Source organism: Peromyscus eremicus, chromosome 20, assembly GCF_949786415.1.
Source record: "Peromyscus eremicus chromosome 20, PerEre_H2_v1, whole genome shotgun sequence".
Classification (NCBI taxonomy): Eukaryota; Metazoa; Chordata; class Mammalia; order Rodentia; family Cricetidae; genus Peromyscus; species Peromyscus eremicus.
In genome coordinates, this window is record NC_081436.1 from 59,552,265 (window position 1) to 59,664,645 (window position 112,381).

At 42.1% G+C, this 112,381-nt stretch overlaps 1 protein-coding gene across 1 annotated transcript; it reads left to right on the forward strand.

Annotated features, from left to right (window-relative positions):
• The first annotated feature begins 27,271 nt into the window (after positions 1-27,271).
• Positions 27,272-100,399, forward strand: Lrp12 (LDL receptor related protein 12). The gene is made up of 7 exons (XM_059247206.1): positions 27,272-27,402; positions 65,321-65,377; positions 89,858-89,993; positions 92,102-92,304; positions 93,706-94,810; positions 96,482-96,614; positions 99,419-100,399. The coding sequence occupies exons 1-7, from the start codon at positions 27,324-27,326 to the stop codon at positions 100,307-100,309; spliced, it is 2,604 nt and encodes an 867-aa protein (XP_059103189.1). The 5' UTR covers positions 27,272-27,323; the 3' UTR covers positions 100,310-100,399.
• Positions 100,400-112,381: the final 11,982 nt, after the last annotated feature.

The following is a 112,381-nucleotide window of genomic DNA, read 5'->3' on the forward strand; positions in this document are numbered from 1 at the left end:
CCTTCAACGTAAGTAGTTCTTCTTTTAATACAGAGAAACGACAGAGACTATTTCAGTAAAACAGAATGTGTTAAGAGAACATGGCATGTCCTGGGAAAAGGAAGTGCTTCAGTAGAAGCACTATATTGGCTTTGAGTTGATTCTGGGTCACCTGGGAAGGTGGTTCAAAGTAGAATTTCAATTATAAACAAATGTGGGAAAGAGAAATACAGTGTAGGGAGCCAAGTCTCAAAAAGTGAAGTCAGAGCCGGAGTGTGAAATTCCTGCAAGGCTGTGGTCTCTGTGTTGTCAACAAGGGTCCTACTGAGTTCTCCAGGAACTGTGTGACACAACCCGGTCCTTCCTGACTCTTGCTGGTGTTGTGTCATTAAAATTAAGTGCTTTTAAAAGGTAATGCTGAGAGATGCATAAAAAGCTGATGAAAAAAGACCAAGATTGTGACAACAGTGTCACAAGTCAAGCAGGAACCGGTGGGGAACTGAGAGAAGAAACTGGCACCAGCATATTGCTTAATAGGATGGTTTGCACATAAAACAGGGAGAGGTCTGTGGGCCTTGGTGAGGAACCCAGGATCGTTTTGCAGTTCCTAGTTTGACTCATTCAGGATGATTTCCAGGGTTGGCTATATTGGCTTTGAGTTGATTCTGGGTCACCTGGGAAGGTGGTTCAAAGAGGAAACGTGCCTGTTGTTTAAAGCAAGATATGGGTTTGAGATATGGGTATAGAGAATTTCCGAATTTGCCCATCATTGGTCTTTCATTCTAATCATACTCTTTTGCTAACCTGTATGCTCAAAGGTCTGATCACATTACAGCCATCCTACATCCAGACCTCAGAGTCCTCAGACTAGAAGGCAGCTGAAGAATGCCTGTCACCTGATGGCATTACAATATTGTGATGTAGTACAGGGCAGTCATCATGGGATTGTGATGCAGCTGGAAGCAAACCTATTGTTCTACCAGTTGCATGAATTATGTACCCTACACAATGCTTGAGAATCATTGTTACTCTTTATTTTACTGATTTATGCATTAATTATACTCAACTGTTTAATCACTTATTTAGAGTATACTCCTACCCATTTGCAAAGAGTTGACCTTTTGTGGCATTTACCACAAAGGCTTGTATAAATTGTGTCCACACAATGAAATTACCTAATGATACATTTCTCAGAATGCACCCTATTGTTAAGGATTGTATGACTGTACCTGATTTGCTATCATCAGCTCTTATTATAGTCTAATTTGCTTGAGTCATTCATAAAATTTAGTACTGAGCCAGGATGCAGTGAAAGGGTTATGATCTCATCAGGACTACTCACTGTAGTCAGAATAAAGATGGTAAATGTTGCCATGTCAAAAGCTCTTGTGACTATGACCTCAACAGCACAAACATGTTTCCATACTTCTGATATATGTCTGATTGTGATACTTGAAAAGACAAATGAACTTGCAGCGAGAGGGTATATAGGATCAGTCAGCACTCCAGCATGGCTTCCATTGCCATGGCTCAATAGAAATCAATTTTGTTGGGGTCTCCAACACTCGTGTTGCAGGGGCAGTGGACATTTTCTGCCCTCCTCTTAAGCAACCACTCCTAGACTTACACAGAGACATGCTTCTCTTTCTTGGCACGTTTTTCTTGCATGGCCTGGCTTAGCTTTCTGTCTCACTGGATACTCCATTTTAGTCTCCGTGGCCAGCTCCTTCTCTAGTTTGGCCTCCAGACAATGTATTTCTTCAGACCTAAGTTTCGAAGCGTATTTTCTCTTATCATAGTGCATTTTCCTCGGAGCCATCCATGTGATTTCAAGTACTTTTAATTCTTTATAACATTCGAATTTACATCTAAAGGACCCGGGCACCAGGCATACATATCCGTCTGCTTACCTGACATCTCCATTTGGCCACACCTTAGATACCTCAGTTCTAACATATCCAATACCAATCTTTTGCCCCTTCATCCCCAGCTCCCTACGTTGGCCTTCCATGGAGTACTGACATGGTAAGGGGAACTCAGTCATACAAGCCAGAAATCTTCCAGTCTCACACTTTTCCTCACCCGCTGCCTTAGTTACCTTTTTATCACAATGAAGAGACACCATGACCAATTTGGAAGGAATAATTTATTGGGGCGTCACAGTTTTCAAAGTGAGTCCATGGCCATCTTGATGGGAGCATGGCAGCAGACAGGTAGGTGGGCATGGTGCTGGAACAGTAGCTAAGAGTTTACCTCTGGTCTGCAAGCAGGAGGCAGATAGAACTAGAGAGAGTCAAAGAGAGAGAAGAGATGAACTGGGGATGGCCTAGGCTTTTCAACCTCAGATCCTACCCCCAGTGACACACCTCCTCTAATAAATTCAAATACATGAGCCTACAGGGGGCCTTTCTCGTTCACTCTACCACTCCCACAGCTACAGCTGTTCTGTGCTCAGTCCATCCATTAAATCTTCCTCGAAAATGTGCAGTACTTCAAATGTCTTCTTCCTCCATCTTCCCTGCCATCGTTACTTCTAAACCCCACCATTTCTGGCCAATTCTTCTGTTTTTCAACACGGTTCTTTCCAATCATCCCGGCAGTTAAGTATTCTTTAAATGCATACACAGATGAATGGAGTCTCTCCATCATGTGAGGACACATTCAGTGTAAAGAATGCTCTCTGCAAGACAAGAAGAGGGTCTTCTCAAGAACTCAGCTGTTTAGAGACACACAGAGAGAGAGAAAGAAAGACATAAACATATTATGTTACTGCCTATACTAAAAAAGAAAACACAAAGAAACAAATAAAACCTTTACTTTTCAGAGCCTTTGGATTGAATCCAGACTCTCTGAATCTCAACATGACCTGACCCCCATCTTTTCTCTTAGCCCCTCAGCGCTGGTCTACAGTCATATTAGCTTTCCTGTTATTCCTAGACCCTGGCACGTTCCCTTGTTCCCTATTGTGAAAACAGTCCTATTGTGGAGAGTAAACATAACTTCTTTAAAGAGGCATTTTCCTAGATGCCTTATTTGAAAGAACCCTTGCCTTTACACACACCTCACTTTATCACATGCCGTATTTATTTTATGGCACTTTGTAACAGTATAATCATTGTGTTTGTGTGTGTGTTTCCATGTTGGCTCTCCATCTCCTACTTTCGATTCTAAGTTCCTCTAGGATAACGATCATGTCTGATTGTCCTTTGCCGTGGGTTTAGCACCAAACACAGAGCCTGGCATGTGGTGACAACAATGAAATACCACTGGAGAGGCAGAAAGTCAGGAAAGGAGGGAGGGAGGGAGGGAGGGAGGGAGGGAGGGAGGGAGGGAGGGGTGGGAGAGAGCATGGTTGTTACAAACTTTAGAGCCCATTACTAAGGACAGTAACTTCAGCTTTTGTTGTTTAAACACATTACCAGCAGAGCTTCTGTAAGCAGACATTTGGGATTTGCCTTGTGATACCAACACTCATACAACCGAGAGAATTAAAGCTGGTAATTAAGGCTGGCAATCAGGGTTTTTCAGCTCTTCTGGATTTAATAACCCTTAATTTGCAAACGCTTGTGCCAGAAAGATGGCATCTTCAAAAAAAAAAAAAACAGAAAACATGAAAACATAACTAATAAACAAGCACCCTCTGTTTGATTAAATATCAGAGGAAGAAGAAAACCCTGAAGAAAACATTCAAATGTTCAGCACATCTTAGTATAACATGAAGGGAAACATGAGCCAGAATGCGATCAAGAAGGCTTGTATGTTTGGAGGCCTGTGGTTCCCATCCCCCCCCCCCCCCATGTCTCAAAGGAAGAAGCACGCTTCTTTCTCCAGGCTAACCTCTCCACCACAGTCCGTTCTTTATCTCCTCTGGTGCCCTGCTACAAAGGCAATGTTCTCCATTCCCTGTATGCCAACATCAGGATCTCTTCACAGGTTCCTTCTCTGAAGCCTAAACTAATTCAGCTTCCTACTCAAAGTACAATTGGTCCTCCACACCAGTGGGTTCCTCATCCTCAATTCAACAAACCTCTGAAAGGGAATATTTGGGGACAAATGCTTTTTTCCCTCTCCATTGTTTCCTGAATAACATAATGTGAGCATGGCACACATAGCATTAACTCTGTTTTGGCTGTTACAGGTGACCTCGGGTAGAGTTGGTATGTGGGAGGGTGTGTGCAGGTTATATGGGCACACTCTGCCTGGAGCCTTCTAATGTTTGTAGATGTTCCTGGAGCCAGTCTCCCTGTGGATACTGAGGGAAAACAGTATACAGTTTTTAGTTCTCCATAAGCAGTCTCTGTTCCTTTCTAGCAAGTTCCTCTGCTAAGTCTCTCCTTCTGTAATGAATTACAGTAAAGATCCTGCTCTTACTATCTCCTTGACACTGTGCTGGTCAGGTCAGCTTTGACATCCTGACTCTCTGGTCTTCCTTCAATCAGCATCTTGACCCCTCTGCATCATCTGACCATACTGGCACCTCTCTGCTTAGAACAATTCTTCCTTTGGTTAACTCATGCTGATATTACCAGTCCTTCTAGACTTATTGGCTATATCCTTTTCCTCTCTGGTCATTCATTAGGAATGGACTGGAATCAGACCTGGATTCTTTCTGTTCGTAATGTTCCCCTAACTGATCTTATCCATTCCTGCAGCTTTAGTTAACACCTGTTTAACACCCAAACCATGTAACTAGGCCACACAACTCTTCTGTGATCTGTAAAGGCCAGTTCTACTACTTGCATTATTTGCCATCTCCAATCTCTATGTTCAAGTTTTTTCTAAACGTTCCATAGTTTAGCTGATGGGCTGCCACTTCATCCGTCATCTGAGACAAGATTCTACGAATCAGCCAGACTCGCCCCCTTCTTGATTCCAATGCACAACCAAGTCCTGTTTTCAAATCATTTTTCCAATGTGTCTCCTTGTCAGCCTTGTGAAGACCACCTTCGAAAGCTTTCCCTCCCTTCAAATTTAACATCCATCTACCATGTCATGGCCAAGTGCTTTTTTTTTTCTTACATTTAAGTTCTTTCTCTGTGTCCTATTTCTCACCCTTCTGTATCTGCTCACCCCCATCCTTGGTCTAGAGTTTCTTAGCCTTCATTTTACTCACAGAGCATTTGCTGGATGTTCAGTTACATTTCAAGGTTAAACTCTGTGGAGACTTCTTAAGCCTCCCAACCCCATAAAATGGATGAGTCACCCCTAGTCTCTCATTACTTTGCACACAGACATCTGTCATGCCACCCCAAACACTTTGTGGTGCATAAAAATAGTTCCACTATATTCTGGGTTTCCTTTGCTCTATTTTCACTTCCTTGATTTTGAGAACTGAGACTTACTAGTCTTTCTACTCTGCACAAGCGCAGTGGGGAGCTCCCTGTTGACACTCTCAGAAGCTTGCTGAACGAGTCAGGATGCCTTTACAGTGCCAAAGGGACAGAAAAAAATGCCACCGCGAAAGGCGGTCCCTCTTGTCTGGGAGCAGTCATACAGCACATTAAAAATTTATTGTACCAACATTCACCTCAAAATCTGGTTTTGCCTTTAAACGACAATCTTAACTGTAGCCCTGATGGAATATTAAATATTTATTGAGTAATATTTTCTGTAACAGAAGAAAGCATAGATTTTTAGGATTGCCTAAGGGTTTGATGATAATCTAGATCTTTCATTTACCATCCGCTGCAGGGCCTCTGCCCCTACCCATTGTAGAGCCACGTGCCTTGCTGACTTCTCTTTGTTTCCCATACTACAGTTACATACCTCAGCCCTGAGCCATCTCTGTGCTCCACGTCCTTAAAGTGCTGTGAGAAAAGATCAGTAGCCATGCTTTATTTCAAGGATCTGTGCTTTACATAAGATCCACGTCTGGGCCATGCCTATGCTGGCATCCTACTGAAGTTGATACCCAACACTCCTGACCTTACCTTACTTAACTTTGTCTTGCTTCCTGAATTCACTTGACCATCTGAACCTGACCTATGACTTAATCTTATCTTTAGTTCTTTATCAGAATTAGTTCCTGGATAACACAGACTATGTCCTAGAAGTAAAGGGAGACGCTGACGAGGTATTAAACATTCACTGAAAGTTGGCAGAAATGAAAAGAACAGAGACCAAACGAGGGTCCCCAGTACTAGAGGTCAGAGACCAAGATTTATAAGAAACTGATTGCAGATACAGCCCAGAGTTGTATCTGGCCCTTTGAAATCAATGATTACCGTATCCAACAGGGAACACACTGGGTAGAAACTGAGAAGTGGAGATAAGGAAAACAGATCTGTTCAAATCAAAGATGGAGCACATCAGAAGCTGGCCTGGTTCCCGAGAACAGACAGTAGTGGAGTCACAGCAAGAATTTGACTGTGATTGTCAGCCTTCAAAGCCTGCGCTGACACACTGAAGCACCCTGAGCCTTCAGAATGCTAGTGGTGGTCATTGAAAAATATAAAACACCTGCCTTCGCACCTGGTGCATAGACTGTGGTCACCACTCACAATGGTGTCGTCTTATACCCACAAGGTCATCGGCCACTTTTTTAAAACTATGACTTATTCTGTTTCACTGTCTGAAGAAGCTTTGTGTACACTTCAAATTCAACAGCTCCATTATGCTTGCTTTTCATGGGAATTTTTAAAAGATGCTTATTGATTACCGTCGTGACTTTTTCTTAGGCCAGTCCATTGTGAGTCTTTCTCTGTACAAAGAACTTCATTGTGGTGAAATGCTTTCTCTGTGATTTCACCTGTGGACTTCATTCTGTGTTGATTCTGTTTTGATTTGTTTTAATAGTAAATTCCTCTTCTAGTTGTACTTATCCAATGTCCTTAACAGGCTTCTTTTCTTCATTCGATCATCAGCTCTTAGAATTCCAACTCATCTTCTTTACACTTGAAGTTGGGGTAAATATAATTAATGTCTCATCAGAAGCTTGATGAACTCCCTAAATATTATTATTCCTCCAATAGAAACATCTAGCAGTTTTCCCAGTAACACACTGGTGTAATAAAAGGTATGTTGTGTCCCCTCTACATGTACACAAACAGAACACATTCAATGTATTGTATGAGATGAAGAGGTGGCTCAGCAGCTATGAGAACTGGCTGCTACTACAGTAGACCTGGGTTCAATTCCTTGCATCTACATGGTCACTCATAACTGTTCCAGCTATGGAGATCAAGTTCCAGGGAACCCAACACCTACTTCTGGCCTCTACAAATACAAGGTACACACAAAGTACACGTACATCCATGCGCAAGCTTACAAAATGAAAATAAATAAATCTTTAAATATATTTATTAGTGCATTCAGTAAAACAAATAAGTAGATTTACAGGATAAATTATTTTTACAAAAACAAAAGTCTTATAAGAAGGCACACACGGTACAAAGCCTACTTTAAAATGTGATCCCACTCACACCAGGGAAAACAATGCACATCTCAAAGAAGTTTAGAAGAGATCCACACGAGGAACTTCCTTCATTTTTGCCATGTTTGTATTTTTTAATTTTAACTAATTGATTCCATGTAGAAGTAGAAAGATCAACAATCTTTAAAATATGCTCCATGGAATACAGAGCTGTTCAGCAATACTCAATATAAATTTAACAACACAGGTTCCTTTAGATGGGAAACTATTATTAGAACACTATCAGACCAATAGTGTTCCCTTTTGAAAAAATAATAGAGTTTTAAATTTGAAATTCAATTTTCCATAAGAACATAAACTTAATTTCTTTGCCATTTCTCCTTTGTCTCAAAGTCTACTGTTCGATGTGGCATGAACATGAAAAAGTAGAACTTCTGCCAGACGAGACGATGGTTACTAGTGACGGCAGCACATGACCTGGACTCAAGGCCACTGCCACCTTCTGATTGAATAATAAAAACACTTATTGTTGCTTGTAAATACTTATACTCATTTCTAAAAAGGAAAGAGTCAGGAATAATTTCAAATTTGGAAACAGAGTTTCTTAGGTTCTTAATCTTTAGATTAGAAAGCCATGGTATTATATTGATAAGGTCATGGTTGCTTGCATTTAAAATGATAGGAAAAGTGACCAAAGAGATTTGGCCATTACACATGGAGGAAAAGAAATAGAATATATGTCAACTTAAATGGGTGCACTTACTGCACAGATTAAATAATACCTTTACAATTGCCCGTGGCATTTGTCTCCAAAGAGCAATCCAATTTCTGATTTCTGCATGCTTGGTTGAGTTGTCTTTTAGTGCAGTTTCTCAGTGCTCCACAGTTATTCTTCATGGTCTGAAATGGTTAGTGTTCTTAATATGTGTCTTCTGCATCCCCTGTATTCACCTTAAGTTTCACACGCAGTAAATGCTGCTTAGAGCTATTATTACACATCTCTTGCATCCTTCAAGAGTCATTAGTAACTGCACATTTAAAAAATAATTTTATGCTACTCTTGTTAAGGCCATGAACTTTGCCATCAGAAGCCCAGAGAGACCTGGTTCTGACTCGTAAGCCACTCACTGTAGAAACATCACCAAATCACTGATCTCTGGGAATCTTGCCTCTTCATCTACAAAATAGAAATCATAGTAACTTCCCCTTATGGATCCAGTCTCATGGGTTGTTTAACTTGGCTACATTTCTGAACTCTCTATGCCTCTGTTTTCCTCTTTTACAAAATAAAGTACCAGTAGGGTCTGCTTTGTAAGGGTATTTAAGGATTGAATGAGATAGTCTGTGTTAAACGTGTAAAAGAAGCACACTTCTCAAACATCGTCGGTTGTTATTGCTAAAAGGACAAGATGAGCTGTAATGAGCATGATAGAGTAGAAATAGCCCAGCATTTAATAATTTGGGTTCATATTATGCTCTGCCATTTATGGGCTAGGATATCTTATATAAGTTGCTCAACTTCTCTGAGCCTTAGTCACTTAAACTGTATTAAAGTCAAAATTATCAATATTAAAAATAGCATGTACAAAGAACAGAGTAGGAATCCAATATATGGTGGTAATTTTTAGTATCATGCAAAAGTCACTCCAAAAACCTCATCTCCCAGTAGCTTCTGGCTCAGACTTTGTTAGGAAAAGCAGGAAGAAGGCATACGCTAGACAAATAAGAAAAATAGCAGAACAATAATGAAGCAGAACAGCTACAATACTATAGCAAAATATTTTAAGAAATACACCAGGAATTTCACAAAATAAAAAGAAAGTTCGTTGGCTTCACAGTTGTATTTTCTGCTTGGTAGATGGTCAAAGACCAGCTGTTAGTAAGAAACACACAGATCTCCTCTTAAGAAAACCAGGTCTTGCCCATAATTGGCCTTGGTAACTATCATGCCAAATGTATTAACTATGTAGAGTTGAAAAAGTAAAAGGAAATATGTATGTGTGTGTGTATATATATATATATATATATATATATATATATATATATATATATAATGTAACTTCCAAATCAGGAGGGCAGTAGGGTAACTTCTTGCTGACCTTCTTTGACATGCCAGGCCATTACAGAGATTATATTGTGAGAAGTACTCTTCCACATGCCATAGCAGAATTGGCAAGCATTGGATCTCACTTTAGAAATCACATGTCACAGTCAGTCTGGATGGTATTCATGGCTACATCAAAAGACAGCTTCATCATGGCTACTGTTCACCAAGCTGGACAACTTGAAATTGATCCCTAGAACCCATATGGTAGGCAATACCTAACTCCTGCAGACGGCCCATTGATCTCCATACACATGCCATTGTATGCACCAGTCCTTCATACACACACACACACACACACACACACACACACACACACACACAGAGGCACACAGACACACATAAATGAAAATATTTTTAAAAAAAGGTTTAAAAAGTATCAACAGTCTCATGACATTTTTCTGAAGTTGTTTATAACTTCAGAAAGTAAGAAATGGCACAAATATATGTTGAATAATCATAGGCATATAAAATACATATTCACTGACCTGAGAAGAAATGGGTGTTTTAACCAGTAAACAAGCCTAGTCACCATTCAGTATCTGAGGAAATTGATTCATGGACTTCTCACAGAGTGCAAACCCCACAAATGCACAAGTATTTTTCCATAAAATGGATTAAAATTTCCATATAACCTAGCACATTCTCCCATATACTTCAAATCATTTTTAGATTGTTTGTAATACCTAATATAATTAGATGCTATATAAATAGCCATTATACAATGTTGCTTAGGGACTAACAACAATGAAAAGGTCTATCTCTCCAGGATAGATTGTGGTGGTATTGTGCACCCTAATAAACTTTTCTGGGGTCAGAGAACAGAACAGGCACTAGATACAGAGGCTAGAAAATGGTGGCACTCACACCTTTAATCCTAGCATTCCAGAGGCAGAGATCTACCTGGATTTCTGTGTGTTATCCCTGCTTCCTGCTTCCCGAGAAAGAAGTTCCTACCAGCATTAGGTGAGGCTAGCCATGAGGAGAGGCTTCCTCCCTCTTCATTGTTATTTCTCCATTATTCTTTTCTCCTTTATTCCATTTTCTCTTTGTCCTGATGCTCCTTTCTTCAAACTATGGCACCTTGATTATTAACTTTATGTGTTAACTTTTTGAGAACATGGTATCTAGTTATTTGGTCAATTATCTGTTTAGATGTTGCTTTTAAGGTGTTTCTTGGATGTGGTTAACATTTAAATAAGTAGACTTGATTTAAAGCAGAATATCCAGTATAGTATGGGGAAGTCTTATCCAATCAATTGAAAGCTTTAAAAGCAAAACAAACTCTCTCTTGGGGAGGAAGAGTTCCATCTTCAAGTTGCCATTTTAGACTCAACTCTTCCTTGGTGTCTAGCCTGGTAACCTATCCTGCAGAAGTCACAGGAATTGATCTGGTACACAGTTAGGAACTAGGTGGGCCTAACATTGTCTCCCGGCTGTTAGGCTGAAATACCTGCTCTTCTCTGGTCTTTATCCTCCAGCCTGCCCTGCAGGTCTCAGACTTGCCAGCCCCACAACTGCAGAAATCAATTCTTCAAAAGTCCCAGTTTTTTCTTTTACACACACACACACACACACACACACACACACACGAACAGAAACACGCTAAGAGAATAAGAGCTGCGGATAAGGCTAAGGTGGTAACCAGTTGGAATAGAAGTAAGCACAGATCAAGGAGCTCCTCACGTAACTCGAGAGAGCTCTCAGAGTGAGTTCAGAAGCGCTTGGACAGTTTTGAGTAGGTATGACGACACAACTTGACATGTTTTTAAAAACGTCAGTCTGCCCACTGACTGAAACCAGCACTGGAAATCATTTCATTTTTCTATACCGTATTTGCAAAACTTATAAGCTCGATTAGAGATCCTAATACAGCTCTTAAAAATCATAAAAGTGTGAGTAGAAAAGATTTTTAAGCCTCTAGTTTAATTAAATGTCTTATAGTTTATGAAAAATCAATTGCTTGACTTTAAAAAAAAATGAATGTGCTTGATGATATTTGCTTTGTGAGGTACTACTCATTGACGTGCCCTTCAGATGCTCAGATACTGCTAGTTGCCATGGCCCCTTACTTTCTACACACTCTCACTAAAACTTAACTTGAAGACCTTCTGAAAGGAAAAATGATAGGAATTCAGCAGAGGCAAGTTTTATTGTGATTCAAATTTAAGCAAAACTAATCAAGCCCTGGTATGAGAAGTTAAGTACAGTGTGCTGAGACATGTTTTCCTGATAGCACTCACAAAAGAAATCCAAACACTACTGGTCTACCTAGGCCAAACTGCTTAAAATAATAAAGGTATTTCTGCATTGGACTGGTGCTCAGAGTGAAATTAGGGTATATGTATTGTCAGGGTTCTTCAGAACTAAAAAGATAGATAAACGATGACGGTAGATGATAGATAATGGGGGGTAATAGACGACAGAAATTCATTTAAGGAATTATCTCTTGTGGCTGTGATTGTGTGTCTAGCAAGTCTGAAAATTTGCAGGACAAATCAGCGACCTGGAAATTTAGGCTTTTGCCATCTTGATTACAAATTCCACGAGGCAGGGGATGGAAACTTAAGCAGAGGTTCCTACCTATGCTACTCGGATACCTCCTTTGGGACAAGGCTCATCATGTTATGTAGGTCCACCGCCTTCAGCTCCACTGAAAGTTCCTTCCTTTAAGTGTTCCTTTCACACACACACACACACACACACACACACACACACACACACACTCATCTATACTGGTCTTCATCCAAGCATACAGGCACAATAATCTGATCAAGTTCACCTAGAACATTATTCATCACATCACATTCACCATCCTTTCAAAGGTGTTTTTAATGGTTTCACTACATGCCAAATTGATTAATATTAATTCCTGAACAATTCCCAAATTATCTCACTTTTTTGAAAATTCATGTTCTATTCCAATCATATTTTCATTGTTCTTCACTTTTCTTCCTAGAAATAAAGCCAAGATCCATGATTCAAAGACCTCCGATTAGATTCATGCATTGTAATGCATAAGAACTCATGAGAACACTAATGTGGAAAGAAAGAGCAAATTTCTTCTATTTCTTTCTCTATCCCCTGTTGACAATGCAAGCGATATTTAAGAATTGTTAGGAAATCCCTAGATTCAGTTCAGCTATTGCTATAGACGAAATGCTTCCGTATTCTCAAAAATCACACTGATGCACGTGGGATTCTATTTGAAGGTGGGGCTTTGGGGGATGGGGTGGTTAATACTGCCAATCAACTGGACAGGATCTAGAGCCACCTGTGAGAAAATCTCTGGTCACGTCTACCAGGGAGTCTCTGATTGGGTTAACTGAAGGAGGGGGATGACCTACCTGTGGGTGGCACTATTCCTTGGCTTGGGAGTCCCAGACTGAGTAAAAAGACTTAGCAAGCTGAGCATCATCGGTGTCTACCTCCTCACTTCCTGACTGTGGATACAATGTGATGGACTAACGTGAGCTCAGGATTCCGTGAATTTCCCCCAGCAATGGACTGTAAGCTCAGACCGAGAGGCAAAAGAACCCGTCGTTCCTTACACTGCTTTTGTCACAGGAATGAGAAAAGTAGTTAATACAGGAGGTCATTTCATTATAAAGAATTAATGCCCACATAAAAAGGGACCCCAGGAATCATATGAGGTTATAGTAAAAAGATGGCTGTCTTCAAATTTGCCAAGCACTGAATCTGCCAGCCACTTGGCCTTGGGTTTTCCAAGCCTCTGTAACTTTGAAAAATAAATTGATTATAAGTTTTTTTCTATAGAATGTTTATTATAGCACCTCAAGTAGACTAAGATATCTGTTACATGAGACATTACTTGATAAGACACAGAAACGTTTTATAGCAAGTGAGTCTAGGATGTTAGAAATGACTTAAACCAGTTAACTTTTCGAGTAACGGAGTTGCTCAGAAGAATCCTTCCCTTCAGAGGAATGAGGGTGTTCTAGCCCATCAGACAACGTTTCTGCTGCTGTTTTGCCCTGATCAGCTCTGACTGTGCTGGGCGGCAACCGTGTCCTTCCCTCTAAGGCTGCAATATCTACCTCAAACACTTGCTCTAACTTGGCGTTCATTATCTAGTTTTCACTAATGAGCATTCCAGTCTCTCCAGGGTTAGAGCCCTGTGTGGCTTTTGTTAGAGTTCCATTCTTGTTAAGGACAGAATATTGGTCACTGGAGTGAAGATAAGTAACTATTTCTCCCTCAGGACTCACTGCATGCTTAGATTGTCCCAGCTCCCTGGTCTACTACTGTCTTATGCCATTTGCACCTCTTTTGGATAACTCTTGCCAGCCACCTTAACCCTTTACATACCATGCTTTCCCATGAGTTCCCATGAAGCCATGCAAGGCCCACTGTCTCCTCTGGCATCTGCGGGTCTAGTTCTAAGTGTCCATTTCTGTCAGAATACCTGCCCTGCACCAGAATCCACACAGTACTGTTAGCTTGTTTTAATGGGCCAGAATTTGTCCCTCGTAAAATTAGGAGGTTGGACTAGAGATGACCTCTTCTGCTCTGACAGTCTTATTCTATGAATGCCTCTTCTACTTAATGGGCCTTGACAGTACCTCGGCGAAAATGAAATCATACCAGGCCCGGAGTAGACAATTTCAACTCCACCATTTCTGTGCCTAGCTCTTTTCTGTTAGGTTTCCATCCTGATTTTGAAGTAATGCTTCTGCTTCATGGAGGAGGCTTTCCTGCGAACACCATAGTTATTGTCGGTTCACTTCATTTTTCTAGTCAGATCATTTCAGAGATGTGCTAAGGATTCTTCTTCCACATTTATTATATCTTGAACTTGAAAAGGACAACACAACTTGACCTTAAATGGAAAGCTTTGCTAACCAATTGCTTCCTGTCTTCAGGACCTTGTCAGTGAGGTTTTTGGCCAGGACCCAAGCAGACCTCTGGCCCTGGGTCTCTGCTGTTAGGATATCTTGGGGCTGACACACTTCCTCCTCTCTCTTGGCGAAAGGATCTTTTTTCACAATGCATTTATTAGGAAACTTGCTCCCTGAGGCTTATATGTAAATAGAGGATTATGAGCATAACTAATTTACATGAGATACAAAACATATTCATAAAGCATAACATATTATAAATGATACAGTGAACAAAAATTAATATGGTTTCCAGTTGCATATCAGAATAGACAAATCCCCTTGTCATTTACTTTTGCTTTTAGAACTATAGTTCATAACAGTTTTTGTTTTTTTGTTTTTTTTAGCCAATGAGTCTGTCTTTCTTTTTAAGTCAGAGAATGTCAGCATAGAATGTTTCAGGAAATAAAATATCTTTACTACATACAGAAAGTGGATCTTAAAAAATGATTAATGAGATTGTTTTCCTAAGCTGAATTAAATCAAAAGCATGATCAAACCACTTGGCCGCACAAAAGTCCGTCATTAATATTGCTTAAAAATTTAATAGGAAACAGCTGATTCAGTAGGCATGGAGATATACGGCCTCTGTAGAGTTGACCTGGTCTGTCCTGAACCATATTTGAAGGTATTCCAATAGCTCCAGACAAAATAGTGACAGAATAATTGGCATTAAACAAGATAGAGGATATGTGCTCTTTGGCTATTGTGTTAGCAACTAAGTACATTGAAATCCACCAAAAATATGATTTCCAAAAAGAACATTACCAATGTAATAAATGCTTGTGACCTTTAAGTCTTCCAAGGGCTTAGTATGGTTATAGGAGGAAAAACCAGACATTTTTACATTGACTTAGCCTCTTCCTCGGGCAAGGATTGCCTCACAGCAAGAAGGCATCTTAGAGGAGAAGTGGGGAAACCTTCCATGATCCCACGTCTTCCTCACACTGGCTAAAATTCCACCCTGCACCTTTCCCTAAGCACCTGCTCATTGATGAACCCTTGAGGAAAGAGACATTTGCTTCCAAAATGGATTCACTTAGAAGATTCTTTCCTCCTGAGAATCATTGCTGAGGAAGGAAAGCTGGAAGTGAGAAAAATACAAACTGCACTCGGAGAGAGGAGATGTGAGCAAGGCTGAGGGCAGGTCTTAGAGCGACTACCGGGATGGGGGAGGAAGTTTATATACTTCAGTGTTATACCTGGGGTCCATCCCCCAAAACTTAGAAATTCAGAAGCTTAATTCATAATAGACAATGCTATAGCATGAGAGGGAAGAGATGGGAGAGAGAGAGAATGTGACAAAGTAGAAATGATACGTAGATCACTCAGAATTCCACACTGTTCTGAACTAGAGGCCAAGCAGATCTCTGCGGCAGCTTTTAGATAGACACACACATCCGATTTCCTTGTAAACTGCTATTGGTTCCCACAATATGTGAGTTGTGCCCCTTTGCCACCACCCTCTCATTCTCCCCGGGTCCCTCCTGCATCCCCTTCTTTTCCCTCTTGTAATTTTAGATCCATCCTTCTTCCCTTCCTTTGTTCTTCCTCTTGATTTTCTGTTCCTTCAAGTAATGATCAATCACTGTATTCACTCTTCCTTCCCATTGCTGTAAGCGCTCCTCGGCCTGTCTCTGCAATACCGCTCGCCACTCCGGGTCTCGTCACAGACAGGACAGGACTCCTCTGCTGAGTCTTACAAGGCCCTCAGTCACTTGCACAGTACAAAAGAAAACAACACAAAGTTGCAGGTCAATGCTGGTCTGCTGCGATATATTATATATCAGTACACACACACACACAATTTGAATCCTCAATCCCAAACCACTTTATGTTCTCAGAGTAATTCTGTTCTCCTTTCCCATCTCCACTTGGTATTCCTGAGGCTGAAATGTTTTTCCATCTCCTATGCGTATCCCTTTTTCTACTGGCAATGTCCCATTCAGTTCCCAAATGGAGCTTTTACTCTTTTAGGACTTCTTTAATTTTTTCCAATAGTTCTAGCATATCACCTGTATCTACATCTACCATGGCACTTAATTTGTTCACTAAGCAGTCACAGCCACAGAGCACTCACTCCCACATAGCAATTGCTCCGTAAACACTGTTTGCATGAACGAGTATTGTACATATGTACTGGTGGGTCTCTCTGACGGTAAGCTTCTCTGTACTCACAGTAACTTGCCTGACAGAATAGAACTTCTGTTGCTGCGTGATTCTGCCAGGAAAAGTCTCCAACGGCTACAGTCTCCACCACCTCTAACCTATTTCCATATTCAAAAATAAAATCTCAAAACCGTAGCTAGTTTTTAGAGGACTAATTTTATTCGGCTTAACAATCAACTTCAGTAACTCTACATTCATGGAAAGAGAAAAAACAATATTGATGACAGAACATGGTGACTTATAAAGATAATTTGCTGAGTGTTTTCATACTGGAAACTACTTTGTATATTTAGCATTTGTGATAGTGCTAAAGATGCAGAGATTTATGATGTATTGAGCATAACTTGAATATGTCCTGCAGGGGGCTACCCACCTGGCATGCCCTCTGGGCTCCTTGGTCCTTACCTCATTCTGGACACGAGTTTCACAACCTCTGAAACTGGCACAAACAACAGCATTGTGCCATAGACAAGAGGGGTGGAATCGCTCCCCACAAGTGAAACAAGGTACTGGTTCACTGTGTGCTGAAGGAGGATGCTCCGAAGTCCTCTGTTGAAGAGTCTCTGCTCGGTTAGAGAACAATGGTCGGATTTATTTTAACAGTCAATAAAATGATGCACAACTCATAGATCTTATAGAACTAATTGAGGCTATAAAACATGCATTTTACTTAGTATAGTGGAAATACTAAATATTGATAATAAAATTATAGAAGTCTGTCTTCAATGCTAGAATGAATGATTTTTTTTTTTAATCTTGACTAAGCAACATCTTGAATATCATACAAGGCTATGTGGACTTTGCCTTGAGGTTATGTTCATTGGCTCTTCCTAAGACCAAACTGAAAGATCCCTCTCTCCCTCCCTCCTCTCCCTCTCTTCCCTCTCCCTCTCCCTCCCTCCCTTTCTCTCTCTCTCTCTCTCTCTCTCTCTCTCTCTCTCTCTCTCTCTCTCTCTCTCTCCTTCTCTTTTCCATTTATCCTGCCTAACAACTTTGTTTCCCATTTTCCCCAGGGGAACATTTCATTGCTCAGATCCTTAGCTCATCATTCACCACTGGTTTCCTGAACATCCACCTGTCTGCAAACACTTATCTAGGAAGATTCAGTACTAAATAAAACAGATTAAAGTCCTTGTTCACCTGGAACTTTCTTTACTTTATTGTACTTTCTTAATTGAAAATGGGAGAATCCAAAAAACGTAGATTCCATTCTCTAGGCCAGGGAAAGGCACCAGTCACAGGCTACAGAGGCCTGCTCTGGTTTGAGAGTGAACTAGAGCCCAATTCTTAGTACTCTCCTTTCTGAGTGACACCCACCAAGGGGCTGGTCAGAACAGGTCTGAAGCCTTCCCTAGAAGGAAGTTCCTTGGGCAATGATTAACCATCCTACAGAGGATGAATAATAACTAAAAAGGGATTTCTTCAAAGTCATCATTCACTGTGTGGTAGTTTGAACGTAATTGGTCCTCATAATCTCATAGGGAGTGGCACTATTAGGAGGTATGGCTTTGTTGGAGTGGGTATGGCCTTGTTGGAGGAAGTGTGTCACTGTGGAGGTGGGTTTTGAGGTTTCCTGTACTTGGAAATACCACCCAGTGAGTCGGATGACTTCCTGTTGCCTGCAAGATACAGCACTCTCAGCTGGAGCACCACATCAGCCTGCATACCACCATGGTTCCCATCATGATGATAATGATTGAACCTCTGAAACTGTAAGCAAGCCACCCCAATTAAATGTTTTCATTTTTTAGAGTTGCCATGGTCTTGATATCTCTTCACAGCATTAAGAAACATAACTAAGACAGAAGTTGGTACAAGGAGTAGAGTATTGCTGTGGTAGGCCTGACCATGTGTTTGTTTGGAGGAACTGGGACTTTGGTACTTTAGGTTATGAAAGCAGTGGAATGTTTTGTTGTTGTTGTTGTTGTTGTTGTTGTTTGTTTGTTTTTTGTTTTGTTTTTCGAGACAGGGTTTCTCTGTGTAGCTTTGCGCCTTTCCTGGAACTCACTCTGTCACCCAGGCAGGCCTCGAACTCATAGAGATCCGTCTGCCTCTGCCTCCCGAGTGCTGGGATTAAAGGCGTGCGCCAAAACCGCCCTGCGCAGTAGAATGTTTTAAGCAATGCTTTGTAGCTAGAGTTTTCCTGCCTGGCCCACAGTCAGGACAAATCTTTGTCACCCGCCAGTCCCACAGCCGCTCAGACCTGACCAAGTAAACACAGAGACTTACATTGCTTACAAACTGTATGGTCGTGGCAGGTTTCTTGCTAACTGTTCTTACAGCTTAAATTAATCCATTTCTATAAATCTATACCTTGCCATGTGGCTGGCTCATGGCTTACTGGCATCTTCACATGCTGTTTGTCATCGTGGCGGCTGGCAGTGTCTCTCTGACTCAGCCTTCCACTTCCCAGCTTTATTCTCTTCCTTGTCCCGCCTATACTTCCTGCCTGGCCACTGGCCAATCAGTGATTTATTTATTGACAAATCAGCAACACATTTGCCATACAGACCATCCCACAGCGCTGCTTAGTAGGCCACACTAGTGTAGGAGCATGGAAGACAATGGTGATGCTGAATGTGATTTGATGAATGATGGGGGCTTGCTCAAGAGGTTACAGAGAAGAAGAATTTTACGATGTTGTGTAGAGCTCGTTCCTGTGATTTTTTTTGGGTGAAGAAAGTGGCTGCCTTTTGCCCTTGTCTGAAGAGTCTGCCTGAGGCTAAAGTGAAGAGTTTTGGATTAATTACATTGGTAGAGGAGATCTCAAAACAGCCTAGTATATATTCTGTTTTGTGGTTACTAAGGTTAACTCTAATGAAGCTATATAATGAAAAGGAGCAAGCTGAGCAAGGAAAAACATTTGAGGAGATAAAGGGCACCAGAAAGAGGAATGGAGTTAAATCCTGTGCTCAAGGAGATAAACAGATTAAGAAATGGAATGAAAGGAGTGGGGACCTCAGGGCAAGATCCCATCCAGCTAAATTTCCAACTTGTGAAAAGGAATTAGAGCAAAGTTTAGAGTCAGGTGTGGTGGTGCACGCCTTTAATCCCAGCACGGGGAAGGCAAACGCTGGTGAATCTCTGAATTCTAGGCCAACCTGGTCTACAGAGCATTGCCGAGGACAATTTCAAGAGCCATGCCATATTGCCTGCCTGAGTTAAGTTTCTGTTGTCCAGTATTGAGCCACTAACCAGAAACTTTTGACACGCCTGGACAAGTCTTGAGTTATTAGAAAATAACTTAACATTTCCTTATCTTTCTGCTACAGTGACCATTAGTAACAATGTTTTGTGGTTAGGTTGCTTGGTTGGGTTGCTTGGCAACTCAACAGTCCCCTGATCTTTTCCCAAAGAAAGTTTCCTGGTCTGCTTACTATAAAACCTACCTGAGAAAAATAAAATTTTGCAGCTTGATCAGAATACTGTCTTGCTGTCAATTCTTTGTGTCTCTTGTCCCTTTCATTCGCCATTCCCCCTCCTAGGGTCTCTGCTGAAGATCCCGCTGGCCAGGACAGAGCATGTTTCAGGACAGCCAAGCGTAGGCAGTAAAGGATGGAAAGCTGCTGAAGATGTAATTGAACATGGGGCCATGTTCCAGCCCCGGTAAGCAGCAGAACTTGGCAGCTTCAGCCATAGGGTTCTGGCTTTAACGTTAAGGATAGAAGAAACGTATTATGGAATTCGTCTTCATGTCTAAAGAAAGCCACTGAGGCCAGGCATGTGTCAGGAGTGTCCCTGAATGGATGCCTAGTAGAGAGGCCATTGTGTGAAGCTATGAAGTTGAAGTCTGGATTGCCTTGGAGAACCCAAGATATTAGAGATGCCAGAGCCATGGGATACCTGCTGATGTTAGCTCTGCTAACACGAAGTAGAAACAGACCAAGAGAAAGAAGTGTCTTGCAGTCAACAAAGCTGAAGGGAATTGGAGATCTGAAGAGCGATTTGACATCAAACATGGATCTGCAGAGTTTGGAGCTTGTCCAGCTGGTTTTCGGTCTTGCTTTGGTCCAGCATTTCCTCACTATGCTCCTTTCCTTGTGTTTTAGAATGGTAATGTATAATCCCATGCCGTTATATGTTGGTAGTATATGATCTGCTTTTTGATTTTGATGTTTACAGGTGATTGCAGTTAACAGACTGCATGAATCTCAGAAGAAGCTTTGAACGTTAGACTTTAAAACATTGAGACTGTGATAGACTACGAGGACTTCTGAAGTTGGACTGAATGAATTCTGCCTTATGATATTGATTGTTACAATCTTATGGGGGGCAGGGAATGGAATGTGGTGGTTTGAATGTAATTGGCCCCCATGACCGTTTTAGGAGTGGGTATGGCCTTGTTGGAGGAAGTGGGGTGGGCTTTGGGGTTTCCTGTGCTTGAAATATCACACAGTGAGTCAATTGACTTCCTGGTGCCTGCAGGATGTAGCACTCTCAGCTCCATCACCACATTGGCCAGCACACCACCATACTCCCCGTCATGATGATAATGGATTGAACCTCTGAAACTTCAAGCGAGCCACCCCTATTAAGAGTTGCCATGGTCATGGTGTCTCCTCACAGCATTAAGAAACCTAAGACACACTGAATAGGAAAAGTAAACAGGAGTGGAGAAGCGTGTATATGGTGGGCAGCCCAGCTCTTTGCCTGTGTGAGGCTATGAAGAATGGCGAACGTGCCCAGGAGCCTCCCTCATTCCCTGAGGTCTGGCCCGAGAGAACAGAAGTCAGAGCTGGTGGGACTCAAATCCCAGAAGACTGCCAAAGCAGCTGTCCTTTTCTCCCAGTCACATGTCAGCTGATGAAGCCTCTGTGGTGTCTTCCTACTAATTACCACTGATTGCCGTAAACCATGCATTTCAAGGGAAAATGTATTTTATGCAGTTTTGTGTTTATGAGTTTATAAATTGGAGTTACCATGTTAGGAGTGTTTGGACTTCAGCAGGGCTAGTAACAACACAGGGCAGGACGTAGGGTGACTAGATTGAAGTGCCCTGGTGGCTAGAGTCATTGGAACTAATGCTCCAAAGTGCTTAACATTCTTTTTCAGTTACTTAATCCATTTCACTGAATATAAGAATGAAATTTTTATGCTGAAATACTTGTGATACAATTTCTTCCCATTCCCTGCTGTGTGAGCAAGGCCGGCAGACTACGGGAATCCAAAGGCTTAGGCTGTTCCTTTCCATCACAGCTGGTGTATATTCAAAATGCAAACCCGCCTGGGTATTTCCAAGGAGAATATTCTTTTCGTGATGAAGCCGGAGTAATCTATTCTTCAGTAGAAAATGACCTCTGTTTTCATGGCCTCATAACTGAGCAGTTTCATATGAGTTGATGTATTCTTTTGAGATCAGAAATATCCGTCATAGATTTTTTTTTTCCTGAAGATTAGGGCAATAAGCAACCTAGGTTTCTCTGATCTTCAAAGGGAGCTATAAATGACTCCAAGGTCACCAGGAAGAAATTAGCACAAGCAGCAAAAAAAGCCAGATGGATGCTTCATCTGATTGATTCTCGCTGCTTTCCAAAATGGAAGAAAATAAAAAAAGTTTTAAAAAGTGACTTTTCTTTTTCACAATAAATCTAAAAAGGCAGATGTCTATCTAACTTAAACTGAACACAAGGTAACGTTGTTCACTTGGGTGAAACAAAAGGTAGAAAAATAATCGTAGAGCTTTTATTTTAAATTGCATATTAGAGAATAAGGACTGATCTGATCATATCATTTCTATGTTAAATAACAGTAGCTGTCATTTACTGCCTAAGTGCCCGGCTTTCCATACAACGAGTTAGGCTGATGGCATGTGCAGACTCCAGCGGCTGAGTTTAAATGCCCACCATTTACCATCTGTGTGATCCCAACAAACCACAGAACCTTTCTGCCTGTTCATTCATTTGAACACTGAGGATAAGAATAGTATTGACATCAGAGAATTGTTTGAAGATTAAATGAAAACCATGGCATAAATGCTCACTCATGTGCACCCACCCACCCACCCACCCACACCCACACCCACACATGAAATAGTATTATTTCACTGATGGCATGTAATCAAAGAATCCACATTTCACTTCCATTTTAACAAGGAGAATATAAAATACAAGACTTTAGGGTTTTATCAAGGCTAACCACCTAGATCAAATCAGCCTTGTAAAACTCTTCAGATCTCTGCTTTTATCTGCTACAGCATACCACATTGGTTAAATACACTGATAACCTCGAATTCTATTTGATTTGGGCAGAATACAAATAAGTTATATGTGCCTGAAATTAGCAATATGTCCCAATAAAGAATCATTCATTTGACATCATAGTTTCCAGGTTCACTGCTAATGGGCTCATGGGGACTTGCGATGAGCTCCCATCCAACAAGAATTTCCAGATCATATTCTCAATCAGTCATGAGAAGAATTTAAATATGAAGACAAAGACATGTGTTTAGAAACTTGCAGTTCAACAACAAAAGCCTGAGGGTGTTCCTAATAGTGTGTATAACTTATTTTCCTTGATAGAGGCAATGGTTTAAAGTGTCTACAACAGAAAAAAAAATGTTATTGTTATTACAAGTTTGTGTAGGTGCAACGGCCTGGCTTGACAATCAAGAAGTTGAAGTTGTGAAGACAAAACCAGATGTGCAAAGATTTGGACTATGTGATGTAGAACCAGTATTATGCTTTGACTAGTAAGTACAATGGTAGGCTGTTAGACACCGGGCATGATGGGAGTGTCTTTTTGTATGCTGTGAAAATGTTGCTCTGATTGGTTAATACATAAAGCTGTTTGACCAATGGTGAGGCAGAATAGGGTTAGGTGGGACATTCTAACTAGAGAGGAGGAAGGAGAAAGGCAGAGCTGAGGAGATGCCAGCAGCCCATCCAGGGAGCAGCATGTAATGGCACACAGGTAAATCCATGGAACATGTGGTAACATATAGATTAACAGAAATGGGCTGAGTTTAAGTGTAGGAGCTAGTCAGTAGTAGGCCTGAGCTAATGGCCAAGAAATTTTAATTAATATAAACCTCTGTGTGTTTAGTTGGGTCTGAGTGGCTGAGGACCAGGTGGGATACAGGAAAACTTTAGCTACATGGGCATAGTAAATAACCTCGATAAATGTACTGGGGAACTAGTATTCAAACTGCCTAGATTGATAGCTCTCATTTGCAACCCTGTATTATTCAACTCCAACAAAACAATTTTCTTAGGATGAGTTCTCATTTATTTAATTACCACCTTTAATATTTTCCTTGTATTTATATGTATTATCCAAGTTTGTTTTTCTTTTGGAAAATAATAATCCAGTGAAGGAGAGATGATTCGTCTTTGTTTGGAAGTGTGCCAAGAAGAAATCCACTATCATCAATTTTTTTTCTAGGAAAGATGATGCTCAGAGTCCTACATTTAAATTCGCAGAGGAACCTCAGTCTTGAAGAGATCCTCAAATGCCACCAAATAGAACACCAAATCAATTCAGTTTACAATGAATTTTATTCATGACCAAAGTAAAAATTAAACCATATTATGATGATAAACAAAGGAGAAGAGGATCTTTTAAAGGATTTTTATTATTTAAGGGCATATTCCCATAAATTGTGGAATTTTGTGGTCCTTTCCAAAATACACTAAGGGCAAAAGAAGTCCACATACATCTCCACTCATTATTTGTTCTTGAGAAGTATGAGACTCAGTTGGGAAAGCATTAAGAAGCAACTCAGAATTGCTTTAATAACATTTTCTAAACTTTTAATGGTTGGCAGAGTTCTTAAAGACTCCGTGGAAATAATCTCCCTATGAAAAGTACATGAACACAAAAGCTTCAAACAATCTCAGAAGGCATAACAGATCACTTGAAGCCTATTTATGGATATAAGGACCCAGAAGAAGATGTTTCTTCGGGGCATGATTTATGCTTTATAGGATGCAAATCTGAACAGTCCAAGCATAATAAGTATTCCACTCAATGGAATGGTTACCAAAACAAACCTCTTCATAGCCAAAGTTTTAATGGATTTCAAAGTGCTTCTTCATATGAACAATATAACCTAGAGAGCTAAGAAGGTAGGCTAGGCAACACAAAGGGTGTTTATCCTGCCCTGTGCCTGATAAAGTGCCTACTCTACATGTTGCTTAACAACACCAGAGATTCCGGAGATTCTACCAGAATTATTTTGTATAAGGAAAATGTTCCCTCAAACCTATCCTTCCTTACAGGTCCTTTTCTTTGAATCCTCTAAGATAGACAGCTAGAGTGATAGTTTTTAAAGTTTCACAAGTTGTGTGTTCTTTTATCTGAAATGTTTGGGACCTCACATTCTTGGGAGTTTTGTTGTCACGTGTTTGCTTTTTGTTTGTTTGTTTTTGAGTTTCATTGCTCATTGCTTTGGGTCACTCCAGATTTTCAGATTGGAGATGCACAGCCTGTATTTGGTGGGAGGTGCCCTTGAGACTATTTCAAGGAAGTATATGAGATCCTTTCTTTGCCAATATGTAGACCTCTGTCTGACTTTCTTAATGTACTTCAACCAAAACAACATATTGCAACAGTACGCTGCAAAAGCAGATATGAGAATCCAGATGTTTTCAGCCAGCCACAAAGGATGTATGCATAGATAGACATGACGACATTTTCTATTTGCTTTGAGGATGCTAATACAGACTTGTATGTTTTATTTTAAAAGAATTAAAGATAGTTAAAACTTTTGTTTTAATTTCTAAGTAGAAGCTCTTTGGAGTCCTCATTAAAATTTAAGAACGTTAAAGGGGTTTGGATAACAAAAAGCTTGATCATTTGACAAGAGACAGCTCAGTAGATGAGCAAGTGGAGGTGGAGGGGTGCAGATGAAAAGATAGTCAAGGTCCTATGTGGGCACCACGTGCCTTCTCTTGAGACAGAGTTCCTTGAGTGGAACTAAAAGTGATGGGGTGGGAAATGGACCCAATCCAGTGTACTCTTTTCTCTTTGCTTGTGGCCTGACCCAAACACAGCTGCTGTGGCAACTCAATTAACAGAAAGAACTCCGAGAAAATAAACCATCAGAGTGTAGTATCATAAAACAAGGAATGATATCTGCAGATTGCAGAATCAAGAGCACCAAAACGGCTGCAGTCTTAACAAAGACAATGGAACAAAATCTCCAGAGTTCAGGATTCTTGTGTTGCCACTTTGTAAAAGATTCGTAATAGAGATTTTATCAATAGAGTTTTTATCTTCTGTAATACAATTTTGGGGAGTTATTAAAGGGTCAAGTCGGCAAGAGATTCAGGAAAAAGCCTAGTGTACTCCCCCAAAGCATATATTAAAATTTAACAATAACCAACAGGCACCAAACATTTTACTTGAGTTTCTTGTTACTGCGGAAGTGTCTTGACTCTGGAATGAGGAAACAAAAAGTTTTTTGGCGATTTACTTGATACCTCGTTCGGGATAATTTAACTTCTTCAAGTCTCATTAACTTATCTAAAACATAGATAATATTTATCTCACAAGGTTGTCAGGGATCAAAGATATATACCTGTGCCAACAGTACAGTATAGGGCATTGCAGGTCTTCAAGCGAATAGCGGACAGTGCTTGTAAAGGGCAGGGATAGCAGATAAGAACATGCAGACACGTTAAAAGGTGCAAGGGCTAGTGGGCCAGTGTCACGATAGACAGAAGCGCCACGGGTCATACTTGTTAGGAGGTGAGAAGAGGCTTGGGAGAAGTCTGGGATATCCCTCTTTCCACTTCCCGACCCCAGGTCCACTCCAGCCAGGCATACTTGTCCAGCGGCCACCCCACCACACTGGTGTCGAAAGGGCCCCCGCGGCTTCCCCGCCAGATTAGAAGTGCAGGACCCTGCAGCCGGGCGGGATGCACACCCAGAGCCTCTAGCACAGGATCCGGCGGTCCACGCGGACCCGTGACCCCCACCCCTCCGCTTTCCCAGGGCAGATTCCAAGGGGAGCTTGCAGGGTCGGGGGTCACAGTAAGGAACTTCCAAGTTCACAGCCTCCGACCACCCACACTCTCGAGGATCTCCCGGGTGGGCCCCAACACCAAGATCGGGGACTGCGGAGCTGCATCGGAGCACCTCCACCCCCTCCACCCCCACTCCACCCGAGCTCGGGAGCCGGTGGCGGGGGGGGGGGGGGGGGGGGGGGGGGGGGGAAACACTCCAGCGGCCGGAGTTCGTGCGCTCGCACATCGATTGGCGCTGCCTCGCGGCTCGGGCTCCAGGCGCGCGGGGTGGGCGGGCGGGGGGCGGAGAATCGGCGCGAGCTCGGCCGAGTCCAGCCGAGCGCGGGGGGCGGGAACCAAGGCAGGCAGGCAGGCGGGGCCAGGGGATTGCCGAGCGCACGGATGAGCGCGGGCGCCGGCTCGCGCTCCGTCTGGCGGGTGGCGGGTGGCTGGTGGCGGCGCCGGCGGCCCGCGCGGCGCGAGGCCCCGAGCCGCGCGCGCTCAGCTCAGCCCCCTCCGTGTCCAAAGCCTCGCGCCCGGCCCGCGCGCGCGCGCGTGTGTGCGCTCAGCACGTCCCTGTTCCCGCGCCCCCACCCCACACTACCCCCCCCCCCCCCCCCAGGGAAGGCCGGCCCGCTTGGGGTTCGCGGGCAGAGGCGGGGCGGGCGGGGAGGGAGGGAGGGAGGGAGGGAGCGCGCGCGGACGGCCCCGCCCCTCCCCCTCCGCCGCCGCGGAGCGCGCAGGGAGCAGCCAGGGGCTCGGCGGCGGCGGCGGCGGCGTCTGGCCCCAGCTCCTCCTCCTCCTCCTCCTCCTCCTCCTCCTCCTCCATCTCCTCGCTCCCTCCATCTGCCGTGGGTATGGCCCGTCGCTGGAGCACAAAAGAGTCTCCGCGGCGGGGATCGGCGTGGCTCTTGCTTTTCCTCGCTGGGGTGTACGGTAAGTGTCCGCCTCCCCCGCGCCCCGCTGACCGAACAAAGCTGGGGCGACCCCGGGGGGTCGGGGGGGTGGGGGCGGGCACCAGGCCTCCAGGACGGGCTTTGCCTGGGCGACCCGAGGGGGACCCCGGCCGCGGCGGGACAAAGACCCACGCGGGGTGTGCGGGGAGGGTTGTCTGCTCTCGGGGATGCTCGGGTCCGCTCGCCGCCGCCGCCGACCCCTCGGGGCAAGGGAGGCGGGCCGCCGGTCCGGGCCAGGGGTCCCTGCAGAAGGACGCCGGCGGACGGGCGGACTTCCCCGCCCGGCGCGAGGGCCCCGGCGGCGGCTCTCTCCTCCAAGCGCTCGCCGGCCGCCGGGTGCACAAAGATGTGACCGTGAGACTGCGAAGGGGAGGTCGCCTCCGGGACGGTCCTGCCGCCACCACCACCCGAGATCCTTCCCGAGCAGGAAGTTCTCTGCTCGGGGAAATCGCCGTCGCGCCCATCTCTCTTGGTCCTCACTCCCTGGAAAAGAACCTCGCTCGCTTTCTTCCCACCCCTCCACCTCGGTGCCCCGGGCTCTGTGGGTCCCGGGCATGTAGGATCTTGTTTTCTTAGTAGCTGCACGCCGGAGAAGGCCAGAAAATAGTTTCCAGCCCCACCTCAGTCTTCCCCTCTTGGGGCGAGTCTGCCCTGACTCCCTGTTCACTTCTCATTTCATCCATGCCCTCTGCAGCTGTTGTCACTCTTGCCTTATTCCAGGCGGCGAACTGGTTAGGGATACTTCTTTAAGGATACCAGAAGGCTGGTGGAGTGTCAGGACTGTGCTCTGTATGAACTAGAGATAAGAGAAATTAGGGGGAATGTTCATCACTTGAGACCTGAACAAGCTCAGGTCTGACCTCACCATTCTTAGTTCTCATTAGGTAACTCCTTGAATGGATATTGCAGAGAACACGGTTAATGTTAACATTTTGGAGTATTGCTTTGATTTCTCCAGAAAAAAAAAAAAAAACAATTTGAAGCTACCATTTTTTGACAAATTTTACTTATAAAAAGTCCCAAGTCATTTGCCACAAATACTGACTCAAGTAATATAATGGTGGTGGTTTCTGTCAACATGTAATTCCCCAGCATATGGTAGCATCTCTTTTGAAAACATCTGTCTGTGGAATTGAATATGATGGTTACTTTCAAAGCCTGATAATTCATGTTACATGAAAAATATAATGGACTTAAATTGCCATTTACTGGCAGCCAAGAAATAGTAGTCTTTTCAGTATAATTCAGGATGTGTTACTCCCTCACCTGCGTGGTGTATCATTTTGTTCTGGGCAGGAGGATGGGTTCCTCCACATCTGATGTAGTAACTGTCAGTGATGTGTTTGTGTGGGACCAGAAAACCCAGTGTATGACTTTTGATTGTTAGTTCCATCCCCACCTGGCTGATGACTTGTGGGTTTGGGTCTACACCAACGATCAATAAGCTATTATGTTGTTTCTTCTAGCCTGGAGGTGAGTATAGTCCTGCTCTAGGTTTGGTATAATGGCCCAAGAGAAAGGAAAGTGAGCGGAATCTTTAATCTAGGGTGATTAGGAATGTCCAGTTGTGTACGCCCTGCACTGTAATCAGAATTGAATTTATGTGATGTTTGATCAGACTCGGTAAGTAAGTGAAGGCGTCAATAAAACCCTTACCATTAGTATTTGAACTAAGAATCTTTTGCCTTTAGAGGTAAAGAGGCTGTAGAGCAGTATTGGCCTGGGTGTATTCTTTTAGATCAATACGCAAAGTGGCCTCTGGTAGGTACTTTACTAAGGGTTATCATTTGGGTGTTTGTGTTCAGTGGGGGAATTGAAGGCAGAGACCAAAACCCCTTTCTTCCAGCATCGTGGGATCATATTTATAAAACTAGCCGGTGATTAAGGTCGATGTCTCCAGCCATTCGTGTTTCAAACTACAAGAAAATAGGAGGCAGTGAGATGGACAAAACATTGAACTGTATTGACAGAGCTAAAAGGGAACCTTCACTCTGGAGCTAGGGGCATTCTCTGTACACACAACTGAGTGTGTGTGTGTGTGTGTGTGTGTGTGTGTGTGTGTGTGTGTGTGTGTTTCTGTTTCTTCACCCAGATTTGGGTTTATATTAATGGAAACAAACTATAGTGATGGTAAAGTACATACTCGCCTTGGAACAGTGGACTTTGGGTAAGTGGACTGTGTAATAGTTGTGATGTATAGTAGATGTACTCTGAGAGAACCATTTGAATATTTAGAAAACTATTTTGGAAGATGTCTCCGTAAATTCCATCCCTAGAACCCATGTGAAAAGTTGGGCAGGGGTGTCATGCACATGGGAAGGCAGAGACAGCCGATGGGTTCCCTGGGACTCATTAGCTAGCCAGCCAGCCTAGGCAAGCTCCAGACCCGGGAGAGACCTGAGGCTGTCCTCTGACCTCTGACCTCCACATATACAATATTGAGCTAGCTCAGTCGGTAAAGGTGTTTGCTACAAATCCTGGTGACTGGAATTCAGTCCCTGGAACCCACATTAGGTGGGAGGAGAGAACCAGCTTCACAAAGCTGTCCTCTGGCCTCCACACGTGTGCACGTACACACACACACACACATACACACACACACACACACACACACACACACACACACAAGTAGAGGAATGAATAAATAAATTAGTTTTGTTAAAACAAGTGAATATTCTGAATAACTTGACATAGACCAGGTAAGGAAGGCTTTTGACCCTCATTTAGAGAATTCCAACGCTGTTTTGTTTACGTGTTTGTTTGTTTGGTGGTTTTTTTTCAGTTATTCTTGGCTATTAACCAAAATACGAACCTTTAAAACACTTTGTATCACTTTAAAAATCCTTACTTGGTGTTTATATTCTTTACATGACCTTTTATTTATTTATTTATTTTTGGTGAACTATGAAATATGACTATTATAGCTGAAGGTTATCTTTCTAGAGGCCAAGGAAGGTCTTGTTTGGCCTTTAAATTGTGTAAAAATATACAGTGAATTTCGAAGTCCGACAACCCCTAGTTAGTGTTTTCTGAGGTAGTTGTCCTAGGAGCGCTAATTACACTCCAGCTGTTCTCCTGTCTTGACTAGCTTGGACTAGGCAGGAGAACAGGAGAAAGTGAAGGTCGACAGCTGCTCTCTGTAGAAGTTTGCAGGAGTAAGAACATTAGGGAACCCCAGAGCTTAGCTGGGTTTATCCAGGGCCCACTGGCAGGGCAGCCCTGCTCAGCTTCTCCTCTGGGCCTGCCTGCCTTGCCACACTGTGGAAGTTCTGACAGTCTTTCTCTTCCGGTCATTAGATCTTAGTCTTGCTTATTTCCCAAACCGGTTTGGCCGCAGTGACAGCACCCACCACTGCTCTCTCCTTTCCTGTCTGTCTCCTAGACCAGTGTGTGCTGACGGCCACTCAGGTCGACCCTCGAGTCCATTTTACACTGCTTTCTAGATAGATCCGGGGAAACAGAGTTCTTAAGATGACGCCCGTGGGTTGTGATACACCGGGCATGTTGTCTGTTATTCCTCCCTCTTTCCTACCTTCCCTGGTTTGCTGATCTGGACTCGACTCCGGACTCGCTGTTTCATTCGATGAGCACTGCCCTAGATGAAGCCTTAGCATGTAATTTAGAACGTTTGCTTTGCTTGTCTGTGGTTTTCTAAATTGCCTCGAAGGTTGCAGGTGATCAGCTTTTGTAACTTCCTGCTAAAGTGTTCAGTGGCAGTAAAAACGCATCCTGACTGACCTGTGTGACATTCATATTTGAACTGGCAGCTAATGATAATGGCTAAGAGTCTTTATTGTGACCTGCCGTTCTAGATGTTGTGGGAGGGTATACTATTCTTCTTCCTCTTTATTTTATATTTAGTGGATGAATCTTTTCGCATGGAACACTCAGCAGCACTCACAACTTTCCAGTTAAGGAGAGACTAGAAGCTCTAACTTTAGAAAAGGGTAGAAATACCTGCAACAGAAGGGAGAGTGTAAGCTGATACCAATGACTTCGGGGAAAGTCAAGCTTGATTACATAAAATATGTTGAATAAACGGAATCAATTGCTTAATATAAACCCTTCCTTGAGTTCAGGATCCACATGATGTCTGTGTCCTAGGGAGACTGTGAAGATGGGCATCGCATTCCACACAATTCTGGGTGGTTGTACCGAATGTCAATGTTTAGAGGAGTAGCTTTCTACATTCCAGGGAGAGCTTGGGAGAGATTGGAATGATGTGTAGTAAATGATCTAGAAGGTTCCTAGAAAGTATAATCTCCGCTGAAGAAAATCTAAGAGGGACAGTAAGCTGAAAAGCGAGCCGCAGTTAGAAGAAGATGTTTTAAATTAAACCTTAAATGTTTTAAAGCCACGGTCTAACTCTGTAGCCCAGGCTGGTCTCAAACTCACAGCAATCCACCTGTTCCAGACTCCTCACTGCTGAGTACAAATGGAGCCGCCGGGCCTGTGCTAAGACTTCTTTTTTTTTTTTTGAGAATAGAAAAATTAAGAGTTATGGAGAAGTAAAGGGAATTTCTGTTTCTGATCTCAGGTATTTTGTTGTTACTTAGTTGGTGTTTTTTCTTAAAAATATTGTCAGCAATATTAACTAAAGAATGAAAGTTAAACAGGAGATGGGTACAGATGAGATCTGTGTACATTTAAGCAAATAGAAAATGCTTTGACTTTGAAATTGTAAAATGAGCATTAATATGTTCTTGCTGCAAGTCTTTATAAGTAAATGAAGGTTGTTCTATGTTGAAGACTTGAACTAGAATTGATCTCTCTGAAGTCTAAGATTCCTTCTCTTTTCTCCTCTCCTCAGTCCTACTTCCTCCTCCTTTTTAAAGAGCAGTTGATAGATGTCCACTACTTACTACTATCATTCATATATATATATATATATATATATATATATATATATATATATGCTGAATTAGCTTAGTGAGGGCCCACTACCTAACCCTTAGAAGAGAGAGAAGGAAACTGACATTTACTGTATTAAGCTTCCAGCATTATTGTTACCAAATCTGTTCTTGGACATAATTCATGGATAGTTTCAGTTGGTCTCACCTGTTTTTTAATAAAAGAGAAAATTGAAGTTCTGGGAATTGACTTGAGATCATATCACTAGAAAGTAGTCAGTGTTACAGCCTAGCCCTCTCTACTCACTTTTGTTGACTACTTCTCTCTGGTACCCTTAGATGCTACCTATTGGACATGGCTTCTGCCCTCATGGTGCTCACACTCTAGTCAGTGAATTGTTGCAAGTTCTCTGGCAGAAACTAACAAGCTTGGAGATAATAAATGATGGCGTGATTAGGGATGGATGTCTTTTATAGGGGACATTTATAAGACCTAAATGTTAGGGAACTATGAGAGTTATAGTCAGAGAGCCTTGTATGTGGGAGCAATATATGAAAGGCCTAGAATCAGCAAAGCCTGGTGTGGAAGCGCTGGAGTGTGGCAGATACAGGGATCGACTTGCTTTAGCTAGAGCAGAGTGGTCTATGGCAGGGGAGGTGGGGGAGACGAGGGTGATCAATAGGGACTGAGAGCTTTGAAGACCCTGTAAAGTTTGAGTTTTATTTTTAAAGTTAACTTGGAAAGGTTTAACGTGATACAGTTTTTATTTTGAAGTAATCGCTTTTGCTACACAGTACAGAACATTTGAAGTAGGCAGAGTGGTCAGGCAACTTTGGCTGTAAGCCTGGTGGAAGACACAGGTGGTTGGAACAAGCTGGTGGTAACTGAGGTAGATGGGTGTTGTCTTGGTGATAAATAAATAGGGGTATTTCTTTTTTCTTCCCTGAGAGAGGGAAGGGAGGAGAGGGAAGTTGGGTGCGTTTGTACTTGGGTACATAGGTTTGGGGTGGGAAGATGTAATTGCAGCTGACTGTTACTATATGTTTCTTGAAGTTGTGTAATATGAATCACGAGTTAAGAACGAAGAGGAGAAAGATGCACTGAGGGTGATTTCCATTCCTCCCATTCAGTCTAACAGTTTGGACCCTCGGGAAATGTCTGTTACTCCGTCTAGAAAAGACAGTGGTAAGGCCATTCAGTGTGAAGAGTGATGCTGTCCATGCTACCCACCAGGGGGGGTACTGTGATGAGTTTCTACAATGACAGGAACATCTGAGGAGATGGACTGCAGGAGAAAATTAAGGGTCTCATGGAAGGCTCAGCTCTCAAGCTCCTTTTTCCCCACTGAGTATAGAACATAACTTTCTCCGTCTTTAGGAGTGTTTCGGGCAAGAATCCAAGGGTAGTACGGAAGCTAGATTTTAAGTATCATTTTGCCCAAATTTAAAAGTAAGAGATCAATAAAAATTGTTTTATGTCATTGGAAAAGTGAAGACTATATTAGTAGACTGATAGATTTCAGAAGAAATCGGGAAGAATAAAGTGACCTCTCACCTTTTTACCGGATCCTCTGTCTTATTTCTAGAAGATAGAGTTTTAGCAGGTTGCAGAACATCAACGTAAATGAGTCTGACAGAACAGGTCTCCAGTTTTCTTCTTAAATATTTTATAATGCACTGCCCTGCCTAGACTCAGTATGACAAAGTCAAATTGTTTTAGACTGGTGCTCTCACAATTGAAGGAGTCCAACTTAATACCTCCTTTGCTTAAGTGAATTTCAGTTTTTAGAGATATAAAAATGGTCTCAACCCTTCAGTGTTAGAATGAAGTGAGACAGTGGAGTGTTTAGCGGTTGGGACTTAACCCTTTCAGATACAAGGAAGATATATGCAAAATGAGTGCATATACCTAATGCATTCTGAAGTGTGATTCAGATCGTCAAGGTTTTGGTCACTTGTTCTCATGACACCAAAGCCTTTCTTACGAGTAGAATATAAAACAGCTTTATACACACACAGAAAGTGCCTTGGTTACTTGTTGTAGTCGGTGTGAAGTGGCCTCCTCAGGAAAGACAAACTAGGATTAGTGATTGTGCTCCATTTCTTCTCGCTCTCCTTCTGCTTTCTATCTGTAGAGGCCCGTCACTTTATTCTTAGTAATATTCTCTTTACACTGTTACACTAGCTGCCAGCTAGTCCAGGATGGATTCAGTCATGCCACACATACAGCTCAGGCGACTTTTCTGGAATATATGCAGGGTTGTTTATGTCACTCTTGCATAAAATCTATCAGTCGGCCAGTGAGGTGGTTCAGCTGGGAAAGGCACTTGCCACCAACCTGACAACCTGAGTTCGATCTCCAAGAACCACATGATGGAAGAAGAGACTCAATCCCCACAGGTTGTCCTCTGACTTCTACACACATGCTAGGGTGGAACACACATGCACACATGCACACATCCATACCTACACACACATAAATAATCAGGGGAAAGTATAGCAGCATCTCCATCCCTGCCCTTCCTCTGCTGAGCCCTTCCATGCTGTGTGTGTCTCTCATCTCCCGGCCTTTGCACACACTCTTTCTTCTGTCTCCTCCATCTGGTGTAGCTCCTGCTTGTTCACTGTCTGCACTAGGCTGCCTCCTGCTTGTCTTCCAGCGTTCCTTAGAAGCTGCTACCCTGAGAGTCTTTCTTGGCTTCTCAAAAGCTATTATAAACATCTCAACTATATAAGTCTACAGTATAAAGCTTATGTATGTACACATGCACATACTCAACAGTAGCCATGCTTAAAAAGAAGACAAAATAACCCAGTGTGTCTAAAACATTATTGTTTGTACATAAAATCAATAGGAAATAATTATTAATGAGATACTCTAATTATGTTTTTCATGTAGTCTTCAAATACAGTGTAAATTTTATACTTAAGGCTGATTTCAGTTCGGCTAACCATGCCTAAAATGCTCACTAGCCACTTGAAAAAGTCAGTGTCTATTAAAATGGAATATAATGTTCCTGTGGCCCAGCAGCTTTACTCCTAGGTATAAACTCAGCACAAGTGCACACTGTGTGTCAAAAGGCTCATGCTAGAGTTGACGGTATCTTTATTCGTTGTCATCCCAGACCGGAAACAACCCATGCTGACAGCACCAGTGGAAAGCAAGTAGAATGTGGAGTACAGTACGGCGTCAGGTCCCAGCTTAAAAGTCTCAGGAGCCAGTTGTCTGGGAATCCAAAGAATATTTTTAAATTGGAGCTACTTAAACCCAAAATAGAAATTAAAATGTTCATAGTAATCTATTTAAAATGGCAGTGAGAAACATGTTATTGCCATTTATACATTGATAAATAAAAACATGTTAAATGATACATATTTTCTACAACAAAAAAATCCAGTGAGAAGAATGGAATTGTTTTACGTTTGTGCAAATTATGGTGAAGCTCTAGTTGTGTGTGAAACATACTTGTATAGTAGCAGACAGTACTTGTTGAATAAATGAATTCATTTACCCATAACTGAAGCAAATTATATTCATGGTATTTCTAATGTTGAAGTATTTACACATTCATGAGAGTGCCATAGCATGGTAATGATAACATTTTATGCTGAAATACATTGACTAATATTTATTAGACTTTGCATTTGTATGATGAGTCCACAGTCACCCTTTGCTTTCTTTCTCCCTTTGTTCCAGTTCACTTTTGTAACCTAACCTTTCCCCATCCCTGCCTGATTTTCATACCTGCTCATCCATTCCTTCCATTGTTGATTTTAGTGGACGGAGCAGTACCGAAGTGTTTTCCAGTGTTTGAGTTGTAATTGTTTTGCCTTTTAAGGTTGGGAAAGTGAGTTTTGTTTATGAGCAGTATAGGTCCTATGGTAAGAGCAGAAATGAATGGTTTTGTCTTAAGAACGGCTGAAGAGAATGTTGTTGTTCTTACTGTGATTAAACTTCATTCCACTGAACAAGATAATAGAGATGAGCCTGTAGGAAGTAGTAGATTCCTATTCGGACTAGGTCTTGGAGGAAATGGAGTGGCCTCAAGAGAGCTGAGGCCCTTGGCAGGAGCTGGGAGGGAGGCGTTTTACCAGAACAAGAAATGTGACTTGAGCTCAAGTCAGGGGGTTGAGAGTCTCTTCAGTCCCCTCAGGTACAGTGCACCTGTTTTCTAGACTCGACACTGAGTAACAGGTTAGGGTACAAAACAACCAGTTTTCTTCTTAACACTGCTATAGCAATTTCTCTATGAGTACCAGCTAAAATAGATGGCTATCGTTATAGGCCACAGGACAAACATAATGAGTATATATAAAATTGTCTTATTGAATTAACTCAACTCCACATTACTTTTCTACCAAATTACAGTAAGTGCCTTAGTGTTTTTTTATTTTTTTAATTATATTGACATACACTATACAGATTTATGGAGTGTAGCATCAAAATCATATATATATATGTATACACACACATCTGTACACACACACACATACATATATACGTATGTGTGTATGCCGTGTGTATATATGTATAAAGACCGTGTGTAATGATCAAATCTGAGTCTGAGTAATTAGCATTCCATCTCATTATTTTTTGTGCTAGGAACCTTTAAACTCTTGTGATTTATTATAAATGTGACACATCGTGAACTGTGGTCAGCCTACTGTGCATATGTGTGGATATACTAGAGAAACTTAGAATTGGAATACAGGATGTGTCCATGGTTTTACTCTACTATTTTATTTTTAGTCTCTAGTCTAGCCAAATGTGGTGGCACAGAAGCAGGGAGAGCAAGGAGTTCAAGGCCAGCCTGACACCCTGTCAGAAACAAAACACACAAAAATCTGATCCAAGTAGGGAGTTAGTTTTAATATCAGACATTGCACTTCCTAAAGGTTTCTTAGCATTCCTAGGGGTATAGTAAGCATGCATGATGCCCTTGGAGGGATAACCCCTTGGTTAGTTTGTTTCCAGTGTCTTCCTTAGGTCAGATTTGCTAATTTATATTTTCCTAGGATATAGTCATTTCATCTATACGTTTATCTTGATTTAAAGCTAAGAATAGTATTCTCTTAAAACATTTTCTGCATTTGTGATTATCGCCCTTATCATTCTTAAGTCCTATCTGTCTTCGCCGTGTCATTGTTTTCTTGAATAGACTTGGCACACACGTGTCTCCATTTTAATTGTTCTTCAGCTCTTGGTTTGGTTTTATGGTATACTGATTTCCTTGCGTTCTCACTTCTTAGAGGGCTACTTCTTAACCTTTAACATTATGGAGAAAACTGACCTTATTTTCTCTGTTGTAAGGTTTGTGAATGTTAACGTGTGCAGATTTGTACAGTTGGTATCGAATTCTGGACACAGAACAGTTGCATCACTTTGGACTTCTTCCTTCTGCTAGTCCCTGATGGTTGTGCCTGCTGCCCACATGTACTGACCCCTGATAAGCACTGATGTGCTCATCACCATAGTGATGTGTCTTTGAGAATGTCATATAAATGGAATTGTACATAACCATTTGTTCCTTTAATTAGCATAACTTTGAGAGTCATCGCATTGTCACATTTATCAAAAGTTTGTCCCTTTGTATTGTTAAGCAGTATGTCATCGTGTGGATGTACCTGAGCTTTTATCATCAGTTCACTGAAGTTGCTTCCAGTTTGGGTTGTAATACTAAACATTCATGCATAGGTTTTACATATAGGTTTAATTTCTCTAGAGTGAATATTTATGGGTGGGGTTCCTGAGTCTTACGTTTCATACATGTGTTCAAATCTCGGAGGAATCACTAAGCTGTCTTCCACAGTGCCTGACAGCTTGCTTTGACCAGCTGTGTGTGACGACTGCATTGCTGTGGGACTTCACCAGGTCTTGGTCTCATTATCTATTTTTGTCACTCTGAAGCTTCCGTATCAGTCACTCCTGTTTCATTTTGCATTTTTAAGTGGCTAATGGTGTTGAGCATCTTTCGGCAGGCTTGTTTGCTATCTTGAATGAAGTAGTCAGTTCATTCATTTTCAATTGTTTTTTATTTCACTGTTGAATTTTTAGGGGTCTTCTGTGTTATTTTCCTCCTGCATGTATAGCTTGTCTTCTAGAAAGGGTAGTTGACAAAGCAAAAGTTTTACATCTGATGATGTTGAGCTTATCAATATTTTATTTTATGAATTAGTTTTGGTTATAATTGGCTTTACCCAACTACAGATCTCTTTTTCTAAAACCTTTTCGTTGCACATTGTGATCCATTTTGATTTATCATTTTATGAGTGAAGTTTTCGTCTGGCCAATGGTTTCACCATCCTTTGTTGAAAATATTGCCCTTTTCCATTTGAGTTGCTCTTCTAGCAGGTTAAGTCACCATATTGCTGGATCAGGTCTGGATTCTCCATTCACTTTCACTGTCCTGTGTGATCGCTTCCTGTTACACTGACTTGATTGCTGTGGCTTTATGATTAATCATAAGTGGGATAGTATAATCCTTTACTTTTATTCTCCATCAAAATTTTCTGATGTTCTGATCCTCATTCCCTTCTATGCGTGTTGAGGAGTTAGCTCATCTTTGTCTGGGAAATAGCCTAATTAGATTTTTTTTTTTTTAATCATATAGGGTTAAACTTCTAGAGCTTTCTGGGGAAAAAAATTGCCATCTTCACTGTCTTAATTTCTACTCCATGAACATGGAATCTTTCCATTTATTTAAGTCATGAATTTCTTTTGTTGGTATTTTTTAGATTTTATTATAGATACAGATTTTTTTTTAACTATTTTATTTGAGGGCAGCTATTGAAAATGATAGTATTAGTCTGGAAAAGTGGCTCAGCAAACATGAGAACCTGAGTTCAAATCCCCAGCACTCATGTAAAAAGTTAGGAATGACTGTATGATCCCGTAAGCACAGTACTGTTGGGAAGCAGACAGGAGGATTGTTGGGCTTACTAGCCACCAGCCTAACTCAGGGTTCAGGGAGAGACCCTGTCTCCCAGAAGTAAGATGCTGGTAGAGCAGGACACCCAATGTCTTCCTCTACCTCTGCACTTGCATATAGGCATGCATCTGCACACACATGCGTGCTTACTCCCTACACACACACACACACACACACCACACAGACACACGTGCACGTACAGAATACACATAGAAATAAATTTTTATCAGATGAACATGATAATTTAGACTATTAGCCTACTAGAGAGGGTGCCTGAACTGGCCTACTTCAGTAATCAGATTGGTGAATACCCTAACAGTCATCATAGAGCCTTCATCCAGTAACTGATGGAAGCAGATGCAGAGATCCACAGCCAAGCACCAGGCCGAGCTCCAGGAGTCCAGTTGAAGAGAGAGAAGAGGGATTCTATGAGCAAGGGGCATCAAGATCATGATGGGGAAACGTACAGAGATGACCAAACCAAACTAGTGGGAATTCTTGAACTGTGGACCAATAGCTGTGGAGCCTCCATGGGACTGGACTAGACTCTCTGCATAGGCAAGACAGTTGTGTAGCTTGATCTGCTTAAGGGGCCCTCTGGCAATGGGATCAGGATCCATCCCTGGTAAATGAGTGGGCTTTTTGGAGCCCACTGCCTATGGTGGGACACCTTACACAGTCTTGGCGCAGGGGAAAGGGGGCTTGGACCTGCCTCAACTGAGTGTACCAGGTTCTTCTGACTCCTCATGGGAGGCCTTGCCTTGGAGGAGGTGGGAATGGGGGGTGTGTTCGGGGAGGGAAAGGCTGGAGGGTGGGAGGAGGGAGGAGAGGGGGGTCTGTGGTTGGTATGTAAAATGAATAGAAAATTTCTTAATAAAAAAAGGAAATGATAATTTTTCTAAATTTGCTTCTAGGTGTTACTTTCATGTGTGTAGTATAATTGCTGTCTTACTAGTTTCAGGGGTATTTCTGTAATTTTTTCTGGGATTTCTTTCAACATTTTAATTTTATTTGAGAATAAAGACAGTGTTGTATTTATCTTTCCAAACTATATAGAGTTGAGACCGGGTCTCAATTGTGTGGCTCAAGCTGCCCTTGAACTAATGACCCACCTGTACCTGCTTCTAGAACACTGGGATTCCATGCTTGCACCATACTGGGCAGCCAGTGTTTTAATATTTCACTAGCCTTTCTTTCTTAGAGTAATCCACTCAGTCACTGTGTATTCCAGTTTTTCTTGGTTGTTTGAGACAGGATTTCACTCGCACTCTATAGCTCAGGCTGTTCTGGAACGTACTTGTAGTACAGGCTGTCTTTGAATTGATTCATGGCAGTCTGCCTGCCTCAGCCTCCAGAGTGATGGGATTGGAGGGGTGAGCCACTGTGCCTGCCTATTCGCCTTTTATTTCCAAATATGTACTTTGGACAGCAACCTTTTTAAACTTTAACCTCGAGAGTACAGTTCAGTTGTTTTTAGTATATTCACAGACTGGCAACCATCACTCCTGCCCAACTTGAGAATAGTTGATTCAGCTCCAGAAACAAACAAACAACCCCATACCTATTAGTGATGTGCAGCACTCTCGCCAGCCTGGAAACCATGAAACAGCTCTGTCACTAGACTGACCTGTTCTGGATGTTGCTGGAAATACAGTCAAACGATAGATGACCTTTTAAGCCTGGCTTTTACCTAGCGTGTGTTGTTCTTGTGATTTATCCATGCTGTGGCATGACTCAGTACTTCACTCCTGGTTTGTCCCAAACCTCCTCTCTTCTATAGCTATGTCACGTTTTGTTTATTCATGTTGTGTGGCGTTGCAGGAGCCATCACTTTTTGTTCTTTCCCTTGCTTGGGTGTTAAAGAGCAGAAGAGTTCGTCGTCATTCACATTGGAACTCTGTTTGCCTTTGTGAAGAACTCCAGACTGTTATCCAAACGGCCGTGCTGTTTCGCGTTCCCACTAGCGTGACATTCTCTGCTCCTTACTCATGCTTTGCTCTGTCTTTTTTATCCTAGCTACTCTAAATGGGTGTGAAGTGGATGTCATTGTGGTTAAAATAATGATGTTGAGGTGGATTTGCTTTTTTCCCGTGTTTAATGGCTGCTTGTGTGTATATTCTTTGGAGAAATGTCTGTTCAAATCCTGTGACCATTTCCAATCAGTTAGCTTACTTTCCTTCCTGTTGTTGTGGTGTGAGAATTAGAAACCTTTGGTGCATGGTTTGGAAATATTTCTCCTGTTCTGTAGGTTATCTTTCACTTTCCTAACGTGTCCTTCAGCACGTAAGTGTTTTCAGTTTTAAACAATTACGATTTATCTGTGTCTCCTTCTGTGGTGTAGGCTCATGTTGTATTTCACAGTGTATTTCCGAATCTAAGGTCACGCTTTATTCCTGTGCTTTTCTTCATTCTTTTTGTGGAATTGTGTGGTTTAGCCCTTATTTTAACATCTCTGATACATTTGAGCCTTTTTGTTTTGTTTTTGTTTCCGTTTTGTCTTGTTTGTTTGTTTTTTAATATGGTGTGGGGTAGGTCAGCTCATTCTTTGTGCTTGTGGCTTTCCATTTAGGATTATTTGTTGAAAAGACTTTTTCCACATTTAATTTTCTTGACCTGCCTCTGTCAAAGGTCAGCTGACCTAACACTGGGAACATACTTCCTGGTTCTTAATTCCGTTGCTGTCATCTGTCCATCCCTGTCTTAGTTTCCTTTCCCATTGCTCTGATGAAATACCCTGACCAATGTGACGTGAGAGAGAAGGGTTATTTGGTCTCCCAGTTCAGGGGCGGTGTGTCCTGGCTGGGGAGCCAAGGTGGAATGGGTGCTCACATTGCATCTCCAGTCTGGAAGCAGAGAACGGACATCAGTGCATCCTGCTGCCCACAGTGCAGGACGCACCATACCTGCAGTGGTTGGGCCGTCTCAATTAATGAAGTCAAGATAAACCCTCACCTGTCAAATTGACAATTAACTCCTATGTCAGTACACTGTTAACGAATCACCTTCCTAGTACATTTTCAAATTAAGAAATATGAATTCTCCAATTTCATCTTTTCCAAGGTTGTTTTGGTGATTCTTGATTCCTTAAATTTTCCTGTCTTTTAGATTTAGCTCATCAGTTTCTAGTCATTGCGGGGATGGCAGCTGGATGTTCATAGGGTCACATGGACTCTGTAGAGCGGCTTTGCTGGGGACAGCTGAGCAGGGGTTCTCTTCCATTTTCTTTAATTTCTTTAGTGATGCTTTGGATATAGATTTTACATTCTTGTTGTTGTTGAATAGATTAGTATGTTATTTTTAAATTGAATTATCTTGGTTTGGTTTTTAAATTATTAGTGCACAGCAAATATATTTTTCAGACATTCTATGACTTTATTGAACTTATTAGCATTAATAGACTTGGGTTTGTTTTTTTTTAATTCCTTGAGATTTTTATATACACGATCATGTTATACCTGAAAACAGTGAGGTTTATTTCTTCTTTGCTAGTCGACTAAATGACTTTTTGTTTTTGTGTCCTTAGCAAATTGTCTTTAGCAAACTAAAACCTTCCGTTATTTAAAAAAAAAAATGAATAGAAGTAGCAATAATAAGCAGCCTTATTTTTACTTATAGTAACATTTAAGTTATTGTAGCAAACACTTTATTATCATGAAGATGAGAGGAGGATGGTTATAAATTTATACTACTCTGTTTTGCCAAAAATGATTTAAAAAAAAAACAATGACAAAAACTAGACACATGTTCAGACCAGTTGCACTAAGTGAACCGCATTCTCAATGCCTGTCTTCACTGCTTAGGTTTCCCTTCCCCTCTTCACTGTGACTTTTTTTTAATCAGTTTCCTTATACGCATAATAGTATGTGGGCTTACAGAACTGTTAGTGATCAAATGATTTTGTATTGTATGTGTAATCTGAATGCTAGTGTCTCCTTAAATTATTACCCTAAAATCCCAATCCCTGGGGTGATGGTATTAGGAAGACTGGGGCACTTGAACATGTGGGTACTGCTCTAATGCTTAGAATAGTTGCCCTTAGAAGAAACGAGAGAATTTGGGGAGACACTACCATTCAGGTTAAATATACAGCACGAAATCATTTGCTTACTAACAGTTCGGTCAGCCTAAATACTAATTATTTACATTGTATCTATAAGGAAACCAAGGCACGTAGCACATCATCTTAGCCTAGGCCACATAACCACAAATAGGAAGGCTAGGATTTGAACCTAGATAATGTGCAGATTCTGTGCTGCACCCCTATTTTTACTTAATATTTTGAAAAAGCGAAGCTTCTTTAAATGTATACAAACACATTTATAAAAGGTGGTTATAAAAATGGGGTTATGCTCTAATAGACAATGTCTACCTCAGGCATATACCATAGGCTATCAAATAAAAAGGCCAGTGCCAGGTATGAATTATTTCTTCTCCAGTTGTTGGTCAGTGGGGTCCCCTAGACACGCCCCCAAACATTACAGGCTGTTGTTGCTCTTGGTGACCCTCTAGAACTTGATGGTAAGACCCTGCTACTAAAGACACCTCATACTTGAGGCATAGGACATGGCAAAATCAAGCTGGTACCAACCTGGAAGTTTATTCCTCTGCTGGAGAAGAAAAGTCACCAACAGCCTCACCAGCTGGGAACCCTGAGAGCTACAGGGACGACTGGTCTGGCATTGTCTACCCATTGGTGCTGTGGTAGGATCTCTGCTCCTCAGTACACCATGCTGCTGCTTCAGTGTTGCTTAGAGACCTCCTCCCTCAAGTCAGTGACTCTTTGTAAACAAGCTGATTTAATTCTCCGTGCATTTATCCATTTTAATTTATTACTAGAACTTATCGGCTTGTGAGCCTACTGATAGATGAGCCAGAGATGCTAGATTATTAATGTTTTCTGAGTTTATTCCAGTTTGCTCTTAATTGAAATTTCTAAGTGGCAAGATACTTGGTTATTGGATTTTTATACTACCTTCCCTCAGGGTTTGTTGTAAAGCTATTAAATGACTCACACAAATACTTTCTACACCAAATGTTAATTTTCTTTTTTCTTTAGTAGATAGACAAATGACAACATATAGGAACAGTAATTGGATAGTTAATAAAGTTAGAAAGATTAACTTCAGAAGCATTTAAAAACACCACCAACCAATTTAGCAAATAAGTAAAAATCAAACTGTTCTATCAAATGTTCAGAATCATTAATAAAGACAAAACAAGACTGGTTAGGGCTAGTGAAATGAGGATTCATGCTTAGCTAACAGAAATGCTAATCTTTGGCTTATGTGTTTGGGGTATTATGTGTTATAACTTGGAGAGATCTTTTCTCCATAAACTGTTTTCTTGATGTTTATCATTATATTAGTTATAATTTTGTTCACATTAATAACTAATACTATAGTTGATAAGCTTTTGTTAATTTTTCTTTGCTTTTTGTGTTTCTATGATTGAGCCGTAAAAGTACAATTACTGGGTCAAAGGCTGGAATGCTTTTAAAGTTCTCAATAAAAATAATACCCAATTTGTATTGAATGCTTCTCTTTTACTAATTATTACTTTGAATGCTTTATATATAATTTATCTAATCTTTTTCCCCCAAACTCAAAATGGATCATATATTTTAGCCCTGTAAGTGAGCCACAGAGAATTTTTTTTTATTCAGTTGCAGCCAAGCTTTGTTTTCTAGAAGAATTTGAGTACATTAAGCCTTTGCTCATAGACTTTAAGATTACCCATCTTCTAATGCCTTCCCCATGAACTATTATAATAATAGCACCATAGCAGTGAGCACAGCCAGAGCCATAATTATGGTCACTAAGTACAATTTGTCACTGAAAGGATTCAGGGTCATGGGATGGATGATTGGTTCCAGTGTGGTGTAGAAAACAACAGATGACTGGATCATTCTGCATTACAGAGCAGGGAAACCACCAGGGACTAGGAGTTCATGTCAGAAGGACGCAGGCCCGAGTTGATGTAAGAGGTCCGTCCATTGGCTGGAGGTGAGGATGAAGTGCGGAGACGGGATAAGAATGCACCAGATGTGTAGAAACCTGTTACTCCTCCCAGTGGTGTGTGTCCGCTTACAGTAAGACACACCGCTGTAACAGACAGATGGCTGGCACTCTCTGTCCTCTGAAAATAAGCAACTGTGAGAAGAGAATTAAACATTTGTGTGCTTTCTCTTTATGAAACAATGTTTCAGGGTAAGCAAATACCTTAGAGGGAAGAGTTTTTATTGAAACGCGGCCGCTCGTTTGTGTGCATATTGTTGGGTGCTTTTGTGTTGCAGTCACAGAGCTGAATGCCTGCAGCAGGCTTTGACCACAAAGCCTGAAATACTGAGGCTCTCCCTGTACAGAAAGTGTTGGCTGATCCTTGAACTAGGTGGACAGAATTGAGTGAGCTAAAAAGGAAGTGACGCCACAGAATGTGGACACCTAGCAGCTGTTCTCCTTTCTGTAACAAGTCAGGCCTGTGGACGGGAGACAGATCAGTCCAGGTTGGGAGCCACTGGAGCCGAGTAACCAGATGGGACATTGAGGCTTTGCAGAAGGCTGTGTATGAGCACACCGGAAAGACAGCTGAGATAATCAGGCAAATCTGATTATGGCCTAGTTATATTAAATGGTATCCAGACTCTTTAAGATCTTGGTTAATAGCATTACAGGTAAGTAGAGCTGTGCTTTGAGACACACGGGGGAATGATACTCAGCATTTACTTTTAACATACCTCACAAGAAGACAATGGAGACGGTAACAAAAGCAGTAGGCAATGCAAGACTCGTAGGCCTACAAGGCTTACACACTTCCCTAAGTGTGGCAGGCTTTCGGGTAGCTTGCTTTTGGCAGCTCCTAGCACCAGCCTGCCCTTGGAAAATGCCTTCGTCCCTGGGTTCGTTGTCAGTGTAATCATAGTAGTTCTCTCTTGCCCCACTGAATCCGGATGTCATCTACAGAGAAGCGCCGGCCCAGGATGAGTCTCCATCCTCTAGTTTTGGTGGCTCGAGAGCCGGTGGGTGTTTCATACCTGATTCCACTCCCCAGTAAACAGGAGATGAGTGTTGTCAGTTCAATTGCTGGACTTGAACCTCCTGGACGTTAGTTATTCCCAAGATGGCTCTGAGATGAAAGATACATAACTGGAAAGTGTTGTGCAGATGATGAAACCGTGAGCTGCAGTAAGACACATTCACATCCTAGGAGGTATCCAGAGAGAGTTAAGTGCATGATTTTTGTAATAGGATAGACCTAAGCTTGCATAGTACGTTTTCTATCTGTGTTACTGTCAACAGTTACTGCTTTTTAATTTCTTTGTTTGTATGAACTGGAGACAATATGTATTTCAGATATTTGCCATAATAAGTAAATCAGCAAAAATGAAACCAGCAAATGATCATATTGGTGAGGCTGAGATGGTAGCTCAGTTGGAAAAGTGTCTGCCTTGTACCTGTTTGATCCCAGAACCCATGTAACAAGAAAGCCAGGTGTGACAGTGCACACATGTGAGCCAAGCCCCAGGGAGGTGAAGACATGGGTGAATCTTTAGGGCTCACCAGCCTGACGTAGTTGGTGTATTCCCATCCAGGAACAGCACCCTCCCACCCCCGAGAAGTAAAAGGGTGGGCCGCACGTAATGATCCCCAAGTTCCTCTGGCTTTCACATGTGCATGTGCGCGCGCACACACACACACACACACACACAAACACATGAGCGCACACACAGACCTATACAGATAGATGTAAGATATTTTCTCTTTCATTCCAGGAAGCACACATACATAACAGACATAGGTACATTTACATAGGATCATTTTTAAAGTTACATAACAAAGGATAAATTCCTATGTGGTATCTCTGTAGGATTTTATTGTGTGTGTATCTGTGTGCTCACATGCATGTGTGGGAGTGCAGGCATCCTCAGGCCACAGCACTCTGGTGGAGATGAGAAGCTCGCTCTCAGGAGTCGGCGCTCTCCTGCCACCTTGTGGAACCCTGGGATTGAATGCAGGTTGTCAGGCCTGCTGCACGCACCTCTGTCCACTGAGCCGTCTTGCCCACCCATGGATGATGAAGGTTTTAGTCATAGGAAGTGGGTGAGTTGTGAGATAAGCTTTCTATAGGTAAGTGGGCAGCTAGCTGTTCACTGGGAGGGAAAAGGGAACAGTCATATTTATTAAAAGTATAGTCGGTAAGCAAAGGGTGAGTCCAGGAGTCCTGGAGATGGACAGGGTCGCACCATGTGCTTCCCTTGGTGCCGCCTCCTTCCTGCTCCGCCCTAGCAGGTCGTTAACACCAATGCGGAGACAGAGCCTTTCCTCAGGCAGCTTTCAAAGCCCTTTATCAAGTAGTTTACACTCCCAAGGCTGTTGCCAAACAGTGGTCTCTAATGCTTCTAACCAGGGTGACAGTTACCCGAATTCTCTTCCTTGTGGCTTTCACCCATAAGGAATACCTGTCTTCCTTTCTTTTTAGGCTTTCCTATTCCTTTCATTATCTTTGTTTACCCTCTTAACAACTGTAACATAAAACCAAATTTTTAATTACCCCAAGGGTATTTTATGCCTTATTTTAAAACTGTAATTTTGAGCCCTTGAATATTGAATCAGTAAGCATTTGTGAAGCTTACTGTTGGAAACCGGGGTAGGTGCTCCAGGTGACAGCATGGCTGGCAGAAGCGTGCCTGAGCTACTTAGGGTCGGCTGAATTGAATTAGCTGAATTAATTACACAAATTATGGTGGTTGATTGTTCACCCCCAGAGATGATAAGGGCTGTGGTATATGTTCAGAAGTTAGTACTGATCTGATGTGCTGTAGAAACAGAAAGATACTTCCCTATGCTAAACACAGACATAGCTTTCCTGAGCTGAGTGATAGGGCTTAACACACTAGCTGATGGTAGTCCAGTAGACTGCTGCAGACAGGGACATCATGCTGAAAACGTCAGGGTTTCAGAAGCCAAATCCAGATGTCTAAGGTAAAACAGAAAAGGGGAAGCTAATGATAAAGGTTAAAAGATAGGGATGAGCCAAATCATGTGGGCCTTATAAGTTCTTATGCATAAAGAAGTTGAAACGATTTTTAAAGATTAATATGAGATATGCCTTTAAAAAATGTCTTGTAGCAGTTCAGAGGATGAGAGGGCGAGAACAGTGCCAAGGGTCAGAGAACTGCAAGGTCAAAAGTAGGAAGCCAGCATAGGGTTGACTCAGTTATTCCCACACTTAGCAAGTGTTCGTCTGCTATCTAATATGAGCAGGCACTGTCCTGTGTTTTTATCCGTGTGGAGCTTATAGTCAATGCCAAAAGATGGGAGAAATGTATTAGGGACATGAAATAAATATCAGGAGAGTTAGAAAGAAGAGTATGAAAAATCAAGAGCACTTAGCATATACTGCATGGAGGGAAGGGAGAGATGGTAAAAGAATATGGAGTGACTTGGGGAGTTCTGTTTGGACTAGTACGAGATAGTTGTGTCATTTACCAAGAGATGTAAGAGGAGGGGTCAAGGGGTGCAGAGAACTTCAGTGTTTTATGGAGGTAATGTTAAGGCACAGTGGTACAGTAGCAAAATAGAGTCTTTAGGGTAAAGCTGTTAACAGTATGTTGCTGGCACCAACCCAGACACAGAGACTTACTATTGGAGTAGAATAGAAGACCCAGAATCAGAGACATGTAGCAACAATCATCTCATTCTTGACAGAAACATACATGTGATAAGTGGTGCTGGGAAAACTAATTATCCGTATGTTGACTGTAACTGGATTCTTAGCCCTCACCCTGTACAAAGATCAATTCAAACTGGACCCAAGACTTTAATACAAGATCTGATTTAAAACAACTAGAGGAAATAATCCAAGTGTGCACATAAGCAAGGACTTTCTGAGAAGAACTCCTATAGCTCAGGAAATAACTGGAATTGACACAAAGCTGCTTGAAATTGACAGACATCTGCAAGGTATGAAGGAAAAGCACAGCAAAAAGACACGGAGAAAGAACAGGGGTCTCATCAGCTGTTCAGCTGACAAATGATCAGTATCCAAAGTGTGGGAAGAAAATACACCCCTTGGAGGGAATAATCCAGTCAACAGTTGAACTACAGATGATTTTAAAATGAACCGGTACAAGTAGCCAATAAATGCAAGAAGAAATGTTCCACCTCTTAAGCCATCAGAGAAATGCAAATCAAAAGTACACCAAGATTCTACCTCACTGCAGTCAGAATGGCTATCATCAGAGGCTCCAGTGAGAAGTTTTGGTAGGGATACCAAGGGAAAGGAACCCTTAGACATTTGGTGGTTTCCCTGTGTAACCCTCACTGTCCTGGAACTCACTCTGTAGACCAGGCTGGCCTTGAACTCACAGAGACCCATCTGCCTCTGCCTCTGCCTCTGCCTCCCAAGTGCTGGAATTAAAGGTGTGTACCACCACTGCCTGGCAAGTCTCAACATTAAAAACTGAAATATCTCTGAGACTAGAGGCAAACTTTTAGCTGTTAACAGGGGTAAAATCAAAAGAAAGTTATGTACAATATAATATACAATATAATATAAAATGGCACAGAGTAAACCTGCCCATTCCAAAGGGAGAAATGGGCATAGCAAGAAAAGACTAGATCAAAGCAAAATTGAAACAGTAGGACAAATACAAAATCCTACAGACCCGTGTCCATCATCTCAGATACATGGGGGCATCATCCGAGCTCAAGTGGGCTTGACTAGCCCTGCCCCTGTGGCCCTGCTACTTGTAGCTGACATGGCTTCTTTCTTAAGTTGGCTCCAGCCAGCTCCCAAGTAAAAACATGGAGACTCATTATTCATTATGAGTGCTTGGCCTTAGCTTAGGCTTGTCCCACTAGCTCTTTTAATTTAATTTAACCTATTTCTGTTCATCTACATTTTGCCATGGAGCTTTTTACCTTTCTTTCATTCTGTATGTTCTACTATCCTGCTTCCTCTGTGTCTGTCTGTCTGGCCCCTAGCATCTCCCTGGTATCTCTCTCCTCCAAGCCTCAATTCCTCTACCTGCTTACCCTCCCTGCCCAGAAGTTCCACCTATACCTCCTTCTTGGCTATTGGCTATTCAGCTTTTTATTAGACCAATCAGGTACTTTAGGCAGGCAAGGTAAAACAGCATAGTTAAACAAATGCAGCATAAACAAATGTAACACATCTTTACATAGTTAAATATTCCACAACATAAACAAATGCGACACATCTTTCCATAGTTAAATATTCCACAACAGGGAACTTGCCCTATGTGACCCTTTAGCAGCAAGATGCCCTCAAAGCTATTTTCAGATATTCTTCATTCAAATGAGTTTGTGTATTTACACCCTGAGCTTTTGATGGGAGGGATCTTGATCCAGAAACCTTTCCTATTGTCTCAGTGCAGAGTTGAGTCCCTGTAAAACTGACTAAAAGCAGCAAGCAGTAACTAATCCACAAATCAGTAAATAGGCCTTGGGTCACTGTCAGAATAGCAATACAAGGCATTAGGGTTTGGGCACCTAAACATTTTCTTTTAGGTCAGTCATAAATGCTTGACAGGTCTACATGCAGAAATACATGTAGACAGACATTAGAAATTTTTCAACAAAAGGCTGGGCGGTAGTGGCGCACGCCTTTAATCCTAGCACTTGGGAGGCAGAGCCAGGCGGATCTCTGTGAGTTCGAGGCCAGCCTGGTCTACAGAGCGAGATCCAGGAAAGGCACAAAGCTACACAGAGAAACCCTGTCTCAAAAAACAAACAAAAAAAAAAGAAAGAAATTTTTCAACAAAAGCAAATCGCTTATTTTAGGAAAAACTTTTTAATATTGAAATTAAATAGATTAGAATTTCATGTGGCCCTACCACTTACTAGCTGAAAACTCTTGGGTGGGTGACTTACTTCCCTTTGGTCATTTTCCTCATCTATAATATGGGGGTAAAGATATTCTTATGACTTCAGGAGGCAGATTTAATAGTAAATGGCAAATTCAGCACAGTGCATAATGCAGCTTAAATGTTGATGGTCAGTGGCTGTTGAACTTGAGGGATGTGGAATGGGGATTTGGCTTCAGAGGGCAACCAGGGAGCTTTTCTGGGTCATGGAATTGTTTTGTCTTGGTTTTTTGTATTGGCTACAGCACTGTATATATACTTGTCAGAGCATGCTGATAGTCCTCTTGAAATCCATGAAGTTTTTTCAAATAAATTATATGTTCACACAGCTGATTTCTAACAAGTGACTTACCCTTTTCTCTGCACTTCAGTTTCATTAGTGATTGGTAAAATAGTTTATAAAAGCCCTTCCCAGAACTATCACTAAGCTTCTCTTAGGGTGGGGCTGAGGTCTACGAGAGAGAGAGAGAGAGAGAGAGAGAGAGAGAGAGATTGAGAGATTATTCACTAGAGAAATGCAAAGCCAAGTAAGAGGATACCACTTCACCCCCAGTAGGGTGGTTTTAAAAAGGCAGTTGAGGGCTTAGGGAGATGGCTCAGAGGATAAGAGCACTTGTTTTGCAAGCATAAGGACCTAAGTTTTATGTTATGTAACATAAAAAGCCAGGCATAGCTGTGCATGTCAGTCACCCAGCATTGAGGGGCAGAAACAGGCAGTTATCAAGAGCTTTGAGAGCTATGTACCTAAAATGGCAACCCTCCAGTTCAGTGGGGGAATTGATTCTGCAGCAAAGCAGAAAAGGATAGAGGGAGACACCATGTCTTCCATATATGTGTCCATGGGCACACACACTGACACAGTCCTGTACATGCAGCACATACACACTCACAATGGTGGGCGACCACAAGACCTAGCGAAGACGTAAAGATACCGATTCTTCATACTTGACTGGTGGGAATGCACAGTTTGGTCATACCTCAGAACAGGAAACACTGGGTTACCATAGACCCAACCAGTTGCATATATTATAAATAACTATTACTATTAGTTTAGGTGGCACATAGATTCTGGTCAGTTCATAGAAATCTGTCATGAATGACTTAAATTAGAAGGTTGTAGAAATAGAATAATCTTTGAATACTAGTAATTGCATGAAATAGGAAAATCTAACCTTAACCTTTTGTTTCGTTTGCATCCCATTATAGCCATTTTTGTTGGTGGTGGTGGTGTGGTCTTTGGTTTTTTTTTGTTGTTGTTTTGTTTTTTTGTGGTTTTGGTTTTGGTTGTTGTTGGGGTGGTTTGGTTTTTTTGATGCTAGGAAGCCTTTCCTCAGAATATTGCACTGCATTCTTTATACATTTTCAAAGCACTCATAAACAGGTGAAATTATACCTGGGGAAATTGTGTGCATTAGTTTGAACCTCCACATCAAAATGCCTCCAGCTGGCACTTAACAGCAGACATTGTTTTTTTTGCAGTTGTGGACGCTGCCAGTTCGAGATTTCCGTGGTGTCAGACTGAAGTCCTGTGTCCTCTCATGCCTCTTCTCTGTGCAGATGTGAAGGGAGAGCTCTCTGCTCTTCTCTCTCTTAAAAGGGTGCCCAGATAGGGGCTCAGTCATAGGACTTCGTTTAGCAGAAGATTTAGGGTAGTTCTGAGAAATAATGTGGCCACTCCACACATACTCTGTCCTGTCCTATGTAACACAGGCAAAAAGAGGGCTTCACTGTCAAACTGGTCTATATAACAGACTATATAAAGGTTTAGTTATAAAAGACTGAGTAGTAGTGCAAAGATAAGTGTGATTTTTGCCTTTTCTTTCTCTTTGTTTTGATATATATTATATGTATTATATAATATATCTATTATATATAATACACTCCCAAAAGATAATGGATGGGTCAGGCTATAGCATGTCAGAATTGAGGATTCTAGGACCAGGGTTTGAGCACTTCTCCCTGAGGTTCTCTTCTTACAAAGTTTAACATAATTATCTGTGGGACTTTGCACAAAAAAGTCACAAGGAATCATGCTATTAACTAGCTACCTAAAAATACCTATAATACAAGTATTTGGTGTATAAACATACAAATAGTTTAAATGAAAGTTTCCCCTCTAGACTGACAATGTTTCCTCCAAGAGCCAAATATCATTAACATTAAAAAACAAAACAAAACAAAAACCCGGGGGTTTCCTTGGCAAGATTGCAGCAGGCTGCTGCCTCAGCCAGTACCTCAGCGAAGCCCATTTTCAGTCGCGACCTGAAGGAGGCCAAGGGAGGGTGTGGGAGCTCTACCTGGCTCGGTATCAGGAGGTGCCGAGCAGTGTGCTCTATTCCAGCTGGAGAGCACCGTGAAACGGATGGGATAAAGTCCGAGAAATGTATGAAGGATGCTCAGTCACAGCCCTCAGAATGTTGACCTCCTGGTCATTAAGGGAAAGATGGCAGCGACACATGCGGTTTTTCCATGAAGCAGAAACACTGAGGCCAAAGGAATTTCTGTCCAGGTTCTGTGTTGCCCGTGACCCATGAGGTCACCTGATGGGAAGGTGCATGTTAATATTTAATTATCTTAGAGTACAAATAAACTCATAATTTGATGGTTGCTTTGTGATAAAACAAAACAAAAAACCCTTTTGAGTTGTTGGTCTAACTTGCCCAAGAGACTCCTGAAGCAATATTGCTGTTGCCCTTGGTTTCCCCCAGAGGTGGAGGGTGAGTCCCTACTGCTGAAGACACCATGCCCTTCTGACACACAGCCCAGGCACCTCGGAGCTGGAACCCATCTGAAAGTCTCCTCCCGGCTAGCTTTTCTGGGACCAGAAGGTGCCATGCGTACTTCCGAAATAGGGAAGCAACCAACAGTCCTACCCAGTTATGATGCCTATGAACCACAATGGTGACCGGCATGGCATGAGAACCCTGAGGGTGCGGCAGTGGCACACATCTGCTCAACATGAGGAAACCGTGCCTGGTACTGGAAACCTAGCCAGCTACCCAGGCTGAGTGAAATCATGGACCGTGGAAGAGAACCAGCCATCACCCCTTTACTAAACCAGCACAGTCCTAACTACTCTCTAATCACTTGTCCTTGTATCCACAGATACATGTAGTCCTCACCCCTCACCAAGGAAACCTTTGTAACAGGTTTGCAACAGATGGAGACCATTGCAGAAAACCACAACCAATCAAAATGGAGAGTTGTGGAGCCCAGTCCCAACTGAGTGATCTACAACCCAGCTCCCACACCTGAGGCCCAGGGATCATTGTGGAAGAGGTCAGGGAGTTTGCTATGAGTGTGTCTCCTAGAAATATCAGAAACTACACCCATGAAGTCTCACTAACGTGAGTGCTTAAGCGTGAGCTGAACAAGGACAACACAAGACCTGCTAAAGTGGATAAGGAAAGGCCTGGAGGCCTCCACCCTACACAAGGAACTACAGGCAACCAAGGAATGTTGAGAGCAGGAGAAACAGGCTTCCCCAGCGAAGAGCACACCGATTGGTTATTTAATACCAAATGGCAAGCCCAGAAAACATATATTTAGGAACACACACACACACACACACACACATATGTAACAACAATGAAAAATGAGGCCATGGATTTGAAGGAGAGCTATATGGAAGATTAGGAGTGGGAAAGGGAAAATGGTTTATAATTTCAAAATAATAAAGGAAATAATTTTTTTTATAATTTTATTGATTCTTTGGGAACTTCACATCATGTATCCTGATCACACACATTTCTCAGTCCTTCCATGTCTGCCCCCTCCACCTTTTGACCTCTCCCCCAAAAAAATAAAATTAAATAAAACAAGTGTATTTGTATTGTCTATACGCTCACGGGAGCATGGTCAAACTTTCAGTGACCTGCCCCTTAAATAGAACTGAGCCTTCCCTCCTGCACCCCACCAGAAGCCATCAGTGCTGAGCACTAGCTTCAGCATCCTTTGAAGAGTTCTCTTGGACAGCTGTCTGTTTAGGTTGTTGGTGGGGTGTTGGGAGGGTAGGGGTTGTCACCGAAGCCTTCCATGTCCCTCTTTCCCAACTGTGCATCTGCAATCATCGATAGATACCCTGCAATGGGAGGGTAGGGGTTGTCGCCGAAGCCTTCCATGTCCTTTCTCAATTGTGCATCTGCAGTCATCGATAGATACCCTGCAAAAGTAGCTTCCCTGCTCTTTACAGTCAGCGGGCACATGGATCATGGGCTTCCACATGTTTTCTGGTGACAGCACAGACCACAAACAGCCCTTGGCTGCAGTAGGACCACAGACCCAAACACGTCCCTCAGAGACAGCCTGAACCACGACACTTGCAGCGATACCTATTGATACCTACCATCTGGATGGCCTTCAGTGGTAACACAGGCCACGGACATCAACACAGACCTCAGCTGCAGTAGGACCTTGGACCTGGACATGGCCCTCAGTAGCAGTGTGGATTCAGATATCACCATGAGCTCAGATGGCAATGCCAGCCACTCACAGCCTGTTCTCACTGCCATCAAGTCTAGTTCCAACTCTCTCCACAGGGCGTGAAATCTCTCCAGTGTTTTTATGTAGACACTTAGTACTATGAATTTGCCTCTTAGAACCAGCTTCATTGTGTCCCATAAGTTTGTTTTGTTTTGTTTGCTTTTTTGAGACAGAGTTTCTCTGTGTAGCCCTGGCTGTCCTGGAACTCACTTTGTAGATGAGGCTGGCCTCGAATGTAGCTAAAGTTTTCCTGCCTGACCCACATTCAGGACAAATCTCTGTCACCCGCCAGTCCCACAGCCTCTCAGACCCGACCAAGTAAACACAGAGACTTATATTGGTTACAAACTGTATGGCCGTGGCAGGCTTCTTGCTAACTGTTCTTATAGCTTAAATTAATCCATTTCTATTAATCTATACTTTGCCACATGGCTCGTGGCTTACTGGCATCTTCACGTGCTGTTTCTCATTGTGGTGGCTGGCAGTGTCTCTCTGACTCAGCCTTCCACTTCCCAGCTTTATTCTCCTCCTTGTCCCGCCCATACTTCCTGCCTAGCCAATGGCCAATCAGTGTTTTATTTATTATCAGCAACACATGTGACATACAGAACATCCCACAGCACTCGAACTCACAGAGATCCAAGTGCCTCTGCCTCATGAGTGTTGGGATTGAAGGCGTGCACCACCACTGCTCAGTGTGTTCCATAAGTTTAGATATGTTGTGTCTTCTTTTTCTTTTTAAATTTCTGTCTTGACATTTTTTCATTCAGTAGTAAGTGGTTCCATTTCCATGAGTTTGTGAGCTTTCTGTTTCTGTTGTTGTTGAAATCCAGCTTCAGTTCACGGTGGTCTGATAGGATGCAGGGAATTATCTCAGTTTCTTGTATCTGTTGAGACTTGCTTTGTGTCCAAGTATGTAGTTAATTTTGGAGAAAGTTCCACGAGGTACTGATAAGAAGGTACATTCTTTTGTGGTTGGGTTAAATGTTCTGTAAATATCTGTTAGGTCTGTTTGGTTTATTATGTGGGTTAGCTCCAGCATTTCTCTCCTACGTTTTTGTCTGGATGACCTGTCTATTGTTGAGAGTGGGATATTGAAGTTCCCACTATTAGTGTGTGAGGGTCAATATGCGATTTAAGCTGCAGTACTGTTTCTTTTACGAAGTTGGGTGCCCTTGTGCTTGGTGCACAGATGTTAAGAATTGCAGTATCCTCTTGGTGGATCTCCTTTGATGAGTCTGTCATGTCCTTCCCTATCTCTTCTGATTAGTTTTGGTTTGAAGCCTATTTTGTCAGATATTAAAATGGCTACACCAGCTTGCTTCTTGGATCCATTTGCTTAGAGTATCCTTTTCCATCCTTTTACCGTAAGGTGACATCTATCCTGATTTTAATATTCTAAAATGCACCTCTGAAGGACAAAGTGCTTTCATTTTTAATGACTATAAATGCTATTAATTTATTATTAGTTTTAAACAAAACCCTCCATTTTATTAAAGAATCCAGCTAGGTTCAAATTTACATTCATTTAAGCTTTTTTTTTTTCTGTTTGTAAGTTCACTCACAGCCTTTTGGATGTTGTTTTTTGTAAGCAACGAAATGTTTTAAAGAAACTATTTTTACAATTTCCGCTCTGGAGTTTGCCAAGTGTATCTCAGTAATGCAATTAAAGATGCTCCCTGTCCTCTGTCTTTCCTATAAGTTAGAATTAGATTTAGAACCAAGCCTACATTGCCACAGGAGCTATTTTAAATCCAAGGTTGAATTAATTACAATTAAATCAAATAACTTATTTGTTACAGTACAATGCCCTCATTTCAAATGACCAATATCTACATGTGCCAAATGGCTACCAAGTTAGATAGTGTCTCTGTGGTGTATGTTCATCTTTGTAGAAAGTTCCATGTCAGAGCTCTGTTAAGCAAAGGCTTGCTCAAATTCACTTTCCTTTGAGGGTGTGTTCAAATATTGGGAGGCAGGCGGAGTGTCCATGCCTCTTTTCTTTCTGACTTTCATGGCTGACGCCCAAGTCCGTTACGTCATTAAAGGATGCAGAATGCCAACCATAGTTTTACAGTCACTTTTCCCTAGCATAATCCCCAGATGCTTCACTGCTGTATTAACTTACTTAGGCCATGTCACTTCTCAGAACTATCGGTAAGTGAAGGTACAGCAGAGCTCGTCTGCTGTCTAAAGGAGTAGAGGAAATTAAAATTGAAAATGAGCCTCAGCCATGTGAATCCTTAGGTAAAGGTAAGGGATCGGATTCTATCTGAAGAAAAATGCTGCACTTGTAGCTTGCCCTTTGCCAGCCATCCAGTGACTTTCCCCTTCTTAATAATGCCCGGGTGTGCTTTGGAAAAATTAACATCTCACCCCTTAGCCTGGGACCTTCATTGCATTCATTTGCTTGTGAAAAACTTGTCGTGTGACTTCAACAGCTGTAAACAGAGTGACGATTTTTGGGATTCTGTCTTTCTGTGGGTGTGATGTCTGGAGCTGCTGCAGCTGCTTTGTTAGGCTGAGAAAGAGCAGCAGCCTGTGGCCAGCAGGATTACAGGAGGAAGCTAGATCTCTGAATTAAGTCGTGTCTGGAGTCTAGCATGCCTCTTTTTTAAAATCAGCTCTATTGAGGTAAGATTTTCATGCAGTAAAATGTGCTCGTTTTGAGGACACATTTTGGTGAACTTTGCCTAACATAAATGCACATGTAACACTTCCCAGAATACAGAAAAGTTTCATCATCTCCAGCTCACTTTCATTGTTTTTAGTAAGTCAGTTGCTCTTGCTACCCACTGTAGGCACTGGTAATCTGTCTTCTGTCACTCTTGAGAAGTGTCTCTGTAACTGGGATTTTGTGGCTAAAGTCCCTCCTCCAGCAGCCCCAGCAGACAAGGCTGGGCCACCCATGCCAATACCCGACTAAAGAGAAGAGTAAAGGCAAAGAGTGGGAAGGAAATGCAGTTGATGCATTGAGAAGAGAAGCGAAGGGTCCAGTGACCCCAGGACAGAATTGGGGTACTGCCATGAGCTTTAGTTTGAAGTGACGGAAGAATTAGGACAAGGACAGGAAGGCCCAGACCACATCTTGATGAGACATAGTTAGTGAGGTGTCTACCCAAGATGGCTTCTGGTACCTTCAGCACTCTGCTTGTACATGGTAGGCTAAGGACGTTGTCCATGTCGTTACTCAAGGGGGGCAGTCTGGTTTGTGTGAGGTGACCATGTCTGCTCCGCCCACTGGGCTGCTGAGGATCCAGAGTGCCTTCAGTCTGCAAGGGGGACAGATAACAGGTCAGGTAGACAGATGTTCCTGAGGTGTCTCCTGTGCCTGTTCAGACCTAAAGCAGACAGACACACAGCTTTAGGCCGTAACTGAGGACTTGGTGCTGGGTGCCGTTTCAGAAAAAATTTCTAAGTGCTTCTTACATTTCCTTCTAGAACTTTACTAGCATTTTTAGATTTGCTTGTTGTTTGATGTTCTCATTCCCCTTACATGGGTGTGTGTTTGGTTATGCATATTCATCATGAAAAGAAACTTTTCTAAAATGACGGTGCAGTATTACACTCCTGCCAGCAATTTTTAAAAATATTTTCACTATAATTTTATTAAGTAGTGAATTTATCTATGGGGGAGGTTGTATGTGCATGTGTGCATGCGTGTACATGCATACTGTGATGCACATGTAGAGTTCAGAAGACGACTTATTGGAGTCAGTTTTCTCTTTCTGCTGTGTGGAGTCCAGGGATAGAACTCAGGTCTTTGGGACTGGTAGCAAATGTCTTACTTGTACCTACCACTGAGCCATCGGGGAAGTTCCCGTGGGAGTTTCACAAGGGGAATAGGAGTGGTAACCTGGAGTAAAGCACTAGGTTAGCCCTACTGCTGCTGTGTGTGTTCTGATTGCTGGTAAGACCCAGGAAATCATCTGGAATGCTCCGCCTGAGAACTTTTCCACACTTGAAAGAAGAACTTCTTCAACTAGGTGAGCTGAAAGTGTTTTTAACTTCAGCTCTTGATCGGTCCCTTGGGAAGACTCACCATACACATAGGCAGATTAATCTGAGACGAGGACCCTGATGCACATTTTGGGGGTAATTTTTTTGCAAGGTTTCACTCTCCATGCTCCGATATTACTGCTGTCTCCCTAACGCAGTCTGTCCCTTGGCCTAACAAGATTTCCGGGTTCCGCCAGGATGCTCCTGCTCCAGGGGCTCTCCGGGCAGAAAGCCTGTGCACCTACCGTGTTTGTCCCTGCTGTCTCGGCACTCGACTCGCCATCCTGCAGCACAGGCTGGCGTCTGCTCCCTGAGTTAGTTCTAGTCACCTTTACCCCAGCTTTTTTGTTCAACATGGACTTGCTGGCTTATTCCAGTTCTTGTCGTGACCTGTAGGAGGAGTCTTATGTGTGAGTTTCTTATTTCTGTTTATTTTCTGCTGTGTGGGTATGCTCATTTTAAATCTCAGTCCTTCCCAATTTTTCCCGTAGTTATTTTTCTGTTTACTGTCCTGCATTTTCCAAATGGATGTGGAATTACATAATCTACAGACACAGGCTGACATTTCTCCTGCAGTTCTCAGTGTCTGTGGCTTTCCAGTTGAATTGGCTGATACGGGAAACCAGAGTGGACACAGCATCCCTGAGTCTTACTTTTGGCAGAAAGTCCCTAACATTCCCTCCTTGAGTAGAACACTTGCTTTTTTTTTTTTTTTTTTTCTTTTATTTCATGTATTTTGAGGTAATTTTCTCAAGAGATTGTCAGCCCTTTGGGAGCCAGGACTTGGCGTAACTCATATTTATATGTCAAGTGCTCTTTATTTGAGCAGATAGAGACTGGATCCCTATTTATGTCATGTTCTGTGGTAGTCCCCAGAGTTGAAAAATAGCACAACCCAGCTTAACACTGTTACTGCCTACGGCCCTTTTCCCTAACTCCTCCCCTCCCCAGAGTAGGACCTAGTGAGAATTATAAAAACTAACAGCGAACACAAATGTGATACACTTGAGCAGTGTATTAAACATTAGAGAAGCCCACTGCAGATGACTGAACCCAGCGCAGGGAATCAGAGCCACCTCCGTAAGGTGCAAAGTAGAACAGCAAGACATTGGATAACATTTCTAAAGCAAATCTATTATTATTGCAACTGAAAGGCAGAATGAGCGAATGTGAGCCAGAGAGGAAAGTTTACAGGCCGTTAGATTGAACAGTCTGGAGAGCTTGACAAGCCTAGCTAGGATTTTTAACTTTTCCTTAAATATAATAAAAGACAGACTAGATTGGTTGGTTGGTTTTGTTTTTTACGTGTGTGTGTGTGTGTGTGTGTGTGTGTGTGTGTGTGTGTGTGTAAGTCTGATAATTAACTGCTCTGTATATAGCGGAAAAAGAAATTCTCGGATGCCAAACATGCTGCAGTTATTAGCTGTCTCAAATGGGTTTAACTCCAAGAGCTAAGCACTATCTCTGTTATAAACAGGAAATGCACTCATATCTGAATCCTTTGTTTTTAAGTAAGAAATACACAGTTCTTTATGTCATGGGAATTGATATAGAATCTAAATTCTTCTTTAAAGTAAGCAATATAAACATCTTGGTGACTAATGACTGGTGTTCAGGTTTCTACTCATCCAGTTGCTTGCTCTGAAAAAAAATGACTAAACCCTAAGAGGCTTTGGTTTCTTCATATGTAAAATGACTGTTAAATGTTAAGGACTCAGTGAATGGATGCTTGCAAGGCATTTCGGAGTTAGCTGGCACATGTCTGCCAAACCTTCAGAGTGGTTTTTATTCCAGAGCTTTAGCTACTGAATGAAAAGAGAACAGAAAGAAGAACCCACCAGATGGAGAGACCATAAATACAAGTGTTGTTTATGATACCACCATTTTATACAAGTGAACAAGCCCAGGCTTTCGAGAAATCGTCCAGTTAATGTCATGTCTAAATGCCACAGAGCTGGGGTCGGATCCCCAGGTCAACTGGAATTCATGCCATCTAGCTGAGTCTCACACCACTTTTCTCCTGGTTGACTGTCAGAACCACAGAAACATACAAAGTGGAACTGTTAACTCCTCTTAGTGTTTAGTTAGTGAGGTAGGGACCATTGACCCTCAGTATTTGTGAGGTGGGGACCATTAACCCTTCTTAGTATTTATTTAGTGAAGTGAGGACCATTAACCCCTCACAGTATTGAATTAATGATACTAGAAACAAAATATGTCAAAAGAAGCAATTCGTTGATTTAGGTGCCAGTGAAAGTTTTTATTGAAAGCCTTTGAGGTGTTAACCACTCTGTTGGCTGGTGTCTTAGCTAGCCAGCTGCTGGTGTATAGTTAGAGAAGTGATGTCTGTTACCCAGGTTTCTTTGTCTGGTATTTGCTCCCGGTAAGGATAGCTTTCTGTGAGACTCTCGGGAGGGACTGCGTATGCACTACTGCCACAGTAGAGAAGGCAGCGTGGGTGTGTGTGTGTGTGTGTGTGTGTGTGTGTGTGTGTGTGTGTGTGTGTGTATACGCGTGTTTGTACCTGTGGTGTTCAGTTCTTAAAGTGGGGGTGGGGTGGTAAGAACTGTTTTCTTTGGCTCGTTACTGATAACATGGAAGTTTAAGTGATGTGTTTGTTAAAATATTTTTGATAGCAGTATACCTGAATTAAGTTATCTGGTTCAACTGATGTGGGTCAGAAACAACCAAGGTAATAACAAAATGTTCGATTTTAACAGATTATCGGTTTTTTGACTTCTGGAAAGGACTATGTTCAAGTAAGAGCTAGTGTATGGGAACTTGGCAGTGTCAGTTTCGTATTTGAGGGTGTTATCAGTACTGATGCTGTGTTACAGCACTGATGCTTTCCTGAAACCCTGTTTTCAACACTAAGCAGTGTCACATTTCTGCTCACCTAGAATGATCAGGCATGAACAATATTTGTTCACTCGCCTTTCTGTTTTTTATACAGTGTGAATAACACTTTTAAAGAAATCTGAGCCAATATATAACAAATTCAGTTCTTGTTTGGATGTATAGAATACACCTGTCTAACCAGTTCCTGGGGTTTACAGTTGTACACACTCCTAGACCTATCAGAGTTTATATAGACATAACACATGTGTGTATGGAACATACTAACCTGCACACCAGGTGGTGGAGCTGGTGTGAGGTGTTTGGCCACCTAGTCTACAGTGCACAATATGCCACTTTTCTTCCTCAGCTTGTTCTTATTTACTGTCTGGGGAAAGATTTAGCATACCGTATGTCCGACATGAATGCGCAGTTGGGTTGCTCCTTGAAAGCCATCAGAAGCACGGCTGTAATGTGTAGACTGCAGTGTGCAGAAGCACAACCCACAGTACTGCTCCAGCTTTCACATGCCGTAGACCCCACCCTTGGACAAACATGGAGTGCTTATTGAACATGTTTCTTAGTTTGTTTCTTCTGCCTTTAAGTAAGTTGTGTGTTGTCAAGAAGTGGACAGGACCTTTCTAATGGTTCTAGCTCTCCATATGTATGATTTACATTGCTGGGCAAAAATAAATGGTGCTTATGTGGTGTTAACACACAGTGATTGAAGTAAGCACAGCAGGTTTGCTGGTGGGTTTAGTGTCTTCCACACCTGCTTTCACTCCCTCCGCTGTCTAACTGGGGGAGTAGAGGAGTTCCCTGCAGTGGAGCAGTATCGCTGTAGTCAACTGTGTGCTTTGCTTGATATGGTTTTATTCTACAGTAGTAATCTGTGTTTTACCCAGTTGGAAAGAGTGAATAGCTGTTCAGTGTTACGTGCCATAACATGGTTTCAGCTTAGGTGTCATGACACCTCTCATTTATTCATCTGTCAGTGGTTTGAGCATTTGCTCTTCTGGTCTAGGATCTGTTAAAAAAAAAAAAAAAAAGTGGGTTGCCAAATAAACAGACTCTCTTCTAGCACTTCTTAGTGAGGTGGGGATGTTGGGCAATGATCCCTAATCATGGAAGTGTAGTGTAGTGAGGTGGGGATATTGGGCAATGATCCCTAATCGTGGAAGTGTAGTGTAGTGAGGTGGGGATATTGGGCAATGATCCCTAATCGTGGAAGTGTAGTGTAGCATTCAAAAAAGGAAGGTTGTTAGTTACAGTATTGCAGTTTTCTCCATATTCTATCTGAAAGAATTCTGCTTTCACTTCCTAAGTTTTACTCAACCGGCTTCAAGAAAGAAGTGGGGATGTAGCTGAGTGGTAGAGCACTTGCCCTGCAAGTACAGGGTCCTGGATTCATCTCCAGCACCAATGTTGGGGAGGGTGATGTTTGATGGAAAATAATCTGTAATAAAATAAAAATGTCTCTTACACAATGAGTACCTGAAGGGACTCATTTGCTTTAATTTGAGGGAGCAGACACCTTAGTGCTTTTCACAAGTCACACTTGTTGGGTGGCGGTGGCACTTGGCAAGTTAGTTGTGTGCTTTTTTTTTTTTTTTTTTTTTTGAGACAGAGTTTCTCCGTGTCGTTTTAGTGCCTGTCCTGGCTCTCACGCTGTAGACCAGGCTGGCCTCGAACTCACAGAGATCCACCTGGCTCTGCCTCCTGAGTGCTGGGATTAAAGGCGTGTGCTACCCAGCTGTCCTTTTATTATTATTATTGTTATTATTATTATTTTTCTATTACCAGCTCGATACAGTACAAATTCTTATCCTAATAATGAAATGTTTCATTGAGGCTTGCCCAGTGATTGAGTAAAATCAAAACTTATTATAAGCCACAGTTATCCTAGGGTCCCCCCTGCTATGTAGCCTCCCTGGTTCTGTGGGTTGTAGTCTGGTTATCCTTTGCTTTATATCTAGTATCTACTTATGAGTGAGTACATACCATGTTTGTCCTTCTGGGTTTGGGTTACCTTATTCAGGATGGTATTTTCTAGTTCCATCCATTTGCCTGCAAATTTCATGCTGTCATTGTTTTTCTCTGCTGAGTAGTACTTAATTGTGTACTATAGAATTGTATTACATGAAATATATAGAATATACAAATTCATAGAGACAGAAAGATTAGACGATATCTCAAGATAGAGAAGAAAGGAATATAGAGCAATGATTTCCTAAGTACAGAATCTCTGTTTTGTGTGATGGAAAAACCCCACAAATGGACAGTAGTATCAGGACATAATATCATGAATGTAATAAATCAATACAATTAATGTAATTAATGTATATCATAAATATAGTTATTGAATGAATACTGCAAATGTAATCAATAAATATACATACCACAAATGTAATTAATATCATGAGTATAATTTTTAAAAATTAATTAAAAAATAAATAAATAAAAGAAGGGGGGGGAGTTACTTGTGTGCTTCTGTGAAAGTGTAGAAGTTGGTGACTTCCAGAGTGAGAGATGTTGTCCCTTCTCTTAAAACTATTAAAACCGGGAGAAAAAGTTGGAAGATACACAAGAGAGTGAAAGACGTTGGTGAAGTGGCGTAGTGTGGAACTCCCACGATGACAGTGGCTGATGGACTAGCTCTGAACAGGATGTCTTCAAGTCACCACCTTCCCTACAGTCCTGCTCGCTGCCTGCTGGTCTACAGCTGATGATTCCTTCTGGGGTTAGTCAGCTCTCTGGAGTTGTACTGGATTGTCATTTCCAAATGTTTTGTCTTACTCCTTTTTGGAGTAAAAATTGAGTTTCTGATAATTGAAAGTCATTCTGTATAGTCTTAAGAATGTGAAATTTTTCGACGAGTTTTACCTTGGAAATTAGTTTATTTATTATGTTTAATTTTAGGAAATGGTGCTCTTGCAGAACTTTCTGAAAATGTGCATATTTCCGGAGTGTCAACTGGTAAGTCTCCTTTTGTAATGTTTAAATTTCATGCATGACTTATATGGTAAATATTGAAAACCACCTGGTATCTTATGAAGTGATATTTGGCTATAAAAATTATTGCTGCTTTCGCAGCATGTAATAAAGAGGGAAGGAACTGGAACATGGAGAAATTCTCATAAGATAAAGTGATGTTGCATGCTTGAGGGTTGATTATACTTTTTCAAACAGACTGCATAATTATTTTCATGTGAAAGTTAAACCAAGAGAAAAGTCAACGTAAGTAGAATTAGATATTTTCTCTCCATGCAAACTTGTGTGAAATGAAATTAATTTTGAATGTTATCTCTAGAATTTACAGCCTTAGAAATGAAGTGTCTTGTTAGATGTTTTAGATTGGAGCAGTACTCCACAAAAACCTGTTTACTTGAGTGCACAGTTTGTTACGAAAACAATCCATTAGCATTCTTAGGTCTGTGGAACTCAGAAGTCAGTCAGAGAACCAGATTCTTCATCCACCTAAGCTACAGCTTTGTTATCAGAGGCCATGGTTCCACAGCTGTCCTTTGTGGATAACTTCCAGTTTGGTACTGTCTTTGCTCTGTTAACTGTAGTTACCAACATCAAAAACTATTTTTTCATGTATGGAAATAGTTTCTTACTACTAACAATTACTAATAATTCTTCATTTCCCTGCATTATTGATAAGATTTAGATAGTTAAAAGTTACACAGCAATATTTATCAGTCTGCTGAGTTTATATTATGAATTTTACAATTTTTTTGTTTTTTCTTCCATAAAGAAAAATTGGAAGTTTGTTGTTGGTTTTGTGTCCCTGACTTTGTATTCAGGAAGTTAGTGGACTTCCCATCCACTCTGGTTAGTCTGTGTGCTCAGTAGATGCACAAACACACTTGGTCCCTAGACGTCACAGTAGTCTTGTTCGTTTTCTCACTTTTTCATAGGCTTTTCATTGTGTGTTGACTTTATACCTAACTGAAAACAAAGACTTGTTTTAAATGTTCTCCTATTTACTGCTGTGTGAGTATGGCACACGTGAGGAGGTCAGCGACCAGCTTGGAGGAGTAGGCTCCCTTCCGTCTTCAGCTGCAGGTCGGAACCAAGAGCTTCTACCCACCACACTGTCTCTCCGGCCCAGCAAAAGCCAAGTTTAAAGATGATCTTGTCTCCCTTCCCCATTTTTAATAACAAGTGAGAATTGTGATTACATTCCCAATTCACAATAGGAAATAGTGTTGTTTACAAATATTTTTATTTCTACAACCAAAGGCTTGTTGTCTAATTCAGAATATTTATTTATTTATTTACTTATTTACTTACTTATTTATTTATTTATTTATTTATTTATTTATTTATTTTTGGTTTTTTGAGACAGGGTTTCTCTGTGTAGCTTTGCACCTTTCCTGGAACTCACTTTGTAGACCAGGCTAGCCTCGAACTCACAGAGATCCGCTGGGATTAAAGGTGTGCACCACCACCGCCCAGCCTAATTCAGAAGTTTTTCAAGACTATTATCTCAAGACTCCTTTCAAACGTTGGTTCTTTTAGGCTCCCGTAGCAATTTAAGTTAAGCAGATGATTTAAGTGACAGCAGTTTCCTCAAAGTTCTAGAAGCTGCAGTCCAAAGTTAGGCGCTAGTGGGTGGATTCCTGGGATAGCCCTCCTGCTGTTGGACTGGAGCATCTCCCTGTGGGCTCACTGACTCCTCAGGAGTGCTTAGAGGAAAAGACAATCTCTCTTCCTGTATGAGGACACTTACTACGGTACCGGAGTGACTTCTCAGCTGCTCCGTTCCAGTGGAAGACGTGAACACACAAACTGCAGCTCCTTTAGTGTCAGCTCCTCCAGCTTTGTGTCAGGACCCTCAGCTCTTAGTGTTACAAGTCCTTGATAGTGTTCTGTGACAGACTTTTCCTGGGTAGATGCAACACACATACAGTCTGCTCAGTCACCCCAGACAGTGAGCCCACAACAGACCAAAGTACAGATACCACCGAAGTCCAACTTGGTGAGCTGTTGGGGTTACTTACAGGGATATAAGTGAGGGGTCACTTACAGGAGCAAAAATGACTCAAAAACAGCTGCATCATCAAGGCCCACCCCAGCATGAGTGACAGCTCACAAAATCTGGGATCCTGGAGCACACGGCACAGCCTACAGGCAACACAAAGGTTGGAGGGTTTCCTTTCCAGGTGGTTCAGTTGGTCCAAACTGCTTCCAAGCAGCTGGACTGGTTCCTGTCTCCTTGATGTAGCTGATCCGCTCTCAGTCTTTGCAGACTGGCTCATCTGAGAGCTTTCTTACTTGTCTGAGAGCGTCCCTCAGCCATCCTTATTATTTACTTTCAGGAGGGGGTGCCTAGTAAATCTGGTCAGTTTCCGGAACTTCCTGAAGCTGTTTTGAGAGGTTCACCTTTTGTCTTAAAGAGCTTACCTACAGGATAGAATGTTATAACATGGGAGGAAACTGCTAGACAACAGATAGGCCTGGAAGTCCTCCAGTTGACTGGGTCTGGCCTCTCCTCTGCGGTCTTAGCTCTCTGCATTCCGCCCTGTTGCTCTTGGACTCTTGGACTACTGCCTCTGCTTGTGCCTCGGACTGGCAGTCATGGGAGCTGTGTCTTTGTAAACCAGCTCACCCCGCTCTCCCCTGATGAAGACCAGAGATAGATAATAAAACGGAAGGAGTCTGCGTTGGAGTGAAGCCTGCAGCACAGGGGAAGGACACAGGACGGAGGGAGGCTCTGGAGAGAGTCCGCATGCTGCTTATGCAGCCAGATATGCATTGCTGTGATTAATGGGGGACGTGCTCCTGGTGGACCTGCTGTGAGGGGGTCAGAGGTCGTGTGTAAGGTCATCTGAAGTAGCTATAGGCAGGGTCATTTAAGGTCTGTCATCGGAGCTGTCACAGCCAAGGCCATGACAACTGCAGGAATTCTGAGGCTATAATCAGTCCCCTTAGGCATCAGTGGTTGGTCTGAAGTCGCCACCTGTCATCATCATCTGCTGGGTCCAGCTTCCCTGGAGCTGTGGGAAGGTCATCAAAAGAGCATAAAGAACCATGGAGGAAGCAGCTGCCATGTCTTTGAACCTGGCAGGGCCGACCGTTCAGTGTGGTTGCCATCCTGATAAACCTTGAGGAGCAAAAGCAGTATTACCCACAACCCCACTGGACTCAGGAACCAGGGAGACAACAGCAATAGTTCTCAGGAGGCCTTTGCCATGTCTAGCTTGGGACAGCTGCCCGGTGTGAACTTCTTCAAAGTTAGCCCCCAGCCTACCCTTAGTGGGAGTTGGGGCCTTCTGGCCTGTCTCGTTATTGGGCTGGAAGCCACCTGCATTTAGTCTGTTACTCTTTTAAGACTGTCTCCAGGACACTGGCATGGTTCAGTAGGTAAATGCCCTTACCACCAGGTTCAGTCCCCAGATCCCACATGGTGCGGGCAGGGAACCAGCCCCTGCGTGTGTCCTTCCTCTGAATTCCACACAGGCTCTTGGGCTCATGTACCCCCCCAACCCCCGGACACAAAATGATAAATGTGAAAAAAATATTTAGAAATGATACTGTCCTCAAATATTGGGAGTGGGTCTTCAGCATGGGAATTCTAAGGCAGGGGAGGGGGGGCGATGAATTTAGTTCATAATAAGAACTTTGAAGAATTGGAGTCTTCTGAATAGAAATGGATGAGAAATGGATGGGGGGTGCAGAAGGGAGATGGAGGGTGGGACTGAGAGGACAGGAAGGAGGAGAAACAGCAGTCAGGTTGTAAACATAAATCAATAAAATATATACACTTGAAAAAAAAAGAATTGGAATCTTATTTTGTTAGCAGTTCTAAGGATAGAGCCAAGGCCTTGAGCATGGCAGGCGAGTGATCTTTCTACCAGTGAGCTCCACCTGGCTCTGTCTTACTACTGCTGTTGAGGTGGGTAGATGGAGCAGTTAAGACAGGGCCTCTGTAGCCCACACCAGCTTCCACCTAGCTGTGGCTAGGTGACTGACCCTGCATCCACCTTTCCAGTGCTGAGCTTAGGAGGCTGTTGTGTCTGCCACCGATCCCTTTTTTGTTGTTTTTGAGACAAAGTCTTACTGTGTAGCCAGGTTGTCCTAAAACTCCAATCCTCCTGCCTTAGTGAGGCTGGTATTGGAATCACCAGTTCACAGCACCATGCCCAATAAGAGTTTATGTGTGTGATCACTACTAGTATTTACTGTATTAGAAATTAAAGCTGAGAAGTTGCCTCAAAACTTATAAATTCAATTTAAAATAACAAGAATGAGTTTATTATAAGATTGAGTCTATAGCATAGTTTTATTAAAATATATTTTTCAAGAAAAGAAGTGTCAACCGTATCATTGTTTTATAATATTGTAAGGCCTTTATTGATGGATTTAAAGTAGCTGGGTTCTCAACATCTGTTTCTACATTCAGTCTTTCGCAACATGTTTTATTTAACACATGAAAATAATCTAATTGATATGTAACTAAAAGCATATAGGAGTATTTTAACAAACTTTTTCAGACAATTGTGAATATCCTTTGTTATAAAAATCCAACAAGTGGTAGTTTCTAAAAGGTTAGCTGCAGTTGGAATCTGAATTCTTGTGTGCGCTTTTTGTGCTCTGTGACAGTGCAGTATGGTTAGCTTTGGCCTCTGAGTGTATTTTCATGACTGTGTATGATTTTATAGCATGTCAGTCACTTAATACTGTTTGCTGAGTTGTACAGATTAATATGGAGTGTGAAAGCTGAAGAAATTTGGACATATCCAATATCAAATTGTAAATTTAATATCAATGCATCAGGACTGAATTATACTTACTTTTGTCTGTTTGCTTGAGATTAGGCTGCTGGACTCTTGCTTAGTATTGCCATTGCTCTTAGGAAATTCCTGTTTGAGAAACATTAGTATAAAGTCACACTTTAAAGGAGGAAAATATGTTCTCTCTCTAAGCCTTTCCCCACTTAGAATTTGAGACACGTGTAGACATACTTATTGTTTGCTAGGGCTGCTGTATCAAAGCACCACAGACTAAACAACATAATGTGTTTTCTCAGGAGCCTGGAGGCTCAAAGCCCACAATCAAGATGTGGCAAGAATAGTTCCTGCTGTGTTCTCGCTGTGGCTTTTAGATGCCATCTTACTGCATCCTGCCCTGGTGTCTGTTCTAATGTCTTCTGAAGTTACATCATAATATCCCACCCATGTGACCTCCTTTAAACTTAATTACCTCATCAAAAAGTCTCCCTGTAATTACAGTGACACTCTGAAGTACTGGTGTTAGGACTCTAATAAATGAATTTTGAGGACAATACAATTCATCCCATCACAATGTGTATTTTAATTATGTGGGTTTATATGTCAATAAAATACTCCATTTCAGAAGATAGCAAAATATTACTAATACAGAGTATTTTTTCTAAAGGTTAGTCTTATAAAAATCATTCTTCTATGAAGAACAGCATATAAGACCTATCCCTATTATACATTAAAGAGAATAAATGGATGTTTTCTCAGTCTTTGTCCAGTTAGGGAAACTATACATACATTGTTATCCCTTGTGTGAAGTGTTTCAGGCTTGGAGTGTTTGGGGACTGGAATGTTTATGTAGACATTCTGAAATTTATGTAGAGCATTAAAATGCTCCAAATCTATAATAGCAACAACAAAACTTTCAGATTTTAGAACAATCTGGATTTTATATTTAGAGGTTAGCAAAATACATGCTGTAAAGGTTTCTGAAATCCTTGCATCCAATAGAGTTAGGTCTTTTGGTGCGGGTCACAGACTGAGATGTCTCGCCTGAGCAGACTCTAATGTGAGCATGTCTTCCCTTGAAGAAGCAAAGCTCAGGCTTGTGTGGTGCTGCTTGTTCTGCACTCAGCCTTCACCTTAAGCCTTTCTACTCTGTTTGGTTCTGCAGCCCCCTGCTCCAGCTGTCCACACTGTAAAGTCTGCTGAAGATTTTTAATTAGGTTATACTTTGTCCAGTTAGTACACTTTGAAAATGAATTTTTTTAAAAAATATTTTTACCACAGGAAAAATCAGGACCATCCAAGGCAAATTGGGATGCATATTCACCTTATCTGTAATGACTTTGTTTTATTCTGCATATATTAAAGCACTGATCTGGACCTCGGGCCCAGTAATAGGGGGAGTAAGTGCCTTAGTTACTTTTCCATTACTTTATAAAATACCCTGTAAAAGGGAATTAAGAGAGAAGGTGTTTATTTTAGCTCACAGATCAAGGTGCAGTCCATCATGGCAGGGAAACCATGGCAGCCTACTGAAGGGTGAACACATGCTCAGCCGACTTCCTCCATTTACAGTGGAAGGTCCTCTGCCCAGGGAACAACCCCTCCCACAGTTCAGATTCTCTTCTCCCTTCAGTTAGTGTAATTCAGTAGTGTAGATCATCCCCTACAGGCGTGTCCAGAGCCTGTCTCCAGGTGATTATAGGTTTTGTCAAGTTACACTTAAGGCGAACCCTCAGAGTAGGTAATGGATCTCAAGAAACCTACTTCCTGGAAGAAGGGAGCATGTGCAAACTGCACCTGTGGCGTCTTAGTATAGTAAGTGCTAAGGTAAGTCATTAGCATATTGGGCCAGATAATAAATGTGCAAAAGGCCTAGAGATTGTGTCTAGGGAAGAGTGCATGACTTGGCTCCCATGGTGTACGGAGTGAGAATGGTAGGGCTGCTTACTTTGTTCACTCACGTCATCTGGAGGGACTTGCTGCTTTATGGTTGCTGATACAATTTGGGTCCCCAGGCTTGCAACATTGGGTTTCTAATAGACGATTCATTCTGTCATTTTCTTCCTCAAAACACTTACAAGAGATGTTTATTTGTCTTTTGCTCATTTTATGACTACGGGTTGGCATAAGAAATTAACTTATAAAGTCTAGTGACTGTGAATATGAAAAATATATTAAATATTTTATTTTTATATTTTTCTTTTAATTTAGACCTATTTATCTTTTTGCTTTTTCACTTTTTTAAAGTTTAATGAAACTGTAATTAATAAATAAATAGAATTTTTGAAAACCAACCTGATTTAGAAGCAATCAAAAGTAAGAAAAGAATAATCAAATATTAGTTATTTGAATCAGGTCAATATCATAAGTTAGAGTAATATTTAGTTTAAATTAAATACATCTTTAAAAATTAAATACATTTATTTAACTCGTACAAAGGGCTTGTTATAATCAACCTGTCTTAAAACATGTTCCATTCTATGGAGTAAAGAAGCTATATTTTGGCTATTCTTTTTTTTTTTTAAGATAATGAAAATCACCTATGGGCTGGAGAGATGCCTCAGGTTAAGAGGACTGGCTATTCTTCCAGAGATCCTGAGTTCAATTCCCAGGAATCACATGGTGGCTCACAACCATCTATAATAGGATCTAATGCCCTCTTCTGGCATGCATGTATACATGCAGAGCACTCATACATAAAATATAAATTAATTAAATGTTTAAAAAAAGAGAGAAAATCACCTATTATGCTTAGCCTCCTTGTATATTGCATTAAGGAGAGAAGTAAAAGCACTTCCCTTTGGGGCCATTTAACCAAGAACAAGTCCAAATTTTAATGCTCGGCTTTATCTTCTCTGTGTTCTCTCTCTGCTGTATGAGGCTGAATCTGTGCCTGCCCGAAGGATTGTAAATCTTGTGACTGTGTTCCTGTGTCTGTTCATGTGTCTATCTCTTGTGTCGCTTTGTCTGTCCCTAACAAAGGGCCCCCTTGGTATTTATTGAACAGCACAAAAAGCTGGGGAAGAATCCGTGAATCACATGGGGAAGGAATGAGGAATATTTTACAGAAATCTTTAATAGCATTACAAGGGACTAAGTCACTTACTTTAACTGATCCAGATAGCAAAATCATTGTTTATTAACCAGTATCCAAATGGTGCATTCAACATTTATGGTGGATACTCTCTTAGATGATCACTTTCAACCTTTGTGTTCGCTGCATTCAGCAGTGATAGACATGCATTGCTCTGGGCTGGGGCATGGAGGAGTACATCATTTAAGATTGCAGCTATGCGTTTGCTGTTAAAGCTGATTACATGGGAACTCTAAGGCAAGCAAGGTTGATTGCTGCATTATTCTCTTAAAAGCAATTTAAACAAGCAGGCTGAGTACACAGTAGGCTAGCAGTCATGCCTTAAGTGACCTCAAGATGTATTGATAACTCTAGCTGTGAAGTCCAGCAAAAGTTCCAGTCTCTTAAAATGTAAGAGATACTTTTGTCATGATGCATTGTCACAGTATATGTAATATTTGGTTTATTTCACTTGTACCTTTTCTGTGCATATCTTAAAAATTGTCTTTTCTCTTGAATTATAACTAATCTTAGCTTCTGCCCTTTCCATTTAAATTTTTATAGACTACTTGTTATTTTTATTCATGTTTATGTTCATTACTTTAATGCATAAAGTTCCCATCATGCAGGACTTACAGTTAATGTTGTGGAGCATACCACCAGCTTTGTCCAGTGATTTCCCCCTAGTGTGGATCACGCTGCAAAAGATACATGTATTATTAGTAATATATTTTTATGTGTGCATGTTTTTATTTCTAAGACTGTGCTCATAGTATAAAATTCCAGTAGAATTATTGTACCAAAGGGATTGCACCACTGGACACAGCTGTTTACAGCATATGTGAGCATTTACATGAGGTATGATCATCATTTCTTGCTTAATACTTTTCCTTGTGGTATTTCTATCAAGTCCTAGCCTTTACTTTCTCTACTCTTGTTTTTTTTAAAAAAAAAAAAGAAAGAAAAGAAAAAAGAAATTAATTGCTCTTTTTTTTGATTCATAGCCTAACAATGCAATGTTGTAAACAAAAAGTAAGATTGACTTCTCTTGATAAATTAGACAAAAACTGTGCTCGGGTTTTTGTTTTTGTTTTTTTTTTAATTCTGATCGTTAATTAGAACACATTTGGGGACTTAATCCTTTTACAACTGAAAGGGTTTTTTGTTTATTTTGTTTTGTTTTTCGTTTTATTTTAATGTTAAGACTGGCATGTCATATTCAATTCAACAATGAGACACCTCTATGTTCCTACCTTTTAATATCAATAATTGAATGCTCTAAATGAGGTTAGTTTATCTGGAGTCTTTTCTACATTTGATATGAAATCTTTTATCAGGTGGAGCGAACATATGAGAGCTAAGAAAAGAATATTGCTTCCCAAGTTCTTTAATCCTTGTTAGTATTGTTAGGTTTCAACCCTGGAACAAATGGCTAAAGGGACTATTGAACATATCAGAGCAGACCATGGCCTCCAGCTCCTCCCAGCTTCCCTCCTTCTCTCCCTGTGACAGGGCCCTCCTGGCTGGCATACCCTGCCCCTACCCTAAACTTCTCCAGCCCAGGGGCTGGGCTGCCCTTCCCCCAGCCACCTTACCCTCTATGTTCCAACCATTTTGGTTCCCTGCCCTTTTCACCTACTCTTTGGGCCTTCTGGCTGCTGCACCTTGTCCCCCTCTCCCCACATGGCTCAGGGTCATGTCCACTCTGGACTCTCCCAGATGTCCCTGCCTCTGCCCACGCTCTCCCACATATCTACAGTCAATCTTTTCTCCTCCAAACCTGGAAGCAATTATGTTCATTTCCTTTCTGTTTCTTTTTTTCATTGAAATATAGATTAACTAAGTGTGGACTTAAGTAGTTTGTTTTTGTTTTTGTTTTTTTAATTTTTTTATTTCAGGGCTGAGGACCAAACCCAGGGCCTTGTGCTTGCTAGGCAAGCGCTCTACCACTGAGCTAAATCCCCAACCCCGGACTTAAGTAGTTTTTAAACATTATTTTTTGTCAGAATTGATTCTTTCAAAATCATCCTCCCTTGTTACCTTCGTGGGTTTGCATTTTATAGCTGCCTATTCTGACACTTAGGTTCATCACACTGCTGATCCCAAAGCCGGTTACAACTGATGGTTTAGTTGTGGCCTTAAAAAAGAGGGGCCGGGGGTGTGGACTTAACTACTGTCTGAATTGCAGTTGACTCACACCTGAGTTAATAATGTCATGTACACAGCGTTACGGTAACGTGACATGTTTTTATTTTAAATATCATAATGTAGTATTTTACAGTTTCACTGAAGAACATTTAGTCTGATAAAATATTAATTCTAGAATTCTTAAGAGCTTGTAAGTAAGGAATCTAAAAGGAAATAAAACTTAAAGGGCAATTATTTGATAGTGCTATATAATTAATTTTGATATAGAAAGTTACAGGAATGAACAGTGGTCTTGTGTCTTTTCTGTGGGGTTTTAATAATATTTCACCATTTTTCAATCAAATACCTTGATCTTTTGCTGAAGCAACCAAAAAGGATTTCACTGTTTCATTTAACCAATGCCTTGTATCTATGTTTCAAATAAGATGTGAGACGTTACTATGTTCTAGTTGATAATGAATCCACTAAGATTTTTAAGATTAGAGAATATAAAAAAGAACTTAATAAGAACCCAGGAAACTCCTTCAGACAAAGACAGTGAGTGGGGATGCAAGATACTCGATTTTGGGGAAAGCAACACACATTAACACAGAATACTCTGAACTGCCCACCTTCCTAGAGCCTGTTCATGAAGTACTCCAGATGCCATAGTAGAGCACCCTGTGAGCTTTAGGGAGATAATGGAGATGCTGTCATTTTTATATCATATGCTGTATAACTTCATCTTGTTAATATTTTACTATATGATAATGTATTTTATTCTAATGTTATGTAATCATGTTTTATATGTCATCAACTATCTATTAAATATCTGCTTTAATAAGATTATAATGTGTTTTCACGTTACATTATCATATTGAACAGTGAGTAAACTCAGCATTAGAACAACTGGGTGAGTAACTAGACTATAGTGGAAGCATGTTGCGTTGTGAGAGTGTGTGATGCTGGATGATGGAAGTGGAGTACATCCAGATTAACAGGTCCAGTGCACTGAGTGGGCAAGACCCCTTGAAGCTATAAGACAAACACATTCACATATGTAATATTTTCTTTTCTACTCTGATGCTTTGAGAATAATTTTTCAAAGTGTGTTGCATATTAGTTATCTGTAATTTTGGTAAATCTTCTATGTAGCTACTGTACCAGCCAGTGCTTAGTGGGTACTTTAGTTTGGACATTTCCAAAAGGTCCATGCATTATATATTACAGTTGTGTAGCTTGGTCCTCCTGTGGGACTCGTAACAGTGAGAACTCTTTTACAGGCTTTTGGGACCCTACTCCCCATACTGGGTCGCCTTGCCCAGCCTTAATACATGGGGAGGTGCTTAGTCTTAATGCAACTCAATATACCATGTTTCGTTGATACTCATGGGAGACATGGCCTTTCCTAAACAGAAATGGAGAAGTGGATTGGGGGTGGGAACAAAGGGGGGTGGGGGAGGGACTGGGAGAGAGGAGGGAGGGGAACCTACGACCAGGATGTAAATAAATAAATAAATTTGTTTAAAAAAAAAAAAAGTCCATGTCTTAAAGGCTTAGGCCCCAAGACAGCGCTCTTGGGAGCTGGTGGAGCACTGGGGAGCTGCAGACAGTGGAGGCCTTGTGATCCACAGCCGCAGTCTGTCCTCCATGGTGATTGGAGGGCCCTGGTCCCTTCTTATCTTGTGCTCTGGCTTATCACGAGGCATCACAGGTTTCTACCATGTTATCTCAGCAAAAATCTAAAGTAGTGAAGCCAAGTCATGTGACCAAACTTCCAAAACTGTGAGCCAAAAGAATCTGTTCTTCTTTGTAAGTTGACTGTCTCTAGTACTTGGTTATTCTTGCACCAAACCAGCAGCAGGTGGGTGACTTGGACTTTTATCAGCTTGCTAACAGAGCCCAGGATAAATAAGGGAGCTTTTGATCTTCAGTCGCATGAACAGAAATATGATATCCAGAACAAAGGAGATTGTAGCTGGAAGTTTTCCTGTGTCCTGCCCAGTAGAGATGATAGTTTTATTCATTCCTTGTGGTGATATTTTGTTTGTGCATTAACAAATAAAGCTTGCCTAGAGATCAGAGTGCCGAGCTAGCCACTAGTTGACCATAGAGGCCAGGCAGTGGTAGCACACACCTTTAATCCCAGCACTTGGGAGGAGGAAGCCGGAAGTGATATGGTTGGGTGGGGATGTTTAAGGAGGGCGGAGACAGGAACTTGGCCCCTTTCAGGCTGAGGAGTTGTCGAGGTAAGAGGTGGCTGTGGCTTGTCTCTCTGATCTTTCAGCATTTACCCCAGTATCTGGCTCCGGGTTTTATTATTAAGACCAATTAGGATTTGCGATACAACGTCTCACTTTAGCACACTGACTATTAGATGCGTTTTGTTTATTACTCTTCAAAAAGGGCACAGTGACTTAGATATGAGCCTACAGTGTGTCATAGCTGATTGAGATGGTTTGGAAAATCATGAACTCTACGCCAGTTTGTTTGCCAAGTACTGCTTCCTGCCTCGTTTCTTCTAGGCTTCCCACAAGAGTCACCATAAGCTTCAGAAATTAATAGTTTTCCCCATTCAGGAAATAGGAATAATCACTTGCTCAGCATTTAATTCTCTAGTGTATAAATTAGAAAATGTAGGCACCATAACAAGAATTTTTATGCCCTTGCAGGGAAAAAAAATACCCTCGTGGCTTTAAAAGCTATATGAAAGGTTGGGTTGTCCCTGTTCGTCTTATCTTGTGCTTCGCCAGCAATTTCAGAATTATTCCTAGTGCTTAGAAGCTTCCTAGGGAAGGTTAATTTCTTACAGTGTAACTAAATTCAGCTTCACTCTTTCCTCATAGCATAGTTTGCTGTATTTCCAGAGTTCCTCTTCAATATTTTGTACCTCTTCTGACTTTATTGGGTATTTTATTTTACCACCATGTAACATTTTCTCATTATTTGTCATGAACATTAGTGATCTTCAAGAAATCATGCAATTACCTACTTTGATTAGATCTAATGTCCAAGTGAAATAATTTGATTCTTGAGGAATGCCACGTAGAGTAACAGGAGTAATTCTGTTGATATATCCATCCTTCTATATCTGCACTAATGCAGGAGAATATTCATGTGAGCTATAAACACTGGATGCAGGGTTTCTAATAACTGGTGTGAGTAATGAGAGCCGTGTAGGAATGACAGATTACTGTATTTCCCCACTTGTGCTCATTCTTCCCTTTAAAATTGCAGTAAGATTTCCCCATTTTAGACTAGTAAATAATGCTGTTAGAATGCTAGTGATCCTCTCCATTGAAGGAAGTGTTTGGTTGTCTGTGGGGGAGGGCCGTTGAACCCCAGGGCCTTCTGAACCATTCACAACAGCTCTGCAATGAGAGACACTCTCGGTGCTTCTGATTGCCCTTTGAAAAGATTTCTGTTTTATTTTAAATTAGGTGCCTTTGTGTGGAGATATGTGTGTGTATGAGTGTAGGTTCCCATGGCCAGAGGTGTCCACTCCTCTGGAGCGGGAGTCACAGGCAGCTGTGAGCCATGGGTACTAGGAACTGAACTTGGGCGCTCTACAAGAAAAGGAAGAACTCTCAATTGTAGCCCTCTAGTCCCAAGCTGCCTCCTGACGTCGTATAGAGAATACAAGAGTGATTTCTGGAGTGCTTCTTAGGGAGTCTAACTCATGCCCAGCCTCTTCCCTTCCCTTCCGACTGTCCATCCTCAGTGTTGACAGTTCTCTTAGGACAGAGCTCTGCTACGGTGCCACGTGATCAGAAACTCACTTTAGGACTCTGGACAGCAGAGCCTCAAGTGAAGATACTAAGTGTGTACGGCCAAGTGAGAAGGTAGAAGAACTGCAATGGAGACACGCTCTTTGTGTCCAGGAGCTTTTGTATTCCCAGTTCCAGTTGCAGACCATCCTTCCTCCTCACAGAGGACCATCCTCCCTCCTCACATGACATCTCACAGAGGACCATCCTCCTCCTCACATGACATCTCACAGAGGGCCATCCTCATCCTCACATGGCATCTCACAGAAGGCCATCCTCATTCTCACATGGCATCTCACAGAGAACCATCCTCCTCCTCACATGGCATCTCACAGAGGGTCATCCTCATTCTCACATGGCATCTCACAGAGGACCATCCTCATTCTCACATGACATCTCACAGAGGGCCATCCTCCCCCTCACATGACATCTCACAGAGGACCATCCTCCTCCTCACATGGCATCTCACAGAGGGCCATCCTCCCCCTCACATGGCATCTCACAGAGGGCCTCTCCAATGCCATGCAGATTCCCACGCGCTCGCTCGTCAGCCCTGTGTTCTCAGTGGCCCATAGGATTAGCATGTTTGCTCTCCAGACTCACTCTCCATCCTCTCTTCCTGTCTGGGAGAATGCTTCATTCTCCCAGCCTTAGCTGCTGTCTCCTTGTTTCTCTTCAAAAGAATGTTTTCTTCTTTTGTTGTTATTGTTATTTTAAGAATCTAGAAGACTTCCTCAGCTTCCTTATGGCTATTCTACTCCATGCCGCCAGCATCTCACCCATGGGTACCTGCATGTACATTCTCTTCATCATCAAATGTAGAGTCTCGAGTACTGTTTTAGTCAGCTTTCTCTGACTGTGTTAATCATCTCACAGGTAGAAACATTACTTGGGCTCATAGTTTTAAGGTTTCATTTGATAGTCACTTGGACCTGTTGAGTTGGGCCTGTGGCAAGACAGCATTTCACAGTAGAGGAATCTGCTCGCCCCATGGCTGCCAGGATGAGGACCAGAAGGGATGGCCTGCAGGCAGAGTGTCTCCTCCCTTCCTAAAGACCCCCAGCTTCCCAATGGTGCCACAGGCTGAGCCTTGGAAGGGTAAGCCTGGGAGAGCGGGAGGGAGACACCTGCTCTGAGCATGATGCTGTCGTTCATTCTGAAGGGAATAATTTAGTGCTGTGTGCTTTTCCTAGACAGGTTTTTACAAATAGGGCTTACTCTTTAGAAACTGTAAAACTACGCATATTCCCTGGGTTTTAACGTTATTATAGCCATGGGATCTAGGCTAAACTCTGTTTACTCTTCATGTTGATGATTTTCAAAGGTCTTAGGAACTGTAAACTTCTGACTTGGAACAAAAGTCTCATCCTCAGCACTGTAAACTAACTTTTTAAGAAAATTTTATTTAAGTTTTTTTCATGTGATATTTTTATCATACTTTTCTGCCCCAACTTCTCCCCAACTTTCCTAACTACCACCTTCATGTTCTTTCTCTGTCTCTCTCAAAACAAACAAACAAACAAAAAAACCAGGAACCCAACCCCCTAAAAGAAAAGTCAAAACAGACAAACTAAGGAAGGAAGGAAAGAAAGAAGGAAAAGGAAATTAATAAGACAAACAATAGCAAAACAAAGGTGGAGACAAACAAACAAACAACATGGGTTTGGTTTTGTGATGGCCACTTCCTCCTGGGTATGGGGGCTCGCCCTGGTGTGGGGTTTATACACCCAGTGTCACTCCATGGCAAGAGCCTATGGTGTTTAGGGGAGTCTGTGGGACTCCTTTGGCCAACAACTTACCAAGATATAACCCATTCCCAGCACTGGAGGTTTTACTGGATGTCTGATTGGGGCATTGTCTCCCCTTTATATGGTGACTCATTTAAATTCCTTTCATGTATGTATATGTTTTAGGAAGCTTCTCCAGTAGTATGCTGCCTTATGGCTTCTCAAAGGGCCTATGGTTTTAAGTTTTCATACTGCTACTGTTCTGAATTGGCAGTGGATCAGTAGGTGTCTGATTTTTATGCTAATTCTTTAACAATATGTTCAGATTTTCCAAATTCATTGATTTTGACTTGCATGGCCACAATACTTGCCATGTGTTTAATGAGTCCCATACTTGCACATACCTGTGCATACCTGTGTCTGGAAGCCAGAGGTCATCTTGGGTAAGCTATGCTCAGAAGCCACCCCCTTTGGTTTTAAAAAAATATTTAATTCTTTGAAAATTGTGTGTGTGTATGTGTGTGCAATGTATTTTAATCTTATCCACCTACTCTTGTGTGCCTTCATCTCTTCCCAGAACCCACTGCTTCCCCCTCCCAACTCCATGCCCTTTTTTTAATTGTCCACCGAGGCCATGCGCTGCAGCATGGTAACCTACTCGAAGCTACACCCTTAAAGAATCTGCCTCTCCCAGCTGTCATCCAGTTAGGGCTGAGGTTCAGGAGCCTCTCTCTACCTAGGCTGGAGTGTCCACTGGCTTGAGCTTGTGCAGGTCTTATGCAGGCATGAGTTCATGAGTGCAGCTCATGAGTCTTTCGTCCTGTCCAGAGGACACTGTTCCACAGCAATTCTCCACAACCTCTGGCCCCTACAGTCTTTCTGATCGTCTTCCATGATGTGCCTTGAACCATGATGGGCTGTGATACCTATGATCACTGAGCACTCCACCAGCACGTATTTGCCTGGTGGAGATAGGCTCTCTAGTTGCCCTGGAGTCTGTGGAGGAGGATAGACCGACGGCCAGCCAGTGAGCCTCAGGGGTGCACATGTCTCTGCCTCCCCAGCAAAGAGATTGGGTAATTGCACACCTCCACCACACCTGCTGTCTTCACATGAGCACTGGAGAGTGAGCTCCAGGCCTTGTGCTTACAAAGCAAGCCCTTGACCAACTGAACTGTCTCCCCAGCCCCAGGGATGGCGTTTGTTTGTTTGCTTTTCAAAATATATTTCTTATTGGAATCAACCCCTTCTAACTAGTGTTTTCTTACACGTTTTCTTTTCCAGCTTATCTTTCTTCTTCCCATACATGGAGTTACACACATGGTATGATTGAATGGGGCGGGGGGGGGGGGGCACGGACCTTACACAAACCCCCTGAACTGTGTAAGTGTAGAAAAGGAAAGGTTACAGCTGAGAACAGAGAGTTCTTTCTTTAATATGCGAGTAGATACAGGAGAAGGCAGGTTCTGAACCAGCTAGAAGAACGCAGTGACTTCATTTCATCCACACTAGCCAAGACAGACTCACAGACAGGGACGGATGCACTCAGATTATCTTGTCAAGATTATTTTGAAGTGCTGTATACCATGTTTGTTTACCTTTAAGTATGGCATTTTCTTTAAGTTACTTTAAATACATATGACATCATTTAGCCCTGTATTTATTACATTTTTCCCAAAAAAAAACAGGGTTTCTCTGTGTAACAGCCCTGGCTGTCCTAGAACTCACTTTGTAGACCAAGTTAGCCTTAAACTCACAGAGACCCACCTGCCTCTGGCTCCTGATTAATCCTCTGCTGGGATTAAAGGCGTGCACCACCATGCCCACCTTATTACATAACATAGTTCTTATAGTAGCTGTGGTGTTTCTTAGATTCAGCTAATAATTGTACATCCTTCCACAGCTATTATTTCCATGGAATATCAATTCTTTTTTATGCCCTTCATATTTGTCTTGTGAAATTTAGTAGCCAGTGAGTGTAATTTACTAATTTGTATTTCAGTTTTGTGATTTATAAAACCCAGAACCACATACATTTCATGTCCCTCTTAATCTCAACTATTTATTGCCATGAAGTATCAACCCCTGTCAGTTCTGAAAAGCATCCTGGTTTTTCATCCATTGAACAGGGAATAGTACATTTTCTTTTACAAGTACTTTAGGTCTAATCATAAATTTCATTGCTAACTTCTTTTTCCAAGCTTTAAAAACCTTGAAATCTGAAATTGAAAGATTTATTTGACATGATTTTGACATGATCTCTTCTCTCCCATCCTCATCTTAATAAAAGTCATGTGAAGCCTTCCACTTTTAAATGACTTCTTTAAAAAAAAAAAAAAAGACCTATTAAAAAAAAAAAAGGACCTAAATCTCCTTTTACAACCACAGGTCTGTGCTTTTACTGTAAGATTATTAAAATATCAATAGAAACCTAAAGTCTTGTATTCTTACTAATTTTGCTTAATTTTTAAGTCATACAAAGATATCTTTATTTTAAACTGGGACTCTAATATCAAAATCTTACTTAGAAAGCCATCAAAGGACTTCTCAACCTACTCATCCTTCAGTAAATTCTCTCCTGAGAACCGATGAATGATAAATAGAAGCAGTTCATGGTTAAGCCTGGTGAACCTTAGCCACCAGGGTTGGAAACAGGTCATTGTTTTCTGACTCATTGCAGATGTCCTGATACTAGATACCATTTTGTAGTGATGTATTGTGTCCCCAATACATTGTGTACCCTAATAAAGTTTATCTGAGGATCAGAGGAAAAAGCCAGCCACTATAGTAAACATAGAAGTCAGGCAGTGGTAGCACACGCCTTTAATCCTATCACTCAGGAGGCAGAGATCTGTCTGGATCTCTGTGAGTTCAAGGCCACACTGGGAACAGAGCCAGACATGGTGGTACATACCTGTAATCCCAGCACTAACCATAAAGGTCTGGAGGGCTGTACAGACAGACAGGAAGTGACAGAGCTGGGCGGAGAGAGGAAATGAGATGACAGAACAGAAAGGCATATAGGCGTGGGTATACAGGAAGTAGGTCTCTTTGGAGACTGAGGTGTTGATGAGGTGAGGTTGTCTGCGGCTTGTCCTATTTCTCTGATCTCTCAGTTTTTCACCCCAATGTCTAGCTCCGGGTTTTTATTAATAAGACCGTCTAGCAATTCGTCTTAAACCCTTTGAATGAACACTAGACTTTGAGGGCTTGTAACCTGGTCACTCTGTGTGCCTACAAATATGATGTGGCCCGAGCTGGAAGCTGTCATCATGTTACTCTTTTTGCTTGTTTTTTCTTTTTGTTTGCTTGAGTTTGGGGAAGCTTTCTGAGCTGGGTCTTGCTATATAGCCCAAGTGGGCTTCCATGTCCCAGTCTTCCTGACTTCACCTCCCAAGTGCAAATGCCACCAACCCTAGCGAGGTGCTATCTTTTTAATGAGCAATTAGGAGCCATTTGGTGTGGGGGCAGGGTTCTATTCCTAGAGTTAATGAGGAATTTATAAAAGCTGTAGACGTGTGTCATCATTCGTGCGTGAATTTTTGTTAGTGGCTCAAGGTGCCCACCAAAGTAAATTAAGTACATTTGGGATGGGGAGGTGGTGGCAAGGGGTTGTTGTTTGTTGTCAAGGAACAAACAATTGATGTCGCTAATTAAGAAAGCAAAATGAGCCGGGTGGTGATGGTGCACGCCTTTAATCCCAGCACTTGGAAGGCAGAGCCAGGTGGATCTCTGTGAGTTCGAGGCCAGCCTGGTCTACAGAGCGAGATCCAGGACAGGCACCAAAGCTACATAGAGAAACCCTGTCTCGAAAAGAGAAAAAAGAAAAAGAAAGAAAGCAAAGTGAACAAAGACTAAACAATTTTTGCTGTGTGTGTCTGTGTGTATGTATGTTCTTAGACACCTCATGCTTTACAAATCACACACTAAAATAACAGGACTTTTGAGAAGTGGTGTTGGTGCAGATCTTTTAGAACTATTTAACTTTATAAGTATAGAAAGAGCAAATGAAATACCAGTCAGAATACTCATGTGGTCAGATATCTAAGGGCATTTTGTACCTAGACTTGGTCTGTTTTGGGCAGCCACATAGGCCGGGATTCATGCGTGTCTCTTCAAGACGTTTGTTTCAGAGACCGATATAATAAAACAAACAAATAAGATTCAGACAAATCCTTCCCTGGGAAGGCGCTTTGTTTTCCCAGAGTGGTGGCCTTGCAGCGTCCCAGGATGAGCATCCGGAAGAAAACAGGCAGCTCTAATACAGGAAGGTGCTTCTGAGCTTTTGTTGTTTTTTAAATACTTTTTCTTAACTAAAAACTCCTACTTCAGATCATTAGCATGCCAGGATATTTTTCATACAATTTTACATTATACTAACAAAATTCTTCCCATTGCCAGTTACATACATTCTTATTGTATGCCAATTTAAATTACACTCTTATCGAAGAATTAACTAGACTGTAGCTAAAATAATTATGTATAAGCAATAGAGAAGGCATGGATTGAATGAATATAGGAAAAGAAGATCAAGATTGAAATATAAATTGAGAGTTCTATCAAAATCTAGAAAGGTAAGGTTTAAATGAGCTAAAAATACACGTGTTTTTGTTTTAAAACAAAAAAGTTATAAATGGGGGCTGGAGAGATGGCTCAGCAGTTAGGAGCACTGGCTGCTCTTCCAGAGGACCAGGGTTCAATTCCAAGTACCCACATGGCAACACAACTGTCGGTAACTCCAGTTCCAGAGGATCCAACACTCTCCTCACACAGACATACATCCAGGCAAAACACCAATGTATGTGAAATTTTTTAAAAAATGAATAAACTTTCTTAAAAAGTTATAAATGTGAAGTTTGGGGGATATGTGTCCTGCCCCCATCCTCATCCCGACTTTCATCCAGCAAGTACTTTTTCATTCTTTGTGGACAACATATTAGCTTCCCTCTGCCCTCCTTCCTGCTGAGCCAAGCCCAGCTCCCGGAGCAGTCCAGGCTTTACTGTTCACCAGTCTGAGTTGGCATTGTGATATTATTCATTGACCATACTATAGCCAATCAAAGCATTAGAATTCCTTTATCAAAATAATTATGTTTACACCTTCAGTACCCTTTGCTTGGTGTCAGTTGTTTAAATAACCATTTAAAAGCAAGAAAATAGCAGCTTAAATTTGATCACATTAAACACAGTAAACCACTTCAAATTAGTTGAGGTTAAACATCAGAGCTGAAGTGTTAGGATGAGAAGGGATAGGGGCATTTATAACGTGCTAACATAATGAAAGAACTGGGGTTGAAAGACACTCTAAGGCTGGGCTTTGGTGACAGGTTGGGAAAGCAAGCTTGGCTCTCAGCTGAAACCTCCAGTTCTCATTAGCAAATCTTGTTTTTGAATTTTTGAGATGACCTGTGGTATTTTTTAAATAGTTTCCATTTTACTCACTTGCCTTTTCTCTTGACCAAGTGATGCTGGAGCCAAGTGAAGATGTAGAATATAGAGTAAAGAGGATTTGGGAGACACACAGTTCTGGCCATACTGAATGTGAGCTTGGAACGTCCAGTGAGCACTTGACCATGCAGAGTCCCTGGCTACAGTTTAAGCCATAACCTGTAGATTGTAGCTGAGATCGTAAGAGTGTGTAAAGAGAAGAAAGGTTCTGGACACACCATGAGCACTGCCTGATCAGAGTGGCCGGGAAGGGGAAGGAATCCCGGAAAACCTACAGAAGATGTGTGTCAGCCAGTCAAGGGAGTAGACCCTAACAAGAAGCAAAAAATGGTAATGCCAGGTGCTCTAGAAAGATCTTGTGGACTGGGGACCCACCGGATTTGGCAGTGAGTGGTGTGTGAGTGTCATTTCTATGGCCAAGGTTAGGATTGAAGGTCTGATTTTAATAGATCAGAGGGACACAAGGAAAGAAAGAGATGCTCTGCTTATCCTGGGTAGGTTTTGGAAATGCACCACAGATGAACGAGATGGGCAAGAGGGCTGAAGTAGATGTGAGGCAGTCAAGGAGTAACTCCTTGTTAACAAGGAGAAGTTCAAACTAAGTCAGTTTATACTGTAGTTTATACTATAGCCAAGCCAGTATGGCAGATGAGAGAGAGAGCCATTCCAATTTGCCAGTACAGTACAAACTCTTCACCGAAACCAAAAAGGAAGATTTTAATAGTTTGTTTTAGCAATTTAATGCATTCTTTCTTAGGTATAGAAGGCCATGTTATGATTGTGCTAGAGTTTATCTATGTACCCAATGCACACACTTGAGTGAATTGACTAAAATGGCATGGATCACCAAAAAGAATGGTAAATATTTGAGGAGATTGATATTTTAACGCTGACTTAAAGTGTATATAATGGTATGTGTATTTACGTGGAATCTCATTAACATAGGTTCTTTTAAAGCCACTATAACAAAATGCCAAATTCTGGCATGTTGGAAATGTGCAAAACAAAGTCAGAGTATCCAAAATGAATTCAAGGAAAATCTTTGATATTGTAATTTAGTTTTGTATTTGCTGAGGGGAACGATGTATGCATTAAAATAATGTCACTAAGAATACGGATAGACATATAAGTGTAATAAGTATTAAAATAATTAATCCTGTCTTCGGTGGCGTGGCTCAGCCATGTGCATTCAGGTCTACTCAAGCATGTTCATATGTGTTTGTGTGTGTTTATACGTATTTACATGTGTCCTGTGTCCACACAAAAGTTTAATTTTTGGTATGTGAGCACCACCTATTGGTTTCTCATGTACTTGGATTTTGTTTTTCTTAAAACCTAATTTAAAAATAATAATAGTAATAATAAAATAATCCTTCTAGTTTTTCCCTAAAGTTAGTCTGGTGTTTATTTCAAAGTTGGAGGTTTTAATGCTGTGTCACAGTTGACTCCATCCAGAGTTCCAGAATGCTTTGGTATAAAGTAACAGGAAGAAGGTCTTTAGAATTTTTTTCATGAGATTGTTGTGGCTGTCTTAATGAAATGGAAAAAAAGCTGTACTTTATTTTCAATAAGTTCTCATAATAGAATTACACTGGAGAAATTGAGTCTTTTTCTGAACCATCATTCATTAAAATCAGTCTTTTTTCTTGTAAGGGAGGGAATTTATTCTTTGGTGTCGTCAGAGATGACTGATCCTTTGCCTCTGCCTACCAAGCACTGGGATTGGAGGAGCGTTCCACCATGCCCAGCTCAAGAAATTTAGTAGTAATGAAACTTAGTGATGGCAGTCAGTAACTAACTGATCAATCAGTAAGTGAGGAACAGCAGCCTTGATTGTGACTGGGCGTGAAGGCAGAGCCCTTGGCGTAAGAGCCCCGTATTCTGAGCCATGACTCTCCATGTTCTAAAAGTGGTTTGCATCTGACCCTTGGGCAGTGCATTCTGGTTTCCTCCAGGCTTGAGCCTGTGCTCTGCAGTAGAACATACTTTAAAGCATGGATGTGTGTTTTCTACAGACAATGGATTTTGAGAACAAGAATTTGACAGTTTGAACACCATCAATGAGATTTCTTTAACTACAGTTTCCTATCATCCTTTGCCTAAATTAAGTGGACATCAACCTCTGTTTAAAAGGAAGGATCTTACCCAGTTGTAGCTGCAGTGAGGGTATTTGGCTGTCTACAAGTCTGGCCGCCTGATCTTTTAAACTATCAGAGTTCAGGCTGTATGTGATACCAAGTGCATTGCTTACACTCACTCATTTTGTCCCTCAGCAATGCTTTTTATAGGTATGTATACTAATTAATTAATTGGAACATAGTACTCATCAGGGTTTTTGTAATTTGATATATAATTTTTATCATTTTTTTCTGAAAATTGTCCCAGGATTTCTAATAATTCCTTATGTGGTCTTGTCAGCTATTACTTTAAACATCAGCAAATATGATTGATTAAAATTGTATGAAATAATAGTTTACAAGGTTTTAGTTCTACTAAAACCTTTCTTTTGTTCTTTCTTTGTCTTTTTCTTTCCTGTCTAGCCAAGTGTTTTTATTTTTAGTGGGAAAAAATACATTGTCAGGTTATCAGCACGATTCTGGTTAAGTGAAAGCATGTATAGGCATGAATGTTTTCTTTCGTGCTGTTCAGATATTTTCCAATCGTTTAGGACTCTTTCAAGACCCTCGTCTTCATTATTTTTCTCTGATTGTGATTAAAAACACCAGGACCCAGGCAACTTAGAGAAGGGAAGGGTTTGGGGTGCGTGTGGTTCCGAGGAATGAGGGTGGGTGGTAAGGACACAGGAGACATGGTGGCTGGAGCAGCAGGCCGAGAGCTGAGGGCTCACCTCTCCACAAACAGGAAGGAAAGGGTGAGCTGGGTGAGACTGGCACGAAGCTTTTGACATCGCAGAGTCCCACTCGGTGACATTCCTCTTCCAACAAGGCACACTTCCTGAACTTCCCCAAATAATGCCACAGGCTGGGGACCAGGTACATCTGAGCCTATGGAGACATTCTCATTCAAATCACAACCCTGTGATTATGCCTGAGATCATTAATGGAGTAAGTGCAGGAACAGTTTTGCAGTGTTTTATTGTCTTACTGTCTTTATCCAGTGACCTACTTTATCAAAAACTGCAGTTCAGTATCTTATGGTTATTTAAAGCTCACAGAAAACAACTGGATGATCCTAAAGATCTAAGTACGTTTACTGAATAAGTATTGGACTTTAGGTAGCTCACAAATAAAATGAATTTAAAAGATAAATTTGAGAAAAGATCGATGGGGGAATTGATTGATCTATACTTAAACCTAAAACTCTGATGCCTGCGTGATCTAATTGGAAAATTCCCTTGCCTGCCGGTAATACCCAGGTACGGATAAGGTTCTTTTTCTAAGGGGAAGAAAATAAAATAGCAGAGTGGACTAGAGAGGCTGTCTGAGCTGAACCACATCTTCCTGCATGCGATTTCACTTCTGAAGTGTTTGCTTTTTGTTTTTGTTTTTTTAAAGAAATGCTGTTTTTTCATTGGGATGTAGTGATTAGCTAAGGTCGCTTTGGCTGTCTTCCAGCTTGTGGAGAGACTCCAGAACAAATCAGAGCACCGAGTGGAATAATCACGAGTCCAGGCTGGCCTTCTGAGTATCCTGCCAAAGTCAATTGTAGCTGGCTCATAAGGGCAAACCCAGGGGAAATCATTACTATAAGGTAATTCTGATACCTTTCACGTTATTAATCTTTTATTTAAAATATAAAGTTTCTTTTTATGTCATTTCATTTATGTCATTGCCATAGGTACAGTAATATAAAAATACCTTGCAGAACATAAGTTATAGTTTTAAAAGTAAGCAATGCCTTAACTAACTTGTGTTTTCAGTATTTTCTATTGCTGACAGCATGCTGTCCTGAGCTGGGAATCCTCTTGCCTCAGCCTCCAGAGTGCTGGATTCCCTCACTCGAATCCAGGATAAACACATCATATAAAATATAATCCACTGCACCCAGCTATTGTAACTACTTCTTAACAAAAGTATAATTTGCTCAATAGCTTATTAGGGTCAAGAATGACCTTTAGCAGTGTGTAGACAAACAAAACCTACCAACCAACTCAAAGATTCATGCCATAACCTCAGCCTCATTCATTGACTCCTCTACTCTACAGAAGTTAAATACAATTGTAGGTGGACATGTGTGTGCTCATAAGACTGCAAACGTGCTGGAGTCTGGTCAAATCTATAAATGTTTCTTAATTTATAAAACACATCACATTACAGAGTGTTAAAATATAACTACTGGGTATGCTTGAATATAATGTAGTAATATATGTTTATTGACATGTTGACTAAAACAAATCACAGTTCTAATAACTTTCAGTGCAAACAATATTTTTAGACTATTAAAAACTGAAATGTAATATGAAACTCTGACTTCTTGTAAGAGATGCATGTACATAGAGATCTCTGAAAGTGTTGTACATGATAATGGAAGGCCAGAGACAAGTACCAGCCTGAGTTAGTTATTCAGAGTGTTTAAAGAGAAAATAGCTTAACATAATCCTTGCAGTTAACTTCCTTATTACTTGATTTAAAGCAAAGGCAGAGAGTTAAAGCCAAATTTTCATTTGTTAGCGAGCCATGATCAGATGTTGGAAGCAAAATTGGATTTCTCATTTCTACTAAACAAAGGCTGCTCTCCTGTTCTTGTTTGACGTTTTTACCATTTGCTTGTGTCCTGTTTTAGGAACTACGTGATCATGTTTAGCTATAAAGTGATCTATATGAAAGAGTATTCCCAAACTCAGGACCTTTCAGAGAAGATGGCACTCTTGTTTGCTCCCTCTCCTTCCCCCCCTCCTCCTTCCCCTCCTCCTCCTTCTTCCCCTCCTCCTCCTTCCCCTCCTCCTCTTTCCCCTCCCCCCTTCTCCTCCTCCTTCCTCCTCCTCCTTCCCCTCCCCCCTCCTCCTCCTTCTTCCCCTCCTTCTCCTCCTTCCCCTCCTCCTCCTCCTTCCCCTCCTCCTCCTTCCCCTCCTCCTCCTCCTTCCCCTTCCCCTCTCCTCCTCCTCCTTCCCCTCCTCCTCCTTCTTCCCCTCCTCCTCCTTCCCCTCCTCCTCTTTCCCCTCCCCCCTTCTCCTCCTCCTTCCTCCTCCTCCTTCCCCTCCTCCTCCTCCTTCCCCTTCCCCTCTCCTCCTCCTCCTTCCCCTCCTCCTCCTTCTTCCCCTCCTCCTCCTTCCCCTCCTCCTCTTTCCCCTCCCCCCTTCTCCTCCTCCTTCCTCCTCCTCCTTCCCCTCCTCCTCCTCCTTCCCCTTCCCCTCTCCTCCTCCTCCTTCCCCTCCTCCTCCTTCTCCCCCTCCTCTTCCTTCCCCTTCCCCTCTCTTTCTTTGTGGTTCTGATTTGCTGTCCTGGAAATGTTAGCTGGAGCTGCTTTAAGGAAGTGGGTGACCCAGTCTAACTGGAGAGAAGGAGGAGTTTCTCCCGCAGTCTTCCTCCATGCTTGGATTTCTGGCTTAGGCGTGAAGAACTATAGGATGATCGGGATTGGAAAGCGTTTCCTAAATAGATAAACAAAGGAACATGTGCTGGTGTTCAGCATGGTTCTGGAGTCTGCTGTCTCCTTATGAAGAGAAATACTATTCTGGAAGCTCAGGGAGAGATGCAGGCATGAGGACCGTAGAAGCAGGTGTGTGACTGCTGATGATGTGGCTGTCCTGCTGGGGCAGAAGAAGCAGGGACTTGGAGTTTCGTCTTCGGTTACATCTCATTTTTATGAACAGCCCCGTCAAAGTTTTTAAAGCCTCTTCCGGTGTTCTCTTGTTTTAGTTTTCAGGACTTTGATATCCAGGGGTCCAGAAGGTGCAGTTTGGACTGGTTGACAATAGAAACGTACAAGAATATTGAAAGTTACAGAGCTTGTGGGTCCACAGTCCCGCCTCCGTACATCTCCTCCCAAGACCACGTTTGGATCAGGTTCCATTCAGATGACAGCGTGTCCAGGAAAGGCTTCAGACTGGCGTATTTTTCAGGTGTGTTTTTGAAAAGAAACATGCTGACCCACATCTTGTGGTGTTAACTGCGCGATCACCTTTACTTAGTTTTCTGAACAGCGTCCACTTAGGCCCATGTCAGCCCTGCAGGTGACTGGGTGAGGAGTAGAGACTGTCAGCAGCTGTCTTAAGGTGGAGTATCCAATCCAGTGTTGATAGAACCATAATGAAATGATTAATTTCATAAAGTAAGGCCTGTCTTTTAAAACATCTTAATATAGTTGTTTGAAAGTAGGCTGTTCTGGAAGCTTTTGCCCATATCTCCAAGATTACATCAGAGTCTGTTTTCGGGGTGTGAATTACTATTTTCACTACATCTTAAGCAAAAGACATGACCCATCCCACTAACACTAGTCTTGGACTTTGTAATCTTTCTCTTCCTAAACCGTTTCCAAACATGACCAGGTCACACATGTGGACAATTTAGAGCACTGGGGTGCCTTTTTCTTAACCATCACCGCCTTTGTACCATCCACTCAGCTTGAGTATGTCTGCCACCTCCTTATCCACAAGTGAGTTGTCAGTGGACAGACAGCAACAGCTCAGCCTGTTGTCAGCGGGGCCGTAGGATCTGCTAGGGTCCGGTTTGTTTCTCTTGCTCTTGTGGAATAGTTGGCATGGTATACTGAAATAATTAGAATTCCCTAAGCACTCTTTTTCCTGTCCTTAATGAACAGTTCTCCAAACTACCCAGACTTTCATGCTCCCGAAAGCACCTGCACCTGGTAATAGACACTGGTGCTCATCATCAAGTCATTTCGTGAACTACTTGCAATTGTTTTAAAAATAAAACCATAAAATGGAAGTATTTCATCATGATTACATGAAGCATAAACAACTTTAAGATGACAGTTTATCGAAAGCAAGTCTAAGTTGTAAAATACACTACAGTGTGCGTAGCAAAATACTGCTGAGTATGAGGACAGAGACAGGAACAACGATAGGAGAATGTGGAAAATATCTGCAGAGTGGTCGCCTGGACGGTTTTTCTTGCTTTAAACATGTCTCCTGTTTTAGTTATGTTTACAAAATGTTAAATTCTTAGGCAGTACATCCTTTGGCTCATGTGTCGTAAATCATTTCACTAAATGTTCTGCAGTGAAATGGATATGTACAGAACAGAATGGATCCCTTCCATCTTGAGGTAAAAGTGCAGGGAACTTGGTGGGAAAGGAGCAGACATTAACTAAATGGAATTGTTGAGTGTGTAATGCCAGTGCTAATTTCTCACTAGAATTTAACATACTTTTAACAAGGCTTTAAAAAGCCTTAACTTGAGCTTAATTATTATTATACAAACATGCACTCTTTGTCTTTTGTGGTGTGGATGTTTTATTTTTCTTTTTCCCTCTCCATTTTCCCTTGCTCACGTTTTCCCAGGGAAATCTGAGGAGCCAAACTGTGCCTGTGACCAGTTCCGTTGCGGTAATGGAAAGTGTATTCCAGAAGCCTGGAAGTGTAATAGCATGGATGAGTGTGGAGATGGTTCTGACGAGGAGGTCTGTGCTAAGGACGCTAACCCCCCAACAGCTGCCGCGTTCCAGCCCTGTGCCTACAGCCAGTTCCAGTGTCTGTCCCGCTACACCAAAGTTTACACTTGCCTCCCCGAGTCTTTGAAATGTGATGGCAACATCGACTGCCTGGACCTAGGCGACGAGATAGACTGCGACGTGCCAACATGTGGACAGTGGCTAAAATACTTCTATGGTACTTTCAGTTCTCCGAACTACCCAGACTTTTATCCTCCCGGAAGTAACTGCACCTGGCTGATAGACACTGGTGATCATCGGAAAGTCATTTTACGCTTCACCGACTTTAAACTAGATGGTACTGGTTACGGGGATTATGTCAAAATATATGACGGACTAGAGGAGAATCCTCGGAAGCTTTTGCGTGTGTTAACCGCTTTCGATTCTCACGCCCCTCTTACGGTCGTTTCTTCCTCTGGACAGATAAGAGTGCATTTTTGTGCTGACAAAGTCAATGCTGCCAGGGGCTTTAATGCCACTTACCAAGTAGATGGCTTCTGCTTGCCGTGGGAAATACCCTGTGGAGGGAACTGGGGGTGTTACACGGAGCAGCAGCGCTGTGATGGGTATTGGCATTGCCCGAATGGAAGGGATGAAATCAATTGTACCATGTGCCAAAAGGAAGAGTTTCCGTGTTCCCGAAATGGTGTCTGTTACCCTCGCTCTGACCGCTGTAACTACCAAAATCATTGCCCCAATGGGTCAGATGAGAAAAACTGCTTCTTTTGCCAGCCAGGGAATTTTCATTGTAAAAACAACCGCTGTGTGTTTGAAAGCTGGGTGTGTGATTCCCAGGATGACTGCGGTGATGGCAGTGATGAGGAGAACTGCCCGGTTATTGTGCCCACCAGAGTCATAACGGCGGCCGTCATAGGGAGCCTCATCTGTGGCCTGCTCCTCGTCATTGCATTGGGGTGCACGTGTAAGCTTTATTCTCTGAGAATGTTTGAACGAAGGTCAGTATCAAGACAAACTGTAGTTTATGATTTCTGCAGTAAACATGACCCTGGGGTCAGGGGTAGCTCGGTCGGTAAAACACTCGCCACACAAACATGAGGAGCTGAATTTGATGCCCCGTACTCACACACAGAATTAAACATGGTAGTGAACACACGTGTAATTCCAGTGCTAGTAGAGACATGAAGACCCCTGGGGTTCACTGGCCGGCCAGCCTAGCCTAATTTGAAACTCCAGGTTTCAGTGAGAGATCTTGTCTCAGTAAACACGGTGCATGGTTACTGGACAGCCAAGGTTGACCTCTGGCCTCCACCTGCACACAGGAACTTCAACTCATGCACACATACATACACTAAAAAGAGAAAAGACTTAAGTATGGCCCAAATGTTTGCCATAAGTCCTTTCAGTGTGGTTTAGAGATGTGTAAGTGTTCAGAATATATAAAACTAGGATGAAAGGCCCAATAATCAAAGATAAACATAGTACAGAATATTATTTAACTTTATGAGATAAGAAATATATTTACTAGGTTCCTGCCTTGAGGGGGTTTTGTAAACTGTTATTCTCAGTTACAGTTTTGTCTTGTTTTTATAAATATTCAATAATTCCACATATCAGAGAGCCTCCAGTGTTTATAGCATTCTACAAGTGAGAAGAAAGTAAATGAGTCATAGTTTCACAAGGCAGGCTCACAGTAAGGAGGGAATTGGTGGGTGGGGTAAGCTAAGAGCCATGAGTGACCTAAAGTCTCTGAAACAGTGTGGAAGCCCTCATGGTGGCAGCATGCGCAAGTCCTTACTCCAGAGACGCCTTTTGAAGTCTGAATAGAATGTAGAGAAGAAATACTGGAAGGGTTTTCTCCAGGGAAGTATGTAGGATGCCCGGCCTTCTCCAAGAATAAGGACATGGTTCATTTGGTCTGGAGCTGTGGAAACACACGAAGGACTAACAGCACATGAGCTGGCCACGTACAGTTCAGTGAGAGATAGGTTCTCGGTTTAGCCACAGGAGGATGGAGTACAGGGAGAGCAGCTTCCAATGTGGTATAAGATAAATTGAGAGAAGTTCATGGCAGAGACGTCTCCTAAGAGGCTGTTGTGGGGACAGCTGCCTTCAGTCCTAACAAATTATCAATTAACACCGAACACGCCAAACAGCTAAAGATCACAGATGGTACACAGGTGCACAGGCCGTAACAGCCATCGCTGCATCTCCTCTGAGCAAATACAAGTAGCTGAAAACTTCACCATACTCAACAGAAGAACACAGTGGAGAGTCGGGTCTCCAGCCGTCCAGCTACGCAGGGAGTATGTTGGGGTTCCTTTCACTCTGACCTGAAAAAAATGTGTTAGACTTGATAGATAAGGTGTCTCTGCAACCTTTCAACAACTGTCTCCTATGGTCTAGGGGCTTTGGGTTTTAAAATCTGTTATTTACTTATTTACTTTATTTCCAGAGGTTTCCAGCCTATTGAAACATAGTAATGTAGGTCCTTGCTGGCATAAAGCTCCCTGGACACACGGTCCGCTTCAGCCTTGCTGAGAGGAGTGTTCCCAGAGAGGAGTGACGCAGCTGAGTTAGTGGGTTGAAGACTCAGCCGGTCCTCCCCAGTACTGACGGTAGAACTTTGCCGCTTGCCTTCTTGTGACCTTTTCTTCCCCTTTGCCAAGGTCGTTTGAGACCCAGCTGTCACGAGTGGAGGCGGAACTGCTGCGAAGAGAAGCCCCTCCCTCTTACGGACAGCTGATTGCTCAGGGCTTAATCCCACCCGTGGAGGACTTCCCGGTTTGCTCACCTAATCAGGTACAGTGCAGATTCAATCTCTGGGCCACCATCTTTAAAGCCTATGTGTAGTAAAGCAGGAACCCTTAAATTAGGAATTTTCACAGTCAAGAAAATATTAAATACACAGAGAATTGAATTTATAAATTTTGATTATATTTTAAACAGAATCTCTAAAACTCTACATTTATGATTATATGGTTGTCATTAGACATTTTGCTTTTGATAATAAGTGAGTGCAATGAAATTTAAAAACTTTGACCAATTTTCTGATTGAACTGAACGGTTAGAGATTTAAGAATGAATACTAAAATTAACATACTAGCAATGTTACTTAATCAGTGTGAAGTAAAAGTAACTGAAGAGAAGTTGCTTGTCCCTCACTTGAGGGACAACTTCAAGCTGAGTTTTACAGTGTTTAAGAATTTGGTCCGCTGTCTGTGGGTTGTATCTCAAGTTTCTTGATTCTTCAAATTTCTCAGTAAATTTTTTAAAACTTTCCAAGCTGTGAAATATACCAAGGTTCATTTTAGTCAGAAGGATTTATATGCATTTAGATTTCAAATGTATTCACAAATGTTTATAAAAATGGTTCTCAGAATTAGAACTAAAAAAAATTGATACTTTCTCAGTGACTTAACTCTTTAAAAATAGAACACCAATTCACTTCTGGCACATGTCACTGCATTTGAGTGTTTAGCAAATCGTTGGTGAGAGATTGTAGGTTTTGAACATTTTAATTTATAATTCTGAATTTATACTGGCCAAAATTTGGGGTGTAAAATAGAAAAAACTAAATTATAGTTTTCTTTTTATTGGTGGCCCTGCCACAGTCAGAGCTTCTCTAAGGAAGGTGGCAGACCGTGGCTGACTCAGTCCACTGCTCCCCTCACCCTCCTCCCCACTGTGCTCCTGAAGGGGTGGGAGCACAGGCCAGTGACTGCTCACTGCCGGGACCATTTGCAAGTTCAGGCTTCCCCAGCTCCCTCTGGTTTTCCAGCTCACTAAAAGGATTTGAAGGACTCGCTGGGCTGGGAGCTGTTTGCCCATGGAGGGTACAGATTAAAAGAGACTGAGGAAAGAGCTGCCCGGGGCAGAGTCAGGCAGCCCAGTGACAGAGCTTAGCTCTGTTTACACCTGTGTGACAATATACCAGCCAAGCACACTCACGCCCCTGAGCCCCATCCAGGACTCAGTCAGGATTAATTGGGTGGGGCTAGTCGAAGTCTGTAGCCCTACTGAAACTCACCTCACCAGAGCCCCACCCCAAATCACAGTATCGTAGCTGCTGCCAGTCCCCAGGGAGCTAGTTTTTAACTAGGTAGAGAGTGACTCCTGATCGGTTGTGCAGACTGTAGTGATATAGTTGCTATAAAGTATGCCGAGGATCTGCCAGCCGCTGCTCACCGCTGTGTCTTTTCACCTGCCTCACTGGACTGTGGCTTGAGTACGCTAGGTCTGAGGAGAAGTTCTTTCTGAACTTGAACGACTATTTATTTGTTTTAATTTTGTAGTTAGATACTTAATTGGTGAGAACAATCTTACACATTTTGTACTGAAAGTCCGTGTGTGCGGATAGCCAAATTTCTTACAGGTGGTGTGTAGTTTCCTAAACCTAGGCTAGGAAATGCTCCTGTAACGGTGGCCTCCTAGCATTTGCTGGATTGTTTTCAGACTGTTCAGGTATAACTGTATGGACCTGACAGACACAGGTGGAGAGCAGGAGCTCGCATATCTTCCTGGTCGCTTTTCTTTTGTTTCTGTGAGAGGAAGAGCCAGAAGCTGGGCCATGGCAGGGGAGACCGTTCTGTAAGGAGTGGGTCAGCTAATCTTTGCTGAGATACCTAGTATTTTAAATGCTCAATCCGGGTTCATAGAGCTGTTTGTTCCAACTCCATAACCACTAGGTGGAGCTTAAAGACTGTTTAAATGCTGCACGTTTTAAAAAGTAATCTAACACTTCCTTCTAGAACAAAAGAGTTTACCTTTTAATTACAGTTCTTTGCTATTGTGTTTGGAAGAGGGTGCATGCTTGCTCTATGCCATCCTGGGGAGGTCAGAGGACAGCGTGCATGAGTGGTGGGCTCCAGGCTTGGCGGCCCATGCCTTCACCTGATGAGCCGTCTCGCTGGCCCCTAGGTTTTCTTTTAGTTGAGCAAGATACTTTTATTATGTGCTAATTAATTAATTAGTAAAGCAATCCATATTTTAAAGTCTAAATGTTTTTTAATTTTAAATCAGTTTTTAAAGACTAATATGGTTTGTTTAATCCTAAACTGAAAAAAAAGCTTAGTTCTTAAACTTGAGAAGGAATCCCAATGTAATCTTTTGATTTCTCTTCTGTATTACAAGTATGTTCAGTCTTTTGTGCGTGACAGTGTAACTGAATCCTCAGTATTCATTCACCCAGTTCTGGAAACCAGCTTTGTGAAATGTAATTCCCACCTTGACAGGACAGTTCAGCCTTGTAAATCAAGGCTAACTGTATTTGTGTAAGAGGCTAAAGGATCATTAACATAAATGATACCAGGTCACTTAGTGATGGACAGTAGATGTGTCAGTCTTTTTGGTTGTAAAGATACTATTTTCTATACTTGGTACAGGTTTAGGGTTGGATTATTATTGAGGTTTGAAATAAAATAACTTGTAATTGACATAACTATCACTGTAAAGTTGAAATTTAAGTTAGATTAGATTCTCTAGAGTGGACCTGTAGAGCTGAGGGGATTTACTTCATCCCTGCCCCTAGTAACACTGAGTCAAAGACTTCTTCATCTTGATACTTCGTTCTTAGCAGTCTTACTTTTTTTCCTTAACTTTTGCAGGCTTCGGTTTTAGAAAACCTGAGGCTAGCTGTCCGGTCTCAGCTGGGATTTACATCCATCAGGCTCCCTATGACAGGCCGATCCAGCAGCATTTGGAATCGTATTTTTAATTTCGCACGATCACGTCATTCCGGATCGCTGGCTTTGGTGTCGGCCGATGGAGACGAGGTGGTCCCGAGTCAGAACAGCAGCAGAGAAACGGAAAGGAGTCACCTTCACAGAAGCCTGTTTTCCGTGGAGTCCGACGACACCGACACAGAAAGTGAGAGACGGGATACGGCAGGAGCGTCTGGGGGCGTTGCAGCGCCCCTGCCCCAGAAGGTCCCCCCCACCACCGCCGTGGAAGCCTCGGTGGGGGCCGCTGCCAACTCCTCGGCCCAGAGCGCCCGCGGCGGCGGCGGCGGCGGCCACGGCCACGGCCACGGAGACGGAAGGGAGGCGGCAGGTGTGGAAGCCCCGAGTGTGAGCCCAGCCCGGCACCAGCTCACCAGCGCGTTAAGTCGCATGACTCAGGGCCTGCGCTGGGTCCGGTTCACATTAGGGCGGTCGAGTTCCTCAACTCAGCACCAGAGTCCTTTGAGACAGCTCGATAGCAGCGGGGTGAGTGGAGGAGAAGAGGACGACGATGTGGAAATGCTAATTCCAGTGTCTGATGGAGCCTCAGACATTGACGCCAGTGACTGCTCTCGCCCTCTTCTTGATCTTGCCTCAGACCAAGTGCAAGGGTTTAGGCAGCCATACAGTGCCCCGAACCCTGGAGTCAGAACAAGTAACCGCGATGGCCCCTGCGAGCGCTGTGGCATTGTGCACACCGCCCAGATCCCAGACACTTGCTTAGAAGCCACAATGAAAAACGAACCGAGCGATGACGAGGCTTTGCTACTGTGTTAGGGTGGACTCCTCAGAGAGACTGTATCCAAGCTGGAGCAATATCCATTCGTGGTTTTGTAACTTCACAATTAAACTAGTTTGAAATGAAAAGATGCAGGGTGATTTTTTTATGGTATGTTAGCCTGCATGGTTAAATGAAACAACGTGTAACTCTATGAGCTAGAGTTGACTGGTTTAGCAGCTAAAAATGCATTATGTATTTGTATTCCTCGGTCACGTTCTTCCACTTGTTTTTACTTACTTTGTTTTTGTTTTAAATCCTGGTCCTTTAATAGTAGAAATATGGCTGCTTTATTTCACTGTCATTTTATCTATCTTATGTTAAAAGGTTTGTTTGTACAAAATAGCACCTTCTTTTAATTGGATCTTTGATGCTCTTCGACACCATGTAATTTATTATACTAGATGCTAAGGTTGTTAATGTACAAAAGGAGAAAACAAACCCTTGTAATCACCTCTTTATTTGCGTAACATTGTCTGCTACTGGATTTCATCATACGGACCTGTCCAAGGGAAAAGAACTTCCTCTTACGTTTAACACACAATGATGTAAAACTTACGTAGAGTTAGATAGATTGCTGTCAGAAAACAAACTTTTCTAGATTTTCTAATGCTGACTTTAATACTCTAACATGGTACAGACCAAATGGTAAAATCCCAAGACATTTCTGTTTTCATCTCGATTTAGGGACAGAATTAAGCGGATGAAGATACTCTACTATGCAGTAAATTTCGAACTTTATAGAATATGTACAGAAATTGTACATGCTAAGTTCCACCTGGTAATGTCTTTCTCTGGTACAGGGGTTTGCTCGAGTTGGACCCTAGGGATTTGCACTAAAGTCCTACAAGTTCTCAGACGAGTTCAGTGCCCAGGCACTGTCACTCCAGATGCTATCATTTGCTACCACAGTGACTATATATTTCCATAGCTTTGGGGGTGGGGGACCATTTTTATTACAACTTGAACTTGCTTTGCTGGTTTCATATTTATTTGTTGTATTTAAAAACTACATTATTGTAAGAGTGATTTTTTTTTCCAGTATATTTTATTCTTGGGGTTGGGGGGAGTCACCAGTATAATACTAAAAAGCAAATTAAGAAATTGTTTGGATTACCCCCCTCTTTAAGTAGAATGGATTACAAAACCTCATTTATTTTTTTTTAGTGTCAATTCTTGTTTATTTATTCTTTAGCTGTCTGTTTTAGTAGCTTAATGATTGAGTATGAAGACGTGTTTGTGTGTGATTACTGCTATTTATTACATTTTGAGTACTTTGCTGAATGTCATTTTAAAGCATGTCTGAGGTCTCGTGTATCTGTCCTGTTATGCTGTCAGGAAGACCTGACTGAAATGTTTTACTATGTATCAAAAATTAAAATAATTTTTTTTATTGCCTTGAGGTACTTTTTAAATCACAGTTGTTGTTCATTTGTGGTGACCCTCAGTTCATACACCGATTCAGGCCATAGGTAATACAGCTGAAGTCACCGGGGCTACAGTACCACTGCTCCAGGAAAGTTCCCCTCGGGTGGGCACGTTTCCCCTTTAAGACAGCTGCCTCTTGCTTGATGACTCTTGTCCAGTCTACTGATGCGAGAATTCAACATAGCAAATTAACCTTCTTTAGGTCCTAATAACACTACTAGCTGCTGGAACTCGGGTTCGTGTCCTGATTTTCTTTTTGCTTCGGGTTTTGTTTTGTGGTTCTGGGGATCATGCTGCTGGCATATGTTTTACTTTATTTTTTAATTGACTTACGTAACTTCCTGGTTCAAGCAGTAAAAATGTAGTCTCTCTCCTACCCTGACACTCATCATTTAGTTCTATTTAAAAAGATACATACCAGTACCAGTTTCTTATGCATCTCTCCAGAAATATCACATGCTGTATTTATGGTACCCACCTGTATATTAACTTCCAACAATCATAGTGCAGGTTGCCCTGTGTGGACATCCTATGCCCTTCCTCAAGTGCAAATTCATCATTAGAGTTAGAATACACAAAGTTGGATGTCTTTTATTTGATTTTTTTAACCTTTAAATCAATGATCCATCCTAAATTTAAGGGTTCAAAACTGATCCCCCTCCCTAAGGCAACTGCCTCCTTTTCCCACAGCTGCTAATGATCATCCCTTAACTAATTTAAAATAGAACTTTTTATAAAGAACAGTGCCACACTGTACATTTCCAGACTGTTCTCTCCAGTTGGTCTGCCTGCCTTTCTGTACCAGTACTAACTACATTATTTTTGACAACCGCCATTTTAAAACACAGTTCAAGTATTCCTCCTCTCCCTCCTCTTCCCACTCCCCGCCCTCTTCCTCCTCCTAAGATGACCTGTAGTAGCAGAAGCATCAGAAGGGACCGTGGTTGGCCGAGCTCCCTCGTGGTTTCTGCTGTGGTAGTCACTGCCATTTTTCTCTTCGTTTTGTGCCAGTGCACCAGCCACCTGCACACAGTTCTCTGATTTCTTAAATAAAAATAAATAAAGTTTGAGAATTTCCTATGTACAGTTCAGTTATCTTTGCTTGTTTTCACTTGTTTCTTTTTACTCTTTCCTAGACAACCTTAATTTTGCAATTAACTGAAATTCAGCATCATTATGCTAAATTGTTTAAATTAGTGCCTTCTCAAAAATAAGAAAAACGGCAGCCATTTATTGAAGTCTTTGTGTTAGTTCTTTCTGATGTATTTTGCATTTTACTTTACAGGAACATTTTGTTTAGAATTGTTGACAAATTTTGTCAGGTTATGTTGCTGTTATCGGTGACATCCTTTCCATCTCTCCTTTTAACCTATTCATGCATATACTAGCTGATGATCTGTTAGGTCAGTCTCCTACCAGCCACCATTTTTTTCTTTATTTCCTCACAGCTCACATTAGTAATTCAGTTAAATTCGTGTGTGTGTGTGTGTGTGTGTGTGTGTGTGTGTGTGTGTTTACAGAATCATCTACAAACATTGATAAGCAATTTTCTCCCAATTAACACAGCTCTTTTTTAACTGGATGGTTTAATACCTCTAAACTAACATTAAGTTCAGGGCTGCCCTGAACTCAGTTTAGATAAAGGTGATCCTATTGAAGAAGTGCCCATTGAGCCCAATTTTAAACCACTGAACTTGGTTTAGATAAAGGTGATCCTACTGAAGAAGTGCCCATTAAGCCCGATTTTAAACCAGTTTGAAGGATGCATGCTGAGCTTTATCACCTGCCTTTTGACATCCATGTTCCGGGGAAGCACATCTAATTCCTCTCCTTCAGTCCAAACATGAACCATCCTTGCATTCCTGAGTAAATTACTTCATCTAGGTTGGGGCACATGCCTGTAGTCATAGCTACTCAGGAAACCGAGTTCCAGGGTCAGTTGAGTTCATAAGTTTGAGTCAGCCTGAGCAACGTAACAAAATCATGTCCTTAAAAAAGGGGTTTGGGATGGGGTGAGGGGTTATACATTAGAAAGTCTGCCTATTTTGTGTGTGTGTGCTGTCGTATGTCCTGTGACATAGTTTGCTTTTTAATTAATAGTTTGATTCCCACTTCAATATATTTCCCGTTTTTTTTTTTTTTTGCCTTTGTTAGTCTGTTGCTCTTCCCTAACCTGAATTAATGATTCATTTATTTTTTTTAATTTTTAAAATATATTTCAATTAAATACATCACCCCTTTCTCTTTCCTCCCTCTTGCCCCTCCCATGCCCCCAACTCTAAAATTGAAGCCTGTTTTTATTTGATTATTATAGTTACTTATATATGCACAAATATATTAGATGAAGCCTGGACCTAGCTCTGAGCACCTCTCAGTCTGAGTCTCTAGAAGCACCAGAGGTTTTTTGTTTATTTGTTTTATGTTTCATGTCGAATTTTCATCTTTTAAGACTTTAAAAACAATATATAATAATCTGGGAAACTTACCTCTCTACATTCTCTAAACATTCCCAGGGTAGGGTTTTTTTTTTTTCTTTTTTTCCCCCAGGGGTACTTTTAAAAGACTTTTTACATAATATACGTTTGAATGGCTAGTACATTTGTTGTTTGGATTTTCTATACACCTGGCCCTACCGGTTTATCAGAGCACCAGTGTTGGGAAAGAACAGTAACAGAGTGTATGGGAAGGAAGTCCTGTGGCCCTCAAGTGCTCCAGTGCACAAGTGCTGGAGCGTCCCCGGGGTGTGACGGAGCGTCCCCGGGGTGTGACGGAAGTGTACCCAGGGATGTGATGGTACAGCATACCAGCGGTCCATGGGTGTGACGGAGCGTCCCCGGGGGAGGCAGGGCATGTGATGGATCATACCCAGGAGTATGATAGATCGTACCCAGGGGTGTGAGGGTCCCAGCAGCTCTTCTACTGTCACTTCCCGCCATCCCTGCCTAAGCTGGAGTACATTTAGTTCGCTAGCTGCGTACTGGGTACCCACCACAGTCACGTGTTCATGCTTTGCTGCCCTCCAAGCAACCTGCCCAATTGCTTCTGGTACGGTTTCCCTGAATACCAAAGAAAAGATAACTTCCCGACTCCATTGGTCAGGGCCTGTTTAAGGCCCAGTGGGAGACAGTGGAAAGAAGCCTTTTCCCGGATCCCCGAACTCTCAAGGGAAGTACACACACGGCAAGTTAAATGGAAATGGTGGTTTGGATTCAAAGTTGACCTTACCTTCAAGGTGCTGGAAAGGAAATCTTACAGGGTTTTAGAATTTTCTTGGCCTCAAATCTATATCCCCATGTTGTCACATACACACACATGAAATCGCATCCATGCATGCATGGCGGTTTGCCACTGTTCTGTGGTGATACATGGTGTTTTCTCTTTAAAATGCTAGGAGCTTTTGGCATGTGCCAGCCCCTAAATGTGATGTGAACCCCAGGTTCACACTATCACAGAGCACTCAGAGGGTTTTTTTTTGTTTGTTTGTTTGTTTTTTTTTTTTTTTGCTGACTCTTCCTTATGGGGTAGAATTTTCAAAGCAAATTAACCCATTTTTAAGTGCCTGTCATCACCCAAGTCCTCCACGGTCCTATTCTAGCAATGATGGCAGGATTAAGATATAACCTCATTCATCTCTCACTCAACAGTTGAAAGATGAATCACAAGTGAAGTTAAAGTTATTAGTTGAGAGAACACTGGTCCCCGCTCATCATGATGAAGGCTCTTGGAACCTGGGGCTCATCCTAATATGTAATCCGCACTACCTCATGAGATTATTGTAGGGAACAGACGTTTGTCAAGGTCCCAGGCCGTCTACCGCTGTGTGGCAGACTGTTCCAAACTTTCTGTTGAAGACCACTACAATCCTGCACATCAGAAACGTGGCTGGGGAATTCCTTGCTGGTTGCTGGCTGTGGGTTCAGGAGCTCACAGGGCCTGGGGTTCTACAGCGGAGTCTGTCCCAGCATGGAAAGTAGGATCTAGAAATAGTCAATGGACCTCTACAGAAGCTGCAGCCTTCTTAGAAATGAGTGACAGACATTCTAGAATATTCTGCCACATTCAATTTTTTAAATCAATAAGGCCAACCCAGATCCAATAGGGAAGGAAATCAACTCCACAATCAGTAGTAGAAACAGCAAAGGGTTTGTGATATCCACCCATGTCACATGCTGACGCATTGAAAACATTGAAGTGCTATTATAATGTTTAAGTAGAAAGACAGTTTTATTGTCTCCACAAGAAGCTTATTTGCTAAAAGAATATCAAATCAGCTCCACTCTCATGTGCTAAGTGTATTGATTGTATCCTCTATTCATTTATTAATTAAATTTTAATAAAACAGCATTGGATAGGGATGTAGCTAAGTGTGGTGATTTGAATAGGAATGGCCCCATAGACTCTTGTGTTTGAATGCTTGGCCCATAGGAAATGGGACTATTAGGAGGTGTGGCTTTGTTGGAGGAAGTCTGTCACTTTGGAGGTGGGCTTTGAGGTTTTATATGCTCAAGCTAGGCCTGGGGAGGACAGTCTCTACCTCTGCCTGTGAATCAAGATGTAGAACTCACAGCTCCTTCTCCAGAACCATGTCTGCCGGCACGCTGCCATGACGAAAATGGACTAACCTCTGAACTGTAAGCCAGCACCAGTTAAGTGTTTTCCTTTGTAAGAGTTGCAGTGGTCATGGTGTCTCTTCACAGCAATGGAAACCCTAACTGTCATAATACTTGCCTAGCATATTTGAGGTCCTGGGTTCAATTCCCCACCGTGCACACAAACCAAACATCATTTATGCAACTTAAGAGAAACACTTTGGCATTTTGTAAATACTAATGATGCACAGTTTTTTCAACTACACTTATAATAACTTCTGTCTCTACACGATATTTTAGAATTTATTGGAGGCAGCAATGTAGTAGCTTAAAGTCCAGAGCCAAATTGTCTAGATTGTAATTCTTTTCTTCTCCTTACAACCTAGCAAGACACTTCATCACAAAGAACATATGTAGGGTTGTTGTTGCCAAAGGCATCTTTTGCATCTGCTGAGATGATCTTGTGTGTTTTGTTTGTTTTTTTGTTTGTTTGTTTAAGCCCATTTATATAATTTATTAGATTTATCAGCATTAGCCATCCAAACATCACCATGCAGGATAACCTTAGAACCCAAGTTAATTCTTCCTGAACTGCATTTTTCACTTCCAGACCCATAGATTGGTTTGCCATTTAGATTTGAATAGCCACATAACAAAAGTTTCTGATGTAGTAAGAAGATTAGAAAACACTTGACAATCAGTAGGACCGCTGTGCTGAAGAGAAGAACCAGTAAGTGTTGGCAAGGGTGTGGAATCGAACGCTTCACACACCCCTGGTGGGGATGTAAAATCATGCCACTGCTTTGTAAATACAGTCTGGAAGAGCCTCAAAAATGAGCATAGCCACCACATGAGCCGGAAATGCTATTCCTAGATACAACCGAAAACATGTCCGCACAAAAATCTGTCCACAAATGTTCATACCAACATTATTTCTAAAACCAAAATGTGGAAAATCTAAAAGCTCATCAACTTCATAAAAGAATAAACATGACCAAAAAGGCTCACAAATGTGTGTGGTCCCATTGATATAAAACATTCAGAAGGAGCAGCTTTATGAAGATACAGTTTCTAAGTGGTTGCTTAGGGCTTAGGAAGGAGAAATGAGAAGTAAGGTGTCAAAAACTACACAGAGCCAGATGGTGGTGGCCCACGCCTTCAATCCCAGCACTTGGGAGGCAGAGCCAGGCAGATCTCTGTGAGTTCGAGGCCAGCCTGGGCTAGAGAGTGAGTTCCAGGAAAGGCGCAAAAGCTATACAGAGAAACCCTGTCTCGAAAAACAAAAACAAACAAACAAACAAAAAAAAACTACACAGGACAAGCAAGACAGACCGATGCCCTAGAGGACAGGTCATCCATACCTCCTAAAGTCAAGTCAGAGTGAGCTAGCTATAAAGTGCTGGAGGGCATTAGTGAGTCTAGCCAATAGGGTCGGTTTACTGTGTCTGGTCTGTTCCTTCCACAGAGGCTATGGGGTTGAGAAACTGTGTTCCCTTATGAATGTGTTCAAAGGGGCAGGTCTGAGACCCTGGAGGAGCCAGTCCGAAGTTATGTAGCTTTCAAGAGGCTGTGAGAAGCTACAACCACATTTAATTGGGCAAAGGAAGATTTTACAGTTGCAGTGGGCTTTGGGTGGGATGACTGTTCTAGGGTAAAGCAGCGTAAGGTTGTCTTGAGTGTGTGAGTATAAGGCTTCTCTGGGAGATGACACTGTCCTAAAATTAGAGATAAGAGAAACTTGCAAATCTCTGTAAATACACTAAACACCATTGAATTATAAATGTGTCAACTTTACAGTACGTCAATTAAATCACAATAAACTTAAAATACTGAAGAATTAGCTGTGTGTGTGTGTGTGTGTGTGTGTGTGAGAGAGAGAGAGAGAGAGAGAGAGCATGCGTGTGTACACAGATATAATGTCCTCCTTTTGTTTGTTTTTCCAAAGCTGTTCTATAAAGAACTTGACTTATCCTGCAAGAATAGACTTTATCAAATTAAAAGCAACAAAATACTGCACATCACCATGTGGTGGATTTAATGCGATGATCGTGGCCTCCTATAGCCTTAAAATCAGATCAAAGCAGTGTGTTACTTCAGCTAGAGCCCTGAGTCACAGCTCTCACCTGTAAAGTGAAAGTGGCATTTCCCACCTGATTCGGTTCTTTTTTTTTCACATGTGTGTCCATGCATGTGTGGATGCAAATGTGTCTGACAGATGTGTGTGCACCTGCCTGTGGAGGCCTGAAGCTCTTGTGTGGAATCATCCTTGATTGCTGTCCTCTGTACTCATTGAGACGCTCTCTATATGAACCCGGAGCTCATGGATAGGCTGATCTAGCTAGCCCATTTGTTGTGGGGAATCCACCGTCTCTGCATTTCCCATGCTGGAGTGCCCACTCAGCATTGAGGTGGATTCTGGGGATCCAAATCCTGGTCTTCACACTGGCATCTCGAGCACTGGACCATCTCCCAGTGGAGCTCCTGTGGAAATGAAAGAACATGAAAAGGCTTAAACCCATGCCTCAAGTTCTCAATGTCATCAAATAGTTCACAGATAGTTATGGAGGGCCTGTTCTGAGCCAGGTGTTGTTCTAACTGGCCCGTCTCTTGTCTGACACCGTGAGACCTGCCTTGGATCAATCTTCCTTTGATATCTATCAAAGGCTTCCCCAAGGGACAGGAACACATGGCAACAGGGAGCCAGGCTACCACCTCACTCAATTGTAGACCAAATTTTTTGGCACCTACAATCCCAGAATTTTCTGTCAAAATGGCTGGCATGTAGTACAGACTGGTTGGCCTCTCTGCTTGGTCTGTCTTCCCTGCAGATGGATAAAGTGTCCACAGGCCTGTGTGTGCACACAAAAGAGCACCAGGCCTCTCCCGGGACAGGACTGGGCGGGCTGGCTGGGAAAGTAAAGGCTCACTGTCCATAAGCCTTCCCAAGTCTGTCACTGGGGATGGAGTATCCAAGACACACGTGAATCTTGTGAAAAGCACGGGCTCGTGACTACCAGTTGGAAGAAGAGTTACAGTCCATTTGCCTTTTTTCCTTCTTAAACTCCTAAGTGTGTGGCTATGAATCTGAATCTTCTCTGTCGCCCACAAAGGCTGCTTGCATTTTTAAAATTACTATAAATGAAGAATCAGTGCCTTGAGAAGGTGTGTACTTACACTTCCTTCATAATCAATATGCTTTTGTTTTCTCACAAGAACATCCAAAGTTTTAGATTATAACAATAAAAACACATTTCCCCCCAAAAAAACCATTTGTTCAGATTTTTTCGTGTATCGTATGCCAAGGTATGTTCCCACAGAGAAAGGTAAACGTTGATAGGAACAACTACATGATAAAGAATGAGAAACAATGGGTAGAAGACACAGGATTTCAAAGAGGTTACAGATTGCTGGAATCTATCTCATTACTTTTTTCCTTCATTGTTTGTGGCGTCAACAGCTTGACTTTTCTGCAGATGTTCAAATACACGTCAACTATATTTGATATAAACACTGTAGCTGATGTGAAAACTAAGTCCCAAATAAGATTATGAAAATCAAAGATAGGACATAATGTTGGAAATGCAAGACAGGGCCTCATTATGTGAAGGAGTCCCAACAATAATCTCTTTTAGGTGAATAATCACTCTCAATACATTTTTTTCTTTATCATAATATGGAAAATTTGCTCAATGAAAAAGAAAGTATCGTGTAAATCCAGAATGTCACAATTTTATTATATGATGACATTTATTATATTATTATATGACTTACAGATGTCCACGAAAGGATGTACTAGTCAAAGTTGAGGAAAGACTAACAATTCTGTATCGATGTAGATACTCAATTCCAAGGACGAGAGCAAACCAAACACACAGGTAAGGTTTCAGGAAGCCGGCTGTGGTCCGGGTCAGCGGCAGCACAGTGGCCTAGCTTGCCAAGAAGACTACAAAGGGACAGCGCCATCTCGTGGTGCACTTCAGCATTACCGTTGCTTTGCAAGGCATTTGGTTCAATGACTTTTCAAACTTTGAAGTAAAAAGTGAGAATTGAAATGTAAAAGAAGCTAAAGCTGAGTTCTGAACTCCAAAGAGTTTAAAAGGCCCTTTTGATTACATCACTAATACAGACTAAACGCCCCTTCATAGAGTCCCAGTGCACCAAGGTATAAAGTTCGCCTTACGCAACACTCTACAATAGACCTTTGCACCCCAAATGACGTATGACAAGGCTTCTGCTCGCCAGAACTTCGCAGCTCAGTGGCCTTGAGTGGCTGGTGGCTGAGCACACAGACAAGTAGCTATTATTTCCCCCACAGCAACACAGTCACTGTGTCTGCAACAGTTCACAAGAGTAATTTTATTCCAGCAAATATAGATGTAATGTGAGTTGTGTGTCTCATGCAGAGGGGCATGAGACACACATCTTCGGGTACGCGGGTCATGCCTTGTCCGCCCACGGCTGCTGCCACTTCTCTGATTCACACCCAGGTCACCAGTCTTCCCAAGACTATTGTCTTTATAAATATAATATAGGGCCGGGTGGTGGTGGCGCACATCTTTAATCCCAGCACTCGGGAGGCAGAGCCAGGCGGATCTCTGTGAGTTCGAGGCCAGCCTGGTCTACAGCTCGAGATCCAGGACAGGCACCAAAACTACACAGAGAAACCCTGTCTCAAAAACACACACACACACACACACACACACACACACACACACACACACACGGCCTTGTAATGACTCTGAAACAGAGCCTGCTCCCCTGTCTCCAGCCAGAGACTCCCAGGGTTTCCCTCTAAGTTGCAGTGAATCCCAGTGCATTCTGCCTTAGTATAATTGTATGAATTGGGTCAACATGAATTAGAAAGTGGCTTTCTTGCTTCACCAAGTGCCTGACAGGAAGCAACTTCAGGAAGGGTTTATTTGGTCTCAGTCAGGGGGACAGAGTGTGTCCTGGAGAAAGCATGGCAGAGGGAACTCAAACCAGGTCACACTGCAGCTGTAGTCATGAAGCGGAGAGAAACAGGAAGTGGGGCCGCTCCCAAACCTCCAGGCACGCCCCTAGTGACTTGCTTCCTCTAAACTGAGGCTGCATCTGCTAAAGATGCTCCAGCCTTCTAAACCCACCATGAGCTGGAGGCCAAAGGTCCAAGCCCAGGAGCCTCTGGAGGACACTTCACGTTCAAAACACAAGACACAAATATTCAAGCCGTGACATTTGTCGGACGGCTCCCTGGCATCACTGTGGCATTAATCACAGCTCCTTCCCAACCGAGACTCTTGACCCAGCATGAAGAACCAGAGATAAAATGGTTCCGAGTCTATAAAACAAACCCTACCTAGTCTCCAGCTCACTGCAGCCTTCAGGAGAGTTTAATTCTAGAAATACGGAGCAGCCTCTGCTTGAAGACTCTCAGAATGTAAAAGGATGCAGAAGGGTGGGCTTGTAACCTTTTGTCGTCCTAACTATCACTCTTCACGTAGGCAGGACGAGGCCCTGGATTGTCTGCCCCAAGCTCCACAGCAGTTCATATCCGAGCCAGAGTCCCAATCCTAACTCCTCACTCATTTTCATTCCAACCCTCCGTTCTGCCTGTGTCCCCAAATCTCACTTCCATCACCCATCCAGGTAGAAGAAGCTCATTATCAGGTCAGAAAGTTCTCTCCCAGTAGGGAGTCAGGGACCTGGAGTGTCAGCAGAAACAGAGGCGACAATGTGTGGAGGCCGAGCTCCCAGACTGAGCACATTTGTCCAGGCTCAGCCTCCATCCTGAAGGTGCTGAGTGGGAAGGGCGCCTCCAGCCCGGCCATAACCTCCTGTTCCAGCAGCCAGCATCCTTCTTAAACTCTCTCTCTCTTTTCTCCTCTGCGGTGGTCTGAGAATCTCAATGAGCCATTTCCTCCCACCTCTGAGATACCCCACCAGCTTCCAGTTAATCAAATGTGGGGAGTCTGTGTTGTGCTGTGTCAGGATACAAAGTGTCCAAGGTAAAGAAACCTTTGAAATCATTCATCTGGACAATTTCCGAGACTGTCACTGCGGCAGGGACATCCAATC

Bases quoted from the DNA above. Each gene is read 5' to 3' on its own strand.
- Lrp12 (XM_059247206.1), top strand. From the start codon at position 27,324: ATGGCCCGTCGCTGGAGCACAAAAGAGTCTCCGCGGCGGGGATCGGCG. The intron at 65,378-89,857 runs GTAAGTCTCCTT...GCTGTCTTCCAG, and splicing joins TATTTCCGGAGTGTCAACTG to CTTGTGGAGAGACTCCAGAA. The intron at 89,994-92,101 runs GTAATTCTGATA...CTCTTGTTTTAG, and splicing joins GGGGAAATCATTACTATAAG to TTTTCAGGACTTTGATATCC.